Below are 137,703 nucleotides of genomic sequence, written 5' to 3' on the forward strand. Positions count from 1 at the left end.
CTCCTTGCCCAGATGACACTGTTGTGAAAATGGCGGTTGCCCGCCCACATTTCCACGATGACTCGCCGACATGGGCGTGGTTACTGCAAAGGTGACCAAATTAGGAAGTAAAATCTACCGGTGGAGGTGGGGTCTATTTCCATAAACACTGCCTTGACATACCAGTTGAAACCATGAGCCCCCCCAACACTCTTGACAGAAAGCGTGTTCTCTGTGTGCACGAGTGTACTAACAATCATAGTTATTAAATAGGTTGTACAAGTGTACTTTGAAAAACACAATGTATTGAACTAAATTTGATATAGCAAATTTTCTCTTGCTTATCATTCTTTCAAAACGTACAGGTCACAAAGGACACTTTTTAGAGTCATACACAGAGAATTAACAAAACTTATGGCCTTATGTTCCCAGCTCTTGCGACAATATCACTCTTATCTGTTCTATGTGAATGAGCACTGTGTTCTCTTCCTCTTTGGTCACACTGTAATCTTCAAATTTGTGTTTTTCCTTTTTGCAGGTCTCTCTCAGCAACCACCCTCAGCTTTGCTGCCACTGACAGCAGTACAGAACTCCTCCACTTCCTCACACCTAAAGACACTCGTTTGTTTTTATTCACCCCTTCTTGGCTACCGCTGACCAGCAGAAGACATGATAGTGGCCTTGGAGGACGTGGCGGCCCTGTGCTCAGGTTGGTGGAGTACACGTAGGAGAGAGCCCAGGTTGTGTAGAACTGCATACTTATACTTCAATACTGTCCACAGGGCCCTCATTTCTGATGGCTGACCCCATGGGGCCCCTTCTGGACCAAGATGAAGATGAAGCTCTTTCACCCTTCTCTTCTCTCGAGGGGAGGGCATCAGCCTCGCCCCCCCTCTCTTTGTCTTCCTATGATTCTTCCCTGTCTCCCTTCCAGACCTTGTCACCCTCCCCTTCTTTTTGTGCCTCACCACCTCCCTCACCACCCAACTCCTCGATCTTGGGAACAAAGGCCGTGACCGATTCACTGTTGCATCCCTGGCTGGGTACCAGCAGCTTGCTCGACGCCCAGGTTGGAGCAGACGATGGTAAAGGTGAGGCTGACTATATGTTCTCATATGCTAAATGAAGAGGAATTAGAGGGAAAAGCTTCAAAGTGGTCTGAAATGTTCACTACTGTTAAGAGGTAACACTGGAATGTTAATTACCACTCTGAACCAGTAAATATTTTACGTGGGTGGTGGTTGTGCTAGTAAAATGGCAAAAGTTGCAGTCGTCTAGCCAGCGTGTAGTAAATTTTTTCCAACCTGGCAACTAACAGGTAAATTCTCAAACTAATGGCACTGGACAGAGCACTTAAATATCAGTTGTTCATCTTTTACCTAATGATTCATGATTTACCTAATGAATTAGGGAAGAGTAATATGTGGTGACTTTGGGGAGTGAAGAAAATGTTACTGTTGAAACTGTCCAGAACTGTTTGTGGTTGGGTGTGTAATTTCACACTGACCTGCTTGCTTGTTTCTGTTACCAGTAATCTCACGGGGATTTTTTTTTTATTGAGTTTGTAGCTCTAATATCACTCATGAAATGGTAATTTTTTATTTTATTTTGCATTTTCAATTTCGACTGCTTGGAGAGTGAAACTACTCGTACTTCTTTAAAATCCTGTGTTTTTTGGGGTTTTTTTTAAATGGCTAAAATTTAATAGTTTGAGGGGGGTGGTTGTCGGAGTTCTCAAATATTAATAAGTTAAACTTTTTGTCAGCAGGTGATTCATTCATGGACATGGAGTGGATGTCAGAAAAGATCGATCTAAGTGAATTTGATTTGGATTCCTTCATTGGCTCCTCAGTGGAGTCTCCCAGCTCCCCCGAGGATCTCCTGGCCTCCCTCGACTCATCCATGGAGGTTGACCTTGAGTCATTTGACACAGCTATCCCCACCCTACCTGAAGATCTAGACATGGGCCTGGAAGTGCTCACCACCCACACTCTGTCTCAGGAGATTGAGGCTTCTGAAGCCAAACAGACAGAGGAAACGTCTCACGAGGAGGTTGTTCTGAAATCTGAGCCTCCCTCCCCAGCCCCCTCTCCGTGTCCTCCCTCCCCTGTCTGCACTCTGGAGGTAGAAAGTGAAGTTGATGTGCTGGAAGCAGAGAAAATGGCTACATCTGTAACAGCAACCATCATTCCTGATCCCAGTGGTAACATTCACACCACAAGTCCCATTGTCCTTTCCCTCCCAGCTTCTGGCCACATTGTGGTGGTGCTCACCAACAAAAACGAGCCCCCCCTCGTGTCTCTGCCTGACCAGTCCATTAAATCTTCGCCTCCATCCAGCGACTGCGAGAGTGACTCAGGTATAGAGTCAATCAGCAGCTCGCCCACTCATTTCCCTTCTTCCCCTTCTACCCCTGCCTCCACAGCTGGTTCCTCTAGGACCAAACCTTACTCTAAACCAGAGTCCACTACCTTGTCCTCACCCACTGCCAAAGCCCCCAGGGTCAAATCTGTGTCAGGTGCTCCTAAGGTGGTGGAGAAGAAACTAAAGAAGATGGAGCAGAACAAGACCGCAGCCACTCGTTACAGGCAGAAGAAGAGGGTTGAGCAGGAGCACCTCAGCACGGAGCTCCAGGGGCTGGAGCAGAGGAACCGAGAGCTGGCAGAGAAGGCGGAATCAATCAGTCGAGAAATTCAGTACCTGAAGGACTTGATGGAAGAGGTTCGTAAACATCGGCGGGGAAAGACCAGCTCGGTGGCTCAGTAAACCCTCAGCAGAAACATCGGTAGTTTTGGTAGTGGTTGTCCTAAACCTCTGAGATGGTGTAGTTAGATGGTAAGAGAAGGGCCTCTGCAAGGTGGTGAGATGAAACTGTAAGACGGGGGGCTGGGAGGTGGTTGGGCGAAGCATCTGCACATGCTTGTCTCTCGGTCCCCTGTTTAATCCATAGCACTCCCTGCCTTAAAGGTTTTACCTGTACAAACGTGCAGGGTGCATATTTCTCTGTAGAGTAGTCATGCTAACGTAAATCACCCCTAGATCCTGTTTGTGCAGTCAACCCTGATGGGTCTCTCCTTACAACACACCCCAGCTCTTTTACAACTGTCAGTGAAAATAGATCCCACCAGTTCTTGCTGTCAACCAACCCAGTGTAACCCACTTTTTGACTTTCTAAACAGCTTCACGTCCAGAAAGGGGCCTCGGCCTATTTATGAATTCTCAAAGTTACCGCAATCTGTGTATATAGTTTTTACCTTTGCTTTGCAGACAATGGCTTTTATTTAATGCAGGATTAAATCTGGCTATTTCTTGAGTAGTGTAATAGTGCAGGTGTTTGGCTTGTATAAAATGCCTTTTTTTCTAATAAATCTATCAGCGCTGAACTGGTGTTTGTTTTTTGGGGGGTTAAAACAATAAATCACTTGGATGGCACTCATTATGTTTATTAAACTGCATCATTGGAATTACATATAAATGCACTGATCAAATCTGAGTTCAACTTTAGAAATATTAGCATTAACAAGTGATGACTGAAATCTTTCAGACTGCAGGATTTGCACGGTTGACCACAAGTGTTCACCGGGTGGTGAGTCGCCCTGTTTCAGGTGGAGCTAAAAAAAAAAAAGTCATCTCTAATCTCATTAAACTTGGCAGACAAGCCCAAACCAGTTAAACTCCATTTTCAAAGAGCTGCGGTGCCCTGTCTGCCTCCGGCTGGAGCCAAAACCCGCAGCGCACCATCAGGAACCAGGAAGAACAGAGCGGGAAACACCTGGGCCGTGTTTTATGAGAGGGTCCTTGTGGTTGTGAAACCAGACTACACAGACCTGTCCCACATGTCCTCCAGGTGTGCCGCAGCAGATTAAACACACTGCGCAGCAGCTCGGTACAATAAAGATAAATAGCATATCTGAAAGTGATACTTGGAGGTGTGTGTGTGTGTGCGTGCACTGGGTTTTACCACCAATGTGCGCAGCTGTCCTCAGCACATGCATGCAGAAGGCCTCCCTCTCACACTCCTTCCCGAGAGATTCTGCAGGAGGTCTCGGCCTCGTGGGAATGGAGAGATAAGTGGAACAACCTGGCAGCAACCAGATAGACAGACAATAATAAAAGCTGATTTATTTTGACTTCAGCTGTTAAATTCCAGGCAACAGTCCATGTTTGCTGTGCGTAGGTGTGGAAATTAATTTCAATGGTATTTAAATAAAAGCAAAACCTTTTCTTTCTAAGACAGCTGATCGTTCATCCTGCAGAAGGTTACTGAGGTCGCCACTCTTATGCAAATTTTTGCTTTTCTGTTTACACAAGTTTATATGAACATGGATTAACCCTCCAAACACTTCTCAGATAACAGAAGATAAAGGAACAAGCGTTTGATCTTACTGGTGTTAAAAAAAGAACAAAGGCCGTTTACACACAATCATATTTTAATATGATAGGAAAAGCCAAACCCAGTCAGGCCGTGGGGCTGCTACTGGTCTAAAGTAATAGGACACATACTATTTTGGAGCTATTCCTGGAACAACACTTGGAGGAGAATCTTCTAAGAGCTTCACATGTGATGTTGTAACTTATTAAAAGATCTGACTTGGAAGTGTCAGATCATTACAGTCGGTGGCAGTAAAAGAGAAGAAATTCAGGATTTTGGATTTTGGAAGGACTGGATTCTGCAGAATCACTGAGACTGCAAAGAAGCCTTAAGTGGCCTCAGCTCCATTCGATTTGCTGCTGGCTGGCTCACATGTCTGTCTCTCTCTGTGGTTTCCTGTCACAGAGTAGAATCCACATCCTATCATAGAGTAGCTTTTAATGCTAGTCCTGGAAAGTAAACATGAGCCTCTGAATTCATTTAATCAGGGTGTGAGTGCGGTTGAAGTGCTGTTAACACAGTTCAATTTCAAAATGGGAAAGCAAATAGTGACTCAGCTCAGATTAACAATTGACTGGATGACAGCTGTGACAGCATGTTCCACAAAAATAAACCTTTATTTTACAAAACAGACAATTAGCCAGTGTGTATTTATTGATTTATTTGACCACTTCCATGCATCAATCTTCATCTTTGATCGCTAAAGTTGAACTAATGCAGGGATGTCCAGACCCAGTCCTCAAGTGCCCTGAACAAGCTCAGTCAGACAGAAAACCCAGCGGGATTGCGTCTCTCTAGACTGGGTCAGAACACTTTCACAGAAAATTCTTTGTCTTATCTTCTGATCATAACCAATCGAGCAATAAAGATAACAGCACAAACAGGAAAGAGCTGCCTTCAGGAACAAATGTGCGTCAGCACACTCGAGTGCCAGAAGTTTATGACGGCTTTAGCCTTTTGTCAAGATGAGTGTGTGGCTAAAGCATTAACCAGATCCCAACAAAGAAAAAAGACCAGATTCTTTGACATTTGAAGTGCTCAGCTGCTATTTTCATTCAGTTTCAATAGGAAAACGTTTTCTTTCAGGGTATTTTGGACATCAGGGCAGAATTATGGCTATGTTTTGTCAGTTACCACTTTGCCGCCACACACCCAGAAAACAAAATCATTTCCTCATATTAACTTTAAAGGAACAGAAGCAGCTCAGTTACTTGCCAAGTGACAGCAGCTAGGAGACCCAACTTGGCCCGGCTTTTAATTGAAGCGTGTCGTATCTTATTTTTAGGTGTTTCTAAAACAGGCATGTGAAATTTATACAGATGGACAAACTTGCCACAGAGTAACACATTTCATGTGGTGATTCTGCTGCGGCTGGATGGGTCCCGTAGTAGATCATCAAGCCGGGCTTCAGAGGCTCGGCTCCACTGAGGATCTCCAAGCAGCTGAGCTCATTACTGAGGTCACTGGCTGCAGATTAGCAGGTTGGATTTACAGCAGAAAGTGGGGCGACCAATGCTCACAAAAGACACACAGAAAGAAAAACATAGCCTGTTTGGTCCTGCTAGAATTGATAATATCTTTCTTTGATCAGTTCTGATCTGCTCAAAATAACCTGACGTTGATCACGTTGAATACACGCCTAGTTTTCCCTCGTGAAGTGGCCTGACACCATGTGTTATTCATCCTTAAAATTCATTACACACACACACACACACACACACACTCTCTCTCTCTCTCACTAACACACACACAGTCCATGTGACAGTGTGTTAAAAATAAAACTTTACTGTACTTCTAATTGTCTTTTTAAGGAGTCGGTACCCTTTACAGAGCTTAAACATTTAATTCAGATAGAGGGCTTGGATAAAGACCCATCATAAAAATGGCTCGCTATTACTGTGCGTGCGTGTGTGTGTGTGTGTGTGTGTGGTGTGTGTGTGTGTGTATGGGGGGGGGGAGTGAGTCACCACTTCCCAAAAACCAGAAATGCCGAGCAGTGGGTGGAGCTTGTTCACAACTGTTAAGTTTTATGGTTTTATGGCGACATTGGCGGACGTTTGATCAACTGTGTCACGATCAGACAAAATCTCAAACCCAAATGTATTTCAATGCATTTAACAAGCATTGAATGAGCCTTTAAAATTAAATATACAAAGAAAAGGTTATTTAAGAGAAGCAACTATGGTTAAGCACTATAAAAATGCACAGGTCACCTCATTTGCTCATGTGAAATACAGCAACAGCTTTTGATTTATGAGAGTAGGTGGAGCCCAGAGGACCACATCAAACTAAGAATGTAGTTGGGTTTTTTGTTACTGAAAGTTTTCCTTACTTTACGGTTTGGGGGATTTTTTTTTTAACCCATAACTAGAAATTCTGGAGAATACAACTCTTTTATTATTCAAGAAAGGTTGGGAAAATAAATTTAGAAAAATGAATTCATTTGACACAATTCTGAAAACACTATGATAAGACACAATTCTGTACTACTGGCAGATGGCGTCACATAGCAGTTTAGGTGCGCTCTCTGGTGTTATTATATAAATACTACATGTAGTACCTTTTTAAACAAGCGACAAGCAGAGAAAAGCCTATCAATAACCATATTATTATTAAGAGATTAAGATTATGATGCTTCAAAATATATTAACCATTCAGAATAATACAATTCAACAGTGCGGGCTACGGTACATTAGAAGATTCTCCGAAAAAAACGAAATGAGTGACTTCCCAAAGTGGCCACTAGATGGAAGCAATGCGCTGTAGGGTCGTCAAACTAACTTGAAGCATGAAGAAGAAGCTTAAAACGAAGAAGAATGATTAGTTATAATCAGCAGAACTTGTGGAGGACATCGGTGCACCGATGTTTGCTAGAACTCCTATTAAGTTGATTTTTTAGTTATTCACCAGGTTGTACATTAGTGTATGCAGGTTGTGCGATCCGGGATTAGAAGGTAGGGTTTTTGAGCTTTTTACGTTATCTTTCAGGTTTTCAGCTGGCAGATAAAACATACTGGTTAAACAGTTACGAGTAACTATTTTACTGGTTTATGCTAGATTTAATTTATAAATCTTTTCTCGTTTACGACAATGAAAAAATGTTGTCTTTTGTGCAGGCTTCTTTACTTTATGACCAGTCACTCCTAATTGACATTAGTATTGATTCTTTTTCTGTCACGCGCTTATGATGTAACCAACATGTCAATTTCTTTTTGGGAGGTTTAAAAAAAAAAGGCTTAATAAATATCACGTAAAGTTCGGTTTCTCGGTATTAAACTAACAATTTGGAGATTACTGTCGCACATACTTAATAATTTTAGATGTTTTTCTTTTCATCAATAAGTCTTTTCACGACTACCTGTATTCCTCAAAATAAATCAAAACTTTCTAAAATCATGGCATGTTTAAAACGCCCACAGAATGACTTCGTCTTCTCCACATCATGTCATCTGGGAGTCTGATGGCTTGGTGGCCTACCTTCATCCCCGTCCCTGGACCCCAGGGTCCGTCATCCTGGAGAGCAGCACCTCTGGCAGCCTGGGAGGCAGCATCTTCCACTTGAAGAAGCAGGAGTTTTTATCTTGGCTGTTGGGGGCCAGAGCCGTCGCAGAGCTTCTGTGTGACAGACTAGCAGTTCGTAGGTGTGCCCTGGTCAGCAGACCTCACAAAGACTCACCAGCTCAGGTACCTCCTGACTGCAATTCTTGGGAAGTGTTTTAGTTGTAGAATTCCGTCTTTTGGGAGTAAGATATTTTCCTGTTTCTACTTGATTTCCTTTAACAAAATAAATTATATATTTTTTGGTTGAAACACTTGAAAGGTCTATGAGCTCGAACAAGCTTATATGCTTGTTATAAGATGCGTGTTTGTTTATTATTTCGTAGATTCGTATTCTCCCATTACATGGTTTGGATTCGGAGTGGCGGCCTCACTTGGCAGGAGATGAGGAGCATAATGCCTGTGACCCAGGGTACTGCACCTCCAAGACCGCTCCGAGGTGGAGTGAGTCTCGCCTGAATGAGATCCAGGCCAAGATTCGAGCCAAGCTCCCATTTCCAGATGCTCCACACGACCTGACTTTTCTTGGGGATGATCCAGCCCATCCAGGATTGTTTTCACGCATCGTACGCGGAGAAGAGCAGCAGTGGCGTGTGTGGGAAGATGAGGCTCACGTTGCCTTTCTCACTCCTTTTCCCAACACACCTGGCTTCACAGTACTAGTGCCACGGCAACCTTTGACCTCTGATATATTCAGGTTAGAAAAAGGTGACTATGAGAGGATGGTGCTGGCCTCATGGGAGGTATCAAGGCTACTTGAAGCTGGGTTAGGTTCCTGTGGTACGGGTCTTATTTTTGAAGGTTTTGAGATTGACTACGCGCATGCCAAACTGTTACCCCTCTTCCCACCTTCATCACCAGAGATTGGAGTGGGTGACACTAGAGCGTCTATTCCTCAGTGTCACGCCATTTACCCAGGTTATGTGACATCAGAGGATGGACCCAAAGCCAGCCCGGAGAGTTTGAAAGAGCTACTCATAAAAATTACTCAGACCTGATGCTGTCATTTGTAACTGTGGCAGATTTCATTTAATGTACTTCAGAACACTCTGCAGTGTGAAATTAAGCATTTTTTTAAATGCTCATTGCCTGGAGGATGTTCTAAGAATTCAAACATTCCAAAATAAATTGTGAGGCTACAATTGTCAGATTATTTATTTTACCAGTTGGATCAGTTGATCATGTCATATTGGCTAACACACTAGTTTAGCTTTAAAAATGATCGAGAAGAAATGCTGAATTTCCAATTCTGCTCAAGTTGCCACGTCTTGTGTCTTCTCGGTGAATCTGCACCTACACCCATCCATGAACTCCATCTTGGTGAGGTAGAGGAGTGGCTCAATGCTGCAGCTCAGATCCATGATTGAGAAGACACTGGTGCGGATCTGGCAGTTGAACTCCACAAATGTGTAGTATGACGCAAAGGGCATCAGAGCCACTGGCGGGAGGTAGTTGACCACGATTATGGCCAGGATGGTGAGCACCATCTTGAAAGCCTTCTGCTTTACTGGGTGCCTCGCACCATTTCCTGCCACTGTACGGCGAAGGACCCAGATGATGGAAATGTTGCAGAAAACCATGATTGTAAAGGTGAATAGGATGGCGCCACTAAAAACGCTGTTGACGCTCTTGGATCCAAGGATGCACTTGCTGACAGCGTAAGCCAGGATGAGCCCCCAGACCACAACACAAATGCCAGTACGAATCCGATTGTCTCGGATGCCAGAGAACAGTACCGGGTGGACCACTGCTGTGTAGCGATCCAAGCAGATACACACCTGTGACAGCAGATCAGTAAATACATTAAGTTTTGTTTTGCCCGTGTAGGAAATACCCGGTATTTCTGTATGTTCTATACACTTGAATGGCCCTAAAAATCAGAAATATTCTTGAATCATTTGCGGACGTTTTAGTAGGAACCTGTCAGAGTGTCTAACAGATTCTAATGTAAATAATTAAAGTAAATATTAATCTCACCAAAAACAGCACGGCAAGGTCTTTGAGTCCATAAGCGAACCTTTGAAAGTACCAGATCCGACTGTCATCCAGCAACAGGTGATTGACCAACTCCACTGGTGTCATTAGGCAGAAGTAGGTGTCCAAGACGGCCAGGTTGAAGATGAAGATATCAGAGGTTGATGCGTCACTTTTCTTTGTAGCGATTTGCCAGATGACCAGGAAGTTGCAGGGTGCCCCAACTACCAGGTTAAACATTTTGACGCCATAGTAGAAAATAAAGCCATAAGGCGCCCCTGCGCAAAGTGGATACTGGTACCACAGTGGAAGTCCGTGCAGGCCAGTGGGGGAGGTAGAGTTCATGTAGTGGCTGGTGCTGTGATTCAGGCTAGTGTGGACCATTCTACTAAAGAACTGCTAATGACAGGAGGATAGAAATTATTTATAGTGGCTGCTATTAAAAAATGTGCGGCGTAAGGATGTCCTACCTTCACAAAATTGTCCCCAGTCCTCTTCTTTGCCTGCTAAAGATCTGTGTGCAGCAACTGATCGCCGAGAGCAGTATGGGAACAACAGAAGCCAGAGGACGGGCCAAGTCTGAGGGGTATCACGGCAGACTGTTGCGTTGGATTGGATGTTCTCTTCAAAGGGGTGTGTGTAGCTTTCATTTGCAATTAGCGACTTTCTTGCCATGCTTACTGGAGTCAACCGTGAGGTGAAATGCCTTCAGGGTTCCCTGTGAGACAAATCTGTTACCAGAAGCACTGTCCTCTCTCTCAAACAAGAACTTAAAGTTCCCAACGGTTGCTCTAGAGATCCTTGTTTCCTCTGCCCTATTGATGCTTTTTTAATTAATAATTGTATTTTTGCCAAAGGGTTACGGATTATTTTTGTTTCTATCCGTCCCTGAGTATCATTTTTGAGGATGATGAAGATTTGCTCATGAATGATGCAACGGCATGCCTTGTAAACATGTGATGCAAGATAAACTGAGACATCTAACGCAATCTCTTACTAATAGGCCCAGACTTTAGGGAACCAACGCTTGGCCGAGACACGACAAACATCAGTGTCCAAAAATAAAGAGGTGATTCATAAAAGTATGCATGCAGCACCAAGTTTCCTGACATGCCTGTCCAATTTCATCTGGTCTGACAGTTGGACGACAAGCTCCAGGGAATGACTCTCATTCACAATCACTCCAAATAGAACTTTCAACAATCCTGTGTGCATATATATTTCATATCTTTGTGCATCGATATAAAAGGTTTTGCATTTGCATTCCATCTATGTGGGTATTCAAATGCAGCGAATCTCCATAAAGTGTCCAGGTGATCACTGACCTCTGCCTGATTCCTGCTGAGCTCTCACTTCTAACAGGTACTGTTGGCAACCTTTTATTCACCAAATCCTCATAAACAGGAATATTTTCTTACTTTATGGTCGTTTCTCAATGATTTAGTATAAGAATTTTGAAATTTTCAACATTTGTGCATAAAACATAAAATATTCCCAACCTTCAGGAAATTATTTAAAACTTTAGTGTTACCGTTTATGGACATCTTTGTGCAGAGGAACTAAAGATTTCTCATCGTAGTTGAAAGCTGAGTCGACATCCAGTGATGGATGGTCATAGTTTATATCCCACATGATTTCTAAAGACTTTTATTACCCCTTAGCAGATAGACTCTCTCTTTTATTCCTTTAGTCGTCCAGAAGCCTGAACAAGCTTTCTTAATTAAGTTTACGTTGGCATACTAAAGTCCAATATTGGTTTACGTTTATTTACTAAAAGAGGCATAATATTTGTTTTCTTTTTGTTTCTTTGGAACTACTTCGGAATTATAATGTTGTTTCCCCTCATTTTGAAAATGCAAAATTAAAATGTAAAAACAATTTTCAGCATTACTGTCAAACCAGTTGACAATGCATGAATTTGCATCCCGTCGAACTGGACAACGCATAAAACCAGAACACCTGGTATGATATAATATGCAAAAGATGTCTGTGGTCCACCTGAATTTGACTGATAAAGGGCATTTTTTTGTATTCAAAGTTAATCAATATTAGTTTGGAATTTTTATAACCATTTTATTTGTGTCACTTTTTTCTCAACCGTCGCAAACTGGTTCTCCAGATCATTTTTTATTGGGTTCTTCTGTCATAGCTGGCTTCTCCTTGGCCCTCTTACATTTTTCTGGCATGTTTAAAAATGTTGTTTCTTGACAGATACACATCTACCACTGTTCAGCAGTGATCAGTCACAGGGATGGAATCCATTGCTGGTAGCAGACCCACCAATGACAGCAGCCCGAGTGAGAAGCTTGACGGGCTTGCTTGGTATCTCCTACCCACTGTTATCACAGTGCCAACGCTGGGGATACCAGCCAACTGGCTGGTCATACGCCTCCTGCTGGGCAAAACCGGTGTCTGTTCCACACCTGAGATCTTCACACTCCAAATGGCATGCTTTGACATGCTGTTCTGCTTCCTGCTGATCATAGAATACATCTCTTTTGTGTACACTAAAAGAGTGGAGGGCAGCTTCTTCTTTGCTTGGGGCTTGAATCAAACTGGCGGACCCATGTTGCTCTGCCTTTTGAGTGTGGACAGCTACATTGGTGTCTGCCATCCACTGGTGTTTCATAATTTTAAGGACGCTAGAATACGCCTGTCACTCTGCTTATTGGTGTTTGTCGTAACTAGTGCTAGTTGCTATTTGGTAAAGACTAAACCTAACAAGCGGAACGCTATAACGGGGCTGCTGTTCATTGCCATTCTGGTGATATCAAGCTGCACCTTTAATATTCTCAGGTTTCTCTGCAAATCAGGTCCAAGCAGGAAAGAAGTCCATCCAGTGAAGAGGCGAGCATCCAACATAGTCCTAACTTCTTATGTTCTGCTTAACTTTCACTATATCCCCCCACTCATTGAAAACCTGATTAGACAATATGGTCCCAAATATCTCCAGCCATTCTCAGTCCTGACTGCTGTGTCCTATGGTTTCCTTGCATTGGCCAGTTTCACTCAGCCCCTGAGTTACCTCCTCCGCACCAGACAACTACCTGAAATCAGATGTCTCTGCATTACAGCTACGACAGCAAAAGCCAATGATTTGGAGAAGTCTGAGGATCCTCGTTGATAGATTTAGAAAACTAGGCTAGAAAAACAAGATCGTGATTTGAGAAATTTGTAATAAATACTAAAATCCTTTCCTGTAATTTTAACAGAAATGTAAGGGTTAACTAACCTGACAACTATACATTGTACATTTCCAAAATTGGTAAATACAAAAAAACTCTTATTTGTTTATTCTCTGGAACAAGTAACTGGAACAAGAAAAGGCTTCTTTTTTTATTTTCCAAGTGTGTATTCTGTCCTCTCACCATCCTGTGTTAAAATTTAGAGAAGAAATGTTAACTTTCAACAGAAGCTAAATGAATATATTAACACATCTAATTAAATTAGAATATTATTTAATGTTGATATGTTCTGATAATTTAACAGCTGAAAATGGTGTGAATTAATTACATAGATTAATATACTTGTATATTTGACTTTTGATTATTATGACAAGAAAATTAGTCTCCAGAAATAAGATAAAACACGAGAATGCATTAAAAGCTGTACATTATCTCCCGACATTGAATTTCAAACAAGTGAAAATAGGTTTGCGAAACCTTTAGGAGAACTCACTAATCTCAAGTGAGCTTTGTCATGGAGAGGAGCTGCAGCTCTTCCTCTTCAGGTGTTTTGGGTGTATGTTCTGCATCATTATGGGCTTTTCAAATGCATCTTGGTTAATGATCAAATTGGTAGTGTCTTGTGATATTCTTTAGTCTCGATTTTGCATGGCAGACACCTGCTACTGTGGTTTGCTGAGGCTGGGGGAAGGGGTGGCTCAGGTGTGATCCTGGAGGGTCCACCTGGCCAGTGGGAAAACCCTTATGTGAACATTTGAGCTCTCCATGCTGGGGTTTGAACCAGGAACCTTCTGCCTCTCAGCCCAGTCCCCCAGCAGCCTGAGCCACAGGTACCTGCACTAGTGAAATGCTGCATGTTTGAACCTTTCCACCTTTTAACCTGTTACTCTGTTGAAGAGTCTAAATAAATGTAATCTGGTTGAGATGTTTATATTTGCCTTGTAATGTTAAAGGGATTACCTTTTTAAACCTACTACTTGGAATGTTCCAGCTCTGTGTCCCAGTTTATCTCAGGAAGAAAGGAGTGTTTCGAACCAAATGATTTAGTCCTGTCATGGCACAAGTGGTTTGTGTTCCAAAATAAATTTGACTTTTATTAAAGTTCTTGTATTTAGCATCTTCCAAAACAAATGTGAATGTTCACCGTTTCATTTCGTCACAGGTGTTTGTTTCATGTATTCACATCACACATCACCTCAGTTTTAGTCACTAAATTCTTCCTCTTTCGCCATGACTGAAAAAGAGATTTACTGCCAAGTCCATTAAACATTATGCACAACTCATTATTTCATAAATAAATATTCACAAATGAGAGCATTTACAGTATATGTACAGATGAATTAAAATTCTGGTGAAAGCTCAGGAGACGTCTGTCTGGCCGTGGACACGGAACCGGTAGAGACACGTGTATTCTTTCTGACCCCAGTTGGAGAAAACACGTAATTCCACGATGTCGTACGACTGATCAGTGGGAGTCTGGTGACCGCAGAATAAAATAAGGTCAAAAGAAAAGAATAAAAAGAACTCGGTGAGTCCGATTTGGACATGTTTCAAACTCACAGGCAAGCTGAACGTCTGCGTCGGCTCGCCAAACTTGTCATACAGGAACTTTCCCAGGAAGGTTCCTTCTCCTGCCTGAGTCTTCATTCCCTGCGGAAGCGGATCACAATACGTTAGAGTGGATCATTCTCAGTGCAGCGGCTCTGGGGGCTGTTTTCAGCATGGTGTCTCACTCACATGGACTTCGAAGTCCTTCGGGGCAGATTTGATGTCGCCGGAGGGGGAGTTGTAGCTCGGCAGGTGGTCCACCGTCACATGTGTGATCTTCACTGGGTGAGAGAGCGAGACGGCCAGTGTCCCCTCTGCCCCCACAAAACACCAACAGGTACCTGCCAGAATGGGGGAACCCTGGGAGGTGAAAAAGGGAGACTCGTCAGAGGAAAAAGGAACGTCGGAGGCATCGTAAATGACAGTAGCAGCACCTGGATAGCAGTGCGTGGACTTGTGAAGAGGGACCAGAGAGGGATTCCAAACAGGGTCAGACACCCTGAGGTGGAGGTGTACGTCTGTGAGCACCTGCTGCTGATCACACTGGCACCTTCTCACACACACACACACACACACACCACACACACACACACACACACACACACACACACACACACACACACACACACACAGAGAAAATAAACACGGTTCTTCTGGGTGCTTTTTATAAGGCATCATGTGACTAACCTTGACTTTCCAGAGCAAAGTCAGCCATTTTGTCAGCGATGGGACGTCGGCACTCTGAGCAGCCTCCTCCGTTTAGCACGGCGAGCTCCTGATGGACATTTACACAGTTCTAACCACAATGGTGTGAAAACTACTAATGCAACCTAATGTAAAAAACCCACCTCCACAAGTTTCCTGAACAAACCCTCGATGTCCCGTTGAAGCTCTGGGGTGAGACTGTTGCCATCGGGCCTCTGCTCAAGGTGTTTCCACTCTTTAGTCAGCTAAAAGGGGCAGAAACAACAGTTTAAACAGGGGTTTTCAAAGGGGAAAATACAACATATATCAATGGCTCTTTCAGCCAGACAGCTGTGTAGGTCTCTCCCAGAGCTCATACCTTTAGATTCTGGTCCTCTACTGATCTGATCCTGTGGCTCAGGCTGGTTGCAACAGTGCGAACACCCAAAATCTGCATTGCTAAATCAGCAATCTTGCGCTCCAGATGTAACCGAGTGGCTTTTTCTATGCCTGCAATTCTTTCTTGCAACTCTTGATACTCTTTTTCCTTCAGATCAGGAACACAGATTGGACATTTTTTAAGGAAATACTTAACAAATCCACTCTAAATCCTTTATTTCTCATTCAACTGAAAATGACAGGAGTGAAATGACTGAACAATCAAAGTGGAGTTCAAGCTCACATATATGGGTCTAAGATTCATGTTGCTGTTCTGTAGTGACGGGTCAAAGTGAACCGGCAGCTTCTTTGTCAGCGACAAGTCGATCATCAGAAGGTTGTTGGGCGTGATTGAGGTCAACAAAAGGAGCAAGAAGCCAACACCTGTGGGAAACTGTGTGTAACATATGAATGGAAACTAACATAATGAAGGATAGACACTTACAAAAAAGCACGAGGAAGAGGAGGAGAAGAGCGCAGGCCTTTGTGTGACGACTGGTTGTGATGTTTGCTGCTGGGAGAACAAAATAAAAAAAATACAATATGCACAATATTTTATAAACTCAAATATTACACAGCCAATAAGAACACGATACTAAACATGTGAAGACTGAATACTAACGTTTGAGATCAAAGAAGAATTCAGTGATTCTGCTCCTGCGTCCGGGTTCAGTGGTTGAGCTGGACTCTGGTACCGGACCTGAGGAATGAGGCGAGACGGTGAGAACTCGCATTACACGATCCTGACATTACTCTGAAGATCAGACTGGCCTTTAGCGGTGAACGGCGAAGGACTCTTCTGTCTGGAGGCTCGGACCCGAGACTTCCTGGAACTCCTACAGGAAACAGAATCAGACAAATATTTTTACTCGCATGACAGTTTGCAAAGCAGACATCAGTGTGCACGCACCCGCTCAAATACACGTACCTGACGGGCGTCTCGTAGTAAGAAATGGCCGCAGCAGGGGTGGAATTAAGGCCGTTACTCATGGCGTAGTAGTTGCCAGCTTGTAGACGAGAACTTCTTCTGAGCATGGCTGAAAAAACAGAAAATACATGCCTTACTGATCATTAATCAGGCCTTTCAGCACATGATGACACACGTGATGACACATTCAGTCGGAAAACCTGGCAAGAGTAGAAAATGGTTGAGTTGTGGTCATAGTGCTCTTAGTGTCAGGTTAAAGTAACACTGTTGAGACAGTAGTATTTTACTGCAGTATTCACAATACTAGCAGGAAATCTGCAACAGATGCTCACTTGGTTAATCTGTAATCCAACTAATCTACAAGACGCAAGAGCCTGAAGAGCAAATGCACACAGAATACTGACATAAAGTGGAGAGCAGTGCTGCACACATCCATATATGCAGCTCATGCTAATGTTTCTCTGAGCCATGAACAGCTGACGTCAGGAGGAAGCCTGATATTTAGTATAAATATCCTGAGATCCTGACTGGACCGCACTGTGGTCACGTGATCTTTAAATAAAGTGTCAGAAAAGTTACAATCGTGATGTAAAACGGAGGATTAGCATTTTCATAATCACCAGAACAGCCACTCGAGAGGGTAAAAACTTGGTGTGACCGCCGTGCGTAACCATTTCCTCAACTTCACAGCATCAAAATAAATAAATAAATGATCGATGCGTTTAGACTGTGAAGAGCACAAACGTTCCTCCGCATTGACAACAAAGGGGATCTAACCTGGACCAGGAACACAGCAGCAGGAACTTACTGCAGACACCAACAAGACTGACACACAGGAAGCTTCAGCTGCAACAGAAACATACAGGAAGTCAAGGGTGTACACACACACACACACACACACACACAGCATAAGGGTGATAAGGGGGAAAAAAATTCACAGTTCACCAAGATAAGAAACAGGACATCCACACAACAAATATATAAAGTAATGACAGCTCAAATATTACAAGACAGCAGCATGTAGAAAAAGGGAAACAGAATATAATCGCTTTATTGTCATTGCCTGCCTAGCAACATGTATGTTTTTATTCTAACGCCAGGCTTTTTATGTACATTAGTTGGTAGTTTGCATATCAGCCTCAGATGCACGTGTTCTAAGAGAGATTGCATAACACACATCAGAATTATAACTTTTACAGTTCCAGGAGCCGGTAAATCAGAAGGGTGGACAACAAACGTGGACGGATGGAGGATGGACAAAAGGACAGACAATGCAGAGCGTTTCCAGAATGTTATTTTGAACACAAACGACATGACAAACAATGTTGGGTTTAGAACCCATGAAAGCAGATTCACCAGTGAGAGGAGACAAAAGAAATTAAACAAAAGCTGAAGTAAATATGGTGAGAATAATGCAAATGTCCATCTAAACTGCCCAGTAGAACCCACTTTACCCATGTTGTCAACTTCCGCCTAATTTGGCGGCGCAACATTTCAATGCACCCCAAACTTCTGCGTGAACTTGTGTCACACAGGAATCAAACGCCGACCGTATAGTTCCTGAAAAAGCTTAATTAATAATCAAGCATCTGTACTCACCATTACTGAGCTCCAAAGCCTTACACATCTCATTGAAATTATTGAAAAGACCCAGCCACACACCCGATGAAAGATTCTGCTTAAAATAAACTAGATATAATGAATGTGGGCCCCTGGTTCCGAGGGAGGGTCCGCGGGGACAAATGACAGCAGGAAACAGAACTAACCTCAATAATCACTTCCGGCTTTGGATTTTTTTAAAAAACAAAATCCCTTTAATTAAGTGTCATTCAAGTAGCAACAGCAATAGAACAACAATTTTATAAAAAAACAAGATAAAAATAGAAAAAAGTGGCTGCAGCTATATTTAGCAGCAATAAACACAGAGGTCCTCTTGCGGCGTTGAACGTTCTTCTCGGCTGCAGTTTAAGTTGTTTGACACAAGATGTCGCTACTTCTCCGTCTAAAATAGTTATCTTTAAAAATTGCCTCACTGCTATCAAATTCACTATAATTTTGGAACCATCACCTATCACCCTATGTTTTACATGCCATATCCACAGAACAGACCAGGCTGGGTCGACAAGAGAGATGGAGGATTATATGTTAAGATTCACCCGTGTTTACTTTCATTGGTAAACACACTGCTCAGGCCCGGGTGTGTAGTAGCTGCATTTCTGACAAATATGCAAAACTGTCCTGAGGGAAGGTGCAGGTAGTCAGGTAAGGTCAAGCATCCCAAACAGCAGCACCAGGTTTTTAGTCCAAGATGAGGGACCAGATACTCCCTAAAGCACAACAAAATGCTTTTAAGGGGAACTCTCAGGGCTCTTTCTCTGCGGCAGGCAGCCCAAAATAAACCCAGTCTGACCTTATCACGCGCAGACACGGTTCAGGCGGGGGAAAGTATTCAAACAAGTCATTTTTAGGAAAGAAATTCCAAGAAAGAGCTCCAAAACATGGCTGGTATGTCCGGAGTGTTCCATATTGATAAATAATTTCAAAAGGTCTAGAGACTATCTACAGCCCAGACACAACCCCTGACCCCAGGGCTTTAGCCACCACGTGTATGTGCATGTGTGTGTGTGTGTGTATGTGTGCGTGCAGGTGTGCATGAGTAAGTGCGATGGTGCGAGTGTATTTACACCCGTTGAACCCATTGTGTCAGAGCCTGTTATCGTTGTGCAGCAGTTTCCTGCTGCTGCTGCTCTGAGCGTGAGGGAGAGACAGACAAGTCAGAATCCACTCAATCATCAGACGCTCAACAATGAGGAGTCCAGAGAGCCGACAGGCTCATCGCTCCTGGGGCCGCAGTCGCAAAATCCTCCAAACCAAACACTTTTTCATGCTCCCTTTCATGTCTGACATTTCCCTCCTGTCTTCTCCACACATGCGCACACATACACATGCACACACATACATGCAAGCAAACACACACACTGCTTATCTAGAAAACTGGTGCCCCAGACGCAACTAGTGTGCAAACAAACAGCTGACGTCATGGGTACACACACCCACCCACCCACCCACACACCCACCCACACACACATGCACACACCCCACACACACACATAGACACATACACACACACACACACACACACACACACACACACACACACACACTCCACACACACACTTTCTTGCTTCTGCCCTGAAGTCACAGGGTTGGAATGCAATTAAAAATAGAGAGTGAATTGTGTGTATGGGGGTGTTTTGGTGTTTTTAAGCGAAGAGTAAATTTCATTTTCTGGTGTAGTTTGTTGTAGTTTTACTTTGAACATATCCTCCGGCTCAGACCGTAAACATGTCATATTATGATGATTCTGAGGGCATCTGGATGCAGACGCAGGGGCGCACCTATAGACAGATGGTGACACACATGCTGAATCATCACAGCAGTCTTATCAAGGTCTGACAGACAGCATGCAGAAAACCAGACAGATACACAGACACGCTGCAGGTGTGTGTGATCTTATGCAACACACAATACTTGTACTCATTCTCACTGTTCTTGACCTTTGCTTCAAACCTTCAAAGTGCTATTAGTTGAGTTTGATTTGTGTGACCCCTGCAAAGGTCAGATCAGTGACGACCTCAGGCAATGGGGCTGATGGGAACTCTGTCTCCTCCATCGCAACGCTCCCAGTTTGTCTCAATACCAGTGCATGTCAACGGTAATAATGAGGAAGACTCGAAGCCATACAAACAATCTAATAATACATGAATATGAGCTGCAGCCACGATTATAAATGGACAACATCTCTGGGTAAATGTTTACATGGTGTCTCCTCTCCTTGTTGACAGTCTGACGTTTGAATTTGAGACATTTGAGACATTTGAGACGCTCATATTTTCATAGAAACAACAATAATTCTAGTTCCACATTAATTGTATGATGCTTATAATGTAATTAATAGAATGAAGCTCTTAGAAACATCCACATTATTTTTAGCTACAGGAGCAGCTAAGTGGCCGTCTGTCTGTCCACATTACTTTAGACCAAAGTATTTGACAGCTATTTAATAGCAATTTTATTTATATACCTTATTTTATTACAACTGAACTGAGTGTGCTTTTTATTTAATGACAGAGGAGAAAGAAGAACATTTTGGGTGGATGGCTACATGGTTTATGGCAACACTGAATTTGATTTGAATGAAAAGTCAAATAATTTAGTCTGTTCGTGGCTTTTATTTTGAAAGGACACATGGTCAGAACCTCCCTGAACCCACCTTTCACCTGCTGCCAGCTTATCCACAGAATACTGAGGACAGTTTGTTGGTGTGTGGAGATATTTCATCCCCACAAAGAGGAGGAAAATTACCTCAGTGAAAACTGTGGATTTTACCAAACCTTTTCAGACGCGTGCGTGAAAACAGACATGAAGAGGAATGGAAAAGTGGGTCATATCCTTCACCACAGAACCCACAGGTGGATGAAGGCTGTCCCGGGTGCTTTTACTCTGCCGGGTCGACCTGGTTTGCACGCATTGCTTCGTTTGTCCTGGGCCATATTTCCTAAATATTTCATTGCGCACAGCCAGTGAGATGCTTAAATTTAGACAGTTAAATCTGGGATGTCACCTGACAGTTGCCAGGTGACCATCTGAAGCGATATGAGTGATGATTCGTGTTCTAAAATAATGATTATCAATTACATGAGCCACCTTTTACACTGCGGCCCCTCCTGATTAGGGGTTTCCCTGAGACTGAAGCTCCCAGCCGCCTGTTGAGGTCAGCAGCAGCACTTTTCCCGTTCTCACACGTCTTTGGTGGGAAAACTGAATGACCTCAACTCTCTTTTTCCGACATGGAAGATGACACAGAATGACCTTAATCGGAATGTGCATAAACAGGATGGATTTTCCTTCCGTAGCAACAGTCAGAAATGCTGTTTACCGGACAGGAATGACTGATTTTTGTTTTTCACTTGCCCGATTATTTTGCTGTGAATTATTTCCAGTGGGACAACTGAAGGAAAAGTACCCATTAAAAGGTCGATAGCATGTTGTTTAGCACACTGGGACTGTTCTATGAGTTATATATAAGGAAATGTATAATAATTCTGTACCATTATATCGTGCATGCGTGTGTGTGTGTGTGTGTGTGTGTATGAGAGAGACAGAGAGAAATGCTAAGAAATAGGGATTGCGTTGAATATAGGTCATGCGCGGGGCTCAACATGACATCAACAGCAGCATGGCAAACATTTTAATCTTCTGAGCCATGTACAGTGGCCGAGTGGGGTCAAGCTTAAGCCACCCTGAGGCTGCAGGTTTAATCTGCTCCCTCTGCTCAGTGTGGTGACCTCACCACTGTGATGTCATCCAGGTGAGTCAGAGGTACAGATCTAGGGGGGTGGGTGAAGGTTTGGGACATCCACCTGTGGTGTGTCGCAATGTTGCTGACTCTTTGTTCTGACTTTATTTTACTTATTGTTTCTAGCATTTCTCATGAAGCTGTTTCAGAACAAACTTTTATTGATGGAAACAGAATTAACCCTCCCAGGAGAGAGACAGAGAGACAGAGAGACAGAGAGACAGAGAGACAGAGAGAGAGAGAGTCGTGAGGAAAAGACCTCAGCTAGACCCTGACATCAGCTGGTTGCTCTTCTACCTGCAACGACAGAGCTGAGAATGACCGAGAGCATCACGTGATGTGACTGTGGAGACTAATTATCATTATTCTGCTTCTGTTTCAGGTGCAAGTGTGACGACAGCAGTTTGTCACATCTCTCCCAGGGTGCAGTTGTTTTCAGAGAAGCCTGCGGCTGAACGCCAATGTTGCATCAGTCTTATGGATATAAAGATGCTGGCTGTTAAAACGTTCAAAGAAATGTTGGATTTACAGATTGTTTCTTGACCGTAAAAACCAAGAAAGCGAGCAGAAATCTCCCATGGAGCCCGCCTTCAGCCTTTCCTTTAAAGTCCCGTTTTAAAGGTTTATTCAGTGATGTGAAACCAGCCTCAGACTGAATAAAAGACTGAAATAAGACTGTCTGTGAGTCTGTGTGTGGTATGCAAACCACCATCGCTCTTGTTGTGCACTATCACTTATTAACCAAAGGCCTTATGGCAGTCTCGCCACTGGGGAATTCTTTATCGGTGACATCACAGGTGGCGGACGCAGATTGAGGCTGAAGCAACAGGAGAAAAGTCTCCCTAAAAGGAGATGTGTGCTGTTTATTGTTTCATTACAACATTGTCAACGCTTCCTCATATTGTCCAGAGCGTGAGTGGACCAGTAGGTGACGCAGCGTCACTCCAGACCCGCTAACTGGGGGAACTGGCCACCAATACCTCAGCAGTCGGTGGGCGTCACGTTTGGCTTCTTTTGGAACGCTCACTGTGACCAAAACACAGCAACAATAACAAAAAACAACCGAACAGCAAGACCTTCCTTGTGGCCTCATTTGCACCTCGGTTAGCTGAATTCTATCTTCACTTTCTCATTTTAGCTCAATCATTAATCATTTTCTGTGAAAAGTTTCGTATTTTTACAGGAAGGGGCAAAGAAAAGATGTGATTCAACATCAAAAGCAACAGGAATAGAGTTGAATTTATAATCTTGATGTGCATCTTCAACCAAAACACCAAAACTATTGAGTCCAGAGCATCGCTGGTGCAGACATCGTTGCCTCGTGAGACCCAAACACGAAGAAACCCTTATTTATATGAATACTCACACATACATGGATGCAGATTTCATACTGTCCCTCCTTTTCACTTAGATATTAACTGATTCCCAAAGCTCAAAGATAAATAAATCAATTACAGATCAGTCTGGAAGTCTTTGTCTTTCTTGATTTTCTCATGATTTGTGAGGGCGCCACTCTGAAAATAATGAGACACTGTTAAAACGGGACGCATCACAATAAAACCTTTTAGTCTGTAAAGACAAACGGGCCTGTATAACGATGTAACTATGGCTACGGCCACATCAATACACCAACACACAGACAGCAATTTTTCACATATCAAGGGACACAGAAGATTTTACAGTTTATAGTCTGAGGGCAACCGTGACAAGATGTGTCTGCTGTGTGGCAGAGTTCTAATTTAACCACTTGTGCTTCGGTCTCACGTTGAAAGTGTCAGTCTGATCCTTGTTTCAATCAGCGTTGGTTGGTGTTTTGGTTGCTGGTCATCAAACTCCCAGAGATGCGCCTGCTTTGTAGAAACAACCCGCCTTGAAGTGTAACCGTCAAAATATTTGACTTCAGTAAGTGTTTTGACGGATGAACACACACCCCCCCGAGGGCATTCAAAGCAGAGGCGCAGCGGCATGATGCTCTGCACGTTTCCGTGGATCCATTCCACACCTGGCCGCCGCAGACACCGCAAATACCCCCCACCCTGTCCTCCAGCATCTCCCGCTATCACTTCCACAGGGAGTCTCCCAGTGAGATCATGTCTGGAGCTCTGTCCCTCTCCTGGGTGAAAACACAGTAGCACCGCTTTCATCTGTCTTCATCACCAACAATGGACACATGAACCATGTTTTGAACGAAATGTTCAGCAATAGTTAAATGGAAGTAGAAAAATGCTTGCTGTAGCAAGTCATATCACAAAAAGAGATGAGGGGGTGGAGTCATGTTACTAGCTTGTTTCTTCAGTGTGATGGTTCCAGCAGCAATAATAGCCATGATCTAGGGTTAGCATCACCCAGACAGTCAGTCAGTCGCAGTCGACATCAGACCTGCTCCAGGTTAACTCACCTCTGTTAAATTCATTTCATACAATGACCTAAATATACAGAATTACACTATAGATATGTGATCTGCCTCTTACACGCTGCTCTGTGAATAATCTGTTCAACTAAATGCAAATGTAAAACAAAAATATGCAGAAAGTTGTGTTTTCTTCTGATTCAGTACAATTTGTAGCTTTGCACGACCATTTTGCTCAAATTTTTTGTGGAAACTGAAGGTCAGGATGTTTAATGGAGGGCCGAGACCCAAACTCCACCCAGGAGACTCACGCAAGTCCGTCAATGGAGCCATTGATACATGAAAGGCCACGATAGATGGAGGGAGTGTGTGAGAGAGTGCCAGTGTCTGAGTGTGCGAGAGTGAGTGTGTGTCTGAGTGTGTGAGTGGAGATTTACGAGAACAAATCCACCAGATGAGGAGGGCGAAGCGAGCTGCACACATTCATGTTTGCGCAGGTCATGACCTCAGCAAGAATTTGATTTTTCCAGGACCTGCACTCATACAGCACATGCCTTCCCGCAGCCGTGGCGACGCCCTTTGTCGTAATCCCTCCTTTAAAACAAATTCAATTATAACAAAATCTGTTTGCAGGAGAAACACCGGAGAGGCTCTTGCTGCTGACCACACACATTGGTCACCAGCAGCTCCAAATAGAGGAACGAAAAGTGACAAGAATCCTGTAGGAAAGAACCGAAACTTCGCAGATCTCGCTGTCAAAACCTGTCTGACCGACAAAGACCTCAGAGCCGTTGGTTGTAGGGAGATGGGAGGTGGCCGATTACTACCGGCAAGACAAAGAAAATGGAAGAATACAGCATCCGCACAAAGCTCTCTGGTGATGAAACTTCAATAATGAGGACCTCCGCTGAGCTTTGAATGCTCGCAAACGTCAGGAGTTTGCAGACCAAACGTACGATTGGCCAGCCTCCTGTTTTCTTTTACTTACTTTTACTTCTGCCCTGTCCGTCACCTCCTCCTATCAAACCTCATCTGTTTTCCCTCTCGGCCTGTGTTTGTGTGCGCCAACTCTTCCACGGCGCTCCGTGTGTGGGACCAGCTGTCCCTGTTTTGATTTTCTCTTGTTGCTCAGTGTTTCAGCGCTACCTGAACTGTGGCCGACCTTCCACGTTCTTCCGCTACACCTCGGCGTGCGCACGCAAATACACGCGTGTTATCACAGCAGACATTAACGGCACATCATATTGGAGAAAAAAGGAAAATGGCATGAATGTGGCGGATCTGGGTTCCTTCTAGCAGGAGAGCTCAATACCGACGTTCTCACAGGTGAGTAAACTTGTGGAAATACAGCCGCAGAGCTTGATGATGGCTAAAGAATCCATCGCTCTGTAGAGCCAGAGAGGTGAGGAAACAGGTAAGGGAAGAAGGGTTTAAAGTCTCATCTCCATCCCACGGTCCAGACGCATGCAGATGTGTGTGTGGAGGTGTCACAGGTCACAGCACTTTTGCAGGAATGTGGAATTAGCAGATAATCCTCCTTTTCCACGTCTGATGATCAGAAGATGACAAACGGAAACTATTATTTGTTACTTAGTTGCACGTGAAAATGCGCTTTAAATATTCAGATTTTTTTTAACCTTTTCTTCTTTATTGGACCAACTGATTAGATTCAAACAAACAAAAAAGTATTCATTCAGATGTGGGATTGGTTATTTGTGCGCCAGGTGCCTTGACGGTGACAGAGTCAGCGATTCCGTAAGCAGGGTGATGAATTTCCAGACGAGAGAGTAATGTGTCAATGTGTCAATATTAATTCACTAAGAAAAAAAACCCATACTGAGCCATGGAGATAATCCCGATAGCAATTGCATAATGTCGATGTTTGTGTGTATGTGTGTGTGTGTGTGTATTGTTATGAGTAGACAATTAGTCACTCTCACAGTCATGCCCCTGGGGCAAACACCACCACGCTGCATGTAAATCTGCACAGACAGATCAATGTTTTTACTTCCTTAGCTGCTCTAGAATGAAGAATTTGAATTTTTTCCCCCTCATTTTCTCTGCATCCAGTCCCACAATCTGTTTGTTACCTCTCCTCAGTCTACATTTATGGATTATTACATTGTCCCTCTGGATGTATGACATCATTGTTTCTTACCACTCCGGTCTCGTACACCCACTCCTCTACTCTACTACTTCTCTCTCACGTTCACACACTTTTAATTAGTAACATTAGAGCTTTTGTGTCCCCCGCATTCTTCCATTGTTCCTGTGCTGTAAATCCCCCATCTGTTATGTTTTCCATTAGCTACAATGGGCCATTAAACACCAGCGGGCATGCTTATGTGCAAGTTTCAGCTGATTTATGGGACTGTGCTTCTCTCTCTCAGGGGTGAGAGACACAGGAACAGTGTGATTTACGCTTGATGAATAAAATCTGACTACTAATAAAATCCAAAAACAGAATGCTAACTTTCCACAAATAATTACACACCTACATGCCTCTTGTAAGAATGTAGCTAACTACAATAACTAGCATGTTTAATGAATGATAAAACTGGATTAATGGTTCATTTAAACACTGCTGAATGTACCACATTAACCAATTTAAAGAGCCGATGGGTGGAGTGGTAAATGATGTATGCCTTTATGTGCATCTTTATGTGCATGTACAGCTTGTATGCACACGCCTGGTAACCTATATACTTGTATGAGTTGCGCTTCATTGATCTCAGTAGAAGCGAAGGGGATCAATCAGGATTTCCGTTATGAGATTAAGAAGATTTGCACACACCTGCTTGTTGGGTCAGACATTACAGAGCAACGACTGTGCACGCATATTTGGGGTTTTGTGCATATGCATTAAATCATATCCGCTTCTACCACTCCGGCTTTCTCTCGCCACCACCACCCTCCATCACTGAAATAGTTCTTCAGAAGAATGAGAAGGTGGATAAAAACACAGCATTACTGCATTCATTAGCCTCCGGAGTTATTGTATGAACTTATATGGAGAGGGAGCAGTCTGCGGTTGTGTGTTCCCGTTGTTCAGAGGAAGTCCTCGCGTATAAACAGGAAGCAGTAAGGACAGTGGACGTGACAGCGTCTAGGGAAGTGGAAGTCCATCCAACATCAAGCCCACTGCCATATTCCTCAAAACAATATACAGAATGTAAACTCAGGATGCAATTTTCAAACTGTTAAATCCTGAATTGTGGCATTTTATCCCATAGTTGTTGTTTTTTCTCACCTTTTCAACCCACCTTGATGCTTCAGTTCAATCCCTTAAAGCCTCTATAGTTTTTCCAAATTCCATGTGGTTATTTAAATAAGCTCAGCCCACATTCTATCCTGATTTTTCTTATCTGTTCTCCATAGGATGTACATACATGCAGGACAAAGGATAATATAGCCTGTGATGTATTTTATGTACCAGGTGAGATTCCTTTGAAACATCAGAATTAGTTAACAGCAAATCACTGTAAGATACTAATAGTTCAGAATATTCCATCAAAATCCAATAAATAGATTAAACTTCATTTTATTTTCTGAATTAAACCTCAGCAAAGTAAGATTTAAATTAAAATAAGTTTTCTGTGCAGTTTCTGATCTCTCTCCAACCTTTTGGATTTAACCCTTGTGGCATTTTCTCAAACATTTCTGTTGTGTTACTACCCAAGACATCAATAACTCCACAATAGAAGTGAATGTAGAATACATAAGAGCAAAAAGACATTTATGACATAAAATCAGATAAGAAAAACCCCACAGTGGCCTGTAAAACATAAAAAAGGGACATTTATAGCCGTATGTGTATCTGGTGTGACTGCACACATAAGTATCAATATTAAAGAATGGGGAGCAGGGAGGGAAGAGAAAACAGCAAGTCCCTTTAATCTGATGGCGATGGTGGAGAAACAGTGGGAATCTAATGCCTAATGCCGAACCTTATCACATACCAGAGAAACCAGGTAGGTTGCACTCTTGCCTGAGAATACATTCCAGAAATAGTTTTACCTCACGGTCATTTTCTCCTCCACATTTTAATTCTTTCCCCCGATTGTCGTCTTCTCTCTTACATATTTTATTCACTCTCCTGACCTGCCAGCCAGACCTGAGTCGTTTTTCACCAGGTACATCTCCAGTACATCTCGTACATCTCCAGTTTTGGACTGTGAATTCACGCTGCAGCGGAGGTCAGAAAACAAGAGCATCATTTACACCTTTAGATGTATTTTAAGTGAGAACCAACAAAATGGCCCAGCGGTGCCCCAGACTATGAGGTCACACTGACACTTGGCTAAATATCTGTGTGTAAATGGACGAGTTTGTCCACAGAGGTGAGCACTCCGCCCCTCCTGACGCATTTCCTCTGCTGCACATGCTCATATAAGCTTTTCTTAGCATCGCTGTAAAAACCACAACTGTGTAAATTTACACAGAAAAACCACCAAAACTTCCCCAGATGGCAAGTTGAGGGAAGTGACATTGATATGAGTGTGTGTGTGTGCGCGTGATGTGGATCTGCGTTGTTTTCACACCCTGCCCTTGTACGCCTGACGTACGCTTCAACCTCTCTTCCAAAATAAAAACTCACATTAGTTTTGTTTTGGCAAAAATAACCCCCTCACTCAGATGTGAAGAGATGTGTTCATGACAAGTTTGAGGTAAACTGTGTGCTTTCATTTTGGAAAAGGACTTTGATTCTGAATTAATTTCTTTTTCAGACAGGGAAAGCCAAAAACCTGTGGTGAAGTAAAAAGAAGGAGAAGTAATGAGTGAGACTTCTATTGGGATGTTGAGCAATGGTGGATTGCTTCTTCTTACTTGGCCATCTGAAAAATGGAACACAAGGATCCATTCTTGGTTTACAAGCAACACAGGAGACATGTTAGAAAAGCAAATGAAAGATCTTTTTTGATCCATGACACCAAGACATCAAGGAGCTCAGTGGGGAATGCTGGGTGATCCGCTTGTGGAAGTGAACAACAGGAGGATTCAAACCAAGATGAAGAAGGAAGGAGAGGGAAACTGGGAGGAAAGAGAGAGTGAGGAAGAGGAGGTGGAGTGTCTGAGACTTCCAACCCCAAAGGGCAACCCTAGTAAAGAGTGGAGAAGAAGAAATAAAGGAATTCTTTTTCTTTCATCTGAAAGTTCTTCCTGCAGCAACACACAGGGAAATTCCCACCAACTGAAGCATCTAACCTTCGATACAATCAAAGTGTGTAAATGCATATGACTGCAGGGTGTGTGTGTGTGCGTGTGTGTGCGTGTGTGTGTGTGTGTGCGCGCGCTGCACCTGCAAGCTGAGTTCCCCCGCACCTCACACGGAGATGAGAAAAAGGAGCAGCTCCGAGGCCATAAAAGTAGTTCTGGAATACAATCCTGGCATTCATCCAGGCCCAGTCAACATGGTACCAGCACACATGCACGGTCGTGGAACTGGGAACTGGATTTGCCTGCAGTTAAAGACGGTCAAGCAGATCGGTTCTAATTACAGAAGACAATTCTGTTCAGCCAACAACAGGATTTAGAGCTTGAGAATTGTTATGAACGTTTTCTAGTACAGGCTCGAAAAGAGGAAGGTGATGCCAGGTGAGGCATGATGTTGCATGCGAGCGCTAATAGACAGGAGCGTGATGTTGTCCAGTCATCTCTAATGCACAGGTCCATATTAAGTCATAAGAACTGCATCCGCTCTTGCCACAGTAATGAGGAAAAAATGTCTGCAGCATTTCTTCCTGTTTTTTCCCCTGGCAAAGACATGCAGCTCCCCTGTGACCTTGACAGGGGAAACAGGACACACAGATGACTGGGGAAATTGAGCATAGGAACATCTATGATGAATCTGTAGCTAATTTATTATTAACTGGACTATTATTTATGATCCCGTGCCTAAAACACTGGAGTGAAGTTGTTCATGTTGCTGCAGGTTCAAGTCTTCATTAAAGCCGAAGCAGGTTGATTATTGTTTATTTTTATATTTTTGGATTTGAACTGTTAATAGGTGCCGTTGAAAAAGTGGAGTGTTCTTGCAGCCGCTTTAATCAAAGGTATTCTTCAGTCTTTCACCTTCCTGAATGTGGTGGCAGCCATGTCCCACAGCTGCTCCATGATCTCCACCTCATTGTGCCGTTTGTATATTTAGCTGCTCTGCTTCCTGTGACGTTGATGGTGGGAAAACACACAACAATAAAGCCCTGATATACTCCATACTCTCTCTCCTTGCCACCTCTTTCTCTCTCCAGCCTCCCTCCTTCTCTTATTGGCTTTCCATCTCCACCAAGCCTTCTCTGAGAAAGAACCTGTGAGGGGATTCACAGGCTGTGACGGTGCCAGAACACAGCCATGTTCTTCCAGATCACAAAAAAATGGAACTAATTTCATATCTAAATCAAGAGCAGACAGGAGAACACTGGTATGACGCAACCTTCCGGGTTTCTTGACAGTTACTTTCTTCCGGCTCCATTGTTTTTGTATTCAATTGTTGACTCCAGTAGAATGAGTGTGACTCAGGAGGAGGATCTCCCCCCACCTCCATATGAGCCGGGTCCTGCTCATGGTTTCTTCCTGTTAAAGTTGTTTTTTGCCTTCAGGTGCTTGGTTGCTCTGAAGAGATAATCTGGATTGTAACAGGTGCTTTACTAATAAGGTTAAAGTACATTAAATCACCAAGTGATGTTGGACAAATCTTTTTTCCTTCATAAAATTTTTACGGATGAGACCCCTGCCGTGCATAAGAATCTGTGAACAGCTAATTAGCAATGTCTAATGTTCAACTGTAGTTGAGAGAAATGCCTCTTCACGTGGGGTCAATACAGGTGAATGTTTTGATCAGTCCAATGATGTAAATACACAGAGCGTCACTTTAGAATCGCAGCAGAATTTGCTGAATGTGGCATCAAATCTAAACGCCTTCACCTGGAGTGTTTACATGAGATTTTAACTCTTCCTGCTTTTGGCTAATGATAGTGTGAGTGCTAATCTGAGCTATTGAGTGTAACAACCCGTCTACACTGGAAACAAATAGGGCATAACCATAGCACCAATTTCAATTTAGCAAGACCGACTTCCGCGTGAAAAATAGTGTTTTGGTTTGCCGCCGATGCTGCAATTATGCCATCACACGAGAACCGTAATAGCAGGCCGGCTCTATCAGAGTAGCCAGCAGGTTTTTATAATGTGTCTCCAGCAACATGCGAGTGCATCAAACCAAGATGCCTCAAAACCCAGCCAGGATCTTTAAATCGGTTCATGAACCACAACAGACACAAGTTCCGTTCAAAATACATCCGCCACTTTTAACAGTGATGTTATGAAATCACATCAGTCTATTTTGTTTGGATGAATTTCATGTTTTCCTGGGACACGCTTGTCAGAATTAAGCAGCTGGAAACGAGGATTCCTGTCAACGATGGTGTGTGACATTTGATCCACCACAGATCTAATATGTCCCAATGATGACAGGCCTGCCAGGCAGCCGTCGGATTCACAGAAGTCGTTTGTTTGGATGACCCCAATTTGAACCGCGGCTCAGAGCGCGGTGGTTGTTTGCCTCATCCTGCAACTGAATGCAGCAGCAGAGGAAGCTGGCAAGGGCCGAGAAGGGAAGAAATTCACTCTATTAATTAGATCAGGATATTGGACAGGAAGGTAATTAACAGACTCTCACACACACATACACACACATGCTGAGGGTTTGAAAGGAGGAAGAGTGAAGTGAGAGGAGTGACAGGAGAAAGCAGACAAAACCAAATAGGCGGAATGAAAATAAATGGAGAAATTCTGCCTTCAAAGGAGCCAAAAACAGACAGAGCGTCTGATTTGAGATAACTCAATATTAGCCGCTGCCTTGCTGCTTTTATCTCAACTTATTTGATGGCTTCTGTGCATAATTGGTTGTCTGGTCAGGACAGAATGTGGCTTTGTTGCCCTCAATTCTGTGCTGGTTCTTGAACTGGGTGAGTTCAGTTTTGTCTTGGTCTTAGTCAAACCTGTGAATGTCGGCTTTCAGCCCTCCCGCCTGTCTGAAAGGACAGCTCAGCGTGTTTCAGTGTGTCTGAGGTAAACACAACTTTCCTGTAAGGGTGACATCTGAACTTCACTCAAAGCTGGAGATGGAATGTTTCCAAATTATGACAACTTTCTACTGAAATGATTTCAAAATGTTTTTAAAAAAAATGTGGAAGTGTGCATACAGGGCCCTCAAATGTCTTGGGTTTCATTAGGACCGCCTCTGTTTGATCTTACTGATCTATGTAGTCACATTACTGTAATCAAATTTGGTTTTAAATGATCCTGATTGAATGAGATAAATGTCTGAAAAGGGTGTTTGGACTGAAAGACCTCACAGGCACAACTGACCAAGGGAAGATGGTGATTTCTGGGTCTGCCCTCACTTTCTCATCCTCCTTTTCTCTGCTTGTCGCTCTCCTCCCCTAATCCCAGCAGATTACAACGACGTCACTCTTTGCCGAGTCTGACTCGTATCATTAAAAAACACTAGAATTAAAGATGATGTAATTCACCTTCTGCCTTTTACGCTCAGAGAAGTGAAGCAGTAGAAAATGATTTTTCATTTAACCTTAAATGAAATGGCAAAATGAAATGATCCTCTTGATCCTTGTGACTGTTATAATGTTCATAAAACCATAAACAGTGCTGTCAATATATGGCATAAAAGAGCACATTACAGAGCAACACAGTATATTTTGGAACTGTTGCCTTCAATATTTATTCTCAATATTTAATTGTACTCTTAAAAACTTTATTACGTTTGGGGATTTTTTAAACAAATTATTTATTTGTTTATTTACTTATTTACATTGCTGAGTTATGAGTATCACGGTCTGTTAACGGTTCCTTTAAGAGCACCCAGAGGCCTTCAGGACTCGCTGCTCCTAAAAAGGAGGCGACAAACCCCGGTACAAAACTGAGAACCTGCGTCAAGGCAGCGACATGGGGACATATGCGTTCATCAAGGACCTTTCACAATAAAAGTTCGATACGTTCACGGGGTGGTTGATGTCATGACGTGTGCGAAAAAGGCAGATTTTAAAATCTATGTATTATATTTCATCGCATTTCAACACGCTCAAATCAGCGTTTGTGTTATTGTTTATGTGTATTGTTTTAAGAGGAACGTCATTATAACGTGCGTGAGATCTCTTATTTTGGAGGCACTATTGGTGATTTTCCGGCATGCCTGTCCTTTACTGCTATTTGAGTTTTAAACTTGGGAAAGGGAGGCTCTGCCTCGATGGGGGAAAGCTGCGCTCCCAGTCCGAGAGACGGCCAGAGTAGGAGAAGCGCGTCAAGCGGCAACTGTCCCGATCGAGAGGATCGTTAACGTAGGAAACAGCGCAAAACGGGACAAAGACAAGACCTGGTACTTGTCCTGAATGTATCTGGAGTCAAGTCACTCACGGTGGAATGAAAATAATCTTGCATTAGGAGAGGAACGTCCAACGTTACGCACGAACGCACCAAGCTCGAGGTGCAGCAACTTTTACGCACGGACCTTTGGAGATGCGCGGCTTCATTCAGGGGAAAACTCCGCTTTGCTGTCGCCTTCAGCGTGAATTTTAGTACATGAAATCTTTATCTGATCCTTCACGGCTACAGTTTTGATTTAAAGGGGACACATTCAGGACAGGTTCATGTGCATTTCTCCACAATAAATCGGACATTTGGAGACGCCAGGGACATCAGGGGCACTCCAAGGCTGTAGACTGCTTCTCTGCGGCGCCGTTACCTTTGTGCGCCACCCCGCATTACGCACCTGCTTCGCCCTACCCTCGATGCCTCCTCTTGCGAGTTTTCAGAACCTCAAAACGGACAGATTGAGCGGTCTCGCCTGTGCGTGAGTCACCGCTAACAAACATTCGGACCAGCGGCGCTTATAAGCAGTGACACATCCGAGGATATTTATCAGTGCGCACCTCGCAGGAGCGGACAGCACACGACACCGGGACGAGGCAGACTCGGCGCAATTTCGGTGGAATTGGACGCCGAGGTACTAAATGTCCAGCCGACTCCTTGCGACTCCTCAGGCTGGGCGGCAACATGAGGTCCTGGGTCCTGCTGCTGCTCTCAGCGGCCCTTCTGCGGCTCGGAAACGCTGAGGTAAGACTGAAGGATGTGCAGACCGACGTCATGACCTCTGAGTTTGAACTGAACGCACCTGGTTAAGCAGGCAGTCTTGTACCGTGAAGGACATGAATAACATCAGTTAATGGTTACTAGTTAATATAACCCAACCGCCTAAATGACTTCAGTTGTAACTTTTGTGGGCGCTTATCTTATTTGCCAAGTCTTTAATAACCAGTGAATGGGGCCTTTGCAGGAGGTGTAAAGGCCACATTTCCACTGTGACATGTGTGACCCAATATTGTTAATGGAGATACTGAATACTTGAACTTTCTCCATGGATGCTCCACTCACGTTCGACAAAAGCAGCAGTGAAAAGCATGAAATATTGATTTTTCAATGAACATGGCAGGAAAACTAGGTTGTAAGCTGTGGCTAATGGATGTCACACTTTCCCTGCTAATCACTCCACAGCGTGATGATTTAAGCAGAATTTCCCCTGACATCTGATCCATCACACGGTGATTCTAAAAGGGACGCGTCAAAGACAACATGTACTTGTCGTGTGTGAGATCCATGTCTCTACATTTTCATAAGTTATTCCCCTGACGCACTGCTGGGGTAGAATTAACTGTTAGAGGGAGTGAAGCAGGGTCTTGGCTGGTTGCCCGGCAGCAGGAGTTAACCCAAAAACATCCCTGATGATCCCAGCTGCTGGTTTCTCTGACACTCCAACAAATCATCTTCTCTGAGAAAATTGTGCTGGCGCTGATGGAAACAGAAAGAATGAAATTCGGAGCACTTAAATGACTCGTATGTAATGGAAGAAAATGTCCAGTAGTTATGTTAACAAAATTTAGTCTCTTACTGTGTTAATATGACATCATTTGACTGGTAGCTGGTTCAGAATGCTTCAAAATCAGCACAATACAGTTTTAATCTCCCTGTAAAGTGGTCCTAATATAGCACACATATGCACTTTTGGTCTTTGGAGTGGATTTTATTGCCCCAAGACACGACTATCTGTTGGATGTGACTTTTCACACACACACACACACACACACACACACACACACACACACACACACACACACACCACACACACACACACATGCACGGGCAGGCTGCAGAGGTGCTGCAAACACAAAAGTGCTGACACATCAGATCAGAACTAAATTCTGTCATCATATGCGTGCTTATGACACTCATGCACAACATGCACTGCGGACGCACACGCCAACAGTTGATTGGTGGCTGCCGAACAGGTTGCTCTGTGACTATTGTCAGGTCACGGCGAGCTCGGATGATTTTCTGCTGCCCGCTTGATCCATTTTACATAAGAACAACGACTAATCTGTCAGGGATTTCACAGAAGTGTGCGTGTGTGTTTGTGAGCGTGCAAACAGCTGGACACCCGAGTGGGTGTAGCTGCAGATGTGTTTGTGAACATATGTGCTTATGTTTTGGTATGTGTGCAGCGGGTGGGGATGGCGGATTGTGCTTCTGTGCATGTGTGTGTGCGCAGAGAGAAAAGCGCAGTGTCACATAAGAGCATCTGTTTGTAAGCCCAAGCAGTGCAGCATTAGAGGAGAAACGGAGCCACAGAGTCCAGGGGACAGTTTTTGATAAGAACCAGTACACGTGACAGACACTTTAATTCAAGAATGAAAAGACAAACTCAAACAGTCTGAGGCTGAGTCATGATGGAACCCTCCAGTGATGTTTTCTGCCTCCAATCAGGCTCCCAGCAGCAGCAGGGCTGTCAGATTGAGCAGCTCTGGATTCTCACTCAAAAAGCTAGTTGAACTTTGTCCTTGATAGATCCAAAGATGGCACGATTCAATGATGAGGAAGTCGGGCCAGTCTTCTGGTTTCATTACTCGGGGCTGCACCTGCATTCGATTTGTCTCTTGATTACTCGGTTCATCAGTTTAGCTTTTGAATTGAAACAGTGAGCTTTGCCTTCAAATGATTTGTCTGATCACAGCAGCAGCAGCAACAACAAAAATAACCTGCACTCTGATGTCCAAACTTGAAAGTGACTTTGTGGAATGAGTTCGGCCTTGTTTTGGGGATCCTGTCTGTTTTATTATTCAAACGCTGGGATTCGTACTGATGATTGAAACAGATGAAACCAGGCAGGTAAGCTCCAGCTGCAAAAGCAGGGTAGAGCAAAATTTAAATGAGCATTCTTAAATGCCCATATTAAACCAGGCCAAGCTATATTGTCACATCTAACCATCCACACACTTACTTATAATTAGGGTGTATTTCTGCCGTGTGACAGGCAGGAATAAACTCCGAACAGGTCATCAGTCCAACACAGGACACACACTCATCCTTAGATGCTATTTAGGGTCTCAGTCTTAATGTTCAGGTTATTGGACTGTGGGTGGAAACTGGAGTACCAACTTTAAACCCACCCGGTACTGGGAGGGCATACAGGCTCCAGCACAGCCTGAGAAATGAACCCAGAACCTTCTTACTATGAGAGTCTACGTTAACCAAGGCTCCCCTGAAACAGGGATTTATTGCAACTGTGCTACAAAGAAGATGTTGCTCTACCATTTATTGAAAGTCACATGTGGAACCCCCCTTCTGCGCCTTTGAGCATGGCAGAAATATTTACAGCTCCGCTTAAAAACACTGTTCCTCTTCCTCCTCCTCTGTCATTAACTTTGTCTGTCAGCTCCTGTGCTCATTCATTTTTCCACTGATCATTTTTACCCTCCTCTCTGCAGGTCTGCAGAGCAGAATCTGACTGCCTGACTCTGTGTGTGTGTATGTGTGTGTGTGTGTGTGTTTGTGTGTGTGTGTGTGCATGTATATCTTTGCAATCCTATCAAAGTTTATTCGGCCTCAAATTGGACTTCTGCCATGTCTCTGATAAAAGAAGGCATGTGTTGTGACAGCACAGCGTGAGCATGAGTCACACTTGGATTCAGTGTGTTTATCCGTTTACTTTGGAGTCTTTTGATAGCGCAACTTTATATGACTCTCTCCCTCCCTCTCTCTCTCTCTCTCTCTCTCTCTCTCTCTCTGTGTGTGTAGTCAGCTGGCTCCATAATTACATTCCATTACACCTCACCTTTCTCCTCAAACATTCCATGTGAAGTCTTTGGCCTCCAGGCTCTCTCTGAGGCTCAATGTTGCGCGCCTGTTGGTGTGTGTGTGTGTGTGTGTGTGTGTGTGCAGATTTGTAGATCATAAGATGATGTGAGCAAAAAACACACACATACTAAACGCAATGTTTGCGTGGATACATTGACCGGAAAAGGTATTTACAGGCTTCACTGAGGCCCCAAACAACAACAGGGGCCTTTTCCACTGCATGTGCAAGTAAATGAGGAGCCCGGCGTCGGATCCATTCTGGGATTTCAGCTCTACATGTGCAAACCACTATTATTAGCTTGTTGCACCATTCTGGGCTGAATTCTAACCAGCAGTTTGTAGTCTGTCCACGGCAGAATTTCCTGTCGGCATGTTCTACTCTGTAATTTCTGCATGTGTCTTTGTGCATCCGTGTGTGTTAGCGGTTAACCGTCACTGTAATGATAGCTTGTTACAGAGTGAAAACTGTTTGTGTGTGTGTGTGTGTGTGTGTGTGATGCTCTGAGGACAAATTGGCTGGACAGTTAAGTGGTTTAAACATTTGTATCTGAACTGGAAACGAGGGTGTGTGTGTGTGTGTGTGTGTGTGTGTGTGTGTGTGTGTGTGTGTGTGTGTGTGTGTGTGTGTGTGTGTGTGCACGTGCGTGTGCATGTGCATGTGTTTGCTTAACTAGGTCAGTCAAAGACTTGTGAAAGTCATCCAGGTGTCCTGAGCCACAGCCGCCCACCGAGCAGACAGACAGAACAACATTCAGAAGGACAGAGAAGCAGAAGTTGAAAATTGAGGGAGAAGTAAATAAATGATAGTAACTAAAACAAACCTCTAAATAATACAGTGATCGGAAAACATGCTTCCATAATGTCAACATAGTGGAGCGGGAGCCGTGGGAGTAGAGACGTTTGCACCGAGCTTCTTCTGCTTCATGCATATATGAAATTAGCGTCATCATACAACATATTTTATAATAAACATTCTCATTTTTTACTGCATGAGATCATCTTTTGGGATTTTAGAAAGATTATCTCCAAAATTAGCACCAGTATGTTTATTGCCTGTGCTTGCACAAATTTGGATATTTCTTGAATTCATCTACACACACACACAAAAAAAAATCATTAAAAATGTTTGTGAGATGCTGTAAACATGTAACATGCAGTCTTAAAATTTTCCAGCAGACCTTTTTCTTCCGTGGTCATCTCAGAAATCCCAACGATCCTCTTCTCGCACCGTGAAGGTTCTTTAATTTGCTTTGGCATCTGTCTGGCCTGTGTCTCAAATGAGGTTGACCAGCTCTGAGATGGTATCAGCTTACAGCCAACTGGAGTGAAATGTGACGGCGAACACGCAGACGTTCGCCTTTGATCTCCACAAAGGAACCGCGGGAGCGTTTTCTCGCGAGCAACCCCACTGAATCCATAATGAACTCCTGCAACATTCATTCAACAGTTCATTAAACTTCACACCCCCACAGCCCAGAATTAGTTGCGTAACCCTGATGAATGTAGAGAAACATATTTCAGTTTCCGAAAGGTCAAATTGAAAATATGAGAAACTCTGGCGGAGGATAGTGAAGAAGACAAAGGCCAATTTCCTGAGCGACAGAGGTGTTTGTGGGTAAACAGGCATGGAGTGAGCGACAACAGCGGCAACAAACACCACTCACAACCATCGTTTCCTCCGCAGGAGGAAGTGAAACTGGAGCAAGTGTTGACAGGAGATTGAGGAATGAGATTAAACATGTCTCTCAGTCACCCGCTCACGCTTTAGCAGATGAGTTCTCCTGGTTGTAAAAAATTGATGAACTTCAAGGCCTGCAAGGAATATTGGAAAAAAAAATCAATATTTTTTCGTTTGTGTGACGATGAGGAGAGTCACCACGTTGACGTTTGTGCGCTGGAATTCTACTCAAATTATTCAATAAGATATCTCCTCTAATGTAATCAAATCTAAACGTATGCTATTGTTGTGGCTCCCACAGGGTGATCCGCTCCCTCCGTCGCTGGTCGACCTGGTGAGGAACTCTCCTATCTCCTCAGTGGACGATCTGAAGCTGCTGCTGCAGCAAGAAGCCAATGCAATAGGTACTAATACACACATACACAGACACACACACACACCCACACATGCACACACATATGCACACACACATATGCACGGGCTAATAACATAGACATGAAGGAGGTAAGTGTGTGGGTGTGCCTAAAGAGGCCTGAGCAGGCAGGAATGCAACAGTGGGTGTTGTGGCAATATTGACACGCAACAGCAGGAGCGATGGACCAGGCTGATCGAGCGAGAGAAAGAGAGAGAGAGACTATAAGTTTTGTTCATCTGAACCGAGATGCAGAGAAAAACTTGCAATGCAAGGTCACCGCAGCGTTCTGTTCGTAACTGGATTCTTCTCCAGGTTTTGGATAATATTTTATACAACTCAGAAGGACACAGCCAATTAAAAAATTCATCAAACCATCCTTCTGAGGACCAGCGTCACACATATAAGCAGATATCATTAAACTGGGACACTTTGATCACTCCATAACGCATAAATAAAGCGGTGACATAACAGCCACCACAGAGAGGAACTAAGTGCGGGACAGATCATGAGAAGCAGGGCATGGGGAAGTGACTCAAACAGCATGTTTTTGTCAGAAATAAACCTTATATGCATTTTTATTTTGGGTTCAGCTAGATTCATAATAAGATGCAGGATTCCAGCACCACCAGCCAGAGAGCATAATTTCTGTTCGTCCTATTTGGCAACAGCAAAATCATTTCTATAGATTCATATCGCCACTCGGGTACTTACATGGTTTTCTATAAAGCTCAGTGAAATAAAGGCTGGCTGGTGACCTCATCAGGGTGGCAATCTGGCACTGTTTCTATCTGCATTACAGTTTGTGTTGTATTTCATCCCTCCATTATAGACGGGATGAATAAATATAGTCCAGCTTTTGTCCTGAGATCCGGAGCTGCTCCCCCTAAGGTGAATCTGATATAAACCTTAAAACAAAGCAGAATAATCTCAGTTTCAGCTGTTTTGATCAGGTTACCAAGGATGCAAAGACTGGTTTAATGCCGATCGCATCTGTGAAGAATTTGCAACTCGAACTGGTTGTCGTCACACCGGCAGCAGAGGAAAAAAAAGCCAAAGGAGGAGTGGAGCTGTAGTGGAGACTCATTCCCCAGACATCAAACACTGGTTACCAGTACAGAGGCTGTGCTGATTCTTGCTTTTCCACAGTCATGTTGGTCACATGCACAAGAACGGGAGGAAAACAGATAAAATTAGGAAAATGCTTCAAGGAATATTTTTTTCTGAGAGAACGTGTGCTTTTTCTGCACAAGGTAGCTCATTAAGGCAACTTAATAACACCTTCTGCATCTGTGCACACATGCACACAGTGACCCAAAGCAATCCATACCAGGGATATAATTAGGATCAGCGGGTTCAGTATGAAATGACGACATACGTGAGAGGGCAAACACACCAACAGAGCTATATTTAACAAGTCACATCTCTCTTCTACAGTATTCTGACAGAGCAAGGACAAATTGCAGCAGAAAATAGCCTAATTGTTTTAAGAGGGTGGGGGGGTGGGGGGTGTCTTCCTGTGCAGTGAACAATGACAATGATCTTTGTTAAAGAATTAGCCCCAAAAACCTCACGTGCCTCGCACACTTCTGTCATCGCTCGCAGAAGCGCTGGCTCAGTTTTCAGATAGAATCAAACAGCACAAGCTTCACTTAATTAAATCTTGTCTTCCTTTTTCTGTCTCCTTTCTCCCAACCTAACAATCCACTTCCTCTTTGCTCTGCAGAAGAAGAAGATGAGCATGATACCCCTGCAGACCACACCCACGGCCGATATGCCAGAAGTCTTGGTAGATTTCACATCTGCTTATCTTGTCTCTTGACAGATTTTGTGCCATTCTCTCTCTCAAAAAAAATGCTTTTCCCTCTCTTTTGTTTTATCCTCGGAGCAGTGGCGGCGCAACCAGCCCAACAAGCCATCTGTAAAGTACGGACGGAGGTGATGGAGGTCAAGAGATCTATGTTGGACCGCCGTAATGCTGACTTCATATTATGGCCGCCCTGCGTGGAGGTGCAGCGGTGCTCGGGTTGCTGCAACAACCGGTTGATGAAATGTGTTCCCATAGTCACCTCCAGCAGAAACCTGCAGGTAACCACCGTGCACGCAGCTACATGGAAGCTTTCCCATTTAACGCTTCTGACTAAGAGAAAACACAAACTCAGGTTCTAGCAGGATAAACATCGAGCTAAATTACAGATGATTAAAGTAAACTAGGGGGTTTCCTGCAAAACCATGAATAGCTTTGGACATGGAATTACGACAAAAACACATGTGCAAATCTGAAGTCACAATAATGATCTGTAACACTCATCATCACAGGACAGACAGTCATGAAGACCACGCATGAAAATACTGACGTGAAGCAGACAGGAGTGACAGTTTCGCCGAAGGGGGAAAATCTATTTTGGAGCTATGTGACGGACCAGGAAAAACTCTGATTAAATCAGCAATTCATGACTGGTGTAATTTTGGGGTGGTTTCTAAATGTTCCCACCACTTGACCCTTGACTGACGAATGTTAGGACCATGATCTGTGTAGATAAAGTCACCTTTCATGAAGAAAGAGTCTTTATCGTCACTGCAGTTTACAAGCCAGAGTCTTGACTCAAGATTAATTTCTTTTAAAAATAAAAAAAACATTGAATGCAATAAAAGTGTCAGCACGAAGCCAAATTTTATTGCCGTGTGGTGTTTTGACTTGTTCAAACCGGCAACAGAGAATTATGTTCCATTACAATTTAACCCATAATCTTCATCAATGCCTTTACTGTGTGTCTCTGCTTGTGCGTAACTACATATTTTTTAAACCTCTGTGTCTTCTAGGTGATAAAGATCCAATATGTAAATATGAAACCCAAATATGAGCAAGCCATCATCACAGTGGAAGATCACGTCACCTGTCGGTGCCAGTCATGCACGTCTTCTTTTCCGTCCTCATCTGACTCAAACACTCACTCCTGTCAGAGCAACCCCCTGCCAGCTTCCCCCCAGCAGCCTCCCCCATCTTTGTCCCATTCCCAGGCCCTCCCGCGGTCTGTTCAGCCCGGTTCACAAAAGACTCTCACCTCCAAGGCTGACCTGCATCGCCATGATGACCTGAAGCACAACCAGCAGGAGCAGCCGGTGGCGAAGCAGGTTCAGCGGGGCAGTTATACCCACTGGACGCAACCCAGGCTGCACCAGTCCCCCGCACACATGCAGCCGGGGGTGTACCAGCACACTGCTGCTGGGCCTGCCCTGGTCAACAGCCAACCACCTGAGACGAGAACACAGCACGGCGTCACGAAGAGCACGCAGCAGGTCGTGCACGGCAGCGGGTACGATGGCAAGGAGGAGAGCAGCGTGAACGGGACAAAGAGCAGCGGGGAGATGCGTCACCCAGATCACATGCAGAGACAGCAGGAGCTGTTGCAGCATCAGCAAAGACAGCAGCTTCATTATCCACAGCAAACTACAGAAGACCAAGTGCTGAGGACACAGTCCCACCTCAACGCTCCACAGTCAGACAGCGCCTCTCCACCCGTCAGCCCCACCCAGCCGCTGAGAGTCGAGCAAACCCCCGCTGCACCTACGATGGCCTACCAGAAAGACTCAGTGAGCAGTGGAAAATACGTAGAGGTCACGCATCCCAGAGAGCCTGAGGCTGTAACCACCGCTCAGAAAGAAAGAAAAGACAGGGAGGAAAGCGGGTCATCCAGTAGTGGGGACACGGCCAGGGTGGAGCTGGCTAGTCAGGTGAAGGACAGAGACTCAAAGATCAGCAGTGGGAGCGGGCACCTAACCGAAGAGGAGAGAAAACAGAAAATAGTGGAAACGGTACAGAGGGAACTGGATAAAGAGTCTCACCTTCATCCACATCCACCCCAGCAGAGACCAAGACCGACCTTTAAATCAGGTACTGCTGCTGTGAGTGAGATATGATAGCAATCAAGTACAGTGAGTCCAAAATAGACCCAATGGTTCCTGTCCCAGTGCAGAGAGAGGCCGCTGCTAGCTCAGGCTCAGAATCAGGAGAACATTGAAAAAGGGATTTCCTTGTACTTTTAATATTGAGGACTGATGTTCCAGCTAAAATACATGTTCTTTCTGTTTCTCTGAAGACTAGCTGGTCATGACACCAGTCTGCAAAACTAATATACCATGAGCGTTTTCATGTCCGTGTTTTCACGAGCTTTTCATCTAAGACAGCAACCTGCAGAGCTGAAGGAAGTTGTAAAGCCTTCTGCCAAACATGCGGTTGTCTGTAAGAAGTACAGGTTTAATTTAGACCGACCCACAGCCATAGATTGACTGGAGTGCTGCACCCACTCCAGTGTCCAGGATTATATCGTCCCTCTGCTCTAATGTGACTGTAGCTTTAATGCGTGAGGTAAAAGAGCATCAATGTGAGACTTTGCCAGACAGGAAGCGCTCTGTTGTGCATTGAGTGCACGAGCACATGCGTCCTGCTATTCTTCCCGCACCCTCTGAGAGCTCTGAAGCCAGAGCTGAATTTCCCATTGTGTCACAGCTGACTTCAACCTGCCAGCGATCACGCCCTTTTCTCACAGACGTCAAGGTTATCAGCTGCCCTTCAGGGTGCAGTTTGAGTTTCTATAAGCACCACACACCCAGTTTGTACCCTCCACAGTAGGCCATTAGTGAGGCTTTTTTTCCTCCTTTCTAACAGGTTTTATCTTCTGGATAAAAAGAAATTAAAAGACTGTTTCTTTGTCTGCAGCCATCAAAAATATGGACATGAGCTTTGAGTACATATTCAGAAGGGGTACAACTGCCGTTGAACGTGTCTTTCACTGTCCTGTCTTTCAGCCCTCCCAACCGTGGCTCCCAGGCCATCGTCCCGTCGCTCCCCATTTCGACCCGCCTCACCTCGCCGCCGCAGGAAACATCGCAAACGCATCAGCAAAGAAGCTATGAGAGCCATGATCATGTAGAGCTGCAGGTCAGAGTCATACATTTTTTTCGTGGTGTATTACAAGATCCCAAACTTCATCTGCGTGCACGACCTCTCGTAACCACTGTGTGATTTTTTGTCATTCTTCAACAGGAAATCTTGAAACAGTAAAAGTAGCCCACGGTTGTTGGACAGACGAGTTGCACCAGAGGAATGCAGAGACGAGACGCTGTGGGACGACGGCCTCCGCCGATGGACTTTGAGGAATCTGCAGACACAGAACAGTCGTCTTTCCAGCAGCGTCAGCGCCACAGATGTAAAGTGCAATCTTAAGAACCTCTCGAGCGACAGCATATGGGTCACGCTAAACACTGGATCTTATTCTTATGAACCACAAATCTGGGCGATGAGGACTGACGGAAGCCCATCAGAACCCCAGAGCCGCTCCGGTGGTCTCCTGTTGCCGTTGGCAGCCATTGATTGGCTGTTCAAACAGATTTGACTTGGAGTTCAAGTGCTAATTGGTCCTAAAATTGGACTAAGAAGTCATCGTGGGAGCTAAATTTGGACACGTGCAGAGCTGGATTTCTACACTGGGATGATTACTGGAAACTGGAGGGTGCCGCTCACTGCCAAACATTACTGTTGAACTACAGTGACTGAATCTGCTGAGCTAACACTGGAGTAGCCGTACACTGATCAAACGACATCGACTTAGAGAAGTGCTCTACTGTGTAGTACTGTAGCGTAATATACTGGAAAATATCCATAACCTGCTCAGTTTGTACCGCTGTCAGATCAAAATGGAATAACAAAACAAATGCCTGCTTAGATAATATGCTATGAATATCCGCATTAAAGCAAGTCTTAAAGATCTGGCTTTTAGAGATTGATGTGAGCCAGTTATATCCAACACTGTATGTATAAATGTTTTTAGAAAATTATTTCCCAGGATGGTGAGAGAAAAAAATGTTATTTCTTAACTTATTTAAAGAAAGGAGGAGATGGGTCCTCCACCTCTCAAGTGTAATTATTGTTGCAAAAATGTCTCAGATTACAGTGTAATTATTGGTTGTACAACTGTTACTGTTATGAATGTTATTTTTAAAAAAAAAATAATAATATTTAAAGATTCTTTTTCCTTGTCTTAAGGCCGGCCGATAATCAAATGTCCGCAGGCGAGGGGCAAATGGACGTTGGTTCATATGCACCCAGCAGCGTGTGTCTACATGTGTGCATGTGTCTGGAGGAACGTCCTGCAGATCTGTCACGCAAAGCGCGGCCGGGGTCAGCAGAAATGTCTGGTTGCTATGGGGACCTGCTGACGAACGCGTCAACAGAGAAGTATCGTATGGTGAAAGAGAGACGAGGGGAGGTTGGGATGGGTGTGTGGTGGGTGTCAGTCTAGGAATGGCTGGATGATGAACGTCATCGAGGGAGTATAAGGGACTAAAGGCCAATTTAGAGCTCAGCAGAGCGACAACTGTAGCGATGGCACGTCAAAATATAACAATGGAAAAAAAATCTGTTTTGTATACAAGGCGGAGCGAAGCTCTACAACAAAGTCAACAAACACAGTGATGGGACTTCCCCGGCAAAGCTAATTTGGTCAGCAAATTCTCCTCTTTAAGAACGATGACTCAGCATGTGCTCGACCCAACCCCGACCTGCACAAACATGCAAACAAACATTCATCCAAGAACATAAGAGTGGAACTCCACGTCACTGGTTCCTGGAAAACAGCCGACATTTATAAGCATTTTATCACCGAGTTCAGCAGTGAAACTAATAATTGTTGACGTGTTTTCTCACAAATAGTTCAGCAAAATCATCATAAATCATCTCTAAATCATCCCCGAATCATGCACTGGAGTTATGCCAAGTTGCTAAATAGCAGAAATTTGTGTTGCTCTAATTTTGAATAATCTGTGTAAAAAGGCTTGATTGACAGCTGCTCCACTTGAGATACTCTGTAGAGAACCGAGGAAATTCTCTCCAGCGTTGTGCTGACAAAACCCTTTGTGATGCTTCCTGCACTTCGTGAATTATACATCGTCATCAAGATAAAATCTATTCCGTTTTCTTAGTTCCTCCTCATCACATTATCTTCTTTCCTCATTTCCTGTCAAATAATGTGGTTCTGTTTTTTTTTTGTCTACATTCTTGGTTGTTTTCGGTCCAACTTTTCCTCCATTCACACTCTCCACCGTGGACGTCCTGTAGGTCACGACCTTGCAGTTCGGTCCCCCAGCCAATAGACATCTAGGTGTGATGCTGTGTGGTCTAATGAACCAATGAGAGTGAGCCAAGGTTCAGCCAGGTCACCGAGGCCAGGCAGACCATGCTCCTCTGATGAACTGTGTTTCGTCTGCTGGATACATCCCCACGGCCGCCTGCTGTACCTGCGCCGCCCCCCTGACGGGTTTGTGTGACTGTGTAAATGTGTTGTGAAACAAATGGAGAGTTTGTCTTTTGGCTCTGCATCCCCGTGTGAGCGGTTAATGAGCTGGTTGCTGGCAGCCAATCACTGCCGCAGAAGTGACACTATGGCTTTATGGGCAAACAGCCCCGTCAGCCCGCCCACAGTTGACACACACCTGACAAGAAGCACACACACTCGGCAGAGAGGTCACAGTGGTTAGGGTAACGCTTTGGGCTATGCACGTTTATATATGCAGACAGATCTTCCTGACTCACCATTGTGTGTCATGTGTATGTGTGTGTGTGTGTGTGTGTGTGTGTGTGTGTGTGTGTGTGTGGGGGGGGGTCTTCCTTTTCAGCTGAATATGCACCTACTGTCAACATGAACACACACTCGTTCTGTCTGGTGTCACCAGAGGTTAGAAACTTGTGACTTAAGGGTTGCTGGTTCACTTGACCATTGTTGTGATTACAGGGTCCACAAAATGTTTTATTTGTTAAAGAACCAAGTGAGTTTACCGATCGTTATGAATAAAAGAGTAACTTCCTCACAAGTGAATGAATGAAAGGCTTCATTGGGCAGAGGCAGTTTCCGATTTTGCTCATTGAAAAGTTAGATGAAGTGTGACATATTGGGATGTCTACTTGGGTGCAAAGAAGCAGTTACAGGATTTGCTTCTGCTACATCCACAAGGTCCCCATGGAGGCCACAACAGCAGCAAATCCTCACAGAAAAGGTGGGTGTCATCTGCATACAGGCGTATAAAAACCTTTCAATTTAGGCAGAATGGAACATTTTGGCACCATTTTCTTCGTATTGTGACAGACTTTGTCAATACTATCTGCCTGTCCCGATGGGGAAGTGAATCTCCCTTACTGCATTTGTTTCACTCCCTGGAGGAAACCCAGATGACCACACCACCCCACCCCACCCCACCCCACGCCACTGACAACACACAATAACACAAACAGACGCTGTCTCCTTCCACAATGATGTTGTCATTTGGGGAGTGTGTGTTTGTACGGGCAGGGCCAGCCGTTTAACCTCCGTGTTATTTGCTGTGGGGGTGTTGTGGCTCCACTTGCAGCCTGGTCTAACACCCCACACTTGTTCCCAGACCATCGGCTTAAATGTGCACATTAGTTCTTTGGAAACTGACTGAGTCAAACAAGCAAAACAAAACAGGACACCGGGAATTTACCTGTTTCTCAAGCTCCAGGTTAGTCTGTGGTTTTAAGCCAAAGCAGTCAAAACGCAAACAAAATAGGTTTTGCTTTGCATTTGGCACAAATGTCAACATGTGTTTTCTCCAGAAAAACTCCAGTCCAGGATGAATCAAAACTTTGACTCAATTACCTCGAAATACTCTGCTTCCTTCACACTTTCCCTTGGTTTTCACCTCGATGCCATTGTTAAACAAACAATGGTAAATAACAGTTACAGATTAAAAGCTCATCTTGGTCAAAAAAGTTGCTGTTCAAGGGCTGAGGAACAAGAAATGTATTGTCTCCTCCTTTGAATGGACTCTTTTTTTCATCACGATTCCAACACCACATGAATGTTGCTGAGGTAGGCAGTCTTTTCTGGTGGATGGCAGGAGCATTGCCGTTCTCTCCAGGCTCCAAATACCAGCATCACTGTAAATATCACGGTGGTGTCACTGCTTTTGACAAAACCCCCATCGGCAGTCTGGAGTTGTTTGGGTTTTTTTTCTGATGGCAACCAACCTGCGGTTGTGTGGAGCTTCGCCACAACTCCTTCGCCACAGCTTCATCTCACTTAAATCACCTTTATTCTCTTCATCATTTCTAGCCTATTTGCATAAAAACAGTGAATTTTGTTTTGTTGCTACATGTGCTGGAGCTCAAATTAGCTTTCTGGCGAATCCTGGTCAAACATGCAGCAAGCGTGCGTCATGCGTGGGTATTATCTGTAATTACTGCGGCATTCCTGGGAAGAAATGACTTTATTTTTCAGCCAAATGTCTCATATCAAGTGTGTGGAAAAAAAGCTCAGAGCTTCAGCCCTGCCTGTGCTGCGCTTTTGTCTCCATTCTGCACACACAATAGTGAGGTCCTCACACATCATCCTGCACAGTTTCCTGTTATTATCTTACCCGAGCTGAAGTCATAATTACTGCACTGCATTTGGGTGGAAAGATAAATCAATGAGGGGTCAGCCAATTATCAGAGTTCGGTTTACTGGAATTTATTTTAGAAGCTGTCAACACACAACAAACAGAAATGCAGCCCATAACCAGCAAATGTGATTACTAATCTAACTAAATCAGCAAACGAAATGTAGCGTATCGCCCTGGAGTGGAATTAATGATGTCTACGTTTATGTAAAGTGTCTTTAGCATAATGTTCTTTGTCTCCGGGGAAATTAACGTTCCTCCTCGTCAGTTCACAGGCTCTGTGCTGGGCCGAGATTGTGGCTTCATGCTTGGTCTGAAGACTTGAAGAGAGGTTATTTGCTCTGGGACCCTCAGCCTGTTGTTCATTAACCCCGATTTCAATCTTCACGGTGGTTCCCGACTTGAGTCAGCGGGTCCAAAGGAGAGCCGCTTCACAAGTTTCGTGGGGTTGCACTTTTTGGTTACGGTCAGTCGTCGGCTCATTTCCAGATATTCAGAAGTGAAACAGGAAATGCAGACTTACCCTTTTCTATCCCCCCATCCCCGTCTGCAGGATTGCAAAGATTCATTCTTTCTTCTGCTTTCATCATGATCTTCTGCACTTGGCCTTCACATGAAAACAGAAGGAGGAACCAGCATCGCTCTCTAAGCAGAACTATATTTGTCCCTGGGGGGTTTTCTCGATAGTGGTTGCAGCGTCGCCGCCTTTTCGCAGTTTTCGTCACTGTGAAACGAGGTCCTAAATAATTTACGACTGAAAACGACCTAACGTGGCTTTAATTTGAGAGTCGTGTCATCGACCCAATCACATTTCTCAGTAAATGTAGCAAAGTTAGCAACGCAGACACGGCGAGGGGTGGCCTCTCTTGTCCACTTGTCAAAATACTGATGTACCATTGACACAGACTGACCTTCAGAGGTGCTAAAATGTTGTTCCGCTGTGTTTGTACAATAGATCAGAACAAACAGGCTCAGATAAAGGCTTCAGTCTTTATTTGCTGTCAGCAATTTTAACCTGGACTTTAGAGTTAGTTCCCGTCCACATCGGATTCACTTAAGTGAAGCGTGAGTGAAGCGGTCACGTGTGAGCCCGGCCTCAGCTGTGCCGGAACATCCAGTGAATCTTCTAGCAAATGCTGCTGGTCCTCACGCGCTGTCACATATTCTGTGCCACCGCTTGAGCTGCGACACTGAAACCCTCCTGCAGCCAAATCCCCACGACCAGGTTACAACATCTGCTGGAGGACTGTTAAAACGTCCATCTTTCCACCTCAGTGTCACATCAGTATGGTTTATCTCGATCCCAAGATGATTACATCATCAAAACGCGACAGAAAATAACTCAAATGTCGTCCTTTCACTGTTTACAGAATCATTTTTGTAGCATTAGCTCTGACTACTCCCCTCTTTTAGACATTATTACAGGTCCTCTGACTCTGTAATGACCCTGATCTCCCTCTCCTGCCGCTCTCTAATCCACCGCTGCGCTCTTGGCCCACTACTTATTACGCCTCAGCTCAGCTGCCCTGTCACACCCGAGCCTTACAAGATCTGCCCCATTTTCAGAGCCCGTGTTCTCTCTCTGATTTGAGAGTCCCGAGTACTGATTCAACACATCGAGTCACGTGCATTTCAAGACACTGCAAATAAAAAAGCACACACCCACACTTTTTATTCAGCGGGCATCTGTGACATGTCGTATATGTGTCCACGGTTGCGTGCGTGCGACTGCATATCATCAGCGTGAGATCAGAGCAGTGGAAAGTTTGACAGCGAAGGTGTGTTTCAGCCTTGGAGGCTTTGGTTTATGTAAGGTGCAGCCAGGTGTATCTGTTTTACACACACGCACACAGTTTGTACATGTGTTTTTGTGACGGCCTTTGATTTTTCGCATCTAATAACTACCCTGAAAAAATTTGGACAAACTATGTCCTCCTTCCTGTTGGAGCAGGACCAGCTGCAAAATGTCTCTTAGTTGGGTGAAGGAGAAGGTTTGAAACTGTTGCTGCTCAGACGCTGCTGGTCCAAAGTAAAGTTCTAAGCTCCTGGCATGGTTTCATGCATTCACGCTTGTTTTACGTGCTTAACAGGGTGAGATTTCCTCATCAATGAGTTTGTAATTTCATTTTATAATAAAACTCATCTACCTAATCTTGCTAAAAATGTGGACCCGGACTACCCCATAGTTTCAGCAGCATCCAGGAGCTTTGCAGAAAGGTGAAGAACGTCCGTGTTCCTAAGGTAACGTAAAAACAAGCCCCAAGCCCACCTGCCGATTATAGTGGCAGAAGAATGCAGACAGAACGAGTGCACAAAGAACAAGAGCGATGGTTAGGAAAGGAGCAACGAGGAGGGAACTCTGAAGGTTTTCCGTTTCTCCTCAATGGTTTCAGAATTCGTTCTGGGTTTGAGTTGGTTGCAATGGATGGAGACAGACGGTGGAGAGGACACGCAAGACGACAGAGTCCGTGATGATGGACTCCAAAAAAGGAAAAGAAAACATGATCCAAATCAGCCAGGAGATGACGACAAACTGGCCAGCCTGAAAACGAAGAGGCTTGTTTTTAGGAGCCAAATGTGGCCACGTGTAGGTGGAGTAGAGGGGCCTTGAACGTGCTGCAGGTGTGTGGATGTGGGGGTGGAAGTGGAGCGCCGGTTCACCCCGCTCAGGGGAGAACAATCAGACAACAGCAGGAACACGCAGCAGGAGAAACCCCCATCAGAGGAAGGATGGACCTGAAGAAGGTGACAGAGCCACACGTCCGACCGTGTGGCTAAATATCATTAAGAATTCATCACCAACCAATTTTTAATGTTACTTACAAAGTCGAGCAGCCGATTTGTTCCACCTTTCTGCTTCTTTGAGAAACACACATCTTTTTCAAAGGGCTTTCCTATCACACCCCCCTCCGCTACACCCACCACCTCCTCCTGCGTGAGTCTCTGGATGTTGACAAAGACATTTTCTGTGTGCAAGTGACTAAGACTCAAAGAATGTCAGCCTGTGTGTGACTTTGTGCTGCCGTCCGTGCTGTCACAGGCTGTCAGGAGTGAGAGAAAGAGATAACGAGAGACAGGGAGAGAGAGGGAGAACGAGAGAGTGAGAGAGAGGTTGACAGTAGGACAGAAAGCAATGCAAAATGGGAATTCTATTGAAGATTTTATCATATAGCTCAGAATAAAGCCATCAAGATAGTTTTCAAGCACCAACTTCCTCATCTTTTAATCATTTGATAGTTTATTCTGCTGTCTGACATCGTCACATCCATCACCCTGTAATGACGTTGGTCACATCTGTGTGTGTGTTCATGTCTTTGCATCAAAACAGCTCCACAGACAGGAAGTGCTACCTTAGCAACGTGAGGGAAATGCAGGAAGTGCGAGCGGCGAGCTTGGAATTCCACTGTTTTCTCACACCAATAATGAGGCCAGAGGAACGGAGAACAATGAGCGGCACAGAGTTTCCCTAAAAAAAAGACACAAATGTTCAAACTGGAGTCACACAAAAGGTCAATTATGTGACCATAAAGAGGAAAGACAGTCGCGTCAGATATGGGGAAATTTCTGAGATGTCTGCGGTAATAATGATAAAACTGGAGCTTAAACACACCCAGAGGTTCAGACAGAAGCCATCTTGGGCCGATTTTATCCTCCAAATCATTGCACAGCTGATGTTTCCTTACTTTAATGTCATCTATATGTTCCATACGTTGGCAGTTTTTGTCCCTGGGGATGACGTTGGCTCACATACGTTGGCTGTGACATGACTGGAACCCTTTTTCTTAATCTCTTCATATGCAAATTAAACATACTTTAAGGGGAGTGTGTGTGAAGCCTGCCTCCTTTAGTGAAGGGAATAGGTGCAGAAAGTGTATTTTATTTACGGCTATGGAGGCGAGACTTAGCGAGCTTGAGACGCGGTTCCGCAGCTTGGAGTTAGCTGGAGTTACACAGGTAGCCAGGAAAAGCTAGCTGCTGCGGAGCTGCCTAGCGTAGCTTCAGCTAGCGGTCCCCTGGCAGCAGCCAAGCAGCTGGCTAGCCAGGGCGGCTGGGTGACGGTTCGTAGGAAGCGTAGCCCAAACCAAAGGCCCACGGCGCACCACCAACCGCTTCCCGTGGCTAACGGGAATCAGGACCCTCAAGCAGAAAGCACGCAGACTAGAAAGGAAGTGGTATTCTTGTAAAATAGACAGCTATCATGTAGCCTGGAAAGACAGTCTGTTAGTTTACAAAAAGGCCCTCCGTAAAGCTAGAACAGCTTATTTTTCTTCTTTAATTGAGGAAAATAAGAACAACCCCAGGTTTCTTTTCAGCACTGTGGCCAAATTAACCAAGAGTCACCATGTTTTAGATCCACGTATCCCATCTTCCCTTAGTGGTGAAGACTTCATGAGCTTCTTCACTGATAAAGTTCTAGCTATCAGAGAGAAAGCTAACCAGGCCATCCCAACAACTGGACCATCACCAGATGTGCTGACTGTGGGAACATACAGGTTCTCCAACGAGCCATTGATAAGCAGTTCTATCCTGGACCAGATCAATTGTTCTTTAGTGACAGGTTATGTACCCTGGTTCTACAAGGTGGCAGTGATTAAGCCGTTGCTTAAAAAATTATCACTGGATCCTGACGTCTTAGCAAACTATAGGCCGATATCCAACCTTCCTTTTAACTCTAAAATTCTAAAGAAGGTTGTGGTGACTCAGTTACTGGGGCACCTGCAGAGGAACAGCCTGTTTGAGATGTTTCAGTCAGGCTTTAGAGCTCATCACAGCACAGAAACAGCACTTCTTAAAGTTACTAATGATCTTCTCATAGCTTCCCTTAGGGAACATTATTCGGCAGCATGGGATAAATTTTCATTGTTGCTGATGACACTCAGCTTTATTTATCCATTAAACCAGAGAGGACAGAGAAGTTAGTGAAGCTCCAGACCTGTCTTAAAGACATAAAGTCCTGGATGTCTTCAAATTTCCTCCTCCTTAACTCAGGAAAAACTGAGGTCATGGTGTTTGGTCCTGAACCTCTCTGGGATAGATTAGATCATATGATCACTCTAGATGGTATCTCATTAACATCTAGTCGCTCTGTGAGGAATCTTGGAGTAACTTTTGATCAAAATCTCTCCTTCAACTCACACATTAAATTAGTCTCTAGAAGTGCCTTTTTTCACCTGAGGAACATCACAAAGATTAGAAAACTACTGACCCACCATGATGCTGAAAAGTTAGTCCATGCATTTGTTTCTTCCAGGCTGGACTATTGTAACTCTTTATTATCAGGGTGTCCAAACAACTCTTTAAGAAGCCTCCAGTTGATCCAAAATGCTGCAGCCAGAGTTCTGACAGGTATTGACAAAAGAGATCACATTACTCCTGTACTGGCGTCGCTTCATTGGCTGCCCGTTAAATTTAGAATAATTTTTAAAACCCTTCTTTTGACCTACAAGGTCCTCAGAGGCCTAGCTCCATCCTACCTGGAGGAGCTAGTGATACCTTATCAGCCCAATAGACCGCTCCGCTCTCAGAATGCTGGTCTACTTGTGGTCCCCAGAGTTTCTAAGGGTAGAATGGGGAGCATTCAGCTACCAGGTCCCCCTGCTATGGAACCAGCTCCCTGTCCAGGTACGGGAGGCTGACTCCATCGCTACTTTTAAGATTAGACTTAAAACCTACCTCTTTGAAAAAGATTATTGTCAGTAATTCTGTAGCTCCAGTTATTATCATAGACAGACAAATTATCATACTTAGGGGGTCGTCTAATCATTAGGTCACATCTTAGCTATGCTGCTATAGGCCAAGGTTGCCAGGGTCCAGAAACATGATCCCCTGTCACCCCACTGGGTCATGGTTTCCTCTTCCCTCGTCTCGTCTCGTCTCCTCTCCTCTCCTCTCTCTCCTCTCCTCTCTCTCCTCTCCTCTCCTCTCCTCTCTCTCCTCTCCTCTCCTCTCCTCTCCTCTCCTCTCCTCTCTCTTTACCCAGCCGGCCATCAGCAGGAGGGTCCCCCCACATGAGCCTGGTCCTGCTCAAGGTTTCTTCCTGTTAAAGGGGAGTTTTTCCTTGCCACTGTTGCTTGTCTGGGGTTAGGCCCTGGGATTCTGGAAAGCGCCTGAAACAATTCTGATTGTAAAAGATGCTATATAAATAAAGATCGATTAATTGATTAATTGATTGGTTGATTGAAGCATTTCCACCCGCGTGTTTGACTCCAGACTAATGATGTCCCCAAAATGATCATCTTTGTCGATATTTAACTGATTCCTTACACTCTGCAAAAACAGTAATATCCCCAAATGCTACACTGACACGTCTCACTTGCTTATTTATCTGTTCCTGCTCTGGTTTTATGGAGGGAATAAATTCCTGACAGTGAAACAAGTGAAAACAAGTAAAAAGTAATGAAACAAACCACAGACTAAATATTCTATCAGGCTGCCAGAGGTAAAGAAAAGAGCTTAGGAATGTATGAGGCCACACAAACATACATTCAGGATTTTTTTTTGTTCTTATGACAGTTATTCATTGTGGTAATCATATTTATCCTTATTCTTACTGAAATTGAGAGGCTGCATTTCTCAACACAGCTGCAGTATCTTGGGGAAACAAAGGATGTTTTGTCAAGATAACAACATAAATTATCCGGAGAGCATTTTCTAATTTAGCTGCAATTTTTCTGATTACTTGTAATGATTCATAGCACATTAGGGTATCACCCACTGAGATAAACCGTTTAATCAACTGAAGGAAGTGGCTGATTTCCCCCCTCAAATATAGGGATTTGAATACACCCCAAATTAGAGGACAATGGGCTGTTGTTCTGATATTTAACATGCAATCGTGAAATATCAGCTTTGAGAACATGATGGCAGCATTTTCCTGCTTTCTACGTTAGGGAAAACTCAGCCTTGCAGGATTTCAGTGCACGAGTTGCACAAGTGTGCAGTCATTTAGGCTGCAGATGTGACTGACCAGGGAGACATTTGACCAGCAAAGTGTCATTGGTACAGGTGTGACACCTGCCAGCAAACCACAGAGAGAAAGAAATAGGATAAAGAACCGAAAACTTGCAGCTTTGTAGGTTAGCTAGCATAGCTTCAAGCTAATCGGCCCAAGCTCTTCTGACTCCATTATAGAACTATGGAGTCGTCATGACACACTGATGTTGAACACATTTATTATTCTGATTAAATTGTGTAAAATTCTAATAAGAATCAATAAATTGCTTAGTTTTTTTTTTTGTTAAACAGTCTACTGATGTTTCTTCTGTGGAAAGATTTTCTAGTGAAACTTCTTCAAGAATGTTATTCTCTGTAGTTGGACAGCCCCCCTCCCATCTTACCCTCCCTGCTCTGACAGTGTGATCCATGGGCGCATTATCTTTCCATTATCTGTCCATCCCATAATCATTTCCTTCACCTTGCCTGGTGTCTCTGGAGAATATTAATCAGCTCACAGACAAGTCTAATCACTGCTCTGAGGCTATAACGGGAGCTGCAGTCTATCAGCTGCTACACACCCGCACACGCGCACGCACACACACACACACACACACACACACTCACACAGACACTCTCAAGCTCTGTCTTCAATGGGTCTTGAACTTTACTGTACTTGTGCAATCAGATGAAACTGTTTTGCAAACAGACTCCAACGAGCACCAGCGATTCATTCAGGAAGAAAACTGCCTTCGCACAAAATGTGCATTTCACAGTCTATAGGACCTTGCTGCATGTGTGGCGTCAAAGTGCTGTCTGTCTGTCTGTCTGTCTGTCTGTCTGTCTGTCTGTCTGTCTGTCTGTCTGTCTGAAAGCAGCCGTTTTTACAAGCGTTTTAACGAGCTTGATAGCTATAAACGTATGCAGGGTTACAGCTGTATGGAGTCAAAGCAGTGCAGTCAGAGACCCGTTGCATTTAAGATTTAATGCTAATTTACTGCTGGTAAACCATAAAAAGCAGTATCAAACTGCATCTAGACTGAGTTTTACAGAGCATAAAAAAAATCAAACGGCATTTAAAGCATGAATCGTTGATTTCCTGTTTTTATTCAGAGATTTTCCATCTAATTGGATCTAATGGAAGAAGCAGGAAGAAGCAAATGATGAAAGAATTTTATGATTATATATTTTTTCTTGGAAAGAGAGCCTGATTATGAATGGCTGCCCTGAGGAAGAGGGAGATAAGGAGGAGGAGAGAAGAGAGGGGGAGACATGTGCGAGTACATGTATGTGCACAAACAGGCAGGTGATGTAACTGCACTCGTGTTGACACAAACACAAGGACATAAATGTCTGTGAAGAGTCGCCTCCATGAAGGAGTGTGTGTGTTTGTGTATGTGCATGTGTGTGTGTGTGTGTACCGGTATGTGCTATAAATCCCCAGGAAGACTGAGGCCTACACAGCTGTTTTACACCTGTCCAGATGTCAGAGAGATAGAGAGATACTGCACACTAGAAAGGTTTTACACACACACACACACACACACACACACACACACACACACACACACACACACACACACATGGTGTATTCAGTACTGAGTAAACTATTTCAGTCGTTTTTGCCAGATTTTGAATCCCGGAGAAATCCGATATTGATTTCCGAAGTGTCCTTGAGCCAAACGTTAAACCCTAAACTGATTCTATCGTTTTAGTTTCACACAGGTGTGTGCTGAAGCACAGAGCTGGAGGCCTCGTGTGTTTTCACAAGGTTTGGAGCTTTGAAGAGGAGTTCTATAAAAATGTCATGTCTGATTAATTATAATATTCTGAGATATGATCTGAATCCTTCAGGTATGTTCAGGTGTCTCAGGAGAAAATCTTCAGATACGGTTCCAACCACTCAAACACCTGTCTGCTCCCTCCGTGACCTTGTGCTTGTTTCTGAACCACCTGCAGGCGGAGCTCCTGTGGGCCTCAGGTCTGCTTCTGTGGTTCATGTGACCCTTGAACGGACAGACATGTTGGATGAAACCACTTCTGATGGGTCTAAAACTGTCGGCAATAATATAAATAGAACATAATGCAAGCAATCAGCTCTGCATCTGGGTCAGAAACCCTGTGAAAGTGAGAGTAAGAGGATCCACGTGTGACGGTGGCGGGTTGTTGATGGGGGAGGGAGGTGCTTTCTGCTTCTACCCGCAACCCTCGCTGAGGGTTTCAACCCCAGAACAACTGTATCTGTTTCCCTCTGCAGGATGTTTGGAAAGTGAAAGTCAATCTCTCGTTCTTCTGTCCTCTGGTGTGTACGGCTGAGGCGCAGCCACGCCAGCATCTCAACCTGCATCTGAGTGGGAACGCTTGCGTGGTGAAAGCACAGCTGCACGCCCAGGATGAGAGACACCACGAACCAGTCAGGAAGGTGAGAGCCAAGAGCCTCCCCACCGAACCGTGACCGACTGGTTAACAGCCTCTGATGCTGTAACTCTGTTTTTGTAGCACCAAAGATGATTCCCAAACATATCAAACAGTCAACAAAATTATGGAAACCATATTTTACTTCCTTAGAGGAAGTAAAATTACCACCAAGAAAGTAAAATGGCCATACAGGAAGTAAAATAACCACACAAGAAGTAAAATAACCATAAAAGAAGTAAAATAATCTTAGAGGAAGTCAAATGGCCATACAGGAAGTAAAATAACCATACAGGAAGTAAAATAACCATACAGGAAGTAAAATAACCATAAAAGAAGTAAAATAATCATAGAGGAAGTCAAATGGCCATACAGGAAGTAAAATAACCATACAGGAAGTAAAATAACCATAAAAGAAGTAAAATAATCAAAGAGGAAGTCAAATGGCCATACAGGAAGTAAACTAAGCATAAAAGAAGTGAAATGATTACATCTTCTGCAGCTTTTCAAGAGGAACTCAATGATTGGGATGTTTCAGATGCTAGAAGAGAGCCTGAAGTATCCACTGGTTCTCATAGATACGAAAGCGGTCCCTGAATGCATCATCTAGCATCTATCTTCTGGGTCCTTGGTGCACTCCCATCAGGGAGAGACACATGAAACAAGTGCATAAAAGAAGGTGTAAATCAGCTGTGGGTTGATGAGGTCAACCACAGTAACCAGCCCAAACCATATGTTGTGATCCAGCCCCCCCCCACCCCACAACAATGGAGGTGTGACTCCTTCAGTAGTTTGTGCACACAAAGAGCCATGAAGAGCAGCAGCTCTTTGTAGAAACAAACCCTAATTACAGTTTGGACAGTGGTGGAAAAGCTTCTGCTCTGACATCAAACACAAAGTCAGGGAACTACAAAGCTTTAAGTTTTCCCTTTGTCTCCAACGCCAGCCCGGCAGAAGGCGCGGCGGCCCGCGGAGGAAACATCAGAAAGATAACGGGATTTACAAAGAACCGTTAGAGAGGGAGCGGATTGGACGGAGACAATAGACCAGAACGGCACAGCCAGACAGGGAGACGGACGGGAGCGGACAAAAAATGGAAACCTGATAAGAATGATGGATGTCAAGAAACGACTGCAGAAGGGCGTGCACGCCACGCACGAGGGGAGAGAGAGAGATGCAAAGAGTTATCCTAATCTGTCCAAACTTTGAGGGGATTTTTCCATCTTTCTTCAGAGAAGATGTCCTAAAGTCCAACAAAGGCTGCCGTCCTGCTCGTGTTCCTGTTTATCAGCTCTTCAGTTGGACAGTTTATGTTCCAGAAATATTGGACGTGTGCGTTTGAGTTGTTTAGAGAAACGTCTGTGTGTTTATGGGAGTGTGTCTGTAGGTGTGAGCGGCTCACCCTCGCCGTCCCCGCCTCCGCTTTTGTACTCGGCCTTTGTTTTGTCTCCAAGATTCATTGGCAGAGAGGACAAATGTCCCTCATTGTTGTGACACCGTCCTTGGAAAACTGGACACAATCTGTCTGTCTGTTTGTCTGCAGCAGTTTAGTGGGACTGGGGGCATCTGACCTGGATTCAGCCGGCACCGGCAACTAAAACATGTTAGAGCTCAAACAGAAGCAACAACAACAAAAAAAGTTTTTCTGGATTCTAGACAGATTAATTTTCTGGTACATTTATTTTTAAATTCCATCTCTCATCAGAAGTTAATCTTTCATCTTCTTTCTAAATATCCCTCCAGCACAAAACACACAAGCTTCCAGCTTACTGTAATCTAGGAAAAGCAGAAACGTTACCATAAATCTCCGACTGAACCTTTCGTTCGGTATTATTTTGGGTTGTTTTTTTTCTCTTTCTGTATTTCCCCCTCTTCTGGGTTCTCCCGCTCACACAGATTTGGAGCATCCAGCTCACACCCTGACACCGACGTGATCCACACACCATCACCTCAGGCCAAGTTCCTGACAACAGACTCCCAGCAGTTTCTGCCTCCTCCGCGGCTTCATAATCGACCTTCTGTGTGTGTCCGACCATCTGTGTGACTCCACTTGGCCTGTTTGTACACTTTCACTGCGACCGCTGCTCGCCGGGTCGTCTCCTCTCCTCGTCTTCGCCCTGCTCCCTCTCTTTCCATCTCAACCCCTGCAGGCTTTCATGGAGATGGCCGTATCGATCAAGGCCTTCATTAAAGCCCCCCCCCCGTCTTCCGATGGAAAATTTCACTGCGGCGTTCCGCTGTTTCCCAGTCATGCTCTCAATCTCAACTGCAGAAGTGTCATATTTTTATTAACATGGGTCCATTTTGAATCATGAGAGGGTTTGTAATCAAAATGATAAAGAACCAGTTTCAGAAAACACATTAATCATATTGTCAATAGGACTAAATAAGCGTTTTTTTCCCCCTCACTGTTTCACAAAAACCTCTGGAAACGCACACACGACAGGAGCTGAAGGACGGTTTAGAGGTTTTGTTTAGGTTGTAATCTGTAGGAAGATTCTAATGTTGATGGAAGCGAATGATGCTGGCAAGTTTGAGGAGGTTCTCTGCTTCTCTGGTGCGACTCCCTCTGACATGTGCCGAGCGCAGGTCAACAGCGACCCCTTGTGGCCACAACTCCAAATTAAGAAAAAACTTTTTGGTTTCACTTTAAGCCTGAAACAAAGTGAAACCTTTGATTTTAAGGCGCCTCAGTTACCTTAAGTATTGTTTATTGATGAATGTATGGTTCCCTAAATTGCTATTAAAAATCTTTTCAGTGCTGTGCCCTTTTGATTTCCAAATATGTATATATTTTAATTTTTTGTAAAATATTTTAATCTTCTTTTACACCCTGAATCACGTACAATGTTTCCACAATTTTGTCAGAAATTCTCATCTTTTTTTTAATTAAAAATTGAAAGCGATTGAGAACATCTCAAAATATCAATGCAAATATGTTTTAATTAAAACATTAATTTTTACCTTTATAAGACTTACAACAGGTTGAGGTGTATTATGCTGTGTTAAATATTAATATAATAAATGCAGATGAATACAAAGTTCAGCCGGGTTCATGTCTTTTATTGATTCTCTCTTGCTGTTTCAGATTGAGCCATGAAGCCTGTGTTCGTGTGAATTTTCGAACGTGTTTGTCCTTCAGACTCACAAATGCGCAGGGCGGGGTGAACGTCTGCAGACTGGAACAGAATGAGATAAAGATGGATTGAACCCATCGCTGAGGAGCAGGAGCCGACAGACAGAATCGTGTGTGTGTGTGTGTGTGTGTGTGTGTGTGTGCAGCGATCAGCAAATGACTGACTGAGGCTGCAGTTCCTAATCATGTCCAGAAGGTGGCACTGATTTCCAGTCTTTTACGGTCTTTGAACATCGCGTGACGTTCTATCCATCCGTCCATCCGCTCCGGAGTCTCAGACATACAGGGTACTGATTATTGACAATAATTTTAGTAATATAACTACTGATAATGTAAATATAAATACTTCTTACAGCTTGTGAAGATAATTTCATGATCATGTTTGTCCTTTCGCCATTAAGGACTTTTTTCCATCTAGAAAGTAATCTGAATGATAGTTTTTAAAAAAATATCCATGCAACACAATAACTATAAAATGGGATTGAACTTCCTGTTTTGCTGTTTGGAGTCACTATCAGATATACAATAAGTGGGAACACTCAGGCTTTATTATGTTAGCAGGCCTTAGAGTCAAAGATGTGAAAAAGAAAAGAAGAGTGGAAAATCTGACCAAATTTGTGATAATGGTCTATTTTAAGCTCCCCAGCCAGTGGCAGCACAGGCTCTGCACCATAGAGGAGCGTTTCAGGGTTGGCGTGACTCTCCAAAAGCTGTCAAGGTGAATAAGAACATTTTAGCCTTTCAGGTAAAGTGGATTTTACAGCAGTGTTGGTTGTCCTGACGATGTGACGACCTGAAATCAGTCAGATAACTTCAGATAACTTATTTAAAATCATCCCTTTATCCATAACAAAGGTACCTGATGAAACTCCATCAGCGCTCCACCGAATTTCACTCTCAGATGCACTAGTTAGTCACATTTAAATTTAAATTAAAGACTCCTCAGCAGCAGCCTCGAACTTCAGTGATGGTTTGTGATCGTCCGCTACTCCAGACCAGCTTGACTTTGGAACTAATGACATTCATTAGAGGTTTAATTAGATATACAACAGGCTGCCGAGCTGCAGACGAATGCTGATCATTGCATTGAGAGCAAAGGTTGAATGAAAAACATGGTGCTGAGATCGACTCCCACCTTTCCTGAGAGGTTTAAAGACAAAAGTATGGAAGAAATGATGCACCAAGAGCTCAATAGCAAGAGAAATAGAACATAGAAAATGATCGAATCCAGGTTAATCCAAGTCAAAATCAAAATGGAAGCCATTTATTACAAGAAAAACAGTAATAAATGAAGGTAAGGACACAGTCTGCAGAAGTCAGAGCTTTACTGTGACCTCTGTGGGTGGTTTGCAGTGCTGGAAATCATGAAGTTTCTGCATCTCTTTGCTCCTTTTGTCAGACTGAATTCACACTTTATGCGTATAAACTGACAATCAAAAACACAATTTACACCAACAGACTTCCAGCTGTAGCCATAGAGACGCTTTAGGTGTTCAGAGTGAGAGCATCCAAACTGCTGATAAAACATCTCTCAGCATAAAAAGTCATGTAGATGTGAAGGAACACTCAGCTTAGTGTAGACGGAACAGAATATTCACACATATGCTCGGTAAAATAAAAGCTGTTGTTTACACATCAGAGGTGTCACCTCCAGTGAGAGAAGATACTTTTACAGATGCGGAACGGCTGACAGAGGTCGTGAAAAGAAGGAAGATCTTTGCTTTGGAAGACGTGGAAACAAAGGGAAGATGCGGTAAAGTGTGAAAGAAACGTGTGCAGGAAATAGGGATACAGGTGCACAAGCGATGAACTCTCATCGCTGCCACGTCAAGCGACACAATCAAAAGTTTAAATTAGTTTATTAAAACGTGAAAATGTAAAGAGGAACCATCAGCAACTCTGGCCAGGTGGAGGTCTACACCTCCTTCACTTCCACACCCTCAAAGCTCCGTGTTGTAAACAGAAAAGTCAGAGGCCAAAGTCACGTACAGTTCCCATGGAAACTGGTTGACGGGCCTCTTGATCTTGGACTCTTGACCTCTGCTCTCCTTAATCATCAGCTGGATGTCTTCATCGTCGACGACGCGGATGAGGTCGCCCTCCATGTCGCGGTAGTTTAGGGCAATGTCGTTGACCTTAAAGACGTTCCTAAAGAGATGAAAACAGTGATCTTAGCTGATTTTTTAGCTGTGCATGCAGCTAACAGCTTTATTGACCCATTGCTAATTAGCTTAATTCAAACCTAACCTTAGAAAAGAACATCTATTAGGTAAGAACTACACTACCCACAATACAACAGCACCACAGAAACATCTCAGATGTTCAGGTTCTGGACAGCCGGTCTGAGTGTATAACACCCAATGAGACCACACACACACACACACACACACACACACACACACACATACACACACACAGAGGTCCCATAAGACAGGTGTGTGTGACAATCTGACAATAATAAAATGCTATTTTAATTTGTGGTTTGTAATAGTAATAAAACAGAATTGTAAAAAAACAAGACCCAGTTTATTGGGGTGAACCTGATGATGACCTGAGGACAGATGCAATGGCACATGTTCAAACTCACTTCCTGCCACCAGCAATGATGAAACCTTTTCCTTTCTGGACACGTTTCAAGATTTGAGGTGACTTCATCACCGAGGCAGATAACGGCTCAAACACCATATTGGCTGACCTCACTTCCTCTTTTCCACGGTGCAACATTCTCTCAAATTAAAAACTGAAACCTTCTGCAGGGCACGAGCCCAAACAGAAAAACAATTAGGAGCAGATGAGTAGAGGAGCTGATGTGATCATGAAAGCGGAATGTTAATTGTCACGCTGCTCACTTATCTAAATTAGCAGCTAATGAGAGAAAAAGAAAAGGGGCGCAGATACAATCGGCTAACGAGTGAAAGGATGAGGCAAAGGTTTGGTTTCAGACATCCCTCGGGAACCGGGCTGACAGCCTGGTGACTGTCAGCAGGTTTAAATGTGCTGAAGGGAAGGTGATTCAACAGAGCTCTAATCAATATCAGCGTCGGTTGGTCACGTTTTACAGACAAAACAAATTCAAGCTGAAACAGACGTTGGCAGGACTCAGGTTTCTGTCTGCTGTCTGCTAGGTGCCTTCATCAGAGGTTGCAAACGCTCATTTTCTTCTCTACACCTGAACAACATTCAGCTCTGATCAGCCTGCACATTCCTCTCAATTACACTGTCCTACATGGGTGTATATCACATTAACCACAAAAAGCCCACACATGTTGTTACAGCTGCTCCTGGTTCTGTCAACGATGATGACTGGACACAAAAAGGCCCATAAAACAGGATTAAATTGCAGGAGCTTTGTCCCCACCTCTTGAAAAATGAGTTAAAATGCTCAAATTTAAAATCCAGACACATATTTGCTATAAACACTCGATGTACCTTGAAATGGAGTCAGAAACTTAAATTGCTGCTGCACAAACCTCATGTGAAACAGGAGGTCTTTGTATGTCGGCTGTGTCGTGAGTTCTTCTTCTACGCAAACGTCTCTGCAAGAAGACACGATCGAAATCATCAGTTTCAGGATTCACCCGCAGATGAAGCGCGAAACATGTTGTGTTTCAGCACAAATCAACACCTGGTGTCGACTCCGGAGGGGGTGAGCAGGAAGCAGCGCAGGCAGCTGTAGGTGTGGCCCTCGCCTTCGCCCTCCGTGTTGCTGTCGGGAAGCGGCTTGATGATCTTCACAAAGGATTGTGGGAAAATCCCTGTCTGGTTATTGACTGTTCCCTGTGAGGAAAACAAAGATGCAGATTGTGAAGGGGAGACTATGTGTTACTACGATGTGTTTTACTAGCAAAGCAAGGACATTCAGGTTGGACCATCTTCAAAGGTTTGTTTGAAGGTAAAGTTTAGTTGGAGGGTTAGAGAGGCAACATGGCTAAATGAAATGATATATGTTTTAAGTTGAGCAGGAAAACTTCAGGTTTTTAAATCCGCTGGTGTCACGTTTATGCTTCTCACCCTTGAGCCAAATTCTGGTCCCAGAACCAGGCGGTCCTGGCTCTTATATCTAAAGCTGGACCCTTTTGATCTTTTCACACCCCAGTGCTTCAGAGTTTAATCATCTCACACATGGAATCATCACAGCTGGAGATGAAGTCAGCCTTTCAGGAGCTGCACTTATCAGACAGTGGCAAGTGTGAGGGTCTCCCTCCCGGTCTGGGCTTATCTGTTCTGTTCAGGTGTCTCTATCGGTCAGGCCTATGCACCAGTTTGCCTGTTGGATTCATCACGTTTTCCACCCCCGGCTCCTCTGTCCGCCAACTAAAATTAAAGGCACGCTGTCAACTTTCTGCGAGTTTTGTTGCATTAACCCCACCCACACCCCGTCCAAAAACACAATACCCATGCAAAGTTGCCAACAAAGACAAACGGGAGTTGTGTAAGACGATTATTACGAGGCTCTGCTGTCAGGATGTTTGGATCTGTGTGGAAACCCAGGGGCAGGAAGAGAGCATCATCCTCCTCCTCCATGTTGGTTCTCCCACCACATCTCAGCCTCCACCTCCTCTCCCACTCAACTCTCTCTCTGGCATCTTAACTCGACGCGTTTCCCAACTTCTCCGTGGTTTTTCGGACGTTTCTCTTGCTCTTTGCTGTTAGTGTTTTAGCTTGAAACAACATCCAATATCTCCGTCCTCAGGCTGAATATCAACTCCAGAAATAACCAGGAATATTCGACTAAAATCATCTGAATCTGTGCCAGGGTTCAGTTGCGAAGTGCAACAAAACACGAATAACATAAGTTGGTTTTAATTCCTTTGGACTGTTTTATTCAGGTTAAAATTAAGACTTCCTCCCCCTCCTCTTCATCACTCTCGTTCCTCATCCATCCACTCTCCTCCACCAACACTGCTGCCTCCTTCACTTTTTCCATTTTTTCCTTCTCTTCTCCCACTCCACCTCCTCCTAATCTTCCCCATCCCTCTTGCTCTTCCTCTGCGCTCTCATTCTTTCCACCTCTTCTTCCACCACCCTCCCTCCCTCTCCCTCTCTCTCTCCCTCCCCATCTCCATTCTCACCTCCAGCCAGTCGGCGTTGACTCGTTGCAGCAGGAAGATCACCTCTCCTTTCTTCAGGTTCAACTCCTCCTTGCCGTTGCCGCGAAAGTCAAATATCACCTGGAACACACACGCGCACGCACGCGCATACACACGAGTGAGAGGAGCGAGGGGAGCGAGAAGAGAGCGACAGAAACACAGAGAGAAGAGCTGGTGAGAGCAGACAGGTAAGACATCCCGCTGCGGAAAACGATTCACTTTTATCAGGTTCAGACTGTTAAACTGAAGACACCAAAAAGTTTTTAGCATTTGGCGATGCGTGTGGCTGCCAGTGCACATGATTTTGGGTGTGTGTGTGTATGTGTGTTTCTGGGAGTGAAGACAAAGTCATCTCGAGAGAAAGGAGAGAATGAAATGTGTGAAAGAGTGAGAGAAGGTGAGAAAAGGCTCATTTACAGTGTGCAGTCATCAGCAGCATTTAAAAGAGCTGAAGGTGGATTTAGTCTGATTATTATAATAATTATATAGTTCATATTAATGTAAAAGAAGTTTTAAAAAAACAAAAAAAAACATTGTTTCAAACCAGAAAATCTCTGTTTGCATGCAGTGGTGAACTTTTGTGGAAGAGTTTTTGCTGCCGACTGAGTGTGTGTGTATGTGTGTGTGTGTGTGTGTGTGTGTGGGGGGGGGGGCACACCTGGAATAAAAGCCGACAGAGTTAACTCTGAAGAAGATATCGAATTATCTCTGATACTTTAAACCTTTGCGAGCCTCTTTCCTTCAGGACGGAGAAGAAGATGACAGAAAAAAAGCTTTTATCAAACATTCAACATCGATTCCGCAACTCGATCCAGACGCTGAAACGACGCCTGCGCTGCAGCCAGAACTGTTAGCAGTTTCCATTAAAGATGGGAATTTATCCACATTTTTATTCGCCAATCAGTGAAAATACTTTATATTCTGGCAAAACCACAGACTCTGCCAGACCCCAAAAAAGAATCAGGAGTGGTTTAAGCAGTGGGAGAGAGGTGAAGAAGAGGAGGAGGAAGAGGAGAAGGATAAGAATAGTGCTAGTTAGGCAGAGGTGCTGCGGAGGACTAGGAGGTCACCAATAGTTTGGTGTGAGAGAGTGAGCATGTAAATGAGTGAGTGTTGAACTGTACCAAACGGAGGACAAATGAAGCTTTATCACATAAAGTCTTCAGACATTTGACCCCACTGGTACACACGTTAACGCGAAGGATGGGATGGATGGATGGATGGATGGATGGATGGATGGATGGATGGATGGATGGATGGATGATGGATGGATGGATGGATGGATGGAGATGAAGTTGGCAGCTATTTTTCACACAGTGGCTGTAAAACAGGATTAAACCTTCAAAGTAAAACGTTTGTGTGGGTGAGGGTGAGTGTGTGTAGAATAAAACAGAAGCTGATGGTGGATTAATGAAGCTGGAGAGAGAGATGTGGCTGGATTAAGAAACAGACACCCTCCCACACACACACACACACACACACACACACACACACACACACACACACACACACACACACACACACGTGGACAGAGGTCGGGGCTGCTTTTTTACGTGTTATGGTGATATTTGTGTGTGAATGTGTTATCCTATGGTTGTCCTCGGTCATATACGAAACATATATGACCGAGGACAACAGTGGCCTCCTCGTGTCCTCTGCATTATTCTTCATCCTTTCTCTTGTACTTTTCTCTTCCTGACTTTGTAAAGTCTTTTCTTGCGACAATGCAAACTTTTAAGCTGTTCACAGTTCAGAAACATCGACGATCTTGTGGTGTCCTTGTGTTTGTGGATTTACAATGAAGCAGACCTCCTCTGAATGGTCCACTGTTCTGGTGCCTAACAGGCTTTAACTGGAGCCCCCTGAGATAAAAGTGACCATTTCTCAGGACTCGGTATGCAGGCACGGACTTGTGACCTTCTGAGTAGGTATTTTATTATTGTTGGCACTTTCTGCCATTGCTGCTGCTGTCCCTGGCCGATGTGAAGTGCATTGTGGGATACCAAGCCAGCCCAAATCCACACAATTCCTGACTAGTTTATAAATCAGGTGGATTAAGTACACATCCAGTACTTGTACTTGTGTGCTTACAACTGGAGCAGTAGTTAAACAGAGAATTACGGGTATCGGTGGTTTAGTCAAACCTGTGTTTGGTGCTGAAGAAGAGTCCAGAGTGTGTTTGCAAATGGCAAATTGCCCGCTTCTTCTATAAACTCTAATGGTTCCATAGCAGCGATTATGTGTGGACAGGCTCATGTGCTTAGTCAAGGGGACCTATTTGTAGCTGTGTAGCCTCGGGGTTCAACCAGCGCTGGGAGCCATCATCCGGTACAATTAGACTCACAACGACCCGCATTAATGAGCTTCATAAACCCTCATCTCATTAGTTTGGCAACAGAGAGGAGAAGAATGAGTTTTCTTTTCTTTCTTGCTCTCCCTGTTGTTTAATCAAAGTGTATTTATTAAAGCAGATGGTTCACCTCCTGGAAGGCTCGCAGTGATCACATGATCATACTGCCATCTCAACAGAGGTATTACGGGAGAAGCAAACTGCTTCTTTAGCTCATTATTAGAGAGGCCAAAGTCTTTTCATTGTTTTAAAGGTTGTCTCAGGTTTGGGTGATCCCCAGCTGACCTCCTGTGAAACTAAAAAAAACACTGCTCTCAACATTTGGCTATTTTTGAGAGCATTTTGACAGAATGCTCTGGAGGTAATGACACTTGTTAGCTTAGTGTTTGTCAATTTGCTCCTTCTTCACTCACTCAGCAGCATCAAATCAAGCAAGTAGCGAAGCTGTGTAATCAACCTCAACAACAGAGGCAGCCTTAATGCTGAAGACACTCCTAAAGCGGCACTAACTAGCACCATCAATGTAACCTCTGGTCTGCAGTGATAATCAGCGTGATTGATGCAGCACAAAGAACCTCCGACAGACAAGAAGTAGAGAACCATGTTTTGATCATCATAAAGTGACCTGACCTCTCAGAGACATGCAGGAAAATGCAAATACATACGTTAACGGTATTGATGGATCAGTGCTATTAGTTGGGTCTCTTATTTATTTCCATTATTTCACTGTAACTCTGCTTCTTTCCTCTCTTTCACCAAGATCAATCTCTCAGTTTGATCACATCAGAGAAACCAACATCAAGCTCGTGCACTGGCGCAATGATGCCAAGAGAGCAGCCATTTGCCTTGTTAGCAGCTCAGGGCGCCAAAGGCAACAAGCGTTATGCTGTTGCCAGCGAGGCTGTGCAAAAGCTGAAGTCAGCGGAGTGAAATGAAGGGCATTAATAATAACGCTCGCACTGGTTCTGCTGTGACAAATGCACATCTTCCTCCACCGATTACTCCGATGAGCTACTGATGCTGGTGTGGATGAAGAGCCATCTACCAGCATTCCACCACACCCCTCCACACACACATGCATAAAAAAGCAGAACAAAAAGGAGTGCAATTTTCCTCAGAGAGAAAAGTACTAAAATAAATGTTGAGTAGGCCGGATGTGTTGAGTAGAGTGTAGCAATATTTTAGTTTCAAAATCAAAGACTAAGACTCAGAAATGAGCCACAGCACAAACGCAGGTGTTTGAAATCCAAGGAAAATCCCAAGTAAAAAGCAACTGACCCTGTTACTGTAGATCATATTCAACATTTGCATCACTGTTGCCAGATTTCAGATCCATTTATGCATAATTTAGTTTTATTCTGTTGATTTTCTTTGGTACAAATGTTTACGCCTGCAGTAAAATGAAAACACTTCCTCTTAGAAAAGGGGCAGAAATGATATTCTATTTGCGTTAAAAAGATAAAGGTTGTCTTTAAGTACAGATCATCTTCCATTAAGGAACACTGCCTGTGTGTGATATTATTTCTGGCCCCTTTGTTCTTCAAAGGGATTAGACTTAGGTCCAGAGTGTGAACACTTGATCAAAGCAAAGAGCTGGGCGAGGGTTAAACATTTAGCGGTGATGGATGCTTGTGCCTGTCAAAGCTTCACAAACCCTTAAGTCTGTAAGGATTCTCAAAAGAAAAGAAGCACAAACATGAGGTCATACCGTTCAAAGGTCAGTTTAGCCTTTCACAAAGACTGAACTCATCACATCTGCTCATTACAGCTGCTGACTGGACAAGTTTCCGCCCTTTTTGAAGAGCCCAGCATTCAGACAGTTTTGCTAGTTTTCCTGTAGTTTTATGCAGAAGGTGTGTCTGGAACAAAGATGAGAAGTTGCTAAGGAGAAAAGGAAAGAGGTGACAAATCAAAGCATTGTTTGAGGGTAAAGGAGCGGACAGGGTAACAAAAGGAGGGACAGGAAATTAAGAAAGCAAGTGAAGCGAAACGGGAACTAATGATGAGGTCAGTCGGGGCAGCAGAGCCAGCAAATTAAGTCCAACTTGTGAGTTAGTGCATTTCTGTTTTGTTGCGCCAATAGTGTGGAGGGATTTTCTAAGACAAATGCATTCTGGGTTGTTTGAATAAACAAGTTGCCACTGTGTGGGTGGTGGTAGAGTTTGTAACCAAAGCAACAACAATAAGAAAAGTTACAAACGTACCTCTGCCCTGGGGGAGGAGAAGAGGTCCATCTTTGGCTTGATTGTTTTCCTAAGAGGTGAAGAGGATTTCATCATTAATAATCTTATGGAGATTCGGGACTCTGCTGCTAATTAACAATTCTATCCCTTTGCTTCTTATTGTGCCAAAAGAAAAGGGTCTTTGTTTTCATTTTAAAACAGCCAAACACACTAAGAAAAACCCAAAAGAATTCAGATATAAGAATAGGGGAAGCACTGAGCAAGTAGTTTTGCATTAGTTCCTATTGAGACAGTCCCCCATTACCATATCCCCTGCTGGTGGATGCATCGGAGAAAAGGGCCAATCAGAAGCCAGAGTCGTTCATAGGAGGGAGGAAGTGCACCAGGAAATGTGCAAAACAGAGAAATGTGTGAAGCACCTCTGGAATTTCCTCATTAATGAATGACAGCGTGGCCATCTTTTATCCCACTAACACCAGTCCACTACCCGCTGGATGGCTTACACTTTACGGGTCTGTGGGCGGAGACGTCTGAGGGCTCTCGGTTGCTGCTGGCTGTCCTGGTCTGTCTGGTAGAAAAACATTCTGAGAGTGTCGTCGAGCAAAAACCAGGCTGGAAGCCCGAGCAATCTCTGGAGAGAGAAAGAGGTTCATTAAAGGAAGTGATGTCATGCATACATACATCTACATAGATATATAGAACTATTTCTCTGCACATTATCCATGTGCTTGGTGGGCACAGTGGGTTTAAGTGCCTGGCGATGATAAGGTTGTGAACGAGCGGAGGCTTCAGACTCATCCCTGAGTATGAAAAGTTTTTGTGTCGTTTTTTTTAACAGAAGGGTTAACCGAAATACAAGACAGTAAAAGAGGGAAGTGCTCACTCAGAGGGGACAGTGAGAGACCGACGGAAGGTGGTGGACCGGATCAAAGAGCAGAGATGATGCGAGGGAGATTAGAAGTGAAGGCGAGCAAGTGTGGCAGAGTGAGAACCATGTAGGTTGTGGGGAGGGAAAAAAAGCAGCAGAAAAGAGAAGTGAGTGAGTGGGAGAAAGAGAACCTGATCGTGTTTTTAGCGGTGGAACGCTGAAACATGTCAAAAGTCCCACAACTACAGTCGGTCTGACGTGATGTGGGCACGGGGCAGAGCAAAGAGAAGAGAGCGGCAACGCCTACGCGCTGAGCTGGATGTGCAAACCTCTGCTGAAATATCCGAGCCAGTGCTTATCCTCCTACAGCATCGTTCAGCCCACTGCAGAAGGTAACCGAGCGATCCGGCGGGATGAATACCTTCATGTACGTGTTGAGTTCGGGGATTCTGCCCTCCGCGATCTCCCTCTTGTTGCCGAGGAAGACTTTTCCTAAAGAGAAACGCATCAATCAGAGAGATAAAGGAGCTGGGTTGTGTAATTAAGGCCCACATCCATCCCATCATAGCTCAGCTGGTCGTGTAGGATGAAAATGTGTAACAGGAATTCACAAAAATGATCACGCAGCTTTTGTCTTTCAGTTGAGTTGATGGTTGAATTGACGTCTCAGTAAAAACAGGCCCAACCAGACGTGTCTGAATCGGCCTCTCTGGGTGGATTTCTCTGGGATCCGTCCCTCCAGGCCGGGAGACGCACCCCACCACCACCACAAATTATCATCGTTATCCCTAATCCTCATCCATCCCGTCAGTGACGAGCAACAGTGCAGAATCTAAACCAGAGCCTGTTATATTTCATCCCAGTTTAGCGAAGTTGCTGCTAAATTAATTTCAGTGCCGTCTTAACGCCAAGATTCATTCACGCTCTCCTCCCTCAATTACTCCGCCTTGATAAGTTACTCAAGCAATCTTAGACACAAAGTTCCTCATTTGCCGTTCTGTTAATAAATCATTAACTCATTGTGTCAGAATGGTGGAACAATAAAAAAAAATTACTAAACACAGACACATTTAGCTCCCTCACATCCTTCTCATTCCCTGATTAAATCTGGCGCTGCAATTAAAGCCCTCAGATCTAATATTATCCAGCAGACACCTCAGTTCCATCAGCAGATGCTAAATCAGAGCAGAAAAGTAGATCTTTCCCTATATAAAACATGTCAATGGCAGACACTGTCCCAGAGTCTATAAATAAATAATATTAAAAATGACTCCAGTGAATCCTGACACTTCCATATCTAAAATATTTATGTAGCCAAAAACGTTGCTCTTTTGATTCATACAGCTGTAGAAAATGTTTATTCGGAAATGTGTCTAAGCTCACGTAGCACACCAGCGTAGTTTACAATCCAGTGTTTTGTAAACGGGTTTTTCTTGTCACCCGTTATCTATTAACCTGCAGTGTAACACAATTTCGCCCAGGCAAGTCCCTTTGAGAGTTGCTTCGATGGTGAGGAAGTAGTAAAGTTTCATTTCAGTAAATGAATATGATCAACTTCTCTTTATGCTTCCCTGTCAGCAGTTAAAAGTCCACGTCTATGACACCCTTTCAAGAGAGGGAATAAAATAAAGTTAACTCTTTAAGGTAGCCAGAATAAATAAAACCCCTCAAATGAAAACATAAGTGCTAAAGTGTCAAAAAATCTCCAAAGATATCCTCCAGAAATAGGATCGTTATCTGAAAGCACAAATTTCTTCATAATCTAACAGCTGTAAAACCAGCTGTGAGTATGAAACCAGAGCTGGATGCTATTTTTAAACAATACAGACAGCAAATGCAGTTTTAATGTGACGAGTTTATAAGAAAACAGGAAGTGAGGAGGCATCCCAGTGAGTGACACAACAGGACAAACAAACGGGAAGTGAACCTGCTGAACATTTGTGAGAGTAATGGTACGGACGAAGGTTCATGTTTAGTTTCTGCAGTTGGTCCAGATGTTTCCTCCACAACCTTCTTCTCTTAACTCTCATAACCTATACTACAGCCCAGCTCTAGGGGGAACTAAAGAGCTCTGCCTTTACTGTTATAATTTAATGGAATCAATCATCAGACTCATCACCTACTTGATTAAATCTAATTTTTCTGTGATTTGGTTGGAGATGACTGGAGGATAAATGGATCCGTGTCACCAGTAATAAAGTCATTCTGTCGCTTCTGTCTGATGGTTCCTCACATGCGTCATCCTTTATGGGCGTGCAAGCATCCTATCAGTGCCTCCCCATGAAAAACCAGACTCTGACCTGAGGGCAATACTAAAATATCTTATTATTTCCTCCATTTTAGCAAACATGGCCTCCAGTGAGCTGTCACTGTTGGAGAATTAACTCATCTGTGCTCAGCCAAAGGTCATCTGTGGGGAAAGACGTTGCACTTACTGGTATAAAATGAAGATGGATCATTCTGAAAAGTAGGCTCAGGCTATCTAGGCTATCTCTTTGATATTCAATCATGATTCTATAAACGAAATGAGAACAACAATCAAGTCATCAAATGTTGACCAGTTCTCATTTATCAGGCAGATGTCACCATAAATGTCTGTTCCCCACTATACATGTATGGAGCTGAGAATTAATGCATTTTATTGAGGCTAATGTGTCTGTTTTTTCTTTATTTTCCAGTAGGGCAGGAGTGTAAAGCCTTTTTTAGTCGTTTAGCTGTTGCCATGGTAATAACCATGACATTGTTCACTAAACACTGACATTGTTTTGGGTTTCACTTCCATATTCTCAAAAGATTCAGATCATAATTAAAGTCACTATGAATGTAGCTGGAGGCCTCTGACAGACGCGTATTCCAACAATGTGAAACGCGACACCGTCTTACCTGGGAGGGGGGGCAGCGGGCAGGTGTTTTGACCCTGCCTGTCTGATTCTTCAGGAGAGTATTTGGACTCCAGCGTCTGGTGGAGGGTAAAAAATTCTCTGTACCTCCGATAGATGAAATATTTACTCCCTCCTTTAGTCTTCACCTCAATCACAAACCTCTAGGGGTGAAAAAGACACAACACAGATCAGATATTTTTGTCTCATTGTTGGAAAAATCAAATGCTTAATGCTTTTTAACACATAAAATAATTCTGCTAAATGAAAAAAAAGGGGTAAATCAGGACTGATTAATGCCGAAAGCCTGTTTGGTGGAAGATAACAGACTGTAAGAGAGCTGAGAAGAAGCATACACCTGCTTTAAACTGCATAGATAAATATGAACTGTTTCAGAATGATAAGATTAAAACGGTCAGTGCAAGCAACCAGTTGCACGAATACCAAGGTGAGGATTTGGACTTTCCTGGAAAAGGTGCTTAGAAAGTAAAAGTAGAGGAAAAAATAGACTAAAAGTCTCAGCACTGGCCCAGAGGACAATTGTCAGACTGGGTGCATGAGACTTGTGCCCTCGCTGCAAGAGAATAACCTTGTCCAGCCTTTGTAGCCTCTGTCTGTGTGACAGGAGAATTCACCTGACACTCATCCACTGGTTTTAATTCCACTTACATAGTAGTCAATGAATCCTTTCTTCTCCTCAATATCAGCAATGGTAGCGGTGACAGGGACATTATGAGGCAGCTGATCGAAGTCACTGAGTAAAAGAAAAATGTGATTGCAATGCTGAACAAATGTGAGCCAAAAACATTTTATGTTGTGCCAAGAAAAAGTTAATTCAAGCAGAATTAGATTTACTTAAATAATGAGAGTTATGGTTATAGATTGATTATAAAGTGCGTTTTTTCCGGTAATCATGTTTTAATTTCCTGATTTTTACAAGCTATAAATCATACCTCTCATCCCGTAGCTGCTGAAGCGACATGATTTTGACCGTTTGAGCCGCAGATGAGCCTAGAAAAACGGATCTTTGCGTGAGGAGGGAGTGCGCGATGTAGACAACACACAGTGACACACGCGGACACGCACGCTGGCCTGACTGACGCGGAAACACCCGTCAGGAAACTAGACTTCTCTCACCCAAACCCAGAGCACGGCGCGATCGCTTCTTTGTAAGAGGTGTGCCGAAAGCTGCGGCGAGGGCGGGTACAGTGGCAACAGGTGACAAATGGAGGGTGTGTTCGTTATTTCTTCCCCTCTTCAGTCCATAATCATGTTTCACATCTTAAAAAAATTCAAAGGCAGCAGTGTGTGCGCGCATGCACGCCTCTACTGCAAATACAGGCCACCATCATCACCGTCTGCTCTAAATCCACATTCTGTTTGTTTGATTGATTAGTTTAAACAAGATGGATACGACTGCCAGCTTACCCCTGCCTGGATCTCCGTTAATTACCATCAGAAAGACTAAATTCTGCTTTAATCCAGTTTCTGCTACCTATTTTTGAGCTGACACGAGCTTGTTAAAACAACTGCTGGTTGATTGCGTGTTTGCATTGTCACATCTGTACAGAATGTCAGTGGTTGCACAATTTCGGGGGGGGGGGGATTCTCCAAACTACAGCGCTGTTTTACCGGACTGAGCAATGTCAACTACATATTAAAAAGTTAAAGGGCAGATTTTCTGTCTAACGTGCAGATTACGTTGATTTAATCAAGAACTTCATAGGACTGTTCTCTCCTTGTGATTCTCCCATAATTCCTACAGTCTATGTGACAGCGAACACATCATGCTGCCCTCTTTTCTCAGCCTTGAGCCTGTGTGTGTGTGTGTGTGTGTGTGTGTGTGTGTGTGTGTGTGTGTGTGTGTGTGTGGTGTGTGTGTGTGTGTGTGTGTGTGTGTGTGTTAGTGATGGGCTCTGGAGCTTCTCTGAACAGATATTTCAGAGCTTCTTACGTAACAGGTCCCGCTGCACCTCAATCCTTAACTACAGATGTGTCCCAGCTGATCCAAAACGGGCCATATGACTTGATCAGGTGTTAACAGTGGTGGAAAAAACCCTGGGAGAGGACACAAGCAGAAAAGAGCAGTGCATGGGTGAAAGTAAAAAAAACTTCATGCCTGTTTTTAGAGGTAATAATGGAGCATGTATTGATTTATGTGGCGTGTGTAGGTGTGAGCATTATTATTTAATCAACCTTCCCGGTGGGTGCTGCCCTGTGATTGCTGATGTAATGAGGTACCAAAACATCAATATCTGGAGGTAGCTCTGCAAACATGCGATGGAAGCATGAAAATCTGCCTCGGTTTACAGTCTCGGGCCGCCTCTCAGCACTGGGATGGATCACACTATTTGACTGAAGGCACATTTGCCACAGCTCTGCAAAGGTGGAGCAACCTGCACATTAGCTCTTAAGTCACAAATCACTCTGCAAAAGTCTAAAATCACCGAGAATGATAAAACTTTTAAAATGCAGAGATGCTGAAAACACACAAGGCATAAAAAAAGAAAGACAAATATGTTGTCTCCATAGTAACCATATCTCTAATAAAGACCCGACCATGCAGATAGTTTTGACCTTGATATATTTTTTAGGTTGATTACAACCTCTGAAATCCTAAATGTTGGTGCTAAAAAGATTTAATTTTAACTATCTGTACCAGGGGAAGGTGGACGGTTTGGCCTCTCATTACTTAACGGTTTGGCCGTCTGACAACCAAACGCCCAACAACTTGGTGGATTCCTTTTAAAACCGCACCATCTCCCACGCACGCCCCCACGCAGCAGCCGTAACATTAGCACTAAATATACCACTCTAACCAGTGCCTGCAGTGCAGTCGTGCATGTTTGGCAAAGAGTGGGGCTTCCTTCTCCCACTCTGCTCAGCCAACTGCCTGACCAGGACCTACGGGGTCGCGGGAGGGTTTGTGCCGTGCAGTTCTTGCCATCTCGGTTCTGGTCAGTTTTGTCAGCTATATTGTAATCACCGTGATTGACAGGTGAACTCTGGTTGCACAGAAGGAGGTTGAACTGCACAGAAGGAGAACTTCAGCTCAGACTGCTCACGCTGGCATGCCTTGATCTAAAATAAACTCTCTCCAACTTTTCTTTCCTTGACATTGTAGGTTAAATCAGAAGTCTGAGCTCTGCTCTGAACTTCCAACTCTTTCTTTCTGTCATTATTGAGAAGCGTCTCTATAAAACCAATTAGACTTAAACATACATACATACATACATACATACATACATACATACATACATACATACATACATACATACATACATACATACATACATACATACATACATACATACATACATACATACATACATATGGCATGTGATCAAACATATGTGATATCGTTGTCTGAGATGCCTGAGCCTAGGAACAGGTTAGAGGGCCAGAACATCGTGACATACCTGAACTGTCTGTGGTAACTTAATCAAAGATAACTGAGCTGCAATCACTGGGCAGTTTCAGCATCTTCTCACAGCCCAGAGCACTTCAGCAAACACTTGTTAAAGAAGAAATTAGACTCTCCAAAGACTTCTGTGTCATAATCATGAAGACAAGAGATATTTTGGCTTCGATTTGTACATCATGACCTGTACTTTGAAGGGATAAAAATAAAACAAAAGCTTCAACATCTGGTCAGCACACATGGTTCGGTCTCTGTGTACAGTCGCAGACGGCTCAGGCCTGACCCCTATCGACATCTGTCTGCTACTACAACAGATCTATTACACTCTTCGCAGTTAAAAATGATTTACTTCATTTAAAAAAAGTCCGCCATCCAACAAAACGTGTGTTCTGGCATGCAGATCAAACATCAGATTAGGGATTTTTGTACACTACCTTCCTCAGTTACAGCTGATATATATCTTTTCTGCTTTTCCACTGACCTTTAACCTCCTCCTGTCTTTTCAGCTGGCAAAATGCTGATGACGGATCTACTGAAAGCTGAAGAGATCAAAACAGCTCTCGAAGCATTTGCTGGTCAGTAGAAAGATGAACACTCAAAGATAAGATTGAAATACACTTGCAAAAAAAACACACATCATCAACTCACTGCAGTGGCCCCACAACCAAAATAATTATTTAACCTGAACCCCAGAAACATTTCCAACACAGCCCAGAGACAACAGATGCTTTACTTTATAATTGACTCTGCTCCTGTGCTTTGATTTTTCTTAGGTGAAACCTTTGATCCAAAGAAGTTCTTTGAATTGGTGGGTCTCACAGCCATGTCGCCTGAAAGCGTCAAGGACGTCTTTAGGGTTCTGGATGTGGACGGCAGCGGATTTATAGAGGAAGATGAGCTCAAGTGAGATCCAGACACAGATGTGCACACAGATCTGTTTCAGACTGACAAACTCCACCATAAACACTCCTTTTTTGCTTGTGTTGACAGGTACATTCTTAAGGGCTTTTCCAAGGAAGGAAGAGACCTCACGGACGATGAGACAAAAGCATTCCTCAAAGCTGCAGACAAAGATGGAGACGGAAAGATCGGAATTGACGGTGAGAGAGGAGCTCTGTGAAAATTTGTGGTGAATTAACACAAGCACCAAAGCTAATTTTGCTTCCATGTGTTTTATATTGCAGAGTTTGAGGTCATGGTGCATGAGTAAGGATCCCAAAATGACTGCATTCTTCCTCCTTCTCTTCGTCCTTGCATTCACATGTTAAAACCGATGAACCCTCCCACCCCCATTCCTTTCCTCAGCACGCATGGAGTCAGACCAGGTCTTCTCTACAAATCATCCAGGAGCAGGCCACCAAAGAGTTACCCACAAGGAGGAACATACAGCCTCATTTTTAATTTTTTGAAATATATCATACATGCTGTATGAGTTCCAGAGTCATTCTGAGGGTTTTCTGAAGATAGTGGTCTCAACACAGTTGGTGCTAGTGCTGTGGATAGTGATAATGTTCTAAAGACCTCTGTGTATTTCAGCAAATTTCATCTGATTGGTTTTACTTGTAGATGTACACTTCTCAGCGCACGTTCCTCCCACTCCTCTTCCTCATCTGCAGCATCTTCCCTCACCTCTCCTCCTCCTCACTCCTTTTCTCCAATCATATTATGTAGGACATAGAATGATACACAGGGGAGAGCTATGAAAGACAGAAAAGTAATGGTAATAAAACAAAAGTGAGTAATAACAGCTTTTACTTGTTACTTGGACAGAGCACAAAAGAAGAAAACACAGCGAACATGTCAGCACATTGGTGACAGCAGGAATGGAACCTGATCGATTTGGGACAAATCTAATAGGAAAAAAATACAATGACAGATAAGAAATGCTTTTATCACCTCAAAAAAATAAAAACTCTGAGACGGATAATGTCGACACGTCCCAAGAGGGGCTAATAACCTACTTCCAGTCGCCCACCAGTAGGGGGAGATGCTGAGTTAAGGTTTGGAACGCTCAATATTAACAATATGTATAAAAATATTTTAGCAAACACGGTGTTGACCAGAACCACTGGGGTACATTTGCTTTTCCTGTAAAATAATTATTTTGCTTTTCTGGTAGAAAACATATGATGTTCCACAAAGAACCCCTTAACATTTCATGGGATTGTTTTCCAAAGAAAGCAATAAAATCAGCAAGTACTGCTTTGGGTTCCAGGAAAACACACACAAGAATCTATATTTCCAAGAATGCAACATTACATTTTTGTTAGCAGACAAATAGCTTAGGTTAACTGTGACTGGTAAATATGAATATACTGGATAGTTGGCTGAAAAGAAATAAACACTCTAGTTTATCTAACACTGTAGACTAGCTCAGATTCTTTTTTTTAGAATGTTCAGTTCTCTGAAACAAATTCCATCTATCACACCCAGCACGTGTAACTGCTGGTTAATCAAAGGATCCGAGGAGCAGATCTATCGTTGGTTGTCGTCGGGCGAAGCTTCACTGTTGCGAAGGGGTTTGTGCCTCTGAAAGAAGAAGGTGAAGACGGATGTAAACAAACAACAGAATTCTCCCACCTGCTGTCAACTTTTCCAGTCCCTTTTTCATTTCACATGTGGAATATTCTTCTGTCTGCAGTAAATGCTGCTAAACACAAACCACACCAGTCCAAGGAACATTTTCAAAAGCTGGAAGGCCGTAACACCAACGCACCCCAGAAAATAATTACCAGATAACACAGGCATCTTATTTCTCTGTTGATGATGAATGCAATGATGAATTTAGGCATGAGAAACTTGTCATTTACCTGGGAAACAGTGGATTCTCAGGTGTCCCATGAGGTGATAATGTCTGAAAAAGGAATTTGCATCAATAAAAATGGATTTGGAAAAAAATATTAAGCTGTCGTTAAATAAGCGCTGGTACCTGGACCTCAGATGCTGATTCATGCTTCTTTTCAGGGAGGGGAGACACTGTGCGAAGGTCAACGGAGCCTCTGAGATTCTGACTGGGTGCAGGTGGCGGCGGAGGTGGTGGAGGAGGAGGAGTTTGGTCAATGTGGCTCTTGCTGTGACCGTGTTTTAGCTCTACGGTCAGCTCATAGTTCCTCTCAGGATGGGGGGAGATGGCTCGCACGTCTACAGACGCGCGGCGGATAGGGGTGGTGGGCGGCGGGATGTCGCCATAGCTTTTGCTCTCTGGCTCTTTGATGTAACTGTTGGCTGGGTCGAGCAGGTTGTTCAAGCTGTGGCTTCTGAGAGAACCACTGCTGAGGAGGTCATGAGCAGATGCGCTTCTTACTTATACCTTAAATTCTCATTCCAGAACTGTAGTTGTGTAAAAAATTGCCTTGTCATTACCTTGTTGCCATGGAGAAGTCTTGAGTAGGGACAACATACGCAGCAGGGAACCAGCCCTGACTAGAGAAATCAACAAAGATAAAAACAAACAAGTGACTGAATATAAAACAGGTGATATTTCACCCTCTCAGTCAATGCAAACTAAGAAATGATACAAAATATAAAAAAAAATATATTACACATTCAAGCATTCATAACCCTCAAATATTATGTTTGTCAGAATCCAGGAATAAAAATATTGCTAATGGGGACAGCACATACGTGCGTCTAAGACACACACCGAAGGTTGCTGTCCGTGCGTCCGTACAGCCAGCCGTTGCGTGGCTCCTGGACCAGAACGGTGACGAGCTCTTCCCTGTTAAACGGGAGAAGGTTCGGGTTGGAAGTGGGGTGAGATACCAAGGCTCTCATGGACCTCCCTACACCTAAACCCAGACAATCCCCGACTGAACTGGAGCGAGACCGACTGGGGAGGGGAGACGGTGCTGGACATACGATAGAAGCATGAAAAAAAATGTGTTAAAATGTGTTCCTCTAATATAGATTACAAAGCTCAATAGCTGGAGCTCAGTTCCTCCTCCCACCTCTAGAGGGCACCCGGCCCAGCGCCTGCTGCTCCCGCCGTGCCCAGGACATGTCTTCATCTCTGGCCACTGTCTGCAGCAGGGAGCTAACTGAACCTCGCAGCTGCTCAAAAACAGCAAAATCAGCACAAATCATGATGAGCAGAAGATGACACAGAAACAAACAACTGTTATTTACAATCTAACAGCTGCTGTAACCTTGGATGAGACGTTACACAGCAGTGATAATGAAGCACTGGCTGCGCATTCTGCCCAGGTACTGCTGAATCGTGTCTCTTCAAAGAGGTGATAGAAATTCATAAACATGAGAGGGAGGAAACTTTACACCACTCTGATCTACTTCAATATCACTGCAAATTACCCCCACAAAAATTACTTTAGTACTTAATTTCATTTTTAGACCTGTCTAATGGTGTCTCTGAAGACTTGATTATTTTTATGGCTGGGCTCTACCGCTGCTTTGCATAGAATATCCAGCAACTTGATAAGAGCCTTGAAGCAGTGAGCGAGAGCAGAACCGGTGCAGAATACTAACCACTGAAATCTAATAAAGAAACTTAAATAAAATAAACTTACAAAATAAAACTAATAACACAAAAGTGGATGTGATTATTTTCATGTAAAATCAACAAGCAGGGTTTAGTAGAAGAACTGGTAAAAACTCCTTTTGTACCTGTGACTCTTGGTCTAAGTAAGTGGGAGTTCGAGGTCTGGAGCCCCTGGTGTCATTCACCTTCTGCTTCCACCCATCTGCTTTCTGCTGGAGAGATGCACCAGCCTGAAAGAGAGACAGAGAGGAAAGCAGCTTATAAGATCTCAATCAGAGCAAGCAGCAACATTCAGAGAAACCTCGGGGTGTGTGAGAAACACAGACTTTTGTAATTGAGTAATTAGGAGGCTGGATGGAGTTAAATCTTGGCTACGAGCTCAAAGGAAACTATAACTGTTGCTGAAACGATGATTTGCACAAACACTTTATTCGTAATTATAAATTTACTTTCATCATTGTGCCACGTATAATCAGCCAGGCTTCTCATCAGCTCCTTTTGTAGCATCTACAAGTGTGTTGCATCTCGATTTCTCCATGGAAGCAGACTTCACAATGTCATCTTCACTTCCGTCACCAGTATGGAGCAGTGTCCTTTCTGCTGAAGCTTTTGGACCACAGCCTCACTTTCATTGGTGATCTTCGGGGGTCCGATTTCCAAAACATTCTTTGCAGTACTAAATAATTTACAAACCAAATTTAGCCGTTTTTAAAAATTTATTATGCTTTCCAGACTGAATTTGAAGCATTGCTGCTGGGCCTGCCTGTGTGATACAGTTCTCTTCCAGGCTTCCCTAGATCCTGGTGTTTGCATTATTGTTGTTTTGCAACAACTCTGACAAAACAACTGTGTATGTGTGTACCTTGTTAATGAGGAATAGCAGAGAGTGAGTTAGCCCACAGTGTTTCTCCGCCAGGTAACGATACCTCCTTTCCTCCTCTTTCAGGATCTCCCACTGGCTTTGCCTCAGGTACAACATGTACTCACTGTTCTCCTAAACACACACAGACACACACAGACACACACACACACACACACACACACACAAAAGGCACACACAAAGAGGAACTGCTTGTGTAATTTCCCAACTGTATGTATGTGTGTGTGTGTGTGTGTGTGTGTGTGTGTGTGCACCCGTGTGTGTGTCTATCTGTCTGGGCGTGTGTATGTGTGTGTACCAGAGAGTCTCTATAGGCTCCTCGTCTGAGCTGTTTCTCCAATGCATCTGCCTGCTTCCTCACCTCCAGCTCATACACTCTTCGGCTGCCCTGCAGCAATGACATTAGTTGTTTTTAGATGTCTCAAACCAAAAGTTCAGCTAAGCGTTTTCATAAACAGGAAAAAAGAACCTTAGAGCAACTAATATCGCTTACTTTGAGGCTAACCTTGACTTGAGGGTATGAGCATAAGACATAGAATAAACTTAACGGTTAAATGGAATAAGCTGATCTAAGGTTATAATGACCAGACCCATTCATCTGCCACCCTTCGCGAGTGACATGAACAAGGCAGAAAACCTCAGCGGTTGCTGTGACATTAAAACAATTGGTCAAAAACATGTTGAAGTCCTTTTTATCTCTCACATTTGTCTCTCTGTCAAATTACACTGCATTTGTATCAGTCAATCCACAATGACTGACAGTCTCCACGGATACAAAGAACCGTCCTTCGCTTGAATAAAGCTATGCAGAATAGGCGCCAAACTCTTGTTGAATGGAGAAGCTCAATCAGTGTTTTAGAAGTCTTTAAATGTACCTGAATGTACTCCTCGTCCAGCTTGACTTTCTTCTCCATGGCCTGCAACACCTCTATTTGGAACCACTGAAACTATAGCAGAGGGAGAAAAACATGTCTCACAAACCCACTGTTTGTTAAAGCTGTTCGTATTTAGAAGCACTCCCCATATAGTCATCCATTAAATTGCTCTCATTGGTTTTTAACATGCACGTTTGCCTTGAGTGTGAACACATACTGACCACTCCATCCATCTCTACAGTGAGTCTCCTCTGCGTCTCAGATATCTGGATCAGGACATCGCCTGTTTGTAAGAGTGAGACAGCATTGAGGATGAAACCAAACATCAACACCTACTGCTGTCTACGTTCACGCATTAATATTCTCTAATGAATACAGGAAACATGAGTAAAAGCTTAGAAACAGCACCAGCATTTGGAAATGAAGAATGCAGGATGGAAACTTAGGAAAGTCTTTGGTATTGCTGACGCATTCAGTCTTGTCTGTTGTCACGGATTGTGGCTGAGCTAATGAATTATGTGCCTCTGAAAGGCAGCGGTCATCTATAATTCAGATACTGTCACTCAATCGTGGCCCCTGGTCATGCTGTCGCTCCATGACCTTCTCAGTTCACCAACCCAACAGAACCAGCTTGTTCTGATGTATGAGATGAACAAGCACTCCTAATGAGGATATCTTGGCGTGGTGAAATTGACCCTGAACAATGCTACGGCATGTATCTTCAGCGTCAGAGTGAAAGTGAAACTGGCACACTCCCACTCATGCCCAGGGCTTACAGTAACAGACAAAGATTGGGACAGGTCAGCCAGATGGCTACGCAGAAAAATTAGAAGTGGGAGAATTTGATCTTAAGGTTACCGTGCGTAAATGTTCATTCGATGGAGGACTTTACCAACATATCAGGAACAAACTTTAACGCAAAGGCTGGTGTGTTCTTACCGAGAGAGTGGGATGTAAATGTTTGAAGAGCCTGTTCCCCCATCTTTGCCACAGCACTGAAGTAGTCCTCACTGCACACAGCTAAGGCTTTCAGAACACAACACAACAGAACCAAATTCACCGTAAACAAACACTGTTCATGAGGGCTCTGAAGTAACATAACTGGGACACTCAATTCAACCTTCATTTATTATGAACAGAGTATTACAGAGCAGATATGTGATGTGTTTTTATTTGGGAATAGCCATATTCTTGTGGGTATTATGTCACCATGTTTGTTTAAAGAAGTGGAAAGGTGCAGTAATGGAGAGATGCATACCAAATATTCTTTTAAGGCTTTTCTGATCTGACTGTGAAACCTTGAATTGCACTCTACTGTAATTACACAACTTTTACCAAATAATTACACACACCAGGTATGTAACCCTCTCCCTCTTTGCTAGTAAAAGGTTGTCCACCAACAAACACCTGAAAACAGATCAGTTATTTTATTACTGTCTTGAAAGCATGCTGCAGAGAAGACTACCGGAACATAAATTTCTTTTAATCCCATATCATAAGAACAAGACTGGTCTGTATATTTATAATGTTTTTTTTCCCACTGGTTAGATTGATTAGTTCAGTGACAGTGTATAAAATGCAAATCAGCCAATAATCCTTGCCCTCTTCTGGCTTGTGTTTTTATCAATATATTAAAGCTCTCAGGCATCTCCTTCATAGCTGGATGGTGTTCTGCTTTCGGCATTTTTATGCATATATTAGAGACTCTCAGGGATATAATGCAGCCTGTTGTGCAGTTTACATTAAATTTGAACAGCATATTTTAAAGTGGAATTTCTTAGTTTCATAAATTCTCTGTATATAATCCACCGCTGCAGACCCAGTTGCTCACCTTGGAAAGCTTTGACATAACTGTTTCCCAGAGCAACGAGCTTCTGAAGCCCCGGATTGAAGTGCTCCATAAGGTTCTAAAGGCACACTCAAAAAATACATCCAAGCAACACAGAACCCATCAGTTTCTCTTGTCACATACAGTGTAGTTTCAATATTGCAGCCAAGAGACAATGAAACATACTCACCAAATAGACAGATAAAGTTGATCTGTGTATTTGGTCGCTAGTGGGTCCTGACATATTGATTTAAAAGAAAGATGTACAACAATAAAAACAAATGTTGTCAAGATAAGTGAATAGCTCCAAAGAAAGCTTCTAATCCCATTCAAACTGCTGCAGAAGTTTCCACAAACGGCGTCTGCCTCAGATCGATGGTTTTTATGGAAAGAACAAATGAGTGCAGTTAGGAGAAAATGGAGCAGGTGCCACTGATATGACTGGCCCATGTAAATTATTGATTGAAGTCCTGAAAGGAAAGGAGAAGAGGAACAAGGGCGGCCTAAATAGCTGTGACGCAAGTTACACCTGAGGGAAGACTAGTAGGATTAAGTGTGTACACGAGTGTGCACTTTGATAGCATTGCTCTCGTACGAATGTTTGCTTTAGAATAAACTATAGCGATCAGGCACACAGTCGATACGTCAGTTCCTAATTGAGTGTATTTATTATTGAAATATTCCGTTTGGGTCCTGAAGTACAACAGAATGTGGGATAATGGTCAGAAAAGGACATATCCTAATGATTTATGCAGTAATATGAAACACCATTGACATTTGGCCTTTTTAATATATCGTGGAAATGGTGTGAAGTGTAATACAGTATATGAAGATGTAAGAACATAATGCTTTATTTTGCTATAACAAAATAAATAACTCGACTCAGGGATGATAAGCAAACATCTTGGCCATTTATAGGTGATAATCGAACACCTCTGAATAGAAGCAAATGAATCATACAGAACAAATCTTTCAGAAGAACATGTCAATACTTTTAAAGCTCCAAATTCACACATAGTTTTCTTCAGCATGGCAAAACAATGTCATTGTTGTTGATCAAGGATCAATAAACAAGAGTGAAGCAGACGTCCTACCCCACATACGTGGCCACATCTTTCACATCATCAAAGATGACCTCACCACCACCTTCGCTCAGTCTCCTCTGGCAATGATCTACAGTCTCCAACACAGTTTTCAAACGGCGGTCAAGAGCCACAAGGTGTGGGTCTGACAGCAGCGGCGCCACACGGTGAAGGGGATCTTGGGAGAGTGAGGCCCTCATGATGTCACTGAGGCGATACTGAGGCAGAGACAGAAGGCGGAGGCGAAGCCACGTGGACCGACGGATTCTAAGTGAAAGGACACAGTATTGTCCGGTAATCAAGGATTAAGATTTTGATTTAGGCTTATTTTTCCCTACCTGCAACACTGCTCCAAAGGCGCTAGAATAGAAGGCTCATCTTTAGAGTGGCGCCCAAATCTGCCATCCAAAAAGATTAGGAATCAAAGGCTCCACACGTGCAAATGCGCAGGAGGGTGTGGATGCAGGTGAAGCAGCAATACTCACGCCCTGCCATTGTCCAGGTGAAGTAAAAAGGTATAGTTGCCAAACTTTTCAAAGGTTTCATAATGGTGGCGGTCCATGTTACCTTCAGTGGAAGAAGAGAGATTGTGTTTATTTGCAAACAATCCTCCTCCTGTGCAGTCCTCTGTAGCAGCAACTTCTAATATAAAAGACGCATTGTATTTCTCAAGCATTCACTTGAGGCAGCATTAAACCAGAGAAGAATTGTGTATACAAACACACAGAGATTTTACCTTATCACATACACATAAAACCTCTGTGTGCTAAATGTTGAAAATCGATCATATTAAACTACCCCTGCTAAAGCAAAGAATGCCAAAGCATAAAAACATAGATACAAGGCCTGACAAGGTGCTTCTACATACATGCGTGAAGTGTTTTTAATATGGAAAATGACTTTAAAGGATAAAGAGGGAAAACATTGCAATCACAGGAAGTGTCAATAAATCAAGGAGAACAAACTTTTAGCATTCAAGATGGGTAAATCAGCTAGACCAGATGTCAACCAAGGTACATCACACATAAAAATACACTTCTGTTTTGACAGTAACAACTTTAATAAAGTTGATTTTTTCATGATTATAGATTTTCATGTTTACGGTCAGTTTGACGCATCAGTTCAAATCAAGTATTCAGAGTACACTCACAAGCCTCACACATCTTAATCTACACAACATAGGATGTAGTTTAGTCTGAAGAGCAACAGAAGTAATGATATTAACATTTGCCAGTCCTGAGTTTCTACTCTCCAGGTCTCGACTGAGATAGATCGGGCACTGATAGAGTGGAAACTCTGGCTCCATTACAGGGGAAGCATCTACGACCTGAAGGCAGCTGCAGTCCTTTTTATCTGGACCTTCACGGCGAGGGGTCGCCCGGCCTGCATTTGTGTTCTTGACTCGAGCCTTGACACAAACAAGAGGCATCGAGCACATCTGCAGGCAGACTACTTCCTGCAGAGCACCAAGCTGTGCATCCCATGATGCTCCTCTTAGCTCCAGGCCACACAAATACACAGTATCTGGGAGTGGAGATGCTGAACTATCATTCACAACCTGCAGGGAGGAGAAAAACAATAACTGTGCCAAGTCAAATATTTGAAACAGGCAGCCAGGCAGGCATTTATAAATCTCACCTGTAAATGTGGGGTCATGTCACTGATATCTTTCCCCTGGACTTGAGCTGCCTGTCTCATTACTGCCCACAGCAAACCTCTGGCATTTTTGAAAGCAGCTAGCCGGTAGGAGCCAGAGGTGCCGGTGCACCGCAGATAACTGCAGAGTAACTCTGCCCTCCTCTCTAAGTGAGACAAATTAGTGAGTTCGAGCAGAGCACCGATGGTCGCCCGACAACATTGAGGTTGTTGAAGCTGTGAAAGCAGAATGGCCACAGAATCGTGGAGATTGTCCCACTCAGTTTGAAGGAACTGAAGCAGAGGACCGTGACGACCAGCTTCTGCATTTGTAACGGTGCTGTGGCTCTTTTTTGTGAGGTAGCTTTTTAGAGCCTCCAGTCTGTCTCTCACGTGCCTGTAGTCTGGCAACGTGTCAGACTGCTTTAGATGCATGCGAAAAGTCCTCACTGCTCCTAGAGGATTCTGGGATGCCTGTAGTAATATGTTTAAGTTGTTGCTCTTGATTTTGGTTATCTCAGCTGCCACATCTGCACTGAAGCCCAGTACAAGGGGATCACTTCTGCGTAAAGAATCCTGAAGATGGTGATCCAAAATGTGAAGACTTCCTGCCAGATCTAATGACACAACAGGATTAAAACACTGTACCCAGAAAAGTGAGAAGCACATGCACTGAGGATGCATTACTACGTGGCACTAGAATGACAAATAAACAACATATCGCTATCAGATAGTTTAAAGTTACCAAAGTTTCCAGGACGGCTGATAATATTCAAGTAAGATCCACTGAACCACACAGGTATCTCTCTGCTCAGGTAAGCCATAGCTGCACTTTCAAGCACATCCAATTCTGCAGGATCTAGAATATGGCCGCCATACACCAACTTGACTGTGGACAAAATACACAACAGGTTACAGTTAAATCTAAAGAATTAAATAGACAGTTAAAACTACTGTAAAATGAGTGGCCTTGCCTGCTATGTAGTGCAAAGCTTTATTCTTGTCATGGCACGAACGAACAATTCCAATATGTGCATCAATCAAAGCCAGGAGATCTTCCTGGTCCCTGTTAGATGCAGAAATATGTTTGTGGAATGATCAGATGTTTTGTTATGAGATCGGGGATCCATTTCCTCACCAGTTGTACAGCTTTCCTGACACTGAGCATTTATAGGTCTGTCTTTGTAGTAACACAGAATGGAAGACTGTGTAGCAGAGGAGGAGCTCCTTGTCTTCCTCTGACAGTGACTGACATTCAACGGCCGATACTGCTCGTTGTAAAGAACTGCTCAGCTCCTCCCTCAGATCCCAGGGAGAGTCGCAGATGAGAGTCAGTGCAGACAATCGCACACATACTGTTTGATAAAAGAAATAATAACCTCTTGCAAAACAATTAAAATTACAGCTTTAACAACAGAGACAAATTATAGGGTAACAGCAATAATAACAGATTGTGGTGGTAAGAAGGACCTCACTGTTTAGAGCTACAATGTCTGAAACTAACCTGAATGGAGTGTTGATACAAATATGTCAGATATACCTGGTATGGAGCTTGAAGTGCTTTCTTGGGTTATAAACCACATTCGGAAGTTTGGATGAATTGGGCTTCCCTCTTCTGTGTGATAGTTTGGTGAAAGCAGAGATTAGAGAAAAACACATTCATCTAGATGTAAATGAATGTATGAAAAGTATGTGAAGCCTTTCAGTATCTGTGCATTGATGTGAGCAGCTGACCAAAAGATCCCAAATGAGACAATTATGTAGACCTGGCCATCTGTCATTTATATAAAAAAATACAAAGCTAAAGAGATATATGATTGACCCCTTACCTGTGAAAAGTGACATCACCTCATTGAACTGAGCTACTAACTTTACATCCCATTGTTCCACCAGGTGACAGTTGTTAAAAACCAACCAGTGGCCATCATGAACAGCTTTATTGAGCAGTGAAAGAATGACGTCTGTGTCCCACAGTTTCCCAAAAGAGACTACTGTCACCTGAAACATGGAAAACATCAGGCACAAGAAACTTTACCAATGATCACGATTAACCAGTTGAACAACTGTACCTCTTTTGTGTTTGTTGCATAGTGGGACAATTGGTTTATTAAGTGAAGAGGTTGAACACTTGTCCTTCTTTCTTCCCTTGAATTAGGTTGTGTAAGAATGATAGTTCCTGTTTGTTTAAAAAGATAACTTGAGAGGGCCTTTGGATTTCCAATGTGAGGATCACCATTTCCTCCCATGTGTCCAGGCAGGTAGGGGTCAGCTATGACATCACAAAGTCCCTCCAGACACTCAGGGATAATGGTCTTCCAGAGCAGAGCCCTTTGCATCAGGGATAGGTGTGTGAGAGTGGGACAGGGAACAGCGCCAACTACAATAGAGTTAGGGAAACGCAGGTACTTTTGCCATTGTGTGGGGCAAGTAGACAGGGCCTTAAACAGACCTTTGAAAGATGGCATCTGTTCCAGGCACATGAGCTCTGGGTGGATCCAGGAAGGTATCCAGCTGGGCAGAGCATTACTGGACTGATTAGAGTGTTTTACTTGAGTGATAGTGTGTTCAATGTCTTGAAGACCCTTGAGGAACGATAATCTCTCAGCTTCAGAGCAGAGCTGCTTATGTTGAAGCAGAGCCACAGACACCAGCAGCTTTAGAACAGCAAAATGACTGTTGGAGAGACGAGGCCTGTACTGCACCAGCAGCTGGGAAATTATCTGATGGGTAACATCTGATGTGATGCTGTCTGGCATTTTCTCAATCATAAATGATATTGAAGGCCTTCCTGCAACAAATGCCTCCTGCAAAACTGTGATGAAGGAATTGAGAGTAAAGTAATAGGAGGGGGAAAGTCTAGACACCTGCTGCAGAGCCTGGTAGAGTGATGCAGCTAGGCTCATTAGCTGACGGGGAACAGTCATCAAGGACTCATAGCACTCAAGCTGCTCAGTCAACTGTTGGATCTCAGCCTGCAGTTTACAAACACCTTCTTGACAAACAGCCACGCGAGGGAGAAAATTATGATCCTGTAGCAGTGAGGCCCCTGACTGCAGGATGTAGTTCATCAGGGCATTCTATAGAACGAGATTAAAGGTGGTTAACTAAAGGCAGGTGTAACAAACTAAGTTTAAACCTACGTCAGACCCATGTCTGTTACACAATATTCTCAGACGTCTCAAATCCAGGTGTCATTAAGAACCACATAAGCAGAAGCTAATTTATCAATAATCTCCAACCCTGAAAGAAACCAGATGACTCGATAATGGCAAACTGCTGCGAATATCTCACTGTTGATGTGTTGTGTCACTAGAACTAAAACGCTGCTGAAATACAGTTTAAATACATGACTTCATTGGCTCTAACTGATAAAGTGGGCCCTGTAGAAGTTGAAGAGGAAACTGACACTGCATTTATTCACCCCCGCTAAATTACATCAGGAGAAAGTAAAGAAGCCTAACAGTTATTTTCTTGATAAGATTGTAAAAGACGGCCGGGCTCCTCACCACTTCAGAGACCAGTTTGTCCTGCAGCAACTGTTTGTCATTCTGGAGCTGCAAGTGCTGAATCAGCTGCTGTTTATAGACAGGAGGCAGGAGCTGTGTCAGCATCAGCTCCTGAATCTCCTCTGTGCTCAGAGAGAGGTCAACCACACCAACCTGAGCTAATATGGAGGGATGAATTGCTAAAAGACACAAAAGCAAAAAAAGCCAAATTAAACAGCCATATTTCTGAAATGCCTACTGTACATGTAAGTGCTTCTTTGTCCCTTTAAGATAATGGCAATAGAACAACTAAGCTAAAAGGTTATTATGATACGATCAGTATTACACTGACATCAGTCATCAGTGTATGCAAACACATTTATTAGATAGTATGATGAATAATGAAACTTAAATTCAACAATCAGTACCAGTACTGAGCAAAGAAGCAGGCAGCTGAGTGCTAAGGAAGAGGCGGAAGTCAGGGTGGGTAGGTTGCAAGCATTGCCTGATGCCTGGTATCTGACAACCAGCAGCACGCATTAATCTGGACAAAAGCTCTGGAGAGGGAACAGCAAGTTCCATGTGAGACAACAGGACTCTGAACCCTGCAACACAAAATGTTACAATACCAATAAACTAGTAAGACACTGGAAGGTTTGAAAATACATAAAACATGACAGAAATTGACAAAATTTATATGTTTTCCAATCCAATGACCTTCCAATTGACCTTTTTCTGCCGCCCAATCCAGCTTGTTCAGCAGCTCTGGATCATCAGCACAAAGAACCATTCCACACTCTGTCTCGCTCTCGAGCGTAACTCTCACTCCTGCGGAGGAATCATTTTATTATGAAAACATTTCTTTTTTAAAAGTAAACACTTATTATTTCTGGTATTTTAATAATGATAATAATAATTTAATTATAATAATTCATAATAATTTAATATTATCATTTAATAATAATTTGATTTAATAATACCGGTAATTTAATAATGAACAAACGAGTTGTAGTCCTAAAGTAGCTGCTAACTAATTAAATGGGGGGAAATGTCAATATAAGATGCCACTGACCTTCACCTTTGATCAGGTAGCTCTGAGACCTGATATCCAGATGCTGTTGGGTGTCTGCCAACAGAAGCCAGCGCTGAGCCCTGGCATTCCCACAACCCCACAGCAGAACCTTTACAATCGCTCTTGCACTTGGACTTTCCAGGTTGATTGCTAATGTCTGTCTTTGAGGGATCTGCAGCCTCTCAGACACGGGTATGGGAAAACCATTAGATGGTTTACAAGGAGCAGCGTCACACTGCCCAAACATGGAGAGTCTGGCATCTGTCGGATTTATGACAATGTTTCCTGTATGGCAAAGTTCCCTCCACTTGTTAAGCAGTTCTATACGTACATCGGGACTAAATGGGCCTAAATAAGAGATGATCGCCGACAGCATCAGGGCATCTCCAGGTAAGGTTTGGTAAGATAGGTCTGACTCCTAAAAAAGATGAATAGGAAAATCAGAACAAGTTATTTAGAATTATCAATGTCATCACAGACCAAAATTAGAACGCACAAAGAAACATGATTATTTTAGCTTGTATTACCTGAGCTAAAGCCGTCCAAAGCTTGACATGTCCCTCCAGCTGTCTTAAAGCACCAACCACATTGGTTTCTGCAGTCTGAGCTGAGCACAGCTCCAACAATTGATCCTCCAGATGTGTGTGTAGCAACTGAAGTTGCTGCTTAATGTTTTCTACGTGATTAGACGTATCCTCCTCATGCTTCTTAGCCAGTTGCAACTGAATGCGTACGTCTCCGGCCAGCACCTCTAATGGCTGAATGGCCAACAGATGGTTTTGCATGCAACAGCACTCGTACACAGCCTGAACCCATCGACACAGGGATTCACAGGCCTTGCTCACCTCTCGCACTGATTCTGGCACAAACAGGGGACCGTTCACTATATTGCTGAGTTGCTGCAGCTGATCATGTGTCACAGCAGAGCGGTCAAAAAATTCCAAGTCCTTGGAGAAGATATTTGTAAAACAGTAGATGTAAAATAGCTACAGCATTAATCATATGCTGACAAAAACTTCCTTTAATCTAAAAAAGATATTCATTTAAAGGAATATTTTCAAACACACCTGGAAAAAGTTCGACTGTCCAAGAAGCTGTTTCACACTCTCCCACCCCAGGGGACGATTAAAAAGCAAACAAATGGCATCCATAACTTTTACCACGCCATCGGGAGGATCTCTGTAGTGACGCACCTCATCCAGGTCAGATGGATTTAGACAACTAAGAATCTTCATGCCTGGCAAGAACTCATGCTTGCCCTTGAATTAATAAAAGCGTATTGTGGAAACAGTCACAGTAGGAAAGAAAAGAGAAAATATTACGTGTCACTGTCCAGTATGTGATATTTTTGTGCCAATTCTAAAAACCACCTGCTGCACAGTCTCATTAATCTGCTCCTCCAGATGATTGAGCTCTTTCTCCTTTATTGCACACGTTTCACATGCTTTCTCAAGCAGCCTTTTCTGGTGCTCCAAAGCTCTCAGAAACTCTTTCTTTTGCTGCAGAGTTGAAAGGACAAATATAATTTATTCTGAGTATAAAACTTCTTTATTATCCCTGCTCCAGCAACAACGTTGCATGAACTCAGGTTTAATATCCAAGGATAATAAATAATAAGAAATAATAACCTTTATTAATTTATTGTGTTTGTTAAATGGATTTCAACCTCTTAATAGCGCTGATCCTCACCTGCTGTGTCTCAGCCACTTTATCTTGCATCCTTATAACATGCTCTTTGTATTGTGCAGCAGTGTTTTTCATGTCATCCAAATGAGACATAACAGAGGAAAACCTGAAAAAAACAATCTCCATTTATTCTGCTGTGTGTATCTGCATCCGTGTTCCATTTTAAAGACTACCTGCTAGCGCAACTCTGCCTGTGTTTGTGCAGGTGGTTGTAGAGGTTTCCAAAACAGGCAATAAAATAAATGTAAGTCTGAGGGCTGAAAGGTGGAGCACATAATAGAACAGAAGCACATTGAGCAGCTGATTGATGGATTCCTGCCATGGCAACACACAGGCTGAATACCAATCCTTCTTGTTGAGCTAGATATGAAAAAGAAAAGAAAAAATACATCTAATGCTCTTATTTGGGTACAAAGCCTGGAGCAAAGCTTAAATGTGATGGTGTGACTTACATTTAAAGGGAGTGTGTTGGATGAACTGAGCAGCAGTTTCTTCTAAGGATTTAGTGGACCAAGGCCGGTACATCTCCACACAGCAAGTGAAGCTAAGAGCCTTGGTCAGTTGTGCCTAAAAATACAAGTGTTAAGTTTCAGTACAGCAAATTTGGATAATGTGGCGAGTGCAACAACTTTCAAATAACTAAAGTCCATGTCCAATGTAAGGCGTTGAAGTGAAAATCCATATTTACATTTGATCCATGAGTTGCATCATTGGTATAGCTGCTACTATCTGACATGTTGAGAGGAAACAACAGGAACACGTGTATATTCCTGTGGATTTGACTCAAGAACCTTTGTATAACAAAGCAAAACAAAAGGATTTATGCAGATTACAGTAATTTTTTTAAATTCTAAAACAGGTCATTTAGAACTGTTTTCTAAACAGGAAATACCAGCAATATTGAGTAGGTGTCTTACTTTTCAAACATCCAGCTGTCCATAAGATATCTCTGTGAGTTCTTTACTTCAGTCACTCTTGAAACAAGCTCTCTTAACTCCTCATCAGTGTGCAGTCCTGGGTAGCTTCTGTGAGCCATGGCCACCAATACTGCATCCCTCACACTAGGGCTTATTCCTTCATGAACCAGTAGGATGACATTAACATCACCCATTCTTGTCTGATTCACTGCCTCCTTTAAGATTTCATGCAGCTTATTCTGGTTACCAGGGTGCACCTCCATCAAGTGGTAACCAGTAAGACGGGCAGCTAAACGCACAGTGGTTTTACGTCCGGTGCCTCTGTGTGAGCTGATCAGGACTCCGTGACCTCCGGATATGAGCAATGCCCTGAGAATATGTAACAGATGCTCCATCCTCTGTCCATGCACAATGCATTTGGTGACAACGTCAGAGCCAGTTTCATCAGTATCCTCCCTTTTTATCATCTCACGCAGTTGCTGCAGCACAACTTCACGCTCTTGTTCTTGGTATGAACATTTAAAATGTTGCTGCTCCTTAACGGCCACAGAGAGGTCAGGTCCAAAAACAAATTTATGCAGCCTGCTCTTCATGTGCTGTAAGATGTGCGGAGAATCTGTTTTCAGACATGCTTCTGCTGAGGCATGATCTTCAGCTAACAGAGAAGGGTCACTAACTGGACAATTTCTTACAGGGTCAGACAGATTGGCTGGTTTTGACCACTGGGGGAGAATTTCAATATTGGCTTGTTGATTATCTGTGGGTGGTGCGTTTTTGGCAAGACTTATGTTAATAGGTGGCTCTTCTCCACACATAGACTGGGTTACATCAAGTGCTGTGATTCCAAAGTGCACCTTTGCTGTCTCGGTTATAAGGGACACAAGCGTTCTATTTTCATCATCTGAGCATAACCGATCACCAAATGTGCGCATGCACTCGTGCATCCAAAGGTATGCTATTTTAAGAGTTGTGGTTGGCCGTGCCAGATTCTGACTAAAATCTGGTGCTAAATTGTCAGCAGGCTGTAATGTCCCTGCATTTTGGATGCTTGGCTGCCACAGGCACATGCCTGAAAACACATTCTGAAGGTCATGTTGGGAAAATATGAAATGAGGTCGTTGGGGAGAGGGCTGGAATCGTTCACATACTGCATGATACAGAGTTTTGGTTGCAGTAATGACACAACTGACTATGCCTTCAATATTCTGCTGAAGTGGGATTCCCTCAAGCCAGTGCTTAAGCCATGGAGAATGTACGGACAATATCACATCTATAGATTGGCCAGGGAGAATGAAAATGGAGAACAGACGTGAGAGCCTGGTAGAGATTACACCGCTGTGGTGATTTGCCATTCCAAAGACACAGCAAGTGGTCAAGAAGCTGGTGGATGCAGAACTTAACAGTTGGAACTGGTAACTGTCAAATGATAGAATCTGTCCCTTTGAAATAGTCTGTCGTAGTGTCTCTAGAGCAGCTGATGTCTTCCCATGGACATCTGACAACAGAGGAAAAACATCAACTGTAGATTTCTTCAAATAGTGGAATGCTGAAGTAAATGCAATCGGAAAAAACGTTCTCACCACAGGGAGCTTCATGCAAATCATCCAGAAAAAGAAGTAATCTTGGCTGTTTTTTCACAGAACCAGTAGAATCATTGCAGAGTTTCTGGTAACTCTTGTTCTGCAGTATAGCTAGCAGGTCTCTTGAGCTGAGCAGTGGGCTGGCTGGCAGGCTGATGTGTGGTCTGTTAAAGCGCAGAAAACTTTTGCATAGAGTTGTTTTCCCAGAACCGGGCTCCCCAGCAAGCAACACTGGCTGGTTTGCCTCTAACATGAGGTTCAAGAGGAAGGTATAGGTCCCCCACTGTAAGATCAAAAATAAAGTATAGTCATTGTTAAATATTGCTTCAGTAAATTGTTAAGAATGTTCAGGACAAACCTTGGGAGCGATAGACTTGTTTAAGTTCATCACTGTAGAGCAAATCTTGGTGCCATTGTTTAAAAAATGCTCAAACACATTCTCATTATCAGGAACCACAATTCTGAATCGGCAAGTGAGCAAAACTTGACGGGCAAGCACGTCAAACTTTGGCCAGTGGCTAAAGCAAAATACAAAATAAGCATATGAATTAGGAGGTGATTAATAGTAATTTGCTAAATTGTAAATGATGAAGGTGATCTTACCAAGGATGCAGGTGGCCACCAAATCCCCATATATATGCAAATAGAAAACTACTCCTGGTGTGGAGCCCCTGTTCAATATGAGCATTTATGCTTGCTGTGTCGTTTTTATGTTCATCTGGTGTAAAAATTGATGCAGGCAACAACATATATGACTGAAGTCAATGCACCAAATAGCCAATATCTTTACAAGATCAAATAAATAAATAATAAATAATCATTATACCTCTTTCTATTTTTGACATCATCACAGATTTCCCTAAATACTGCAAGAGGCCACGCAGAATCCGAACAAATGATGTGACTTCTGGCATTCCATAGCAGAGGTCTTTAGAAGAGGCCCTTTCATTATGGATGGCTGAGGTTAAATTGTTCTCTCTAACCAAACTAAGGGTGCTGGAAAAAAGATCTTCTGCCAGGTGATTCCATAATTCCAAGGCTCCCTTATCTAATTCATATTCAAAAGAGAGTGCCTGGAGTTCACTCTTCCACACAGTCTTCCACAGGTGAGCACCTGGGAAAAAAACATGACTGCAGCGCGTGACTGCAGAAGGACCGGCATCGGACAGATCAGTTGCCTCCATAAGTAGCTTCAGGCTTGAGTGAGAGGGCAGAATTTCACCTGATGGCAGGCAAAGGGATGGGTCCTCGGAGCCGTAAATGGCTGCCAAGTAATCTAGCCAACCAGGCTGTCCCACAGGATTCCCATCCAATACCAACCATTTCATCACTGGTGTCTGATTACCGTTCCGGTCATTCACTGAGCTTGTCAGCTTGTGTTGACCTAAATCTCTCAGCACTTTTGCAATAGCTCCATCTCGCCATCCCCTTTTTTCACAGAAGCAACCAAATATTTCCATGTGGGTCATCGCATTAGGAAATAAGACCAGAGTGTCAACAGCAGTCCAGCCTGACACAGTCATCTGAGGGATATCTCCTTTAATAAGACTGTCATTTTCAGAACCAGTCTGCTCACCTGCAGCAGCCAGACGGCTGAGGGATGCAGCGAGGACAGAATAACACGTTGTTTTTCCACTACCAGAGGGACCTAAAAGCATGACTGCTTTAGATGATTTGATGTTCTGGTAAAGTGTAAGAACATTGTGGGATATTTCAGGGTCAGAGTGAAACACTTTTCTCTGCAATTCTTCTGAAAGTGCAATTGTCAGTTGCCTTTTTTCTTCTTCCTCTAAATCCAGCTGTAAAGGAGGAAAGTGGGAGGCTATAGGAAACGCTTCCTTGAAAATGATATTAAATTGTGAGGCTTTCTTCTGTTCATAAAGAAGAGGCAACCAGACAGACAAAATACCTCTGGCAATAGCTGCCTCTTCCATTGATGACAGATGAGGTCTGTTGCACTTGGAAGACTTTTTAGTATCTTCATCTGAATTTTGGCCATGTCCAAGACTTTGCTGTAAGTAATATAAAGATGCACGGATGGTCTTTTGCAATAAAACAAGATAGCTGCTCTGGTTGTCAGCAATGAAATCAGGCAGACAGAGGGAATCCTTGGTTAGACTAAGAAGAGTCACTAGACGCCGGCTTAAAGGCATTGCATCTGAAAATCCAAAGGAAGTCAGCATTACTTCTGCGATTATTCTGTAATCTGGGGGAGTTAATGCAATGGCCCTGGATGCAGTCCGTAAACTCTCCGGAATCTCAGACGAATAACAACTTGATGCTATGACAACACATCCAAAGTTTTGGTTGGCTTGAATGCTTTTCCCTCCAAGGATCAGATTCAAATCTGACTCAGGAAATCTGGTTGAACCGGTGCTCCTTTCCTCTGGTTCCTTGTTTGTATTTTTACTGTTAATTCTTCTTAAGCCAGAGAAGAAGTGATAAATATCTGCTAGATGTTCCCCCAGTGATGATAGGACTCGATGTGATAGTAAGTCCACAGAATCCAAAACTAACCACACTCCTGCCTGGAGGGCGCCCGACAACGTTCGTTGAACAACGCTGAATGTCATGTTTGGAGAACATTGCATTATATGAACGTGCCGCCCCAACGCTTTCCCTAAGTGGGCCGCAGTCTTTTTCTTTCCAGACATGTGATGTCCTCTCAAAAAGCCACATCTGTGACTAATCAGAGCAAGGAGGATCCCAAGTATTGCCCGATCCGTGGACGGAGTGTGCACCATAACCCAGTCTTCTGGTCCATGGTATTCATATTCATATTTCAGACAATGGTTTAGAACATCCACCTGGCATGTTGTGTCATCATTCCTTTTCAAGCACTGATCTTCCGAGTTTACGTGATACTTTAACAAACGTACCCACTCGAAAGACGACTCCAGTGTTGCACAGTTAGCTTCCATGAGTTGGGAGACCTGCTGGGCCTGCTTCAGCGTAAGTTGCACTAAGGCACCCAGACACATCATGGTGTACTTAGAGACTACATGTTCTTGAAGGATGTGGCTGAGACGTTTCAGTTTTTCAGAGCTGTGAGCTTTTATGTTGCTCAACTTCATTGGGCTGTTTTCTTGAAAAGCCTGTAGAACATTGTTGCACCAGGCTGCCTCCTCAGCCACCAGCAGACACTGAAGAGGGTATTCATGCAGTAGCTCCAGTACGGGTAACCCAGGATCAGCAACTGCACTAACTGCCAGTGCTTGACTAGACAGTTGAAGCTGGCTCAGTGAAGCAAAGCATCGTCTCAGGAGCTGCTTCATGGCTGTCTTTAACCGTTTCTCGAATGCACAAAGCCAAGCCGAAGCACTGACATCTGGTTCAAGAGGAGACAGAAAGGTAATGTGCTCTTGGAGGCTGCCAAAAAGGCCTAGCACCGTCATCCCTCTATGGCCTTGACGTACAGTCTTGCAGCTGTCATCCTTCGCATGAGACAGACGGCCACCTTCCACCTCAAGCAACTGCACACCTTTAAAGCATTTGCGTACAAAAGGTTGCAGAGCAACAGGTGATGTGGCAGAGGAAAGCAACTGTATCACTTCCCTGTCACTCAAGAGCCAGAGCCTTGGAAAGCTTTCACAGATGTTGTCACGGTGATTCATTAACTGGTTGGAAATTATTTCCATTGTAGACAGACCAGTTATTATGGCGTGGTAAAGGTCATGGCCATAAAAAAGGTCACTGCTTTTGTTGCAATGAACAAAGTTTAAAACATGAGTGTCACTGGATATAAAGTGCACAATTCCTTTGAATGTCTTATCAACTGGTAGGAATTGCTGCAGCTGTGAAAGAACATATGATTAGCCCGAAAATGTTTAAAGTAAAATGTAAATGAATTATGATGTGCTGGCATAAAAACTTGCCAAAAGACTTACCAAATCCATTCTCTGAGCACCAAAGTGGTGATTAAAATCTTTAGTCAGGAAGATCCACATTTGCTGGTATCTTTTAAATAAATCAAGCAGCGTTTCTAAATATAAATATTGAAAGTTAAATAGTGAATGCTTCTTTTTGGGGTTTCTTTTTACATCATTTTGATAGATATCCATTTCACCAAGATCTTGTAGTAATTTCAACCAGTCCGCCATCTGTGGTCGGAGATCTACACTGTGGGGGGACTCTAACATGAGGGACAGACTCATGACGTCAATCCCTATCCTTCCAATGTGCTCCTCTACTCCTGGTTAAGACAACATAAGAAAAAGATCACACAAAGGATTAGGCAGAATAAGTGTTTGCAATGGCATCAACAGTCTTTATCATGTCTCACCACTGATGATGTATGTTGCATCCAAGCAGGACTCTTGTCTGCCAGGTTGGTGGTCTGGAAGTTCATCCACTGCAGGTCTCTTGGTCTGTGTTGAGTCATGTGGTGTCTCACAATGTTGCCACGCCAGTGGAGTAAAGCTCTCCAGCTGAAGGAGCCTCCTCTCCCAGTCCTGCTGCAGTTTTCTAAAGGTCTGCTCCATGTTGTACTCTGCTAGTGCATCCCTGCACACCTGACATAGCAAAAAGGTGTCGCATGCTGTTGACACAAAAGGTTTGTTGGCTCGGTTTCATATTTTAGCATCACTGTTGTTCTCACCTCATCAATAAAGTCATCGTCATCTTCGAGATGCTTGGATAACATCTCACCAACAGTCGCATTCTCTGGTTCATAGAATAGACCAGTGCCTGCAAGATTCCATGTGTTGAAATGCTAGTTATGCTTGATGACATAACACATCTGAGCGGGTTCTGACCTTCACAGATGGCTCTCAAGTGTTTCTGCTTGAGAATGGGACTCAGGAGTTTAACCATGACTCCAAAATGATGGGTTAGGTGTTCCAGGAGCCTTAAACACTCCTGCATCACTGCATCATGTGCTGGTATTACACTAGTCAGAGACAGAGCCTTTTCTTTCCAGTTGGCCAATTTTGATTGAGCCTGCGATACCACATTCTGTAAGAAATAGATTTAAAGTTACGCTGGATAAATAAAAAGTATTGTTCAAAGTCACAATATGCTTCTTTGTTAGCATGGGTGGTGCTTACCATGTAAACATGCGTGGATTTTAAAAAAAAAGATGTCTTTATCATCGTAGACAAGTTAAAGAGGGTTACCTCACAGATGTACAGCGCTTTACATTCTTCCATCCAGGCTGTGGACTCAGCTATTAGCCCCCACAACTCTTTCCGGGCTTCAACCAATTTTACACCCGTTGTCAAAATTGTCAGATCCACTGATATTTCTAATCAGAAGCATTGAAGATGATGAGTTCATCAAAATTTTATTCAAGAATTGTGACTTTATGAGCTCACCCTTTAAGTTTTGACTGTCTCGGCTGAGTTGTTCCAGTTTCACACCAAGACTGTGAACGTGCACACACATGTGATTGAGTTTAGAGACCATCTCGTCTGAATTCTCTCTGGGGTCAAGGAAGGGTCCCGATGAAGCTTCAGACAACACATTTTCAAGCTCATGCAACAAGAGTGAGAGCATGGCATCTATAGTTTTAGCCAGTGAAGGAAGACTGCAGCACACAATCTCATCTGCTTTCCTCAACAGTTGAATAAAGGAGTCACACTTGACCAGCATCTAATTTTGGGATCAAACACAATCACATGGAAAAACACGGAATCATCAACATTCTAAGTGCGTGACAATAAAAAAAGCAGGACTGTTAACTGATCATGTTGATAGCTGCACCTTTTCTTCCAAAGCCGTCTCCTCTTTGGTCATCTCCCTGTAGTTGTTGTCCAGAGTTTCCTGGAGGGAGTGAATATATTCCACACGTCTCTGTATGTCAGCCAACATTTTTGCAGACTCCTTCACCTGAGGGCAGCAGAGTTGTCCATTAAGTCTGTCTATTATGCATATATTTACATACAATACCAAAGAGTGTGTGTGTACCATTGGTGCATATTTTGAGAAGTTGTGTAAGTCCTTGGGATCAGATCTGAGGGCAGTGGTAGCTTTCTCCACGTCTGAAACCACACCCTCAGTGTGCAGTTTTATCTGTTCAACAAGCTGAAGGTAAATTTCATCCTCAACCAACTTCAGCTGTTGTCCTTGAACAAAACAGAGACAAAATAAAGTATTACAGCCATTCAACAGAAACAAAGCGCTGGTTGCGTATTTGTCGGTGTCCAGCACTCCAGACAATGGTGCTGCAAATGTCACATTATCTAAAAAAATACACCCTGTGGAATGAATTTGTTCTGTTTTAAGGTTGGACAAAGACCTTCACTGTTTGGGACAGACCCCCGTCTAACAAATGATGCTGGCACCCAGTTTAAAGACCTTTTCTTAGCAGGTCGGACATTCCTATCGGTCACTTTAGGTTGGGAGGACTTGCAATGTAAACTTTAACTTTTCTAGGTTTGGCTCTTCGTTCTTCTGTCTTTTCACATCCACCTATCTATTAAGACATCTTCTGAATGGTATTTATGTTGCTCCCTCTGTCCAACCTGCTGCTTTCTACCTTAAGGATTTGCGTTTGTATTGTGTGTACGTGAAAGTGGGTTTTATCCTAAAAAAATGTAGGGTCAAAAAATAATTTTACAGTAATGACAAATAGTGTTGGGTTTTTAAATATAAAATGTTCATTTTCCTCAAAGATATGATAACAACATGATATAATATAATTTCACAATTTCTATAGAAGCACATGCAACTGTTTTGGTGCCAACACCTTCAGGTAGTTGGCATGTAAACAGATTTATGATAGTTTGGTACCAGGCAGTAACAAACAGTAGATTAGAGCCTTTCAATATGCTTACCTTTGGATTCCTTTACACAGTTTATAACAAAGTATTTTTTATATACCTTGAAAGACCACATCATTTAATTAATCTTATGTTTAAAACCTGTCTTTTCTTTGATAAAACATGAGAAATTTACCACCATAGAGCAGACATACCAAGGGTCTCCTTTATGCTGGTGCAGTGAACAGTGAAGAGGTGGTTGGAGGAAGATATTGACGAGGGAACAGTGCTGATCCTCTCGGTCCAGTGGCGTAACTGCTTTATGTGTTCATCATACAGAGAAGCAGGCTGATCTAGCAGAGATCCCAAAGATGATGGATTCCACTGGCAGGTGAACATGTAGATGTCTGTCAGCCATGAGTATGCTTCACAGAGCTGTTGAATTTCTAGCCCAGCTTCCTGCAAAGAATTGGAAATCCAAATTACCGGTAATGAGAAATTACTGCCCACATTTATTTCACTTGAAAGTGACAGACTTGCCTGCATGAACTCATTTTGTTCTTTCTCAACCTGTTTAGGAACATCGTTAATGCTGATCTGCCACTCGAGCTGCTCTCTGGTGAGAGGGTAATAGCAGCCATGCACCTTCGTGCCCTGCATGGGTACCAAAGCATTTCCTGTTTGTAAGAGAGGGAGTTCACCAAGCATCTGCCTGCAGCAAAACATTGTGTGATGAGACATCCCATTGTCTCTGCTACTCTGCCCTGGGAATCACAAGACACAGGGAATGTTCTGTCTTCAATCTAGTGACTTGAGAATAAAAAGAACAGCAAGTGAAGGATTAAGATGCATTTCCATGTGACTATAATGAATTCGGATCAACCAAAATCAACTGAAATTAGAGAAGTGGAATGCTGCACCTGCTGCACGGAGGAATTCAAAACAAGCGCTGACAGATGGGGAATAAATAAAATCTGAGGGGAGCACGCCGTCACTAATCTCTTCAAAGAATCCCAACATTTGACACATCTATTGAAGAATGCAGGCATTACAGGAATAGAAAGATGTTCATTTAGCAAACTGTTCAAATATTACAACAGCAGTACTTGAGAGATGATTAAGTCGTTACGTTTCATTTACTCAGTTTGAATAAAACTGTTTGCCTCTTGCAAAGAGACCAAAAACATAATGAACTCATACACTGCAAACTTAGGCATAGTAAAAGCAATGGAAGAAAACGTGTAAACAACCTGAATTATAGAGTCACCAGCACACAGCACTTGACTCGCTGCTTGCTGGAACAGATCTATCATTGGCTCCACACTCAGCTGATTATTGGCACCAAATCTCATTTCAGTGTGGAACAGAGAGCACTGCTGGCGTGTTTTTCTCTGAGAAGAAAGAAGAAGAAAAGAAGAAAAACATCATTTAAACAACACTGGCTTCTTCATTTTTCTTTTAAAAAAAAGAAGGAAGCAACAACTGTGCAATTCTGCAAGAGGAACAAACAAAAATGTTCCGGTCACCTTGCAAAGGTTGGTGTGAAAGGATGTTACAGCTTTCTGAACAACCGTGACGAGACTTTGCACAGTCAATTGGTTGATGAGAGCAGCAAACCTGCCCAATTTTCTTAAGATGCTTTGAGACTGCGACAGTGCTTCCTTCAGCTCCTGCTGGTGAGCCACGTGAAGGTAAATGGGCTCTGAATTCTGATTTGGCTTATTAGCATATTCTATGTGCAACAGTAGCTGCTGGTGCGTGTTGTAGCTGTCCTCTTTCACCTGCAGATGCGGTACCAGAACATTGTGCAATAATTGAATAGGAGAAATAACACTTAACTCAGGATAGGAATAACAACAGCAATCTGTTCAGCAATGGATGAAAATGTAATTTTGTCTGATTAAAACCGGTAAATCGACGTTAATCTGATTTGAGAATTTATTAAACAAAATATATCATACAAAAATGCAGCTTAAATTAAAATCTTTTGTTATTCTCTCTTCCTAGAATAACCTCCTGCGGCGCTTCTGTGGAGCTGCTGCTGCTTTAAGCAGGTTGCATTAGAGGACAAATGTGATACCTTATTTAGAATGACACCCCGGCACTGCGCTAATGTCGCCAATATGTGCCTGCGCCCATAATTCATGGTTATTAGTTCTTCCTTGAACTCCAGCAGTGTGTAGCCTCTGTACTCTTCCTTAGGTAGCAACAGTGTGGTTCTCAGTTCTTCAATTATTCTGTAAATGACACAGTCACTGTGAAAACCATACACTCCTATAGCCCATTCGGTATTACACCTAAATGATTCCCAGGTCACCAGAGCTTACCTGCTGTATAAAAGAAGAGCATCTCTGAACTGTGGTACAGCTATGAGCAACACGTCCTGCAGATCTTTACGCTTGCGCTGAAAAATGATTCTGTGGACATTTCTGTTCCACCTGTCCCTAATAATAATTAGGCAGGTGAAAAAAGACAGGTAAAATAGACAAAATCAGGTCCACACTTACCAGGTGAAAGCTTTTTGCAGTCGGAAGTCCCTAAAAAACTGGATCTCCTGCAAAGCTCTCCATAAGCATGACTCTCTGAACCACTCTGTTAGTGAGAGAAGCCCACCATAGCCCTGTTCTGTCACATGTAATACAGAACTATGGGAGAAGATGTAGTGCTCAGACCCAGCATCTCTGAAATCGACCACTTGGAGGTCATATGGTCTGAAAAGGCAGATACAGTTTGTCATCCTGAAGATATGCATCTGAAGAGAATATACTACCTGCAGCAGCACCTGAAAGATCCAGCATCCACTTCTTTCAGGTAATAAAGCTTCTGTTCTCCCTGGTCTTGTTTCTTGCCAAAGATCTCAACTACATCTGTGCCACTGAGAGGAGGTTTATTTGGTTTGGTAGTGTTCTTGTTTATCCAGGTTGTTTCAGATCTATCCATACTGAAGGGGACTTTCATGGATCTGCTGTGCCCTGCAAGGCTGAAACCATTAACGGCAGTGCAAAACATTTAGCAATCATATGTCTAGTGGAAGAAATTAAACATGCCGCAAACACCTCTCAGTTGTGTAATTGGAGAACAAGAGCTTCAAACTTAAGCACCACCTTTCAGATAAACAACATTATGAATGAATGAAGATATGGAAAGTTAAAGTCGACCACACAGATTTATTAATCTATTTACCTCTGAGCTGGTAAAGTAGCAGTTGTTCTGTCAGGGATGTGGCTCCTTAATTCTGATGCTATCCAATGAGGTTCTTCCTTTTTATTACTGAAGGATCTCCCATGCCCTAACTGGGCTTCATGACAAGGGAATTCCTGTACTGATAAAGGCTGATCAGAAGGGATCTTTCTTAGGACACGTGTATGGCTGAAAAGAGGCCTGGACACCAGTACTGCTGCCAGCGAGGGAGGCTGCTGGCACACAGGCGGTAAAGATGGTTTAGCAGACTGGGCCTTTTTATTGGCCTTGGACCTGCTAGAGACTTTAGGACAGGTTTGTCCTGGTCCATCGTGGGATCTTTCCTCTGAAGAGGCAGCGAACATGCTGCTGAGCTTTCTTTGAATACCATCAGCAGGTCTGACCACTTTATGAAGGATTTATTTTGGAATCTGGGAAAGAAATAAAGATCATTAGGGAAATAAGGGAGCTTTCATCAAATGTATTGATTAACATTTTAAGATTGTTGGTGTGAGAATGGCTGTATGTTCAATAAGTAGGTTTAAAAAGGATTTTTATTATCACAACTCAACTGGAACGAAATAACACAAAAGCGCATTTCTGCATAAGTGATTGTGTTTTTTGTCAAAATATATGAAATTGTATGTGACTACAAAACATTATCTTTATTATTTAAAATGCAAAAGGCTTCAGTAAAGGACTATCTTAGCGTAGCCCAAGAAACAATAGCGCAAATAAACAGTCATAAAGTACTTTTATAACTCAAATATATATTTATAAAAAATTTCAGTATTCTCAACACATACACATGCATACCTGCACTGTACTGACTTTCTAGTTAGCTACTAATGCTAACTCTGCTAATAAAGCACAAGTTACAAAGTTAAAACAACTTTCAGTTCAACAGCCATTAAGCACAAGAGAGAGCTAAGGCGGTCATCGGTTCAAGGCAAACGAAAACACACGAACTACGACTTGTTGACAGAAAAGGGAAAAATAACGTCAGAATTTTATACCTGCCTCTCAAGTTGTCGGCGCTGCCACGGAGACGGGCCGTTGCCACGGTAACGCGTTGTCTTCAGCTGAAGGACGGCTGACGTTTCAATTAGCGCGGACGCTATTTTAGCCGTGATAAACGTTGTGAAAAGCATGACAATACAGCCATGGAACATTAATAATGATGTTTTTTTTGTTTTTTTTAAATCACTGCAAGTCATTCAGGTGTTACTCAGTATTTGTTTACTTGGCGGCTCTTAACAGACTAGAAGTAAACATCCCTGATGTGAAAGTAGATGAGAACAAATGCCTGACTGAATCGGTCGTTACAGTTCAGTAAATCCTTATAGAGGTTCTGTAATTGAGTTGGCTGAGTATTATTGCATAGACGTGAATTATAATTATCCCAAGGCTGGTGGTCAGGCCATGAGATGGATCACCATGGTGATAAAACCTGCCATTCCCATATGAAATCCTTAAATTTTCTCCACTACCTCCAGCCTAAATGGAAGTGAAGCTGTGCTTCCTCCGAAATAAAAAGTATCCATCTGTTTATGATTTACCTTTCTGGTTTTGGTGATATTGTCTGATGATTTAATACTGTAATACTCTGAATATAAAACCTGCTCAGGCTCATACTTCCACAATTTGTTTTCTTTCTCCAGATGGATGCTGTTTATAATGAAAAGGATTAATCTTCCATGTTAATTGCACTTTTGGTTTAACTCCAGTATCTGAACCTCAAGTCTGACAGCTCACAGAGTGTGAACATACTCATCAAGAAGTCCAGGATGACCATATCCATGAAATCCACCAGTCTTGTGCCCTCGTTGTACGGAGGGGTCTTTTTCACTTTTGCGCAGTAGTTTGATTGTGTCTCCCATCTGAAACACACAAAAATTCACATTTTCACGTTGCTGCACACATCTAGTCAAGTGTTACTGAACACATGAACAACCTTTGGTCTCCATTCTCTCCTGTGTGTGTGTGTTAGTCAGGGTAAAAACAAGTAAAATTCTTTATCAATTGTCAGAATAATTAAATGGATGCTATTTAAGTTCAAATCAATCCAATCAACAAATGAATTCTGGACTGCATATATCCCGATTTTGGTGAAGAAAATGTCCTTTTTTTATGGATTGCTCTTAAATCAATGGCCCCACTAACTTTGCCAGCTTGCTGCGGCTGTAGGAGCGTCTCCAGGGGGACCTCCAGGACCTGCGTTTCGCCAAGGACAAATCCGGCAGCATGACGGCCAGAGAGGCCTCCAGCCCGGTGGGGCGTCCACACACAGCATGTTCTGTTGAGCAGTAGTAGGAGCACAGGCCGTAGAAACACACACTTCCCACTGGGGGGAGCCAGAGATAATCAGGGAGAGACAGGAAGTCCAACAAATGCTATTAGGATTCTTTCAAACAGTCTAAATAAATAATGGTTAAAGGTGTGATCAGCACCAGGAGAGGTAAAAAAGGTCCGAGCCAATTTTCGGTCTGTGGTGACATTTTTTATCTCTTTGACAACGTCCACAAGTCTCCCTACTGCCAGAGGGATTCTCCTGTAGCCCAAAATCCTGCAGAGACAGAAGTATAAGAACAGAACAAAAGAGAGACAAAGAGAGGAGATGAGTTTCGTGGAGGGGAAGGAATTCATTGCTATGCAACATGTGATCATTATCTGTCCCTGACTTAAACAGCAGCAGGGTTTTCTTGTTTCTGAGAAGTAAAAGGAGCAAAAAGCCATGTGGATTTTAGTACCTGTCCAGGTGAAAAGCTGCAATCTCTGCATTGTGTCTCTCAAAGTCAGAGAAGTAGTAGAGGTTATAGTTGGTTTCCTCATCCCTCTCCTGCCTGCAAATGTCCAGCATAGATTGGTTGAGAACATCAACCGTCTCTCTCGCTCTCTCCATTTATTGCTTTGAATTCAGGACAGCTCAGGTTTATTTCATGTATGACTCACTTCATAGGTTTAAACAAGGCTTGTCCATAGTTTGGAAATGACATCACCAGCTTCAGCTGCGTCCCTCCAGATTTCTGCACTGGAAAACAATAGTGAGAAGATCTCTATAGCAACCACGGGCACACTGTGTGCAGACATACGTATGACACAGCTCGCAACATGAGCCAGAACTGACACACGCAGAGTAAATCTAACAAAGCTTCAGAATCTGTGTCTTTGAAGACAGGTGGAGTTTAATAAATCAGCCTCTCAGCCACAGACACTGAGAGGCATCAGAAGAACGCTGAGGAGCAGCGCGCATGATTGATTGACTGAAGTGTTTGCTAAACTGGTGATATTTATCCATCCATCCTCCACTCGGCCCCCAAGGTTGTTCAAAGCTTCACGCTTTCATTCCAGGGGAGCTTCAAAGAGAATTCGACATTAATCTCTCGTACGTCTGAAGAAAAACACGCAATGAAAGTCCATTTGCAGACCTGCACTGACTATTCTGTGCTTAGCCAGCTGTTGGACCAGCAGCTCCATGTTGGGGTCTTGATGGGGGTACAGCTGCCAGCGGGAGATGCCGAGGTGGAACTGCAGCCACGGAGGATGACTGCCGCTGTTGCTGCTCCAGGGAACGCCCTTGTCCTCCTCCGGGCTATCGTTCACCCTGGAAAGATTAGGAGGGGATTGATTATTAGGATCATTGATTATTAATGTCATGAATTACCTGATGAAGAGAAGAACAACAAAAGAACTCCTGAACATTAAACCTGGCCCAGAGGATCAAAACCCATCTATATCAGTGGCAGGGACCCGAATACAGAGGTTTATTCTTAACTTAGAAGATGAAAGTTCTTAGTGTTCCTCGGTCTTGCTTTCTGTGGTCACAAAGATTATATTCTATCAAAGCATCATCGTCTTGGAAACTGCTACTGAGAAGAAGTCAGTGAACCCGTGCGAACAGAAATTGGGATTGTGTGAATTTCTTTCCATGTCCAAGTCCTTTTTTGCTCTACTGACCATATCTGGGAGTTTGTCTCACTGGCCTCAACCTGTGGTCTCACTTTCAAAAGCAGGTCCTCTTCGGGGATCGGGGGACACGGTAAATTGTAAAGCGGATGGTTAAACAGCGCTTCCAGCTTGGAAAGGCCAGACTCCACAGACTTGCGTGCCTGGTCCGCATGACCTCTCACCTCACTACTAGCATCTCTATTGGAAGAATTTCCATGCACGGTACCCGCTGAGTCCTGCACTCCTGCTGGGGAGAGGTTTTGATGTGCCAAGTCTCGCAAGACATGCGTCTTGGAGGGCAGCAGAGCGTCGCAGGGCTGGAGGTCGACGGAATGAGAGGCAAGTAGAAGAAGGAGGTAGAGCGAAACGGTGACGACGGCCAAGGACAGACAGATTGTCCTGGAGCGGCTGCGAAGGCGCCATATCATCCTGCTGAGAGAGGAGATCAGAGAGACAGTATATGTTCAGACCGGTTAGATAACCGTAATTATTTTAAGTTTGAATGTTTGCATCTGATTATTCAATAGCTGGAGAAGTCTGGACACGTTGGAGAGACTATGTCTCTCAACTGCTTTGGGAACGCCTGGGGATCCCTCCGGATGAGCTGGAAGAAGTAGCTGGGGAGAGGGAAGTCTGGGCTTCTCTTCTTAGGCTGCTGCCCCCACGACCCGACCCCGGATAAGCGGTAGAGGATGGATGGATGGATGGATGGATATTCAATAGCTGAACAACATATTGAGCCATTTTCGGTACTTGAAAACAGTTTTAAGTGGGGGCGTGCAATGAAAGAGAAAATGGCTGGACTAGATGAATTATTTTATCAGTGGTTAAATGGAAGAAAGTCTTGTGACACTCTGCCTACCTCCAGAGCAGGAATGAATACCTGGAATTCCTGCCTACAGAATAATAGCATGTGATTAAGTGACTGAAACAAAAACACCTAATAAATCCTGGTTATTGCCCCAACTTTGACAACCTTATTAAAAACAAATTAAACCAGCAAAAACAGAGTTAATTAAAGTACTCAGCTTGTTTTTTTCACTTTAAAAAATGTGCATAATTATAATGTCAAAAAATAAATGCATAAATGGTGAGAAGCAAAAAGCAACTTACACCCAGTTTCCTACCTCTGAATATCGTTCTGTCACCTCCCAGCAATAGAACAGGAGAAGACTATAGTATCCAGCAGGCCTGTTTGGACTTTTCCCTACTGCAACAGGCTCCAGGATGGATGCCAGGTTAATGTGATCTGGATACTAATCAATGTGTTTACTTGCTCTTTTTAGGCAGGCAAACACACAAAAGGAGTCTGTTTGACTACAGAAACGAGCGCCGTCAATAGATTTAATTCAGCCATGGTTTGGATATACTAGTGGGATTTTACTGGGATTCCCAGATGTTGCTGGTCTTATCTCTTCATGCATGAACAAAAGCATTAGTTTAGACCAAACTGACAGAGCAGCATTATTATTCATGCGAGAAATGTAATAGATAACGTGTGTGAAATTCCATGTGAAATAAAATACATTTCAGACAGAATTTTATTTTTTTTCAAAGCAGACTTCACAAGTCGGCTGAATTTAAAGGTATTTCGTATTCTGGGAGAGTGTTTTGATACAAGAACCTCAGCCTTCTCAGGGATTCCCGCAGGGTTCCCTACTGTCTGAAGTATCACTTTTAAAGTCAGCGAGCGTGTGTGTGTGTGTGTGTGTGTGTGTGTGGTGTGTGTGTGTGTGTGTGTGTGTGTGTGTGCCACATCTGAGAGAGTTTAATCAGATGCATATGTGTCACACCTCAACATCCTTGAAGATAAGAGCAAAGAAAGGCCCCCAATTACTTTAAATTTGCCTCATTTCTCTCAGTGCTGAACAGATTTCATTACAATTTGCATTTCTTTCATACAGGTGCTGAATCATTGATTATTTATCATCCCTTATGAAGCTCAAACACTTTGATTAAAAAATGAGCGTCCTGCAAAGCAAACAAAAGTGGTGGAAACCACAGGAGCTGGAAGCCAGAGGGAAGAGGAAACATGTCTAAATGTGTGTTTATGTGCTTTTACTACACAAAAGCATGAATCAATGCAAAAATGTTCTTTTCACTGTGATGTTGGAGCCTTCACATAAACCAAATTATTTGATGTATTTATCCAAGGTAGAGTGTCAGAAATGAAACAGGGGCAGGCTTTCCCACCAGTCACTTCCTCCAGCTGACAGTGGTTTAATTGGAAACCCTGCAGAAGAAAAAGAACTGAAAGTGAAACGGGAGAATGGGAGGACAAAGAAAAAATGGGAGGACCAAAAAAACAACCATTGGATTCGAGATGTTTCAACACATTTTTGTGAAATCAAAGAAGGTCAAAGAGGCGTTCATGCTGGGAAGCAGCTCAAGGTCCGGTCTCATACCTGCAGGCCACAAAATAAAACCTTTAAATGACTCTGACCACCAAGAACAGAATCTCAACAGACATTAAATGTCACAGCTTTTGCCGCCTATAGCTAGTCTATGTGAGAATTCCAAACCTGTCCATACGTGCTGGAGTGCTGGAGAAACATGCATTTTGTTTGGCTATTTAAGAGACTTTATCCTTCCGAGAGAATATGCAAACTGCATACAGAAAGGCCCAAGCTGGAATCAAACCAGGAACCTTCATGCTAGGAGGACACTGTGAACTGTGGGACCACTGCTCTGCATCATTCAATCCCCAGACAGGAAGTGCGTCTGCCAGCTGGATGACATCACACAGCCTTGCTGCTGTTCAATAACTGTGATCTGCATGAAGGCGTGAGCCCCGACTAATGTCAGATCTGGTTGGGAATTTCGCGTGTACGTTCCTCCCGTCTCTGCTTTTGCTCTCGTGTCCTCATGTAAAATATTCAACAGCCAAGTTCGTCTCAGTTCACATTGCCCTGCTGGACGTCTTCATCGACTTCAGAGCAAAAGCTCCTGGTATAATGTCAAATTCTGTCTGCGGCCTGAGAGGAGGGTCTCTGGGAAACAAAAAGGTGCCTTTTTTTAAGAGAGACCCATCTATTTGATTAATATTTTCCCGACAGGTGGAGGCTCGTGCTAACATGTGACTGTGGTGAAAGAACTTTTAACAATGATTTCCACACATCTTCAGCTGCAACATCAGTAAGGCTTGGCCACAGAATGTAAGGGTGGAAGGCAGGGTTCAAACTGAATAAAGCTATCGCTCATGGTCAAAGCCGGTCACCGTGCACTATAATTGAAAAATGTGCAGGAATTTTGAATGAATGGGGTTTGAAATGACTTTCATCGAATTCAAGGATGCTAGTGAGAGAAACAAACACTCACTCAGTTGTCTTCCCTTAGTGGAGAAAAGATTAATCTTTGATGCCATTATTCATGTAACTGTCATTGTGTTGTGGTGGAGAAGAAGGAGAAATATTTATCCTCATATTTAATGGTGTTTTGAATTTCCCCAAACTATTCATATGCTAAAAGGGTTCAGTTTTTTAGTGAAAGTTATTAAGATTTACCTCCTCTCCTCTCCTCTCCTCCCTCTCCTCTCCTCTCCTCCCTCTCCTCTCCTCTCCTCTCCTCTCCTCTCCTCTCCTGTCCTGTCCTGTCCTGTCCTGTCCTGTCCTGTCCTGCCCTGCCTCCCTGCCCTGCCCTGCCCTGCCCTCCCTGCCCTGTCCTGTCCTGTCCTCTCCTCTCCTCTCCTCTCCTCTCCTCTCTCCTCTCCTCTCCTCTCCTCTCCTCTCTCTCTCTCCTCTCTCTCCTGCCCTGCCCTGCCCTGCCCTGTCCTCTCCTCTCCTCTCCTCTCCTCTCCTCTCCTCTCCTCTCCTCTCCTCTCCTCTCCTCTCCTCCCCTCCCCTCCCCTCCCCTCCCCTTCCCTGCCTCAGCAGGAGGTTCCCCTGTATGAGCCTGTTCCTGCTCAAGGTTTCCTCCTGTTAAAGATGAGTCTTTCGGACCACTGTTGTTGAGTCACTTTACATCAAGAAGTTCCGTTGTTCCAATAGGGCCTTTTCTGTGTGCAGTTTGCAGGTTCTCCTTGTGTCTGTGTAGGTTTTCTCTGGCTTCCTCCCACAGTCCACCAAACTGAATAAACAGAAACCATCATCAGTGTTGAAAATAGTGACTTATGAGCGAGAATTAATTGGTTACATTTTGGATTGGACCAGTTTTAAACCAGGCAGAGACTCAAACTCAAACATTCTGTGTGTGTGTGTGTGTGTGTGTGTGTGTGTGTGTGTGTGTGTGTGTGTGTGTGTGTGTGTGTGTGTGTGAGAGAGAGAGAGAGAGACAGAGAGAGAGAGACAGAGAGAGAGAGAGACAGAGACAGAGACAGAGTTTGTTTGACAGTCTAGGTTTCTGGTCTTTATTTGACAAATCCTTCAACCGACACTCTCAAGGATATCTTGATCTTTTGGTGAGGTGAGAGGACTCCATTTGAGGAGCAATGAGGACGGCTGATGTCATTGTGTCTTATCTCTGAAATCATTCTCTGGTTCTTCTTACCTGAGCTCACCTCACAACCCCGCGGGCGTTTTTTGATCTCCGTGTTGCTTTGATCAGGGCTAATACAGTCTCACAGTCTCTGACCCTCAATGAAAACAAATCTGAGTTATACAGGAGCACCAAGATCACGTCTTTTCATTCCACTAGCCTCCTCTCCCAAAACAGAACTTGTGGTTCCTTTTATTTCAGACAGCTGCTCTTATTGAAACCATAGACTTTTTGTCTTCAGAGAAAAAATGTAGCTATTCAGATGAAAATTTGATTCATCCCTCTGTAGCTCTAAAGAAAGAAAGACAGAAATCACCTTGCCTTCTTACCAAGTCCCTCTTCAGTATCAGGTTGGATTCTGACAGACTTAAGTCATCACATGTTAAATTGATGTCTTCTGCTTCCTCATACCCAGGGAGCCTCTAACCTCCCTGTCACACATCACTGCGGGTGGTACCACGTTGCTAAGATACCGCAGAAAGCATTTCTGGGCTTCAAGTGCCACATGGAAACATAAAATATCTGAGGGAACCATGAGTCTCATTTGTTGAAAACCCATTGCTGCTTGCTGCACATGCATGTGAGGAGGAACGGAGCATGATTCAGTGTTTTCATTACACCCTAAAAATGATGAGTTTCCAGGGTCTCCAGACTTCTGTTCCTCATCAGCGGGCTCCCTTTGGAGGCATCTTAAACCTGATTGATGTCTTGTTTCCAGCAGGGGGCAATACCAAGAAGTTTGGTTGAATACAGTGATTCCTCGTTTATCGCGGGAGTTGCGTTCCAAAAATAACACGCGAAAAGTGAAATCCGTGAAGTAGTCAGCTTCATTTTTTTTATTATTTTACAATGCAATACTGAACTATAGAATGAAACCAAAAATCAAAACCTGTTTTAAAGCCCAAAATTTGTTTAAAACAATAATTTTAATATAGTAATACAAGGTTGGAAACATTGTCAATGGCGTATTTCAGTCCCAGCTGTGCCTCTTCGTCCTGACTCCGCTCCGCTGTAGCGTCTGTTTCTACTGAAGGCGCAGGAGTCTTTCTCCGAGAGAAGAACATTGTTATGGGTAGTTGTTGGCGCTCTTTCTTTTTCTGAGCAAGAAGATTTTTATAAACGGATATGCCACCTTCGATTATATTTGAGAACTGCAATGAACGACTCGCCAAAAAAATCCGTGAAGCAGCGAAGCCGTGAAAGATGAAACGCGATATAGCGAAGGATCACTGTAATAATCCCAGTTCCCATTTTAAATCTTTGTCTAAATCATGTTTTGATTAGATCTTCAATCTAAACATCTAATTCAATGGACTGGACTGCCCCCTGTGGTGAGCTGCAGAATATACACCATGAATCTTTCCTCCTGTTAACTCTTATATCTTATGTTTTTGTCTCTTGTTTACATTTTGTTTTTATTTTCGTATATTTGTATATCAGTCCAGGTACACCACCTGCTATCAAAGCCAGATTGAGTTGGACCATTCCAAACAGAGCTAAAGGTCGAACTCTGCCTTGTGGGAATCAAACAGAACGGAACAGTTTGCCATGGTTCAGCATGTGATCAATGTCTCATACAGACCAGCAGCAGTAGAGATAAATTTCACAACTTCCAACTCGTGCAGCTCAATTAATCTTCTCTCTATTTTCAGCAGAAGGTTTTTCAGAGGGAAGGCAATGCAAAAAGGGGGCTTCCGTTTGACTCTGTGGCTCTTTGTATGAATATTTAATGATGTTGCACAGAGACACAGGGAGAGCCAGCAGATATATAAAGAGCATCAGGGGTGAATAATGAATGAGGGACATCACAGGGTGGAACCACGTTTACTGACACAAGAGCCGATGGATTAATCACGGGCCTGTTGGCGTAATTGCAGAATAGTATCCACAAGACAGGAACTCAAGAGAAGCCTGGAGTCTGCTAAATCCAATCAAAATGTCAGATCCAGTCAGGCTGATGTTTACAGGATTTGAGGGTGTGTACGTGCTCTGTCTGTGTGACAGGTTTCATCTATTTCCTGTAGGAAGATCATTTTGTGACACCTTACTGATGTCAAAAGAGGACTAATCAGAGATCAGGCTGACCTGGTGCAAGGTCGCAGTGTTTGAGTACACAGAGGTGGAGGGGGACCGTGCCAGCAGCAATGGCATTGTTCCCCCCACTGCTGGGTTGGAAGGAACCAAAACTTGAGTTCATTTTTCAGGAGTTTAAACTTTAAATGATGTCATGTGTGTGCTCATAATGATCCAGATCATTGATTGAGCTATTCATGGTCAATCGCAGTATAAGACCTGGTTTTTTTTTTTTTTGGGGGGGGGGGGGGGGGGGGTCCCACTCTTACTCTCACTCAGACATCCTCATCCACAACAGGCTCCTTCATTATTACTCTCATTCTCCTCTATATGAAATCTGCTGTTGTCGTTGAGATCTTGTCTCCTTTGAATAGTTATTGCAAAGCCACATGCAAGCAGTTGCTGGCGAGGAAAAACCTATTTAACATTAATTTATTTCCACAATTCATGTATAACTTTGAATCTTGTTTACTCCAGTTTGCTCTCAACTACACAGAAAATTATATCTTAGTTTCAACTTTAATTTTCATTTCCAGCCATTAAAAATATTCTAAAGACCACAGACTTAAAGTCCTGCTTCACCACATTTGATTTATTGTATAATCAAATCAATCCACATAAAATGATCCATTACACGGGATCATTAAACGGACATTGACAGGAAAACAATCACACTAATACCACCCAGCTGGGGTATTAGGGGTTATTACAAACATATTTACAGGAAGTCACAGTGGATCAGATTTAGTGTTTAGCTCAGAAGGGTCTGAGTCTTTATTTGTAAGAAGATGACACTGATCCTTCAAAAACGCATCAAAATATGTACACATAGAAAATATTAAAAACTTTATTTAAAGACAGGTGTGGACGAGAGAGAAAAACACGCGTGATTCAACTGCCGAAGGTGAGATTTTATCAAGAAACCCAAAACCGTGTGTGTCCCGCACACACAGACATGATCACGCACACTCATGCACGCTCCCTGAAGAGAAACGAGGATAAAGGACTTTGGAGACCCTGGCTGGCTGCATTGTTTGTAAAAATTCAGTTATCGCACTGACACATGCACACTAACAAATGCTGTGGACCGAGAAATAAAAGAGCTGTAGAGCCGGACAGAAAGGAAAACAGGGATAAAAGATAAAATGAATGAGAAGGCAGGAAGTTACCAGCCAATCTGGCTAGTACGTGCAACTGGTGTTTAGCTGATGAGCTGGTGTTCGTTTTCAGCCTGTTGACCACATCGGAGGGTAGGAGGGACGGCGATGAGGCACTACGAACACTTCCACACGCACACAGCCAGACTGCCTCCAAAGAACATGTAGAGCAGGTTCTTCACTTCGTGCGTGACCTCAAAGCCAAAGCCTTCGCCGATCACCACGTGCCATGAGCTGCCAAACTTCTTATCCATCGACTCCTTGATCATCTTTGCTGCACTCTTGGAAAACATATTGATATTATTAATACTCTGGATTAAATTTCAATGACTATCCAAAACTGTTATTTACAAAGAAATTCACAGGAAACAGTAGGCAAAACTATAAATCAGGCACAAGAACTGTGAACATAATGAGCTCTTACTTCATTGTTTGTAGCAAACTTTTCACAGGCTGTAACACAAAGCTCCATGGTCTCCACCCTCATTTCCTCTGACATGTCTGTATGCTGAGGACACACAGAAGTGTTACTGCTTTCATAAAAATTAACACACACACAACATGAATATGTGCCTATTGATGACGCTAGATTGCCAGAGCAAATACTTCTTACATATTTTCTGCATGATTAACATCTGACACATCAGTCCTGCTATTTTAAAACTAATGGTTGCTTTAAACCATGGACATCAACATGGGGAGGCCAGTGTTTTGGAACAGACGCAAAAGAATAAGTGAAACTGCTGATTTAAAACGTAATCATTGAAAAGTGGAGCTGCTGTGATGCTCCGGTGGTCCAGAAGCACCGTCCCGTCATCGTCTTACCCTGATGAGAGGGAAACTATGCAGTCTCTTGTAATCGGCTTCCTCTTTCTTTCCCTCCCCGGTCCCAGCCATTTAGACTCCTGCTGAAAAATTTAAATACATAGCTTAAATGTCACTTCAGGTATTCTGCAAAGAGCATATGCAATGAATGTAACCTAAACCAGGGTGAGGACGGGGTTCACGACATTAGGCAAATGCTAGCAGGCTACGAGTAAGTACCGCCGCAAAAGGATTTTCCATCGGGTGTTATCGACACACATCCCATAAACAGGTTGATTCGAAAAAGAGCAGACTTCCTTGGGTTGGTTTATCGAAACTGCCAGTCAGTTTCATCAGCTATCTGATTAGCTTAGCATATTTGCTAACCAACAGCTGAGGCTATCACCAATGATTTTTACCTCAAAACCGACAAATCAAATCGGCGCTCCTATGGTTAAACCTAACAATGCGCCGCCTATAGCCGATACACGCACGTTACCGGACGGATATGGACCTTAATGGTTTACTCACAATTCCTTTGTCCAGCGAAAAGTTCTGGTGTTTGACTCAGTTTGGTTGTTAGGGAGACATTTTTAACAACTGATGTCTGTGCAAAGATGATCCCGCCCACTTATGGCTGACTCCCTTTCTATTGGCTCAGGTACTGTCAAACAATTTCAAGGAACTTCCGGAAAGCATCTATATTGAATACGTGTTATACGTTTTATATATTTTTGTATTTTGAACACCCCCAACTGTTCTGAAATTACATTATTCTATAATGTTATGCACTGACTATGAACCCTTGCACTGTTATTGACTTATCAAGCAAGTCTTTCCTAAAAATTACATTAACAATTTTCTTTCTACGTGTGCGCGCACGCGCGCGTGTGTAAAGCTTATTTTCTGTGAGCGCTCTTACTGAATATGACCCAAATTCTCATGGAAAAAGCTGTATGGAATCCTCAGGTGGTGTTTCTGACCTCAAATTGATGCTTCCCACACCATCACTCCCCAAATCGCACTCAGTCCTAGATTCTCTGTGTGCATGTTGTATCTATTAACCTGAGTTGTGCATTTAGTTTGATGAGCCGAGCAAAGTAATCTCGAGTGAAATATAACACTACAAGCTTGGGCATCCATTCAGATGATTAGCAATCCCTGGAAAAGCAAACAGTTAGTGCAGTAATCTTTCTCTTCTTCCTTTCTGCCTCTATCGACCTCTTTTATGCAAGAGCAGAATAGATGCTCTTATAAAATCACCTCTGCTGCCTCTGTAGTGAGCCATTAAATGATTGAAAAGCAACAGCTTATGCTTCTAAAATGTTCTGGCCCATTTTTTTGGGAGGGTCAGAGGGGACAAGGACAGTTGCTTCTTTCCTTCCTTGTCTTCCCCCCCCAGGGGCAGTTTTCACCAAGCAGAAGTTATTGTGTTGCATGATTAGTTGGCTTTCCCTGGAAACACACCTCAGCCTTTACACACAGTGCCAAAAACCATTCCGGTGCATTTTCTGATCTCTTCTGTTTGTTACACATTCTTATCATCACCCAGCTCTTGGTCTCTACATATGCAATGTATCATATTTTTCATTATTCTTGAGACCTTTTCTCTGAGCATTGACAGCTATAACCTTTTAACTTTGTCATTCAGTCATTCTAACTTTGTCATTCAGTCATTCACATTTCCAAACGCTCTCTATTGCAAGTTCTTGGGATTTTTTTTTTTTTTAAACTTTGGGCAAAACTTTGGGCACATGGGTGTTTTTCACCAGGCTGCTTAATCCCTTCCATAGTAGCACAAACATCTTTCTATAACTACAATTTGATGTATATGTTATAGAATTTAGAGTTAGATCTGCAGGCAAAACCATGAAGGTTGTAGAGGAAGTGGAACTCTACTACAATCAAACTTGGACGGACAGTCTGATAGCTTAATAAAGGGGACCCATAAGGCTCCAAGAAGAAGACTATTAATCACACCGAGGGGAAATCACTGTTTATTACACACAATACACATGCAGTTTACATGAACATGCTGTAAACACACAGTCATTTAAGGAGAGATGTCAGAGTGAGTAAGCTCCCTTGGTAGAAGGTACCTTGGTTCCTTGTTCAAGGGCACCTTGGCAGTGCTCTGAAATCCTGTCCTGGCACCTCTCCTGCTACCATTTCACTTTTCAGTGGCCCTGCCACTGGGACTTGAACCAGAAACCTTCCTAGCCCATAGTGGAGCCACTCATTCCTTCTATTCTCAAAACTTCACAAGATTCTTCACTAATTACATTAATAATTACATTATTATTAACAATTAAGATGAGAATCAATCAGAGGCAACAGTCATCAATGTTGGTTTCTATATATCTGCCCTTAAATTCATTTGGCCTTATTATGAGATGTCTGAAATTAGTAGATTCCCGCTTAGACCCTAGGTGAGGATCAACTGACTTACAAACCTGCAGCAAAAAAGTCTTTTGCGTGATAGTGTGATTTATTTTGATAAAACATCAGAGAGATTTCAAGCCCAGTGGGAAAAAGCAGAACAAAAGAAAATGGGGGCTCAAGCTCAAAAACAAGAGGGATCGATAACTGTAAACAGTAGCTGTGGGTTGAAACATGTGATCACAATTAGGATTCAAACGTGCGTGTGGGCAGCTCTGCAGTCACGACGGCTGCAGTTGTAAACGTGACTAATATGTTATGTCTGCGTCAAAGATCAGACTTTCTGTGGTGTCTGCTGCTTCCCTCAGTGAGCTCACACACACAAACACACACACACAAACACACACAAACACACACACACGCAACATGTTTCTCTGAGCTCTCAGGCTCCTCTTTGTTCTGGGGTTTCAAATCACATGTTTGACATGACATTTAACTCTCCAGCACTGCGTTTCCTTAGCAACTGCACTATACTCGCGTTAAGTGCCTGAGATGAATGGAACTGGTCTTCTGAAAGGCTCTTGAAGAGGTTTCATCCAGATGTTTCAATGCAGCTACTTTTTTCTGATCATCTTTTAAACCATTACTACACATTGTGTGTTTGTGTGTGTTTTGTTTCTCATGAAAAACACCACAATGCATGCATGCATGTCCTTGATGGCTGTTACATTATTTGTATACAATCAAAATGTGGTTTCTTATTCTTTTAATATATATTCCCATTTGGAACTTGATTTATTTATTTAATACAATAACAACAAATCTGATTCATTTAAGTTCATTTAATGTTAGTTAAGAAACTGAGTGGTTAATAAAATAGTGAAAATAAAATAATAATTAGGAATCAGCACTGATTACTGTGACAGCTACAACTCAGCCAAAATAAACTGAAGCTGAAGATCTTAGTTTTCTTAGTTTAAAATGAGTGGAAACAATGTAGCAACATTTTTTAAAATGTATTTGTTTGCCTACAAAAGAGGGACTATCAAGAATATGAAAGGGACAAAAGAATTCTGCAATATTAACATGTTTTTAAGTGTATCTATTTATTTTACACACATAGGCTTGTTTGTTCTTGAGCTTTCTTGCAGGTACAAAATAGCCATGGTGGAGTCAGTCCACGTCATGCTTTGCACCACCCTCCATTTTATAGAATTCTGTTTCAGAGAGGCATCGTTTCAGAGACCGGGGCGGTTTTAAGTTTCTTTCTTGACAGGAAATGTGACTTTGTTCATGCAAATACATTCAACATTAACTCTGGTTTACAATCAAAGCTGTGACACAGGTTCACACTTAGGCTTGGTGCGGTTTCGAAGCCGGAGCTGTGCTGCGAGAGATGGGGGGTGGGTCAGAATGGCACAGAGCAACTTGAACACGGACACGATACACAATATACATTTATCAGACCACTGTTTCCATTTACCTAATCATGGGACACGTGCAGAACGTAAGGTTCACAAACAGGATCAAATGCAGTTAAATCCAAACACTTTGTTTGGAATTGTTTTGCCAGTGTTGCTCTCTGGCGGAACAACTGGGTTCAACAGACCCAACAGAATCTTATCTGAAAATAGAGTGATATTTCCTTTATTCTATAGTCCTGTTCACTTCAGGGTCTTAGCAGGTGGCCTGTGAGTAAACTCTCTGCACAAATAAACACAGAAATGTACACATCAACACTAAAAACAACACGTACACTGCTCGCAATGGCTTAAAAGCTCCATCACAACACAGTCCATCGGCAAGCTTCCCAACGTCACATAAGCTGTAAACTCCAGTGTGATACACCATTAAACATCTGCATCGAAATCAAACACAAACACCTTCTGCTGGCCTGTCCCACGTTCACTGTTTGGAGCTGGAGGGGTTGGACCGCTGGGCAGCGTGACAGGGGTCCAAGGACTCCTTGGTAGCGCCGCCATAAACATCGACGTCGTGGTCGGTCCAGGGGGCGATGTTGCCCAGTGCAAACGAGCTGCAGTCGGCCAGGGCTGCCACCTCTGCTGGCTTCAACAACCGGTCCCACAGGTTGAACTGGGACAGCTCCCCGACTAGAGCCTGCGAGGCATCAAATTGGCCACCTAATGTGTCCTGACAACAGGAAGAGAGAGTGAAATTTAGATTTACAGTAAATGGAATGGAGATTTCATTTGGCCCATCCCTGGTGAGATACGACACTGGTCTTCATTACGTCAACAGAAGAGTAAAGAAGCACCTTTATATTTACCCAGAGGCAGAAATATTGCATTTTATAATTACACCACGTTTATCCCTTTCAGAGCATTCTTTTGAAGAGGATGTCCTGGGATTTTCCCTTACAAAAACTGGTCACCTGGTCCACACAACAGCAATTTATCCTTTGTCAATACAGATTAATAAAGCGCTTGCTTGCTCACTCGCTCTCATGGCATCATTGCAACATCTTGCAGAATTACACTCCACACTCTGTGCTTTTTTTATCCCTTATGCAAGGGCCACGGGCTGCAGAATGAGCTTCGGGTGGTTCATCTGACACCGGAGAGGCGGGATAACATTGTGATTTCATAAAGGTTACGTAATGTTGGTGTCTTGCTAATGAAGGAGAGCAGCCAGTGCGAGGGATGAACACAATTAGGCTCCAGTCTGTTCATGTGTAAAGATCTGGTGGAGTTAAAGCTCAGTCCAACCATTAAGCAGCAGCGGGTGGTTGTGTCCATCTCACCTGCTCCTGTCCCAGTATGAGGACTCCCCCTGGTTTGATGGGATGCCAGGCAGCCAGTCCCTCCCCTCTGCCCTTCAGTTTTCCCCCCTGGTAGGCCTTCCACACCCCATCCCTCAGAGTCCAGCTGACGCAGATGTGCTGCCACTGGTCTTGTGGAAGGGACAGCGGAAGCTGCGCCACCTACAGGAACGAGGTGGTATCACACAGAGCTTCAGATGCGCTGTATTCCGAATAACTCACACTGTAGCATCACCTTTTCATGCAGAACATTGAATCCGATTTTACAGTGCATGACCTCCTGACTGCTGATTATGACATCATTGAGCCTCTGCACTTCATTCACAACTTTACCTACCTGAAAGTTCTCCTGAGCTAAATGTGCCTCAGCAATGTTTCTGTGAGGAAATGTTGCTGATATAAGTTTAACAGCCCATTTTGTTGGAAAAACATTGACTTCATCATGAACACAGGGTGAATTGTCACAAATAACAGCTGCGTTCTGCTCGAAATTACCCAGATGGCTGAGGGAACTTATTAGTTTGGTACTACGTCTTGGTCACTTTCACCACATATTAGTAATTAATACAGCATATGAAGACTGACAACTGATTCCCACATCATAAACAGGGTGAGCAATGGAAACTCTGCTCTGTGGTCAGTTGCAACCTTCCCTCCAACGCCATTTCTCATTCTCTGCCATGGGAACTGTGCATGTAAGCAGTCTTCATGGTCTGGAACCACGGCTGCTCAGCGCTCAGCTCGTACATTTGCTTTAAGCCACAGCAGTAACACGATGCTCAGCGCGCAATGGGCTCTGATGTCCTATATTAGCAGCTTCAACACACTTAATGTTATTCGAGGGGAAAAATGGGTTTCATTATTTCTCTGGTGATAAATGAGTCTTATTATCTGATATTCAATGCTTAACACATCTCTCACCCACCTGAAACCTAATTAATATTCAAATCCACACCATATTGACTGGAACTAACATTTATGGCTTGTCTATTGGTTCTCTGTGACACTTATGTAATGCAGCATAATGGAGCTGGCTCGTCACATTGATGAACATGTTTTGATCGCTCATCCAAATCTGTGAATCACAAAAAGGCCTCAGCACAAGAGGAGGGCATTTTTTAATGGGAGATCACTTGAAGGTGGACACTAATGCACTTTTGCTGCTTCTTCTAAGGTATAAAACCATTTATAATGATTAAAAGCCAACATTTTCCCCTCAAAAAATTATGCTTGTGTAAAATATGTGCATAAAATAGAAGAATAATTCATAGAATATCAAAAGTGATACAAGCTCTTCTCCACCTTGTCATTGATGAGCAGCTCGACGGGGCTGCGGACTCCCTGCAGCAGCACCAGCTCATTGGTCTGTCCAGGGACTGAGTAGGAGAACGGCGTCCCGATGCCCCCTTCTTTGGCCTTCAGCCATAAGCAGGCAGTGAAGGCATACATCTCTGTTATCTCTTTCCTCACCAGGCCGTACATGTAGTTGGTGCGCATGGGGAAGGAGAGGACAAAGCCTTCGGGGAAGGATGGTTCCACCAGCGCTGTGAAAAGAGGACACATGATGAGAGGCAGTCAGATTGGGGGAAAATGGACACTTCACACAAACACAATGGCGTCTCTCTTCTATCTTTGTCATTTCAGCTAATGCATGAGCACATACATGCAGACAGACAGACAGACACACACACACACACACACACACACACAGAGCAAAAAAAGCATTCAAGTAATGATCAGCCTCCAGAACTCAAGGCCATGGAGCCTTAACAGGGATGCAGTGACAGCCAGAGTTCTAAAAACAGAATGGAGAAGTACTTTCCTCTGACTTTTCAATATTTCTCTCTTCGCCTCAGAAACTCTCAGTCTCTTTAAAAGAAAACAAGCTGTCAGAGGAACCTTCAGTCGTCTGTAAAACTCCTTCCCATAAATCTCAACCTTATAAATGTCAGTGATTTACAGGTTACAAGTCAAAGTACTAAATGAATGAAGGCTTCAGTAGTCTTTTATTCCATCTTTTATGGGGTATTTTCTGTAAGCCCTGTTTGACATTTCACAACCTCTGGCGCTCATTAATCATCTTATTTTAATCTACAGCTTTTTCTCTGCTGCTGCAATGACCCAGTTCACCCACGGTGCTCATTAAAGTTTCATTTTAGCCTTCTAGTATGATACACTCAAGCATCGGCTCGGCAGCACAGCCGCGCACTTCAATTCATCCACACGTCTGTTCAACAACCAAAGAGCAACGGTCCTCTTCCACACACAGAGCTGCAGCTGAATAAATGCAGGATCATTTTATGAACCACACTGATTCCTTAATAAAGAATAGAAAACCACTGAGATGAAAAATGAAGAGGAGCGCAGGTAAAAAATAGAATTTGGACTCTTATTTTCTATTAACCCCACTCCCCCCACCCACCATGGACAGCCCTGTTGAAGACTCACTGTGTTCCAGCTCACTGATGCGTTGGTTGACGGTGTCCAGACCGTGGTTAATCTTCTCGTGTTGGCCCTGCGTCTCCTTCCTCATCGATTGACGCTCCTTCTCCAACATCTTGATCTTCCTCTCTAGCTCCCCCTCCAGGTCCTCCACTCTCCATGTGCTCTTTGCACGGCCGGGGGTGGCCTTTGATGAGGGTTTGGAGGCAGGGGAAGAAGGAAAGGCGGGACGGCGACCCCCCGGGGGAGGTCCTCCGCTGTGAGAGGGAGCACCACCAGCAGAAGGAGTCTTTGCTGCGTTGCCATGTGAGCTGCCGCCACCGCCACCGCCACTGCTGCCACCGCCACCGCCACTGCTGCCACCGCCACCGCCGCTGTTGGAACCCAGGGATGAATCAGTGAGGTTCAAGGCAGCAGGACCTATTTCCGCCTGCAGCAGAGCAGAGAAAAACCAACAAGCGGAACGGTGTGAATTGAAATGACAAGAACTGTAAAACGTGTTGTGGATGGGAGAAAAGCAGCAGTACATCATGGTCGTTACCATCGGCCTAACATGGTTAGAATTTAACTGTAACAGAGATTCAGCAGAGCAGTAATTAGTAGGAGCAATGAGCATCTACAGTAACACCCAAACCTTCTTCTAGCCTTTCAGCCTACTTGTCTCAGAATTACCGTCAAATAAAATTGTCTTTTCGTTCCATTCGTTAACACTTAATATATTGACCCAATGATTGTCCCTTGGGCTGATGGTGATCGACCTGGCTGACTAATGACCGGCTGAAGGCTTCAATCGACAAAATGATCCAGATGAAACATGTTGTCCGTCTTTACTGGAGACCAGGGGCTCGATTTAATTAGATGGACAGAAAAGAAGACTTGTTTTCTTTAGCTTTTGTTTCTCACTGGGAGCTTAAAACAGCAGGAAAACAACAAAATGACAAAGAAACATCAGAGTCAGAGGTGCTGTATTGATAAAAAGCAAAACAGCAACCCAACAGTTTTAGCATTAATATTGGAGCAGAAGGTGAAAAAAGAAAACAGGAGGTGTGAGGCAAGCAGATAAAAGAGGGATGTGAAGAGTGATATATGATATCATGGAGAGGTGCTGAGGCAGGACTGGAAGTCAAGGATATAAATTCACCCTGAGAGAGACAGAGAGACAACCTTGTAACTTTCTTTGCTTAGTGAGGGCTGACAACGATGCAACACACACACACGCACACACATGCACACACCACCCTCTCTCAGGTCCAGGCAGCTTCATATTTTATTTATAACTCCATCCTGCTGTCGGATGGAAAGGTAGAGGGTGGCTGACACAGTGTGTGCGAGCATGATGCAGGGTGGGGGGTGAGGGGGTGTGGAAGGAGGTGGGGGCAGGTGGAGAGATTTCCCACGGGTCGTCAAAGACACAAGGAGCGGCTAGGAGAAGTGGTGATTAAAGAGGGAGGGAATGAAAAAGAGGATGGGAATATGGCAGATAAATATCAGGAAAATGCATTAAAACAATAACAAATAATCTATAATCTTTAAAACTGGACACTGGAAGTTGTGGTGTTGACTGTTTTATCCAGTGGTTTGTATATCCTGATATAATTATTTCAAAGACACAACTGAGTGAATCCAAAGAGGCTTCATAAAAATAGTTAAATCATTATGGAAGGATTTTATCAACAGGTTTTACCAAAGTACTTTCTTTTTTAAAAAAAACTGCTTTCATTTGTTTTCCTGTTACCTCCAGTTTTTCAATGCGGTCCTGCAGGTCCATGATGGCCCGGGCCAGCTCCTCCACAGCCCGCGCCGTCTGCAGCTGAGCCGCGGCCGAAGAGCTGACATCATCCCCGGCCATGACCCGGCGGTTGCCGTTCCACACGTTCACGCTGCGCTCCGGGACGTTCCTCTCGTCCTCCAGGCCGCTCTCACACTCGCTCAGCTTCCCCGTCAGCTCCCGGATGGTCCGGTGGTCCATCAGGATCTGGTCGTTCTGCTGCAGAACCATCTGGCGGAGCTCCTCCGCGGTGGTCCGAAGGTACGTCCAGTCCTCTTCCACGGCACCAAACAGCGGATCGTCCGCCTGTTGTTGCTGCTGCTGCTCCCGCCGTTGCCTCATGTCTTTGGTGTTGCAGTCTCCGGCCGGGACAGGTGTGCAGATCAAGCGGCTGAAGCTGAACTGTTTGGCGGAGCCTCCACCTATGTCCTCCCCGAGGTTGAGCTCATTCAGAGTGGGGACTTCCAGCCCGATGCCGCCGAGTCCGTTCCCTCCACCATAGGACTCGGCGCCGTGCAGAGCCCCCAGGGGCCCCGCATGAGCCACCGAGCCGGGCTCTAGTGGCTGGAGAAGCGTCTCCGAGGTCAAGGTTCCGTTGTCGCTGAGAGGCGCGGCGCGTTTCCGGGGATACACGCTGGCAATGATGCAGATGACCGCCCCGAGGAAGGCGAGGGCGCCCGCTCCCACCAGAACCACCATAAACTTCATAATGACTGAGGAGATGGACGAGGAAAGGTTCCGGGAAAAGAGGAGAAGACAAGTGGAGAGAAAAACAGACAAACAGCAGCGTGAAGGAGATCTACATCATCACGACCTACCAATAACCTGAACCCAGTCAGACACCTCGGAGGAACCAGAACTCGAATCTAGGGCTGCTGACGATCAAACGCCATGAACTCACTCTCAGATGCTGCCTGTGGCCGGAGGCGCCGCTGGTTTCCTCTCACCGCCCTCTCTGGATGGCACCGCGCCGTCTGGACCACAGATGCTCCCTCACCGTCTCCGTGTTGCTACGCTGCTCTCCTCCGCACGTTACTATGGGGACCGTGGCGAGGGGAGGAGCGAGGACTTCAATCCTGCCTGCGTCAATCGCAGCTGAGGTGATGTGTCAACGTGCGTGTGTGCGTGCGTGTAAGGAACAAAAACAAAGAGAAAGACCGAGTAAGCACATGTTTTGTGGTAAATGATAATAAAAAGTAGACTTGCTTTAATTATTTTTCCCATCTGTAGTGACGTGTTTGGCCCCACCCTTTCCTGCCTCCCGCGCTTCCGCTCATTAGGAGCTGGAGCTTTACTCCTCAGTCAGGGTGAAAAAAGGTTTCATAAAAAAAGCATGCGAGTTTGAGTAATCGCCTTCACTACAGTATACAAATACTGTATATCTCATTATGGACTTGTTTGGTGTATAAGACTTTGTTAACTAAAAAAGTAATTAGTTGTCCTTGTTTCAAAAATCGAGGACAATATGTTAAAATATGAAAAAAATGTAGTTTTCTTTGACTGAGTGGGAGGAAGAGAACAACTGAGAATTTAGTCTGCAGAAACTCGCCAAAAGAAGTGATCTGACCCTGGCACCACGGCTTTATCTAAGACTCTTTCTCAAAGATGATGCATTTCAGCTCTGAATTACTACCGAAAAAAGAGAAATGATTAATCTTTTGGTCAAAGAGTTGCTGTGATGTATATTTTAAAACCCCACAGATACACCGGCTCGCTTAACATATTTATATAAGTTTATTAAGCTCACTTTGAGTAAATTGAAAATTAGACATTATCGACATCCAGAAAAGAAAATGTCTCAGTTACATTTTAAACATCTGACCTTAATATTTTAACAAATAATAGGAGCCTACCCACCCCATCCCTCTCCTAAAAGGAATGTGATTAAGATATTTTACATCTCAGTCTTCAATCAGAAGCTACCTGCTAGAAATAAGCTGGCTCTTTGTAAATGAAGGTCAAATATCTCTGAGGCAGACGCTCACACACCAGTCAGGTCAGGCTTCCCCTGCTGTGACCAGTAGCCTAGATTCTGCATTAATCTGCAGAGGTGGCTGATGCACAGATCACACATCAAACCCTGTTTACTTCAGTTCCATCTGGCTCATAAGCCCCACATTATCCAACCACAGAATTGACAAATTGAGTAAAGAGGGAATGGACATGCAGTGCAGATGACCACCCGCTAACCTGGTTTTGAGAGCTGAACCTTTACAGAAACTAAGTAAAATAAGGTTATATTGATTCATGTCGTCACTGCATCTCCGAGAGAGGATTAATGACCTTAATGTCACCCCAGGCCGCACAATCGTCTGACCGGGAGTCGATGCAATGGTTCAACAGCGCCGCCACGTGGCACATCTGGGAACTACAGTCACAACAAAGCGTCTGCAACTACTTTGAGTGCCTTTTTAATACGTGCACTTTTTCAAAGTGGGTATAAAGGGACTGCTTGTTTTCAGATAATACAGTAGTTTTGTGTACTTTTTACCTGACTTCTGTCGTAGCGGTGTGCTTAGTCTAAAATCTCTAGAGCAACATTTAAAAGAGAAACTCGCCAAGAATCCCCTCCCTGCATTTGAAAGACCTTTTAATTAAAAGCCTCTTACAAGAAACACACAGAAAGCAACAACATGACAATGAATACATAATCTGTACAATAAGGGTTTGCAAAACATGCTTCAGAAGATCAGATACATTACAACGTAATCATCATCATCATACATAATTCATATTAGCAGTAAAACAGACAAAACTGCAGTCGGGACACATTAAAACTTGTCCGCTCACCTTCTGATCAAACCCAAATTGGACCATTAAAAATGACATTCAAATAAACAGCGTCACATCATTATGCATATTTTAAAAAAGTATTGAAGTACAGTACAAAATAATAAAACGCATAAAAGCACAAAAAATTCATCAAACATCTTGAATATCATAACAACAGGAATCCTTCCTCCCCCCATTAGTGCCGCATAATTCTAGCACTGGAAAATTACATCACATATCAAAGTAAAGCGGTTTTTAAAAAAGGCTTAAAAGAGGAAAATAAGAAAATCAAGAGCCCTATTATGCTGAAATATAGGCCACTAAGTTGAGTAGTGCTACCCAATAAGAGAAATAAAAAACAAAACACATCTACCAACTGCAAGAGTCACTTCTATGCACCACTTAGATATTTAAGATATATGGAACAAAAACTATTCCAAATGATAAATCCACGTGAAGAAAACATTCCTTCATCTGTTTCTGGAAAATCTATTTTCCTTCTTTTAGTCTGGAGTTACTCGCTATCCCTTTAAAGAAAAGGTACCCCAATTGGAATTGAACCACGTAAACTCTTGAATGGATGCATCATTTTGGACTAAACTCTTCCACGTGTTCTTGTTCTGAAACAAGAACAAAAGTGTCCACGACGTGACAGGTGAGGCCACGTCGACCTCGCTCGTGTTAACGAAGACACTCCGCGAGCGACCCTGGAGGATAAGACATTTCCCTCAAAGAGATGGCAGGAAAAGGAAATGAGACATTTGTTTTAGCGCGTTGCTTCAGAGAAAGAGCATGTAAATGTGCAGCTGGGGTTAAACAAAGTAGCTATAAGGCAACACATGCTGAAGATTTCATACTATTTCAACAATAAAGAGGTCTGGGAAGGTCTGGACAGAGCAGGAGACACCACAGATAGTTCGGGACCGGGTACCTTGAAGTATCTCAGGGACATTTCAGTCTGAAAACCACCATGATGCTTTTAACGAGCTGTCGTTTCTATCCGGTGACAACTGCACCAATATCCATGTTTTCTGCTCTTATAACATTCACAATGAAGGTTGTTCAATAACTTCATTGGCTAACACCAGTGACGATAACTGGAGAAGAAAAAAACAGTTAAGGGGTGATTTCCCAGCAGAACGGTGTTGAACAAAGTGTAAAGCTGGAACCTTTTATAATAGACATGGTGAAATAAAGCTGTCTGGTTCAGGAGCAGTCACAAAACTCAATAAGAAACAGAAAATAGGGAAAGAAAAAGGCAAGTTAGCATGTGGCTAATAGCTATCATTAACAACAAAAATACATGTCAAGTCACTGCTTATGGAACAGAAACGTGGGAGCCAGAGTCAACGTTTGCTACTTATGGCTTAAGGTAAAGAAAAGATGTTTAAATAGCTGCTGGAAATAAAACTAGACTCTCTGATGTCAACGAGCTATTGGACGATCGAGACCTGGACAAGCTGATCGGATCTGTGGTGCAAGTGCGGAATCCTGGTAATGCTCCAGAACCATTTTCAGGCCAATTTAGAGTCTTGGTAGACTTCAGAGATAAATGTGTTGGATTCAGGAGGAAACAAGGCAAGCAGGGGGAGACCATTCACGGACAGAAATAGCTTAATCTCTTGGTTCTGTATGCAACGTTGCAGCTTTTAAAGGTTGTGCGTGCATATAAATACTTGTATGTATATGCATGTGCGTTCAAGAGAGCGAGAAGAAAAAGGCCTTAAAATTTGATGAAATACATAAAATAGGTCATTTTTAGATGCAGTCGAGTGCATTTAGCTCGCTGTATTGACTTGTTAAGTGCAAAACACATTTCCTCATACATCACCAACAATCTGGACTTCTGATAAAACGCAGGGAAGGTCATCAATAACAGCTATTGCTACAGAGGCTGGATGTAAAACTTGCGTTTGCTCCTTTCACCATTACGTAAATGCACATCTCGGCTGGGTGCGCTGTTGGTGACCGTTTCACATTATTGCAAGAAGCTCAGAGAAGAACAAACACAACTTCTAAAACAGCCCGCTCTGAGGAATCAGTGCTGTGCAAGTGAACAAATTATGGCAATGAAAGAAGCGTTAGCGCCTTCTTTTTAAAATGTATATATATCTCTTTTTTTTTTACACTCATTTAAAAAATATGCTTTTAAACTACTTAAGTAGCAGGGCAGAATTCATTACACTCCAACATTTGTTACAGTTATGGATCGTAGACTGTATATAAAGATGGACGAGGACCTCAGGAGTGAAACCAAAGCATCGTGACTTAAAAGACTAAACCCAGTCTTCCTCCGTTATTTTTAGACTCGGGTTAATTGGAAACCCAGAGCCACTCTTTTGATGGAGGATGAGGTGGGGATGGGTTGAAACGTGTGACGGAGGAAGCCCCCTCACTATAAACTAAAGCTGTAGCTTCATGTCACCAGCGCAGGATCACAGGCTTCACTTTTATACGGTGAAGGAAGCTTTAACACGTCGGCCATCTTTGTGAGGAGGAAGTGTTAAGCGAGAGGCGGAAGTGGGCTGATGTGGCGACGCCGTCACGATGAGCTTTCGTCATTGATGAGGGCAGATTTTAGAACATCTCCTATGGCTTGGGTGGAGAGGGGCTATCAACAGAAGCACTGGGGGGCGGGGTGGAGGGGTCTTCCGGGCCAGCAGAGGGCGAGGCGTGGGATGGGAACTCTTTTATGGTGACGGTGACCAGATTGGTGGTGACATCTGTGACCACCACGTCCTTGCAGCTCGGTGCCATTTCAGGGTGCCAGTCGGGGTCTCCTTCAGCTGGCACCCTTTTGGATTCCGCTGGGGGGGAGGTGTGGTCCCCAGGGTTACCTGTCGGCTGATGCTTTGCTCTGAATTGGTGAGGATTTTTCCTGCATTCCTGTGGGGGTGGGGAACAGTCCAGGACACACTCCTTTTCCCCATCTAAGGAGGAGGACGGTGACGAGGGGAGGGAGGCCGATGCTGGATCGGCGGGCGGGGCAGGAGCAGGCGGCTCGGCGTTCTGACCCTTCTGGGTCTCTGCGTGAGGCGTACTGGATTTGGGACACTCGCTGGGCTGAGACTGAGCTGCTGAAGTACTGGTGGGACATTTTCCCTCGGAGCTACAGGAACTGGAAGGAGATGGAGGGATCTGGTACTGGGTGGAAGCGGAATCGGTGTCTCTGGTGGCTGTGGTGGAACAGGTGGCTGGAGAGGAGTGAAAGGCCAAAGGACCGCCGTACTGGAGCCCAAATGGCTTCCCATACATTGGAAAGCCCAGCATCTTTAGGGGAGGCTGAAAAGGTCTATAGGGTACCTCTCCCTTCTTTCCAATGATGCGATTACGGGATGGGATGTTCTGGCGCCCTGCTGCTGTGTTCCTGCTGCCTACACTTGACCCGCCTCGGCCTGCCTTATCAATGACCTTCAGGTTGAGGATGATTCGACCTCTCTTCACCTCCCGCGGTTTAACTCTACGATTGAGGATGCGAACAGTCTCTGAGAACGGGGAGACATGCAGGCGAGAGGGGAGGCCACCTGGGGTAGAGAAGGAGCCCGCCATGGGATCCGAGCGCGGCAGAGGACGTCGAGACATCCGATGGCAACGGTGAATGTCTTTCTTCAGCTTGTGGGTGGCTGCATGGGAATTGAGTTTCGCAGAGGGCGCAAAGGCCGAGGACGAGGGAGACGGTAAATGCTGAGGCGAGGCAGATGAGGAAGGAGTTGCTCTGTTAGAGGTGGACGGAGCAGAGCGAGATGCAGTCTGGCGGGCGTTTGAGTTCCGGCTGCTGGTCTCTCCTTTCTGACCACGACCCTGTGGGTGATAAAACATGACAGACTATTTAAAAAAGGATTTAAAGTTTAAACATTTGAGTGGGGATGATGCACCAGCAATAAAAACATCAGCTCGTGACTTGTCATCAGTACACTTTATGGATTACTATGTTTTCTACGCAATAATACCTGATTTTGGCAGGTGAGTTACCAGTGGGAGATGTCTATTTTGGAAGGAAATCATATACCCAAATGCTGCAGAACAGAGGTTGCAAATGAAATCAACATTGACTGGGCAATGTATTTAAAGCTCCTGGTCTCTGCTCACAATGAGGAAAAGAAAAGCAGAAACAGGAGACCAGAGCAAAGAGCAACATTGTCTGTCTGCAATCAGTGTTCTGAACTGTGGGTGCATCCAAAGTGTGTGAAAATGCAGAGAGGTAAACATGGATTTCTGGTCATGTGCATGTATTAAGTTGCAGAAATTATAAATGAGAGATTGAAGAAAAAGTTTAAAGGGACATACTATTTATACAGTATAAATATAATACCTTTGCAGCAATGTTTTTTGGTTTCGGCCCCCGTTTCTTCGGTCCATGCAGTTCTCTTTCACGTTCCCTGCAGACAGGAAAAGGAAGTTAAAACAGCAAAGATCTCAAAGGCAAAACAGTCAAAACTTGGAACACCAGAAGGAGAAACATTGCAAATTACTCCAAAAATGATGAGGAAATCTGGCAGAGTGCATGTAGATCAGTATGTGTCTAAAGAACCAGAGTTTCTGCCTTTATGTGTTCATTTTAAATTTCATTTGCTAAATCTTTTATAATTTGTGTTTAACAATGCACATATTAGTTTACTGTCTACTTGTGTGCAGTAAATGGTTTCTAGATGTATATAAAGACACTTAATAGGTTCTGTAAAATCCATTACATGCACTGACAATGAGGCTATATGGGGTCATGAAGACAACAAGATAAGATCTTAAGTGCCAGTCATTGACAGTAGAGGCACAATGTGCAAACCAAGAGTTCAAGTGTAAACATGGTGGCTGCAACCTGGCAAGCTCAACTCACTTCTTCTCAAAGCCCAGTATCAGCCTGTCATCCAGAATATTTTCTTCTGGCTCCCATGTGCTGTGCCTAAAGAAGAATGCAGAAATATGACATAATCATGCTTTTCAAACACACAAGAAAAGTTAGAACTGTGAAAATCGGTGAGTTTACTCGGATGCACTCACTTCATCGCCCATCCTTTCCATTTTACCAGATATTCAAGTTGTCCCTGCAAGGCATAAGAAAATGGCGGATAACCAAATCCACTTGCATCATATTCAAAAGACCTTTAAAGAATTCCTTAAATACACCTGGTAGTCATTTACCTCCCAACTTTTGTTTTGTGGCCTCGTGAGTTTGCTGGCATTTCCATATAAGCAAAAGTCTCTTTCAACCACACTTTTAATTTCCAGCAAGCATGATGAGCGTGTGTCATGTTCTATATCTCTGGAAATGTCATATGTGATGTCATTAAAGGTTTGTGAAGAC

The 137,703-nt window shown here is 43.5% G+C and overlaps 13 protein-coding genes across 27 annotated transcripts in view; 4 read left to right on the forward strand and 9 right to left on the reverse strand.

The window, feature by feature from the left end:
• atf4a (activating transcription factor 4a) overlaps window positions 1–3,362 on the forward strand; it is a 4,060-nt gene extending 698 nt beyond the window's left edge. The window contains exons 2-4 of one of the 2 annotated variants that reach the window (XM_057034853.1): window positions 518–688; window positions 762–1,070; window positions 1,745–3,362. In XM_057034853.1, the coding sequence (XP_056890833.1) occupies window positions 649–688; window positions 762–1,070; window positions 1,745–2,745 (1,350 nt within the window). In that variant the 5' untranslated portion in view covers window positions 518–648 and the 3' untranslated portion in view covers window positions 2,746–3,362. The remainder of the gene's footprint in view (window positions 1–517; window positions 689–761; window positions 1,071–1,744) is intronic. The other variant, XM_057034855.1, reaches the window with a different exon arrangement.
• A 3,781-nt stretch (window positions 3,363–7,143) lies between these two features.
• On the forward strand, window positions 7,144–9,051 carry LOC130526886 (uncharacterized). The gene is made up of 3 exons (XM_057034885.1): window positions 7,144–7,305; window positions 7,771–8,035; window positions 8,236–9,051. The coding sequence occupies exons 1-3, from the start codon at window positions 7,277–7,279 to the stop codon at window positions 8,905–8,907; spliced, it is 966 nt and encodes a 321-aa protein (XP_056890865.1). The 5' UTR covers window positions 7,144–7,276; the 3' UTR covers window positions 8,908–9,051.
• A 111-nt stretch (window positions 9,052–9,162) lies between these two features.
• On the reverse strand, window positions 9,163–10,331 carry LOC130526774 (G-protein coupled receptor 35-like). The gene is made up of 2 exons (XM_057034681.1): window positions 9,887–10,331; window positions 9,163–9,687 (listed from the first exon to the last, which is right to left on the reverse strand). The coding sequence occupies exons 1-2, from the start codon at window positions 10,265–10,267 to the stop codon at window positions 9,163–9,165; spliced, it is 906 nt and encodes a 301-aa protein (XP_056890661.1). The 5' UTR covers window positions 10,268–10,331.
• Window positions 10,332–10,376: 45 nt separating this feature from the next.
• LOC130526858 (SUN domain-containing protein 2-like) lies at window positions 10,377–18,427 on the reverse strand. Of its 6 annotated transcripts, none has more exons than XM_057034842.1 (14): window positions 18,266–18,425; window positions 17,444–17,512; window positions 16,667–16,775; window positions 16,510–16,574; window positions 16,361–16,438; window positions 16,184–16,252; window positions 15,983–16,122; window positions 15,680–15,847; window positions 15,465–15,566; window positions 15,304–15,391; window positions 15,051–15,166; window positions 14,806–14,976; window positions 14,629–14,718; window positions 10,377–10,601 (listed from the first exon to the last, which is right to left on the reverse strand). In XM_057034842.1, exons 1-14 carry the CDS (start codon window positions 18,291–18,293, stop codon window positions 10,530–10,532), a joined length of 1,365 nt encoding a protein of 454 aa, XP_056890822.1. In that variant the 5' UTR covers window positions 18,294–18,425; the 3' UTR covers window positions 10,377–10,529. The 6 variants fall into 6 exon arrangements, with proteins under 6 accessions (XP_056890822.1, XP_056890821.1, XP_056890819.1 ...); XM_057034841.1 differs by lacking the exon at window positions 10,377–10,601 and adding an exon at window positions 14,136–14,544 and having other exon boundaries at window positions 16,184–16,249; window positions 18,266–18,424; XM_057034839.1 differs by lacking the exon at window positions 10,377–10,601 and adding an exon at window positions 14,136–14,544 and having other exon boundaries at window positions 18,266–18,424.
• A 15,188-nt stretch (window positions 18,428–33,615) lies between these two features.
• Window positions 33,616–45,689, forward strand: si:ch211-79m20.1 (uncharacterized). The gene is made up of 7 exons (XM_057034814.1): window positions 33,616–34,500; window positions 39,555–39,657; window positions 41,392–41,454; window positions 41,557–41,753; window positions 42,489–43,560; window positions 44,475–44,607; window positions 44,713–45,689. Exons 1-6 carry the CDS (start codon window positions 34,441–34,443, stop codon window positions 44,597–44,599), a joined length of 1,620 nt encoding a protein of 539 aa, XP_056890794.1. The 5' UTR covers window positions 33,616–34,440; the 3' UTR covers window positions 44,600–44,607; window positions 44,713–45,689.
• A 17,155-nt stretch (window positions 45,690–62,844) lies between these two features.
• On the reverse strand, window positions 62,845–76,130 carry ncf4 (neutrophil cytosolic factor 4). Its single transcript, XM_057034880.1, has 10 exons — window positions 75,926–76,130; window positions 75,642–75,726; window positions 74,977–75,136; window positions 72,515–72,585; window positions 71,729–71,856; window positions 71,247–71,295; window positions 66,675–66,773; window positions 65,228–65,379; window positions 65,073–65,138; window positions 62,845–63,750 (listed from the first exon to the last, which is right to left on the reverse strand). Exons 1-10 carry the CDS (start codon window positions 75,952–75,954, stop codon window positions 63,543–63,545), a joined length of 1,047 nt encoding a protein of 348 aa, XP_056890860.1. The 5' UTR covers window positions 75,955–76,130; the 3' UTR covers window positions 62,845–63,542.
• pvalb7 (parvalbumin 7) lies at window positions 66,629–81,293 on the forward strand. The gene is made up of 5 exons (XM_057034917.1): window positions 66,629–66,880; window positions 78,900–78,968; window positions 79,167–79,296; window positions 79,384–79,493; window positions 79,578–81,293. The coding sequence occupies exons 2-5, from the start codon at window positions 78,908–78,910 to the stop codon at window positions 79,601–79,603; spliced, it is 327 nt and encodes a 108-aa protein (XP_056890897.1). The 5' UTR covers window positions 66,629–66,880; window positions 78,900–78,907; the 3' UTR covers window positions 79,604–81,293.
• baiap2l2b (BAR/IMD domain containing adaptor protein 2 like 2b) lies at window positions 79,902–86,989 on the reverse strand. 2 transcript variants are annotated; one of them, XM_057034849.1, is made up of 12 exons: window positions 85,583–86,989; window positions 84,865–84,926; window positions 84,644–84,715; window positions 84,067–84,156; window positions 83,751–83,882; window positions 83,014–83,118; window positions 82,341–82,443; window positions 82,037–82,241; window positions 81,757–81,816; window positions 81,323–81,662; window positions 81,204–81,247; window positions 79,902–80,922 (listed from the first exon to the last, which is right to left on the reverse strand). In XM_057034849.1, the coding sequence occupies exons 1-12, from the start codon at window positions 85,767–85,769 to the stop codon at window positions 80,847–80,849; spliced, it is 1,476 nt and encodes a 491-aa protein (XP_056890829.1). In that variant the 5' UTR covers window positions 85,770–86,989; the 3' UTR covers window positions 79,902–80,846. The 2 variants fall into 2 exon arrangements, with proteins under 2 accessions (XP_056890829.1, XP_056890828.1); XM_057034848.1 differs by lacking the exon at window positions 79,902–80,922 and having other exon boundaries at window positions 80,997–81,665.
• Window positions 86,990–87,360: 371 nt separating this feature from the next.
• LOC130526845 (extracellular serine/threonine protein kinase FAM20C-like) lies at window positions 87,361–113,019 on the reverse strand. Of its 2 annotated transcripts, none has more exons than XM_057034820.1 (11): window positions 112,868–113,019; window positions 111,764–112,186; window positions 111,235–111,410; window positions 110,759–110,837; window positions 110,557–110,649; window positions 110,257–110,372; window positions 109,970–110,150; window positions 109,577–109,686; window positions 88,039–88,120; window positions 87,892–87,951; window positions 87,361–87,820 (listed from the first exon to the last, which is right to left on the reverse strand). In XM_057034820.1, the coding sequence occupies exons 2-11, from the start codon at window positions 112,180–112,182 to the stop codon at window positions 87,562–87,564; spliced, it is 1,575 nt and encodes a 524-aa protein (XP_056890800.1). In that variant the 5' UTR covers window positions 112,183–112,186; window positions 112,868–113,019; the 3' UTR covers window positions 87,361–87,561. The 2 variants fall into 2 exon arrangements, with proteins under 2 accessions (XP_056890800.1, XP_056890801.1); XM_057034821.1 differs by having other exon boundaries at window positions 112,882–112,999.
• LOC130526796 (dynein heavy chain domain-containing protein 1) lies at window positions 88,412–108,887 on the reverse strand. 5 transcript variants are annotated; one of them, XM_057034719.1, is made up of 44 exons: window positions 108,823–108,885; window positions 107,810–108,237; window positions 107,409–107,606; window positions 107,134–107,337; window positions 106,954–107,064; window positions 106,707–106,863; window positions 106,153–106,407; window positions 105,877–106,017; window positions 105,547–105,655; window positions 105,163–105,390; window positions 104,842–105,081; window positions 103,833–103,990; window positions 103,629–103,754; window positions 103,241–103,517; window positions 103,043–103,170; window positions 102,683–102,881; window positions 102,526–102,614; window positions 102,211–102,439; window positions 101,995–102,120; window positions 101,816–101,910; window positions 98,755–101,722; window positions 98,532–98,646; window positions 98,287–98,446; window positions 97,929–98,211; window positions 96,349–97,843; window positions 96,120–96,222; window positions 95,884–95,998; window positions 95,605–95,791; window positions 95,435–95,537; window positions 95,116–95,244; window positions 94,813–95,004; window positions 94,273–94,692; window positions 93,746–94,163; window positions 93,391–93,501; window positions 93,102–93,278; window positions 92,695–92,873; window positions 91,258–92,265; window positions 91,018–91,186; window positions 90,729–90,803; window positions 90,327–90,543; window positions 90,163–90,254; window positions 89,934–90,077; window positions 89,192–89,805; window positions 88,412–89,111 (listed from the first exon to the last, which is right to left on the reverse strand). In XM_057034719.1, exons 2-44 carry the CDS (start codon window positions 108,169–108,171, stop codon window positions 88,689–88,691), a joined length of 13,329 nt encoding a protein of 4,442 aa, XP_056890699.1. In that variant the 5' UTR covers window positions 108,172–108,237; window positions 108,823–108,885; the 3' UTR covers window positions 88,412–88,688. The 5 variants fall into 5 exon arrangements, 4 of the variants coding, with proteins under 4 accessions (XP_056890699.1, XP_056890697.1, XP_056890696.1 ...); XM_057034717.1 differs by having other exon boundaries at window positions 101,816–102,120; window positions 104,842–105,085; window positions 105,167–105,390; window positions 108,823–108,886; XM_057034716.1 differs by having other exon boundaries at window positions 101,816–102,120; window positions 108,823–108,886.
• A 5,852-nt stretch (window positions 113,020–118,871) lies between the features above and the next one.
• LOC130526909 (dynein axonemal light chain 4) lies at window positions 118,872–120,896 on the reverse strand. Of its 2 annotated transcripts, none has more exons than XM_057034918.1 (4): window positions 120,793–120,896; window positions 120,283–120,365; window positions 119,882–119,965; window positions 118,872–119,738 (listed from the first exon to the last, which is right to left on the reverse strand). In XM_057034918.1, exons 2-4 carry the CDS (start codon window positions 120,352–120,354, stop codon window positions 119,574–119,576), a joined length of 321 nt encoding a protein of 106 aa, XP_056890898.1. In that variant the 5' UTR covers window positions 120,355–120,365; window positions 120,793–120,896; the 3' UTR covers window positions 118,872–119,573. The 2 variants fall into 2 exon arrangements, with proteins under 2 accessions (XP_056890898.1, XP_056890899.1); XM_057034919.1 differs by having other exon boundaries at window positions 120,283–120,362; window positions 120,793–120,876.
• A 1,346-nt stretch (window positions 120,897–122,242) lies between these two features.
• nptxrb (neuronal pentraxin receptor b) lies at window positions 122,243–130,685 on the reverse strand. 2 transcript variants are annotated; one of them, XM_057034802.1, is made up of 6 exons: window positions 130,531–130,685; window positions 129,597–130,342; window positions 127,868–128,291; window positions 126,722–126,963; window positions 125,402–125,581; window positions 122,243–124,791 (listed from the first exon to the last, which is right to left on the reverse strand). In XM_057034802.1, exons 2-6 carry the CDS (start codon window positions 130,335–130,337, stop codon window positions 124,546–124,548), a joined length of 1,833 nt encoding a protein of 610 aa, XP_056890782.1. In that variant the 5' UTR covers window positions 130,338–130,342; window positions 130,531–130,685; the 3' UTR covers window positions 122,243–124,545. The 2 variants fall into 2 exon arrangements, with proteins under 2 accessions (XP_056890782.1, XP_056890783.1); XM_057034803.1 differs by having other exon boundaries at window positions 130,448–130,651.
• Window positions 130,686–132,202: 1,517 nt separating this feature from the next.
• Window positions 132,203–137,703, reverse strand: part of cbx6a (chromobox homolog 6a) — a 6,401-nt gene continuing 900 nt past the window's right edge. The window contains exons 2-5 of the mRNA XM_057034836.1: window positions 137,400–137,443; window positions 137,236–137,301; window positions 136,714–136,780; window positions 132,203–136,202 (exon numbers count right to left, since the gene is read on the reverse strand). Of these exons, the coding sequence (XP_056890816.1) occupies window positions 134,991–136,202; window positions 136,714–136,780; window positions 137,236–137,301; window positions 137,400–137,443 (1,389 nt within the window). The 3' untranslated portion in view covers window positions 132,203–134,990. The remainder of the gene's footprint in view (window positions 136,203–136,713; window positions 136,781–137,235; window positions 137,302–137,399; window positions 137,444–137,703) is intronic.

This window comes from Takifugu flavidus, chromosome 6, assembly GCF_003711565.1.
Source record: "Takifugu flavidus isolate HTHZ2018 chromosome 6, ASM371156v2, whole genome shotgun sequence".
NCBI classification, from domain to species: domain Eukaryota; kingdom Metazoa; phylum Chordata; class Actinopteri; order Tetraodontiformes; family Tetraodontidae; genus Takifugu; species Takifugu flavidus.

What these genes read in the sequence shown, in the direction of transcription:
- LOC130526858 (XM_057034839.1), bottom strand. Translation starts at nt 18,293, where the DNA reads ATGTGTAAGGCTTTGGAGCTCAGTAATG. An exon ending in GGCTTTGGAGCTCAGTAATG is followed by an intron (nt 17,513 to 18,265) that starts GTGAGTACAGAT and finishes TTTCTGTTGCAG; the next exon opens with CTGAAGCTTCCTGTGTGTCA. An exon ending in CGCAGACGTTCAGCTTGCCT is followed by an intron (nt 14,545 to 14,628) that starts GTGAGTTTGAAA and finishes TGCGGTCACCAG; the next exon opens with ACTCCCACTGATCAGTCGTA.
- baiap2l2b (XM_057034849.1), bottom strand. Translation starts at nt 85,769, where the DNA reads ATGAAGGTTGAATTGAGTGTCCCAGTTATGTTACTTCAGAGCCCTCAT. An exon ending in TGGACGAGGAGTACATTCAG is followed by an intron (nt 84,157 to 84,643) that starts GTACATTTAAAG and finishes TCATTGCTGCAG; the next exon opens with GGCAGCCGAAGAGTGTATGA. An exon ending in CGCACGGACAGCAACCTTCG is followed by an intron (nt 81,817 to 82,036) that starts GTGTGTGTCTTA and finishes TGATTTCTCTAG; the next exon opens with TCAGGGCTGGTTCCCTGCTG.
- pvalb7 (XM_057034917.1), top strand. Translation starts at nt 78,908, where the DNA reads ATGCTGATGACGGATCTACTGAAAGCTGAAGAGATCAAAACAGCTCTC. An exon ending in AGCTCTCGAAGCATTTGCTG is followed by an intron (nt 78,969 to 79,166) that starts GTCAGTAGAAAG and finishes GATTTTTCTTAG; the next exon opens with GTGAAACCTTTGATCCAAAG. An exon ending in ATAGAGGAAGATGAGCTCAA is followed by an intron (nt 79,297 to 79,383) that starts GTGAGATCCAGA and finishes TTGTGTTGACAG; the next exon opens with GTACATTCTTAAGGGCTTTT.
- LOC130526909 (XM_057034918.1), bottom strand. Translation starts at nt 120,354, where the DNA reads ATGGCTGGGACCGGGGAGGGAAAGAAAGAGGAAGCCGATTACAAGAGA. An exon ending in ATAGTTTCCCTCTCATCAGG is followed by an intron (nt 119,966 to 120,282) that starts GTAAGACGATGA and finishes GTGTGTCCTCAG; the next exon opens with CATACAGACATGTCAGAGGA. An exon ending in AGTTTGCTACAAACAATGAA is followed by an intron (nt 119,739 to 119,881) that starts GTAAGAGCTCAT and finishes ATGTTTTCCAAG; the next exon opens with AGTGCAGCAAAGATGATCAA.
- ncf4 (XM_057034880.1), bottom strand. Translation starts at nt 75,954, where the DNA reads ATGTCGCTTCAGCAGCTACGGGATGAGAG. An exon ending in AACTCAACACGTACATGAAG is followed by an intron (nt 71,857 to 72,514) that starts GTATTCATCCCG and finishes TTCTCTCTCCAG; the next exon opens with AGATTGCTCGGGCTTCCAGC. An exon ending in GACCTCCTGTTTCACATGAG is followed by an intron (nt 63,751 to 65,072) that starts GTTTGTGCAGCA and finishes TCATCTCTTTAG; the next exon opens with GAACGTCTTTAAGGTCAACG.
- LOC130526796 (XM_057034717.1), bottom strand. Translation starts at nt 108,171, where the DNA reads ATGTTCGCTGCCTCTTCAGAGGAAAGATCCCACGATGGACCAGGACAA. An exon ending in GCTCTTCTTTTATACAGCAG is followed by an intron (nt 106,864 to 106,953) that starts GTAAGCTCTGGT and finishes TGTCATTTACAG; the next exon opens with AATAATTGAAGAACTGAGAA. An exon ending in TTTGGACGGCTTTAGCTCAG is followed by an intron (nt 94,164 to 94,272) that starts GTAATACAAGCT and finishes CATCTTTTTTAG; the next exon opens with GAGTCAGACCTATCTTACCA.
- LOC130526886 (XM_057034885.1), top strand. Translation starts at nt 7,277, where the DNA reads ATGCAGGTTGTGCGATCCGGGATTAGAAG. An exon ending in GTGCGATCCGGGATTAGAAG is followed by an intron (nt 7,306 to 7,770) that starts GTAGGGTTTTTG and finishes AAACGCCCACAG; the next exon opens with AATGACTTCGTCTTCTCCAC. An exon ending in ACAAAGACTCACCAGCTCAG is followed by an intron (nt 8,036 to 8,235) that starts GTACCTCCTGAC and finishes ATTATTTCGTAG; the next exon opens with ATTCGTATTCTCCCATTACA.
- nptxrb (XM_057034802.1), bottom strand. Translation starts at nt 130,337, where the DNA reads ATGAAGTTTATGGTGGTTCTGGTGGGAGCGGGCGCCCTCGCCTTCCTC. An exon ending in CATCAGTGAGCTGGAACACA is followed by an intron (nt 126,964 to 127,867) that starts GTGAGTCTTCAA and finishes CTCTTTTCACAG; the next exon opens with CGCTGGTGGAACCATCCTTC. An exon ending in AGCTGCTCATCAATGACAAG is followed by an intron (nt 125,582 to 126,721) that starts GTGGAGAAGAGC and finishes TCGTTCCTGTAG; the next exon opens with GTGGCGCAGCTTCCGCTGTC.
- LOC130526845 (XM_057034820.1), bottom strand. Translation starts at nt 112,182, where the DNA reads ATGATATGGCGCCTTCGCAGCCGCTCCAGGACAATCTGTCTGTCCTTG. An exon ending in GAGACAAACTCCCAGATATG is followed by an intron (nt 111,411 to 111,763) that starts GTCAGTAGAGCA and finishes TAATCTTTCCAG; the next exon opens with GGTGAACGATAGCCCGGAGG. An exon ending in CCTTTGGAGCAGTGTTGCAG is followed by an intron (nt 87,821 to 87,891) that starts GTAGGGAAAAAT and finishes CCTTTCACTTAG; the next exon opens with AATCCGTCGGTCCACGTGGC.
- LOC130526774 (XM_057034681.1), bottom strand. Translation starts at nt 10,267, where the DNA reads ATGGTCCACACTAGCCTGAATCACAGCACCAGCCACTACATGAACTCT. An exon ending in ACCTTGCCGTGCTGTTTTTG is followed by an intron (nt 9,688 to 9,886) that starts GTGAGATTAATA and finishes CTGCTGTCACAG; the next exon opens with GTGTGTATCTGCTTGGATCG.
- si:ch211-79m20.1 (XM_057034814.1), top strand. Translation starts at nt 34,441, where the DNA reads ATGAGGTCCTGGGTCCTGCTGCTGCTCTCAGCGGCCCTTCTGCGGCTC. An exon ending in GCAAGAAGCCAATGCAATAG is followed by an intron (nt 39,658 to 41,391) that starts GTACTAATACAC and finishes TTTGCTCTGCAG; the next exon opens with AAGAAGAAGATGAGCATGAT. An exon ending in CCGATATGCCAGAAGTCTTG is followed by an intron (nt 41,455 to 41,556) that starts GTAGATTTCACA and finishes TCCTCGGAGCAG; the next exon opens with TGGCGGCGCAACCAGCCCAA.